This window comes from Rhamphochromis sp. 'chilingali' (assembly GCF_963969265.1).
Source record: "Rhamphochromis sp. 'chilingali' genome assembly, chromosome: 15".
Classification (NCBI taxonomy): domain Eukaryota; kingdom Metazoa; phylum Chordata; class Actinopteri; order Cichliformes; family Cichlidae; genus Rhamphochromis; species Rhamphochromis sp. 'chilingali'.
The window spans coordinates 11,649,124-11,788,001 of NC_137942.1; the positions used below are offsets into that span (position 1 = coordinate 11,649,124).

The 138,878-nt window shown below is 38.8% G+C and overlaps 9 protein-coding genes across 16 annotated transcripts; 3 read left to right on the forward strand and 6 right to left on the reverse strand.

Moving 5' to 3' along the window:
- Positions 1-10,077: 10,077 nt before the first annotated feature.
- On the forward strand, positions 10,078-22,088 carry LOC308411252 (myosin heavy chain, fast skeletal muscle-like). Its single transcript, XM_080905121.1, has 41 exons — positions 10,078-10,088; positions 10,565-10,616; positions 10,738-10,958; positions 11,615-11,758; positions 11,844-12,000; positions 12,091-12,118; positions 12,207-12,318; positions 12,403-12,495; positions 12,584-12,647; positions 12,745-12,843; positions 13,295-13,398; positions 13,480-13,618; positions 13,899-14,017; positions 14,127-14,276; positions 14,361-14,531; positions 14,628-14,934; positions 15,288-15,364; positions 15,469-15,556; positions 15,646-15,763; positions 15,878-16,001; positions 16,087-16,223; positions 16,324-16,579; positions 16,842-17,084; positions 17,226-17,402; positions 17,499-17,644; positions 17,736-17,826; positions 17,912-18,301; positions 18,402-18,528; positions 18,690-18,808; positions 19,081-19,277; positions 19,378-19,561; positions 19,644-19,809; positions 19,900-20,024; positions 20,104-20,412; positions 20,486-20,689; positions 20,823-20,948; positions 21,065-21,235; positions 21,374-21,478; positions 21,564-21,659; positions 21,752-21,883; positions 21,983-22,088. Exons 3-41 carry the CDS (start codon positions 10,755-10,757, stop codon positions 22,001-22,003), a joined length of 5,820 nt encoding a protein of 1,939 aa, XP_080761247.1. The 5' UTR covers positions 10,078-10,088; positions 10,565-10,616; positions 10,738-10,754; the 3' UTR covers positions 22,004-22,088.
- Positions 22,089-22,205: 117 nt separating this feature from the next.
- Positions 22,206-29,385, reverse strand: LOC308410778 (uncharacterized protein). Of its 2 annotated transcripts, none has more exons than XM_080904379.1 (14): positions 27,047-29,385; positions 26,870-26,961; positions 26,628-26,771; positions 26,336-26,480; positions 26,030-26,190; positions 25,602-25,778; positions 25,304-25,448; positions 24,988-25,157; positions 24,724-24,864; positions 24,358-24,484; positions 24,107-24,252; positions 23,442-23,624; positions 23,115-23,153; positions 22,206-23,022 (listed from the first exon to the last, which is right to left on the reverse strand). In XM_080904379.1, the coding sequence occupies exons 1-14, from the start codon at positions 27,123-27,125 to the stop codon at positions 22,576-22,578; spliced, it is 2,196 nt and encodes a 731-aa protein (XP_080760505.1). In that variant the 5' UTR covers positions 27,126-29,385; the 3' UTR covers positions 22,206-22,575. The 2 variants fall into 2 exon arrangements, with proteins under 2 accessions (XP_080760505.1, XP_080760504.1); XM_080904378.1 differs by having other exon boundaries at positions 22,207-23,022; positions 24,331-24,484.
- Positions 29,386-29,509: 124 nt separating this feature from the next.
- stxbp2 (syntaxin binding protein 2) lies at positions 29,510-38,466 on the reverse strand. 2 transcript variants are annotated; one of them, XM_080904381.1, is made up of 19 exons: positions 38,384-38,466; positions 36,438-36,487; positions 36,277-36,358; positions 36,047-36,123; positions 35,800-35,875; positions 35,585-35,688; positions 35,221-35,369; positions 35,033-35,117; positions 34,332-34,462; positions 34,102-34,209; positions 33,926-33,983; positions 33,751-33,816; positions 33,259-33,339; positions 31,749-31,890; positions 31,518-31,624; positions 31,328-31,426; positions 31,147-31,232; positions 30,307-30,464; positions 29,510-30,207 (listed from the first exon to the last, which is right to left on the reverse strand). In XM_080904381.1, exons 1-19 carry the CDS (start codon positions 38,418-38,420, stop codon positions 30,128-30,130), a joined length of 1,776 nt encoding a protein of 591 aa, XP_080760507.1. In that variant the 5' UTR covers positions 38,421-38,466; the 3' UTR covers positions 29,510-30,127. The 2 variants fall into 2 exon arrangements, with proteins under 2 accessions (XP_080760507.1, XP_080760506.1); XM_080904380.1 differs by having other exon boundaries at positions 30,307-30,467.
- Positions 38,467-40,066: 1,600 nt separating this feature from the next.
- On the reverse strand, positions 40,067-42,795 carry pet100 (PET100 cytochrome c oxidase chaperone). The gene is made up of 4 exons (XM_080904627.1): positions 42,697-42,795; positions 42,436-42,522; positions 42,298-42,330; positions 40,067-40,457 (listed from the first exon to the last, which is right to left on the reverse strand). The coding sequence occupies exons 1-4, from the start codon at positions 42,721-42,723 to the stop codon at positions 40,368-40,370; spliced, it is 237 nt and encodes a 78-aa protein (XP_080760753.1). The 5' UTR covers positions 42,724-42,795; the 3' UTR covers positions 40,067-40,367.
- Positions 42,796-44,408: 1,613 nt separating this feature from the next.
- brd4 (bromodomain containing 4) lies at positions 44,409-80,312 on the forward strand. 3 transcript variants are annotated; one of them, XM_080905347.1, is made up of 19 exons: positions 44,409-44,563; positions 71,310-71,691; positions 72,638-72,775; positions 72,870-73,005; positions 73,383-73,723; positions 73,852-74,232; positions 74,320-74,448; positions 74,821-75,051; positions 75,136-75,359; positions 75,745-76,067; positions 76,228-76,323; positions 76,439-76,840; positions 77,089-77,877; positions 77,987-78,093; positions 78,192-78,342; positions 78,443-78,573; positions 78,692-78,897; positions 79,588-79,864; positions 79,987-80,312. In XM_080905347.1, exons 2-19 carry the CDS (start codon positions 71,464-71,466, stop codon positions 80,053-80,055), a joined length of 4,359 nt encoding a protein of 1,452 aa, XP_080761473.1. In that variant the 5' UTR covers positions 44,409-44,563; positions 71,310-71,463; the 3' UTR covers positions 80,056-80,312. The 3 variants fall into 3 exon arrangements, with proteins under 3 accessions (XP_080761473.1, XP_080761471.1, XP_080761472.1); XM_080905345.1 differs by lacking the exon at positions 44,409-44,563 and adding an exon at positions 58,042-58,707; XM_080905346.1 differs by lacking the exon at positions 44,409-44,563 and adding an exon at positions 58,042-58,707 and having other exon boundaries at positions 78,443-78,567.
- A 7,015-nt stretch (positions 80,313-87,327) lies between these two features.
- Positions 87,328-93,235, forward strand: lpar2a (lysophosphatidic acid receptor 2a). 2 transcript variants are annotated; one of them, XM_080906220.1, is made up of 5 exons: positions 87,330-87,467; positions 88,812-89,086; positions 89,295-90,041; positions 90,629-90,891; positions 92,392-93,235. In XM_080906220.1, the coding sequence occupies exons 3-5, from the start codon at positions 89,297-89,299 to the stop codon at positions 92,437-92,439; spliced, it is 1,056 nt and encodes a 351-aa protein (XP_080762346.1). In that variant the 5' UTR covers positions 87,330-87,467; positions 88,812-89,086; positions 89,295-89,296; the 3' UTR covers positions 92,440-93,235. The 2 variants fall into 2 exon arrangements, with proteins under 2 accessions (XP_080762345.1, XP_080762346.1); XM_080906219.1 differs by lacking the exon at positions 88,812-89,086 and having other exon boundaries at positions 87,328-87,467.
- A 1,967-nt stretch (positions 93,236-95,202) lies between these two features.
- Positions 95,203-121,148, reverse strand: pbx4 (pre-B-cell leukemia transcription factor 4). 3 transcript variants are annotated; one of them, XM_080906218.1, is made up of 9 exons: positions 120,226-121,148; positions 116,453-116,526; positions 101,547-101,791; positions 100,859-101,049; positions 100,555-100,690; positions 100,197-100,353; positions 98,474-98,571; positions 96,767-96,853; positions 95,203-96,034 (listed from the first exon to the last, which is right to left on the reverse strand). In XM_080906218.1, exons 1-9 carry the CDS (start codon positions 120,408-120,410, stop codon positions 95,945-95,947), a joined length of 1,263 nt encoding a protein of 420 aa, XP_080762344.1. In that variant the 5' UTR covers positions 120,411-121,148; the 3' UTR covers positions 95,203-95,944. The 3 variants fall into 3 exon arrangements, with proteins under 3 accessions (XP_080762344.1, XP_080762342.1, XP_080762343.1); XM_080906216.1 differs by lacking the exon at positions 98,474-98,571 and adding an exon at positions 118,027-118,140 and having other exon boundaries at positions 120,226-121,145; XM_080906217.1 differs by lacking the exon at positions 98,474-98,571 and having other exon boundaries at positions 120,226-121,136.
- Positions 121,149-123,432: 2,284 nt separating this feature from the next.
- Positions 123,433-126,530, reverse strand: dsn1 (DSN1 component of MIS12 kinetochore complex). Its single transcript, XM_080905587.1, has 11 exons — positions 126,448-126,530; positions 126,162-126,198; positions 125,809-126,082; positions 125,613-125,686; positions 125,254-125,326; positions 125,080-125,161; positions 124,900-124,956; positions 124,721-124,792; positions 124,465-124,612; positions 124,036-124,123; positions 123,433-123,930 (listed from the first exon to the last, which is right to left on the reverse strand). Exons 1-11 carry the CDS (start codon positions 126,480-126,482, stop codon positions 123,848-123,850), a joined length of 1,023 nt encoding a protein of 340 aa, XP_080761713.1. The 5' UTR covers positions 126,483-126,530; the 3' UTR covers positions 123,433-123,847.
- A 391-nt stretch (positions 126,531-126,921) lies between these two features.
- atp13a1 (ATPase 13A1) lies at positions 126,922-138,643 on the reverse strand. The gene is made up of 25 exons (XM_080904218.1): positions 138,121-138,643; positions 137,011-137,100; positions 136,206-136,469; positions 135,954-136,109; positions 135,373-135,442; positions 135,164-135,270; positions 134,939-135,068; positions 134,777-134,832; positions 134,540-134,666; positions 134,296-134,433; positions 133,757-133,877; positions 133,456-133,613; positions 133,014-133,189; positions 132,825-132,935; positions 132,603-132,728; positions 132,414-132,522; positions 132,111-132,304; positions 131,525-131,621; positions 131,259-131,443; positions 130,904-131,018; positions 130,602-130,798; positions 130,363-130,505; positions 129,484-129,595; positions 129,250-129,393; positions 126,922-129,155 (listed from the first exon to the last, which is right to left on the reverse strand). Exons 1-25 carry the CDS (start codon positions 138,472-138,474, stop codon positions 129,045-129,047), a joined length of 3,591 nt encoding a protein of 1,196 aa, XP_080760344.1. The 5' UTR covers positions 138,475-138,643; the 3' UTR covers positions 126,922-129,044.
- Positions 138,644-138,878: the final 235 nt, after the last annotated feature.

The window sequence follows — 138,878 nt, forward strand, 5'->3', positions numbered from 1 at the left end:
AGCTTCATAAATGTCTCCGCTTACAAACTCCTCCTTGTGATGCTGTTAGCAGGTCTAGAGTCAGTCTGTTCTGCAGCACCATCGTTCTGATGGCCTGCTGTTCTCCTGCTAAGGCGGTTCCCAGGGTCTTAGTCAAGTTGATGTGTCGTAGCAGAGCATATCGGTTGATTTCCACGTGATCCCGCACCTCGGCAACTCCAATGCCAGGGATCAAGCTCTGTAAGAATTTCACTCCTCCTCAGATGCGAAACTCTGGTTCCTTTACTGCTTGGTGCCGTCCGTGCACATCCTGTCTGGTAATGAGTCTTTGTTTGTAGTATCATTCAGTAGCTGTAGTTGGAGCGACAGTTGAGGCTCATCAGTGTCGCGTTACTGGCACAGGTTTCGTTGAGTGAACAGTCCATACACTTCCTCTCGTTCCTTGGTGGGCAGAAAGTGTATATGTATTTGCATAGCAGTCAGTTTTATTATTCAAGTAAGCTGTAGTGTTCATAAACTGCCACCAGAAATTAGTGGCATAGCCATGGGGAAACTTGGTGTACTTTCCTTTGTCATACAGTGTCTGCCTTTTCTCCATGTAGCGTGACTTATTGTCCCTCACGGAAGCAAAGATGAGGAGCCCGGCCATGGTCAGGGCCACTGCAGTTATTAAGAGCCACCACCTCATGACGACGGGACACACCCTCCTGTCGCGAGTAGACCCCCCGGCCAGGAAAGCTGACCCCTCCACCGGGCGAGATCACAACAAGTGGGCAAGCCTGCCGTCAGCTGTGTTTAGATGGCTTCACTGACTCGCCTGCAGTGACTCTGATGGATCCAGGATGGTCGTTCCGCAATTTTGCAAGCTCCAGTTTTTCCTTTGGAGCACTTTGATCAGAACCCAGTCACCGGGCTGTGATCTGCAAGACACTTGATAGACATCATTACATTCTTCGTCATTTACAATCATCTCTTTATTTTCCTACAACTTAGACATACATTTTGCTACTGAAATTGTATCTGCCTTTTTCACTGGGTAGATTTCTGGCCACTTTGAGAATACATCTATAACCACTAGGGTGTATTTTTACCCTTGGCATTCATTTAGCTCAATAAAGTCCATATGGATTGTGTGGTCTCAGGTTTCCCTGAGCATTATATTTTTGACACGTCATGCACGTTCTGACAAATTGTTTTGCTGAGGTTTCAAAACGGTTCTAGCAGGCGTTGTCTCTATGTTATCTGCTGTTGCTGCGTGGCTGTCTGCAGCCTTGGTGTTTGTGACTTTGCTCGCCTCTCTGTTCCTGATAGCCACCTGCGAATTAGTGTTTTAGTCTGTTGTCAACACGTCAGCCTTATTTCTAAGTTACAGAATGCTTCTTCTCCTTTTTTTTTTTTTTTTTTTTTTTTGGTTTGGGAGAATAGATGCAACTCTACATTTTCACTTAAGGCATTTTTAGATAATTTCTAGTTCTTCAAACAAGTCATGGATCTCACACATTTCAAACTTTCAAGTTAGGGTTGTTTCCCATTTATACAAATATATATATATTTAACTTTGCATTGCTCACAGCTCATAGCTCACAGCTCTAAACCTAGGCATTTTTCAATCATATGCCTAATCACTATGTGTCACTGTGATTCTCAAGTATGGTCACAAGTTCGTTTAAATTCGTTTCCAAAACCAACAAAATAATCAAACAAAAACAAAAAACATAAACGTGTCAGGACACAAAAGAAAAAGAAAAATGCTGCCACCCGTACAAGGCAGAAGTCTGCATATGTTGGCTTGTAATAGCATGCAGCTTGTAACATGGTAGACTAATGTGCCTGTGTTAATTCAGCTCCATATTATTGTGTGAAGTTGCACTGGGTTGGGAGTGGTTTTGTGGTTGTCACATTTTTGGTGAGCCAATGGCTGGAATGGGGTTGGACTAATTAGAGGCAGGTGTACTTGATTGCACTGATACACTGGTCTACATCTAGCCCACACTACAAACACTGCTGTGTTGTTTTGTCTCTCTGTGCAGTCCAGGGCCTATTATATGCCACAGCCTAAAGGCAGCAGAGTTCCAGAGGCTTGAGTGACCACTGACTATATGCTTGCAGGGTGGTGGGTCTCCAAGGACAACTTCTAACCCTGTTAAAGGCAACATGTGGGGTGCAACTTGGCCGTGTGGCATAGCTGGCTCTGGCCTTGGGACTGTGTGTTTTTATACAATTCATAAGTGGGACACTGGACTGTTTTATCTTTTATCTCTTGATATATTTTTCGTCAATAAATTATCTTTTAGAATTTTATTGACTGACATCTTTTTGCCCATGACTGAAACGGTTGGTCAGACCTAGAGTCTTTCTTTGGGCAGAATAGCAGCTTCTGCTCTAAAAGAAACAAATAAATAAAAAGAAAAGAAAATGTGGAACATGCTCATCAGCTTAGCAGTGTCTACATATTTAATTCAGCTTCTCAATCCTGTAGTTTTAGCTGTTGTCTACAGGGTTTTGCTTATTGGTTGTTATTATAGGTGTGCTCTATATCTCAGCAATGTGTCATTCTAGAATGATACGTTTCAAGCTGGTCAAGTGCCTCTATGCACTTCATTAGTTTAGTTATTCTCTGTATTGTCTTCATCTCACATGTCATTACACTGAGTTTCAGCAAACCTTAAGCTTGATGTAGACTACTGCTTAACAATTATCCACCTCACATCATAACCGATTAAGGTGCCTCTTCATATTAATATTATGTCATTGTTAATATTATCCTCTTTGTCTTATATAACAGCAATAGCATATTATAATATTTTATCAGTGTGTACCACTATACTACTCCTGAGCCAATTTGTTAGTTAGGATCATCTTATTCAGCAAACAGATAATTTAGAATTCATCCAATCTGCGGTCACATTTGTTCTCTCTGTTGCATGGCGGACCAGGCAGTTCTATTATAATATATTATTTATATTTTATTTTGTATCCATCAAGGGCTTCAGATGACCTGCAGAATCATCCTTTTCCCAAGGTGGAGACAGTTACCTTTTCACACACTGTCCTTGGCTGAACAGTGACACAGCCTTAATATACCTTATTTATGTTATTAAAATATTTTCGTGTGAATTATTTGCTTTATATTCATTTTATACATGCTGGGCATGGTCATCATGCCAACTGTGTTTCATTGTTAATATCACTTTACAGGTTGTTATCCTTGCTATTATTAATTTCAAATACTCTAAAGATAATTTCTACTGTAATTTTCCCTTCATCTTTATTTCGTACTTTTTATATTTATATCTACTCAGTGGGGTCTGTTTTCAACCCTTTTAAACTACTTCAAACTACTTTGATCTCTAGTTTTCACTTAATAAGGGATTATTAAGTTCTTCCTGATATGGGTGGTGCTGCAGATGCGGCTGCAGGAATGAGTGATGGCTTTCTAAAAGGGTTGTGGGCACTGCACAGTGTCTCGTCTTCTGGTTTTACTAAACTGGCAGTTGAGTTCTATTCTTCTGACTGTTTATATTTTGTTTTCTTAAATCTCTCAGTTTACAGACACTGTTTTTGTCCGGCGTCTGGACTTTTCTTTTCTCACCACTGCTCGTCAGGAGTGAGTTTTAATTTCACTTGCTTGATTACCCATCTTATTTATGTATTTACTTATTTTTGTTTAAGTAATATATACACAATACAGCTGCTATCACCTTCGCTGGTATTAGAGACGAGAGTGGTTGCTCACACGCCCTTCTACTTTCGGACTATTTCCAAAAGCGGTGTGAACTTTACGAGACGGAACTCGACCGTTCTCTCAACTCACCAGCACGTCAGTGAACAGCAGTAAAAGAAAAAACACAGGAGGAGCAGCTCAGTCTCTTATTGGACCGTGAAAATTCAGCTTGCTCCGTTAATTAAAACAATACACACACATACATTCACATTCACACTTATTCGCGCGATCGGAACCCTTATCATAAGGGGAGCTGCCAGTCTTTCTGTAGACGAGCTACTTATTCCCTAGACCCTGTCTAGACCCAGCTGGGGGAGCTACCCAGAGCTCCAAACCTAACCCACAGAAGTGGGGAGCTTCCAGTCGACGAGCTCCAAGCTACCAGCCGACGAGCTACTTTAAACCCACAGAGGTGGGGAGCTTCCAGTCGCGACGAGCTACTTTCGCTATTTTAAATTCCCTGAATTTAAAATACGCTTTTACGCAAGATTGTGTCAGTGTGTCTGTATCTACCTGGTCAGTGTCGCCGGGTCTGGTCCACCTCGATCGGGCCCCACCACCGTGGGTCGCTTTCTAGAACGTTGGCCAAGACTCGAATTTAACGCCCTTGGTCTTTGACCACACACCTAGTGTGTGGGCTGTCGACAGACGAACAACGTGGACTGGTCACGGAGATGGGACACGATGGAGGCGCTCCGGCTCCGAAGGACCAAGAAATGTTGGGGGAAAACTCTGTAAAAAACCCAGGAGAAATAAAGACACAATGAGACAAAGTTACTTTCTTTATCAAACGTGTACACGGGTGAGCTGCTAAGAACAACTCACACCATGCACAGTGGCTTGGTAATTTTTATAGGCACAGAGCACAGAGACAGTGAGAACAGGATAACAAATAATAAACAGATAAAATAAAACAACTCCATATATGGTGCTAGTCTCGTCAGCAGAGAGCTAGGGAAGATAAAACAATCTAAAACAATATGTCCCAGAAACAAGATGTGTTTGCTGGGAAAGTCTAAAAAGATAATTCTAAACTAATCTAACCATAGGCAAAGGGCAGACAAAAGGCATCATAGAACATTTAAAAGAAGGTAAAGAAACATAGAATCATTTTTCCTGTAACAGGTGGTCACTGTGACAGAGGGAATTTAACCATAAAACCCTTCAACGTTCAGTAAACATGTCAAAGGCACGCAATGGAAAAGGCACATAGCTGGTTAAGAAGGAGGAGGAAAAGTTTACATGAATGTACCACTAGTATATTTCAAATCCTCTCTTTCAAGGTTTCATTAAGGACCAAACCATTTCAACCAACCCTCTGTTGTTGCAATGTTTTAAATCTGAACAGGAAAATCAGTTAAATTCTGAAACCACCTGGTAACCAGTGACAAGAGACAAAAACAGTATAATCTAGATATAAACCCCAATCCAATCAAATCAAAATTAATTTCTATAGCACATAATAATACAATTAAGTTGTGCTTCACAGTCAGTCAGAGCAATAGCATAAGACAGAATAAAAAAAAGAAAACAGTTAAAAGTTGTATTTTTTTATTTACAATATTTTATTGTGAACATATTTTTCTAAACTTTCAGAACTTTAGTTTTTTAACCCTAAGAAAAAGCTGATGGCTTACTTGTCAGCCTGAGGTGTGATATGATGATCTGTATAAACTGGACATGAATGCATGGTAGGGTTTGGGAATAATTAGAGTTTTTCATTGTTCGTGTGTGTTGTATCTCACAGCTGAGGGAACTAGAAGTCGAAACTAAGCTGAGATGTGGAGCTGAGTCAGTTCTCTTTTAATTACAGTTAGTAATCTGTATAGACTGAGGAGGAGAAGAAGAATGTGACCAAGCTTCAGGATCTTGCCGTCAAACTGCAGTACTGTATCTTGTTCTTTGTACTGTACTGTTGTTCTTTGTCATTCCATTTCCAAGTCAAAAACCTGATTTATGAGTAAAGTTACAATTTAATGACACTTATGTTTGTTGAAAAGTGTACTCTACTGATCCATAAAACAGTTTAAGTGCAATTTGGCTCTATGTTTCTTAATGTCTCTTAATGTTCCAGTTTTGAGTACCCGGTTCACAGGCTGAGAGCTGGAAAGGGAGCTTTTTATTCAGGTGATAGCTAATAATTGCATTAGAATTGTTCACACATACTTTGCTGGTTAAAAGCTAAAAAAAATGACTAAAAGATTTGAGTCTGACTAACACCACCATGGATTAATCATTTTATTATTTAATATAGTGAAACAAATTTTAAGCATTTCGCAATTTCCTAGCAAGCTTCCAAGAAGTGTTTATTGTTGTTTTCCAATTTACTATTCTTAGAAGAACTAAGTAAACAGAAAATAATAAAGTTCTGTAATTAAAACTTTCCCAACAGCAACCACTGTCAGGCCAGTGTTTAAGAAGATGTTAGGACTTAACGGGGACTCAACGGCACTTGTAACAGTGAGGCACTTGCTGTTCTGGAATGACAATTAGCTTAGTATAAGCTGAAAACCATTGCAAGAATCCAAGTACTCTCTTGTGGCTTCTTGTTGGCCAGTATTGTCAATGCTATGAAAGCTCAGCAGTATGACAGCAAATTAATAGGAATCCTAATAGTGCTCTAAATTTATGACCAGGACCAGTATTTGTTGCCAACTTAGCCTGCTTGTAAACACAGTGCTGACTGCTGAGTGACCTATTTTAAATGAACCCAGCTTTCATCAAAGGTCACACAGGCCAATAGTAATTGAAGTGCTCCTGTGAGTGTTGGTAAGAAGAAGAAGAAAAAGACGAATCAGAACAAGACAAAGAACTTTATGAATGTTTGTAAAATGATTGATAATTAATATAGTATTACTCAACATTATATTATCTTTGAGGAGTATAATGTAAGACAGTTGTTTTCTTATTTCTTTATTTTTATTTGTGGTACAGCTGGGGTGTCTGCTACAATGGAAAACTACAATGTGAAGGACATGGCTATAACTCAATATTGTACACAGCAGGCTACAGGAGGCATGAAGGAAGTATTAATTAGATGCAGTTAAAGGAGCTTTTGTGCTTGGCACCAGAGGAGGCACAGGTGTTCCAAGCCCCCGGACAGATTGTATTTATGAGATCATATTACACTAGCAGGATGTGAATTTGTGAGCCAGTACATTTTTCGGGGTTAGCTTGAGCATTGTAGTGCACATACCCAGCAGCTGAAAGATATAGTCTCATATGACTGACACAAACTATGTTCCTTTAAACAAAGCTGTTAGCATGTCTCTAATGAATAACTGACCAATTAGGCAAGCAGCAATTGTCTGCTTGAACAAGGAGTGAAACTACTACAATTTAATGTTATTTATTTTCTCACTCAAACTACTGAAGTGTTAGGCATTTTTTTCTCATTTCATAGGAAACATTCTACAAGTATGCAAGAAGGCAAGCACTGTTTAGTTCACAATATTCTCAAACAGTTAAAACTGTGTTCTGTACTTTTTATTTATATGATCATATATAACATATAATAGCTCCAGTTCCAGCATGCTAATTAGTATTAGCTTATTAATGATCTGATGCAAAAATATTGTTAAGCACACATAGAGAGTTTTATAGTTAGTCTCACCTCTTCAAGCTTTCTTTTTCCTTCTTGTATTTTTATGTCACTTTATAAGTTACTACATTTCATATTAAACTAATAAGTTATCTTATAAAGGGGGCACTCTAGAATGTTCCCCTTCTCTGTCTGTACCCTTTTTCTGAAAACATAAAACAAAGATTAAAGTCAAAGAACGAAAGCCAAAGACACTACCCATCATTCTCCCAGTGCTACTACCCCGTCATGGAATAATCTCACACTCTTTTAAAGCTTCTTAGGCTCCTCCTTGCCAGACATGGTTGGCATGTTTTTACTCAGTTTAGGGCTTAGTGCAGAGGGCCATCTATAAGCATCTACACACCCAAGGACATTCAAAGGAGAACATTAGTCAGGACAATCAATCTCTGCCCATGTACCCATTGGCACCTTCTAAAAAAAGGCTTGTTTTATTCACTGTATCCCAGCAGATTAAGTGTAAATTGTATGATGTTTGGATTCACAGTAATAAAAAAGTTTAAGCAAGAAATCATTAAAAACTTTACATTTGTATACATATGCAAACTTCAAACCGTACTTAAAACTATCAAAGGTCAGTTTAAAACTAATTCTGCAACTTGAAGCAGGTTAGAGTCTTTCTGCTCTGGGGTTAATCACACTGGTATTTGAAAGTCTTTGTAATTCTACTGCAGGGATTCATTTATTTGTTGTTTTATTGATGGCAGAGGAGAATACAGTCTAACATATCTGCTTATCACCTCCCATAGGTATTTCATTGAGCTGAGATCGGATTCATACCATTTTCAAATGCATCAAACCATTAGCTGACCCCTCACACCATGTGGATGAAGGAATTGTCATGCTGGAAGAACCAACTTCCCATTCTGTCCCATCAGAATATAACAGTTTCATCACAGGACAAAGGTGATCAATCAGAACAACTCTTAAGTGATTTACAGTACAAGGCTTTCCTCTAAAGGGGGCCCAAACATTGTCAACAAAATACCTCCCAAAGCAAAACAAAGCCACCGGATCCCCTCACTGTGGGGGTCATGCATTTGTGCTTTTCCTTTAATTTGTCAATTGTGTGTATTTGGAACTGTTGTTACATTTTGTCACCAGAGATGAAAAACAGCGTGTATTCAGGGTAGCCCAGCACAGCTTTATTTGTTTTGTTTTTGTTTTTGTGTTTTAGGAAATAAAAAAAAAATGCTGCTAAATTAACATGGATGGAATCACAGATTTATATTTGTATGATATGTATGAAATAGTGTGTAACCATAACTATATCAAGATCATGCATACAAAGTTTTTAACAAGCAAGTTGACCCTGTTAGATCTTAAAACATCTATGGCAAATGCTATTAAGGGTGACTGAAAAAAACTGAAGACATTTGACTTTACTTGGGAAGCACGTGTTCTGCATATTTGCTCTGAAAACCCACCTGTGCACAGAGGTTATATGGATTACATACCTCAAGGTCATCTCTTTTGAAGAATGAAGGATTGCTAAATTCAAAAAGGCAAAAAGAAAAAAACAAACAAAATACAGCTTTGTTTTCCTTTTTACCTTTATGAATTTATTATTAAGCTAAGCCTTAAATGTAAAAATAATCCCGGATATAGTTTTCATTCACTTTACTATTACAGTCCTGGCATCTCTAAAATCTTGTTTATTGCCACAGGTCTTATTTTGGGTCTTATCCCATTCTAGATGGCAACTGTTCATCCACTCCATTCCAAGACGATATGTAATCTCTTCTAAGCTTTTATGGAATGGCGCTCAATATCAGTTCAGACATCTGAGATGTATGCTTGTCCTGCAACTGTACACCAGTGACATTTATATGCTTCTCCAAAATCACAGCCTGTGTCATGACATGTTCCACTAGGATGATTAATAATAACATTGTAGAGAAGCAAGAACCAGACAGGCTTGTATGTTAATTAAATATTATAAGAATATATTTTCTACAAATGGTTAGAATCTTTGATACGTGCGCAACAACTGTTCTACACATTACAGAGCTAAATCAGATGATACAATGAGTGAGCATTAGGAGAAAAAGACTCATTAATCTGTTGATACTAAAATGTGTTTAAATCAGTCGATCTATATTGAATGTTTTGACCTTGCTTTATGGAACAGTTGTTCACTTGCTGCCCCCTTTTTTTATTGGACCACCAAATCTGACATGTGTGAAGAGCAACTGTACACCAGTGACATTTGGTGCTTCTCCAAAGTAAAAAGTACTTCTAATATACCTTCTGCTCCTACTGCTATGATGATAATAATAATAATAATAATTATTATTATTATTATTATTATTATTATTATTATTATTATTATTATTATTATTATTATTATTATTGATAGAAGTAATAATAGAAATGTATTATTAATAAAAACATTGATGCTCATAAATCGAGTTCATCTTTTATATGAACAGCATTTTACACATCTAAATTAAGAAAAGCCTTGTTACATGCCTTGTAAGTTATATAAATTATCAAATGTAAAATATCTGCTGTGTTATCGTTCAAAGTAATCGATCTTGCAGTAATTTTCTTTCATCTTCAATCAGCACTGTGTCTTATGACTGCTCAGTTTGGCCACCTTCTGTTATAAATGTTCTTGCAAAGCAGTTTAATCACAGCAACTGTCACTGTCACGGGATTAACGGCAACATGGCAAGAATACATGACCAAACTGAGCAAGGCACACCTACTGAGGAAAAAGTTCTCCCTCTATAAAAGAGGGTGCTTCAGTCTGAGTCAGCAACTGATAGGCTTCCAACTCAGGTAAGAACATTAACTTCAGCTATTTTGCATTGTGAAACACAATTTTATCATAGCTTTGGGATATTTAACACTGCACGTTTTAATGCTTTTAGAATTGTTTACGGTTACTACTACTACAACTAATAATAATAATTTTAGCAGTAGTAGTAGTAGTATATTTTGAAATTAATGGACACCCATATTTATTATAGTTGATGATAGGTTTTAGAGCATAAACCTATTCGCTGGAACGTTGAAGACAATATAATTACACTGCAAAGCAAGACTCAAGTAGGCAAGCTTCTTCATGTTACTCGTGCACGGGAGAGAACCGGACAATTCCTGGAATGCACACCAAGCCTTTGGGGCCTGCTAAAGATCACACATCCTATCACTACACAAGTGATTATACACCTCTAAGCATATATGGTTAAATATTTCTAAGCATAAATGACAATCAACAATACAAACTCTAACAGTTGATGGTTTGTTATTAGGATTCAAGCAACAGAATCAAGAGTTTACAGTTTTCTGCTGGGACTAAGGAAGGTACATTATAGTGTATTTTCTGTGATATCTGAACAATTTCCAAACACACACATTAGCATGGGGATGTTTATGAAAACAAAGACAACAAAGAAAACAAAACCTCTCAACCTCTCAATTTCAGCCCCCTAAAGTTCCATCATGAGCACAGATGCAGAGATGCAGGCCTATGGCCCTGCAGCCATTTACCTCCGAAAACCTGAGAAAGAGAGATTAGAGGCTCAGAACACTCCTTTTGATGCCAAAAGTGCCTACTTTGTAACTGATGCTGATGACATGTACGTGAAGGGTAAACTCGTCAAAAGAGAGGGTGGCAAGGCAACTGTTGAGACACTTACAGGAAAGGTAAGTAAAACAATTAATTCTTCAACTTTCTTAGAAAAGATTAGACTCAACTTTATGGATTATGCAATGTTCTGATGCTGGCCTATAAAGCTCTGAATGGTTTAGGACCAAAATACATCAATGACCTCCTGACCCAGTATGAACCATCCAGATCCCTCAGGTCATCTGGATCCGGTCTTTTATCAGTTCCCAGAGTCAGAACCAGACACGGAGAAGCTGCATTCAGCTTTTATGCTCCTTATATCTGGAACAAACTCCCAGAAAGCCTCAGATCAGCTGAAACACTCAGTTTATTTAAATCCAGGTTGAAGACTCACCTGTTCTCAGCTGCATTTGAATAAAGCACCAAATCCACACTTTAAGCTTAAATTTCAAAACTTACATTTAACTACTGATTTTATCTACTGTTCTGATTTTATCTGTTTTGATTTTATATACTGTTGTTTGTTTGTTTGTTAATTAGTTAGTTAGTTTATTTGCTTGTTTTATTCAATTTTAAATCATGCTTTTTATTTGTTCTTGTTTCTAATGTCTCTGTAAAGCACTTTGAATCACCTTGTTGTTGAATTGTGCTATACAAATAAACTTGCCTTGCCTTGCCTTGCCTTACTATGTTAAAAAAGGTTTTGTTTAATTTTATTCTTTTTCAAATGCAGACAGTCACTGTAAAAGAGGATGACATCCACCCCATGAATCCTCCAAAGTTTGATAAAATTGAGGACATGGCAATGATGACCCACCTCAATGAGCCTGCCGTGCTGTTTAACCTCAAAGAGCGTTTTTCATCATGGATGATCTATGTAAGCTTTAATCTCATAATATACTTTGCTTGTATTTTCTCTGAGTAACAACTATATATATGTTTCTGTGTCTTTGTTATTACAGACTTATTCCGGCCTCTTCTGCGTCGTGGTGAATCCCTACAAGTGGCTTCCTGTGTACGATGCTCAGGTTGTTGTGGCATACAGAGGCAAGAAGAGGATTGAGGCTCCACCCCACATCTTCTCCATCTCTGATAATGCCTATCAGTTCATGCTCACTGGTAAAATCAAAGTTGATTAAAGATTCAGGTGCATGGGACAATGAGGATTGTCAACTGTAGGTTTAATATGCGTGTGCTCTTATATTTCAGATCGTGAGAATCAGTCTATCCTCATTACGTAAGTATAATATAAACATTACAAGAACACTTCTTTAGTAAAAATCATAATTGTATTGCAAAGTAAAAATCATGCTTTAATTCCCCAGTGGAGAATCTGGTGCAGGAAAGACTGTAAACACCAAGCGTGTTATCCAGTATTTTGCAACAATTGCAGTAGCTGGAGCTAAGAAAGCTGAAACATCCTCAGGAAAAATACAGGTAAAATTGTGTTCAAATCAAATGTGTTTGTCACAGGTGATTGCTGCTGCTGTTTTTAAACAGCTGTTTGATGTCTCTGTGTAGGGTTCACTGGAAGATCAAATCATTGCAGCTAACCCTCTGCTGGAGGCATATGGAAATGCCAAGACTGTGAGGAATGACAACTCCTCTCGTTTTGTAAGTATTCGTGTTCTGGACTCTAAAATTATTTTCTTACACCTACTGTTATCCAGAGCCAAACTGACATTTTGTGGTAAATGTTCAGGGTAAATTCATCAGAATTCACTTTGGCTCCACTGGAAAGCTAGCCTCAGCTGATATTGAAACATGTAAGTTAGCCTTATTTTCCTTTTGTAGTTAGTAGTATACAAATGAAATGCCTGTACTGTTTGATCATCACACTTCCTATTCAACAATTGTTCACAGATCTGCTGGAGAAGTCCCGTGTCACCTTCCAGTTGTCTGCTGAGAGAAGCTACCATATCTTCTATCAGCTGATGACAGGCCATAAGCCTGAGCTCCTGGGTATGTGATGAACTGAACAAGACATACTGTAAATTACTTTCCATACCCCCAGTTGTTTTAAACAAAAGAATAGTCTTTATCTGGGAACCACTCCAATTAAGCTACTTCTTTTGTTGTTTGGGGAAAAAAAAAAAAACATTATTAATTAAATAACTTTTTAAGGTGCTACCTCTCCTCTCTCTCTCTCTTTCTGTTTCTCAACCCACTATATCCTTACACCCACCCAAACATATAATTTCACATAATTTCATAGTGTAAAGTTGTGTTTTTAACATATAATAATCTTGAAGTTACTGTTGGTTTTACTGTTTTCTTCCCCCAGTTTTCCTAACCTAGTCACTTTCTTCTCTGTGTTATATAAATCCTTATGTCAATCACTAATCTTGCACAATTAAAAAACAATAAGGAAATAACCATGTTCCACTCAAGCATTTCTTCTACTTTCTTCTAGAGTCTCTTCTAATCTCCACTAACCCTTATGACTATCCAATGATCAGTCAGGGTGAAATCACAGTCAAAAGTATCAATGATGTGGAGGAGTTCATTGCAACAGATGTAAGTTGATGGTAATGTGTAGAATAAAGGCAAACTGTCACAATAACTTGTTTAAAAATTAATGCTGTGCTTGGATTACAGACTGCTATTGACATCTTGGGCTTCAGTGCTGACGAGAAGGCGGGCATCTACAAGCTGACTGGCGCTGTGATGCATCATGGAAACATGAAATTCAAGCAGAAGCAGCGTGAGGAGCAGGCTGAACCTGATGGCACTGAGGGTAATCAAATTGATTTTGTAATATTACATCCTCATGAAGTAATAATTCACATTAACTCTTAGAACTACAGTGACATCCATAGCATTAACCATTCCCATTTAGACAGATAAATATCATACTAATATAATGACTGAGCAGAGTGACTGCCTGCAATTGTTCATAAAATGTAAAATAAATCTTTAGCACTGCTATCAATGTGGATTTTAGTTGTGTTTTAGCTCATTCCATAGTGTTAACATTTCTTTGTTACATAATGAAACATGTTTGTTTTTCCAATCAGTGGCTGATAAAATCGCCTACCTCATGGGCCTGAATTCAGCTGACATGTTGAAAGCTCTGTGCTACCCAAGAGTCAAGGTTGGGAATGAGTTTGTGACCAAAGGTCAGACCGTCCCACAGGTAATTTTTTTAAAAATTGAAAGGATTAAAAAAAAAAAAGTTTCATTTTAAAATACTTTTTACAGTGTTATCCAGGAATTTAGGAGAATGTTGAATTCTCTTCTTCCAGGTCAACAATGCTGTCTCGGCTCTGTGCAAATCCGTATATGAGAAAATGTTCTTGTGGATGGTTATCCGTATCAATGAGATGCTGGACACAAAGCAGCCCAGACAGTTCTTCATTGGAGTGCTGGATATCGCTGGGTTTGAGATCTTTGATGTGAGCATTTCAAAAATGTGAGACTGGATTTAAAGATAAATATGATTTTTTTTCATGATATGAATTAGCTTTCTGTTACTACAGTTCAACAGCTTGGAGCAACTCTGTATCAACTTCACCAATGAGAAACTGCAACAGTTTTTCAACCACCACATGTTTGTCCTGGAGCAAGAGGAGTACAAGAAAGAAGGCATTCAATGGGAGTTCATTGACTTTGGTATGGACTTGGCTGCCTGCATTGAGCTTATTGAGAAGGTAAGACCATTCAGATGTGCCGTTCAGGACTAAAATGGCAGTTTCTGACTAGGTACTAAAATACAGATTTTTCCTGAATACAACTTCTCTTTTCAGCCAATGGGCATCTTCTCCATTCTTGAAGAGGAGTGCATGTTCCCCAAGGCTACAGACACTTCTTTCAAGAACAAGCTGTATGATCAGCATCTTGGCAAGAGCAAGGCATTTGAGAAGCCAAAGCCTGCAAAGGGTAAAGCAGAAGCACACTTCGCCCTGGTTCACTATGCTGGTACAGTGGACTACAATATCACTGGCTGGCTGGACAAGAACAAGGACCCACTGAATGATTCAGTTGTGCAGCTCTACCAGAAGTCATCAAACAAACTGCTGTGCTTCCTGTATGCAGCCCATGCTGGAGCTGATGGTAGGAAATAAATAATGTAAAAAAAATACAGGGCAGCTGTGGCTACAACTGTAGCTTGCCTCCACCTGTGTGTGAATGTGAGAGTGAATGAATAGTGGCATTGTAAAAGAGCTTTGGGTGCCTTGAAAAGCGCTATATAAATCCAATCCATTATTATTATTATTATTATTATTATTATTATTATGACCATTTGTGAATACTCATTAAATATGTTTCCTCTAGGAAATGAAGTTGAATCAGTGATCACACAGTTATTGTTTTCATTGAAAATATGGTTTAAAATTAAATTATTGTAAAACACTCACTATAGCATTAGTTATTCAGTTCTCTTAATTAAGTGTATTGAACAACAGATGCTGCTGGTGGCGGCAAGAAGGGTGGTGGAAAGAAGAAGGGTGGTTCTTTCCAGACAGTGTCTGCTCTTTTCAGGGTATTTTGAACCGCCACAAAAAAATATATTCAAATGTATTGGTTTATTTTAAGCAGCTATCATTTGTTTAAATATGTCCGTCCCCCCCCCCCCCCCCCCCCCAGGAAAACCTGGGCAAACTGATGACCAACTTAAGGAGCACTCATCCTCACTTTGTTCGTTGCCTGATTCCCAATGAGTCAAAGACCCCAGGTATAAAGCACACAGTCATACTGATTTAAAAAAAATGTTAAAAGTGACATATTGAAATGATTTAAACTATATGAATTTTTAACTTTCAGGTCTTATGGAAAATCATTTGGTCATCCATCAGCTGAGGTGTAACGGTGTACTGGAGGGCATCAGAATCTGCAGAAAGGGTTTCCCCAGCAGAATCCTCTATGGTGACTTCAAGCAGAGGTGACTTCTGTTTTCTTTATAAGAAAGTTAAAATAACTTCAAAGGTACTGGAAAAGGGAAAACACAAGGACAATGGGTGCAAAATCCAAGTAACATCACTATATTTTCTTACAGATACAAAGTGTTGAATGCCAGCGTCATCCCTGAGGGACAGTTCATCGACAACAAGAAAGCTTCAGAGAAGCTGCTTGGCTCCATTGATGTGGATCACACACAGTACATGTTTGGGCACACAAAGGTACACTTTATGATGACCTTTACAACCTCCAGTTGTATTAAACAGAACTAATTCATGTGAACTAATTTGTTTCACTTCAACACAGGTGTTCTTCAAAGCTGGTCTGCTGGGCACTCTTGAGGAGATGAGAGATGAGAAACTGGCTGAGCTGGTGACCATGACTCAGGCTCTCTGCAGAGGATACCTCATGAGGAAAGAGTTTGTGAAGATGATGGAGAGGAGGTATAATTCAGAAATAATATGTCAAATTACTATTTAAATATCATGTGATGTTACGCAAAAGCAGTATATCAAAGCATGGTAATTTGCGTTGTTTTTGTAGAGATGCTATCTTCAGCATCCAGTACAACATCCGTTCATTCATGAATGTCAAGAACTGGCCATGGATGCATCTGTACTTCAAGATCAAGCCTCTTCTGAAGAGTGCTGAGACTGAGAAGGAGTTGCAGAACATGAAGGAGAACTATGAGAAGATGCAGACAGACCTGGCTACTGCTCTGGCTAAGAAAAAAGAACTGGAAGAGAAGATGGTCGGCCTGCTGCAGGAGAAGAATGACCTGCAACTTCAAGTAGCAGCTGTGAGTAACAAGGGGGAGGAGAAAATGCATGTTCTATTATAATAATGCTCAATTAGCTGAAAAATAACCACATATTAGTCTATTTATCAGTATGACTTTTTGGCTGGTGTTTGGCTGTGAGATGTGCTGTAACTGAGAACTGTGCTCAATTGCTGTAATTAAAAACATGATAATATTCTTTATTTATAAAAGTATGATAATAATTATTCTTCTTATACTATATTATAATAATATAATTCCCATATTTCTTGCCTTGTCACAGGAAAATGAGAATCTTTCTGATGCTGAAGAAAGGTGTGAGGGGCTCATTAAGAGCAAGATCCAGCTCGAGGCCAAACTCAAAGAGACAAGTGAGAGACTGGAGGATGAAGAGGAAATCAATGCTGAGCTGACTGCTAAGAAGAGGAAGCTGGAGGATGAATGCTCTGAGCTGAAGAAGGACATTGATGACTTGGAGCTCACCTTGGCCAAAGTGGAGAAGGAGAAACATGCCACAGAAAACAAGGTTCAGTTCATAGTGATTGTAGTTTTCACCAAAATACATACACATAATATGTTTATATGCTGTAATGTCTTATTTTGCCATGTTAATTTATTAACTTTCATGGGAAATTCCCATGAAATTCCCAATTATTATTTATGTCAGGTGAAAAACCTGACAGAGGAGATGGCATCTCAAGATGAGTCAATTGCCAAGTTAACCAAGGAGAAGAAAGCCTTACAAGAGGCCCATCAACAAACACTGGATGATCTCCAGGCAGAGGAAGACAAAGTCAACACTCTGACCAAAGCCAAGACAAAACTGGAACAGCAAGTTGATGATGTAAGAAAACATCATCTTTTTAAAAAAGGAGATTTCTTATTTTTATATTATTATGAATTATTCAGTTGTAAAAAAATATGTAACATTTTTTAATAGCTTGAGGGGTCCCTGGAGCAAGAGAAGAAGCTCCGCATGGACCTGGAGAGAGCCAAGAGGAAGCTGGAGGGAGATTTGAAACTGGCCCAGGAATCCATAATGGATCTGGAGAATGACAAGCAGCAGTCTGATGAGAAAATCAAAAAGTAAAAAACAGTCACTGATAAAGTTCCTACACGTGCATTCAGAAGAGCCACAGAGCTGTCAGAGTCATTTCTTTGTCTTCTCCACTTACAGGAAGGACTTTGAAATCAGTCAGCTTCTTGGCAAGATTGAGGATGAGCAGTCTCTTGGTACTCAGCTCCAGAAGAAGATCAAAGAACTCCAGGTACCATTATTTTAGGTGAATATTATGTTCAGTAAAACTAAAACATGTCAACTCAGTAAGTCTTTGTGGTGTTATTACCCTAAAGGCTCGTATTGAAGAGCTAGAAGAGGAGATTGAGGCTGAGAGGGCAGCTCGGGCTAAGGTAGAGAAGCAGAGAGCCGACCTCTCCAGGGAGCTTGAAGAGATCAGCGAGAGGCTCGAGGAAGCTGGTGGAGCAACAGCTGCTCAGATTGAGATGAACAAGAAGCGAGAGGCTGAGTTCCAGAAACTGCGTCGTGATCTTGAGGAATCAACTCTGCAGCATGAAGCTACTGCAGCAGCTCTCCGTAAGAAGCAGGCTGACACTGTAGCAGAGCTCGGAGAGCAGATCGACAACCTCCAGCGTGTCAAACAGAAGCTGGAGAAAGAGAAGAGCGAGTACAAGATGGAGATTGATGACCTCTCCAGCAACATGGAGGCTGTTGCGAAAGCAAAGGTATGCAATTTTGAGAAAAAGCGGCTATCTAAACAATGAAAGAGCGCAACAGTTATATCTTTCCTGGATTTGAGTCATGACAATTATGTGCAATTTATAGGGCAATCTGGAGAAAATGTGCCGAACTCTTGAAGACCAGTTAAGTGAGCTCAAGTCCAAAAATGATGAGAATGTTCGCCAGCTGAACGACATGAGTGCACAGAGGGCAAGACTCCAAACTGAGAATGGTGTGTATCCAAAGATATGAAGTATGTAACTGTATTTTATTTAGTAGCCGTTTTAAGTTCAGAAACAATTTAAGTTTCAAACAGATGATATTGTTTGTGTTTAAAATACATGGTGATTTTTCAGTTATGAAAAGTATTTTTCTTTAATCTGTTTTGCCCAGGTGAATTTTCTCGTCAGCTTGAGGAAAAGGAAGCTCTTATTTCCCAGCTTACCAGAGGCAAACAGGCTTACACTCAACAGATTGAAGAGCTTAAGCGACATACTGAGGAGGAAGTGAAGGTACCAGATGTCATATTAAAGAAGTATTATATTCAGCATTACATACATTGTAAAAGAACATTGATGAACCATGGATCTGCAAGTGAAAACAAGAATAAATGCAAGTTACTTAATGTCAACTTATCTCACATTAACTATATCTCACAACCTATATCTCAGATTTAGAATAACTTTACATTACTTTGTCAACATGCTCTCTGAGAGATAAAAGAAAAGCAAAGACATTTATTATTATTTATTATTATTTAAAATGTATTATTATTAAAATCCAGGCCAAGAACGCCCTGGCTCATGCTGTTCAGTCAGCACGTCATGACTGTGATCTGCTCAGAGAGCAGTTTGAGGAGGAGCAGGAGGCCAAGGCTGAGCTGCAGCGAGGAATGTCCAAGGCCAACAGTGAGGTGGCTCAGTGGCGATCCAAATATGAGACTGATGCCATCCAGCGCACTGAGGAGCTGGAGGAGGCCAAGTACATAAATGCTTTCTTCTCTTTTGTGAATAAAAATGTAATACTGTATTACTTTTAATACATAATGGAATTAATACAAGCAAATTTTTGCAAATTGCAGGAAAAAGCTTGCCCAGCGCCTGCAGGAGGCTGAGGAATCCATTGAGGCTGTGAACTCCAAGTGTGCCTCACTGGAGAAGACCAAGCAGAGGCTGCAGGGTGAGGTGGAGGACCTCATGATTGATGTGGAGAGAGCTAATGCTCTGGCTGCCAACCTTGACAAGAAGCAGAGGAACTTTGATAAAGTAAAGTTTAAACATAACCAATATACTAACAAGAGGAATACACCCATAATGACAACTAACTGAATAACCTATATAAACCTAGGTCCTGGCAGAATGGAAGCAGAAGTATGAGGAGAGCCAGGCAGAGCTGGAAGGAGCCCAAAAGGAGGCTCGTTCTCTCAGCACTGAGTTGTTCAAGATGAAGAACTCATATGAAGAGGCTCTGGATCATCTTGAGACCATGAAGAGAGAGAACAAGAACCTGCAGCGTATGCACCCATAACTTGACAAAAAATGTCAAAGAATATAGATCTGGATCTAAGATAATAACAACAGTTTGGTTAATTTTTCTACTTTAGAGGAGATCTCAGATCTGACTGAGCAGATTGGTGAGACTGGAAAGAGCATCCATGAGCTGGAAAAAGCCAAGAAGACTGTAGAAAGTGAAAAGGCTGAGATTCAGACTGCCCTTGAAGAAGCAGAGGTTTAATATTTTTTATGTCAATATTATTTATTTTGATGATTCTACTTGGTATTTGTTACTTATCTGACTTATCTCGCAGGGCACTCTGGAACACGAAGAATCCAAGATTCTTCGTATTCAGCTTGAGCTGAACCAAGTCAAAAGTGAGATTGACAGGAAGCTGGCAGAGAAGGATGAGGAGATGGAGCAGATCAAGAGGAACAGCCAGAGGGTGATTGACTCCATGCAGAGCACTCTTGATGCTGAGGTCAGGAGCAGGAATGATGCCCTGAGAGTCAAGAAGAAGATGGAGGGAGACCTGAATGAGATGGAGATTCAGCTGAGCCATGCCAACAGACAGGCTGCTGAGGCCCAGAAACAACTGAGGAATGTCCAAGGACAGCTCAAGGTGACCTTTTTTCCTGATCATTTGTTAAAGAAACAGAATAGGTACTTATTTATTGATTGATTTATTTCATCAGGATGCCCAACTGCACCTTGATGAAGCTCTCAGAGGACAGGAAGACATGAAGGAGCAGGTCGCCATGGTGGAGCGCAGAAATGGTCTGATGGTGGCTGAGATTGAGGAGCTGAGAGCCGCTCTGGAGCAGACAGAGAGAGGACGCAAAGTAGCTGAGCAGGAGTTGGTTGATGCTAGCGAGCGTGTCGGACTGCTTCACTCTCAGGTTTGTTTATAATGTTAAGAAACATTTAACCTAATGTAATTTTAATTAGGAAATACATTGTAAATTTACTGTAAATATCTAGTATGTGAACTTACAACATATTTATATCATATAATCTTTCCTAAACCTTTAGAACACCAGTCTTCTGAACACGAAAAAGAAGCTCGAAGCCGATTTTGTGCAGATCCAGAGTGAGGTGGATGATGCTGTGCAGGAAGCAAGAAATGCTGAGGAGAAAGCAAAAAAAGCCATCACTGACGTGAGTTTAACTCTCTAAGTAATCTGTTCTATTAAACACTTCACATTCTTTCAGTGATAATAAAAGCTTACCATAGATTTTTAAATAGATTAATTAAATGGAGAAAATTATTTTAGGCTGCCATGATGGCTGAGGAGCTGAAGAAGGAGCAGGACACCAGTGCTCACCTGGAGAGGATGAAGAAGAACCTGGAGGTCACAGTCAAGGACCTGCAGCACCGTCTGGATGAGGCAGAGAGCCTCGCCATGAAGGGTGGCAAGAAGCAGCTCCAGAAACTGGAGTCCAGGGTATGAAGTGTATATTGCATGCTTATATACATAAATTGAAATTGAAATTGAAAATAAAATATATTTTGATTAAATTATATGAATTTAAGTTTTTCTTTATATTTGAAGCAAAGTTAATTCTTTATCATGGCATTAAAGGTCCGTGAACTGGAAGCTGAACTTGAAGCTGAGCAGAGACGTGGTGTTGATGCTGTTAAAGGAGTCCGTAAATATGAGAGGAGAGTGAAAGAGCTCACTTATCAGGTAAGTCTTCTTTTGCCAACAACAAGCAAACGTGCCCTTTGTCTCTTCTCAAATACCTCTAAAGTAACAGCTGTATTTTGTGTAGACTGAGGAAGACAAGAAGAATGTGACCAGACTTCAGGGTCTGGTGGACAAGCTGCAGCTCAAAGTCAAGGCTTACAAGAGACAGTCTGAGGAGGCTGTAAGTCAACTACAATTATATGCCAAATCTGCTTCAGCTTGGTTCATTGACTCCCCTATAACTAAGTCAGTATTTTTGTAAATCCTTTACAGGAGGAGCAGGCAAACACTCACATGTCCAGGCTCAGGAAGGTCCAGCATGAGCTGGAGGAAGCTCAGGAGCGTGCTGACATTGCTGAGTCCCAGGTCAACAAGTTGAGAGCCAAGAGCCGTGATGTCGGAAAGGTGGTATTTCATTTGCAATACTTTTTGTTATTTTATTTCTACTGCAGTATATCCCTATAAGCATTAACTCTATGGTCTGTATCTCTCTCTTGCTTTCAGGGAAGTGACTCGGCTGAATAGGAAATGCAATCTAGTTGCAGCATTTAAGAGTTCATACAATATGAACAACTTACTCTGTAAATCCTCAATAAATGGTGAAAATTTCCAAAGTATTATGTTTTCTTTTTATTGCTTAGCATGTTCTACTTCATATGGTCATGTTTTCAGCTCTGTAGGTGGAGTAGACGACCCATATGCTCCAATGCTAAATGCAGATGTCAAAGTTCAGAATTCAGACCAAAGGAAATGATTCCCCATTTATTGCTGTTGGGTTTTTTTTTTCATGTTTGTTTTGGTTTGGTTTTTGTCACATCTTCACAGAGTTTAACAGACCAAAGGTTTTAATTCAAGATTACAATTATAATTGACAGAAAGAATAGAATTCCTTACAGTGTATTTACATTTAGAAAATTTGCAAAACTGAAAACAATAGACACAATATGTACTGTAAATTTAGCTAGCAAAGGACTATCCTTCAAATGACCCTATAAAGCAGAATCAACATAATTTCTAATAAGAGCTTTTAGCAATACAAATACAATTTTTTTGCTACTTATTTTTTTTACATTTAAATCCCATAATTTACAAGTACATTATTTGCCATTCTTCTTCATGTCTTTCTTTACAGCGCCCTTTCCTTTTCCATGCTGTGCCTTTTCCCTCACCTTTCCAAGTTCTCCTTTCCCCTTTTGTCCTTCTTGAGCAATTCCTTTCTCCAGGTGAGTCTTTTCAGTTGGGGAGAAGGAGTTTACATCTGCACTGATGTGGCTGGTCACAAGCTTCCCCTGTTCATGTGAGCATGTAGGATGTGCTTTACCAGTCGCACCTTTGTTGGGAGATGGTGGCCTGGAGTTGTTTTTTCTGGGACTGGAATGGCTTGGAGAGCGATGCCTGAACTTAACATCTTCCTTCATAACAAGGTTTAAGTCAAAGGACAAGGGCCTGCCACATACTGGACTCAGAGGTATCACAAGGTTGTCCCCTGGGGCTCCAAGAGTTAGATAGACATCTGGAAATGCATCTGGCTCATTGGCATTCTTCTGTTCATTTTCCAGAGAAGAAAAGAGTAGTACTGAAGGCACTTCTTTTATTATGGCAGTACCTTTGGGTAATAAGTTATCTTACAACTTACCTCCTGAGGTGTGAAGCTCACAGATACACTCACTGTTACCTGTAACATGTCACAAGTCACTGAACTCAAACAGTGTTACAGAATCTCTTATCAGCTTTTTTTGTTTTGTTCTGTTTTTTCATTTACTAGGATATCAGCCTTTGTGTTTCTAATTCAGGAGGCTTTCAAAAAGGAGAATCCGTTTGTCCCATACAGAAACATATAATATTTTAGAGAATAAAAATACTGGTAAATTGTTATACTCTACTAATGTGTGTTTACATTACTTGTTATATATTTGTCTACAAACTTGAATGTACTGAAAAAATGGAAAAGTGAAGAATTTACCTTAGCTGGGAAATTAGACTTCTTCTTAAATTCTCCCTTGGGAATAAGTGAAGCAGATTTGGGTAAGGCCTCAGTGGAACCAGGCTTTCCATATGCCATTTGAGGTTGTGAGGCAGGTGTAGGACACTTTTTTGAAGTTGTAGGTGTACATTTAGCCACTGTGATCTGTGGTAGTGGAGAGACCTTACAGAACAGAAATGATGAGAGACCGTTAAACTGGCAAGTGTATTGCAGAAAAACAAATGATCAGTTGCAATTTATTAAAATATAATCAGCAGTAGAATGGTGGAAAAACACTCTTAATTGAGGTTTTTGACAGAGTGGTAACTAAATTTAGAGCCATGAAAGAAATTTTGGTCATGATTATCTAGTTACAGTACTGTAGACAAGCCAAAGGTTATGAGAGATAGCCTAAGGTCTACATAATGGTCATTTACAGTTAAATTTAATGGTTGGATATGATGGGTCTCTAAGTATGATAAACTGAGAGAGAGAGACATGGTGTCCTGCATGCACTTAACTTCTGTGGGAGTGCATAGAGTTAAAAAAAAAATAAAAAAAAAAATATATATATATATATATATATATATATATATATATAACCACATTTATTACACTTTTCTTAATTTTCACAGTACCAATAATTTAGATGTTGTGTAACTTACTGGGATTTCAGCTGTTGTATGTCGTTGTATGTCTACTTTTCCTTCAGAATTTCCACTTATCCCTGGCAAGGTAGGAAGTGCAACGCGCTGATCATCTAGTCGTCGCGACTGACTGGAGGTGATGATTTTGAAGAACGCCTCTGCACCTATAATGGAGAAATAATTATTCTTGACATTTCAGAGACAAAATACTCATATTCAAGTGCACTGTGCATTTTTCTGACCTATGGGTACTTTATTCAAAGCACTGCCATTGTGTGTAGGTGAGGAAGGTGTGCTTCTGCTGGGTTGTAAAAAGCAGCGTTGCTCTTCCATGCGTCCACTTTGTATTCGACTTATCATTTTAAGGAACTGCTCCTCCTCAGCTGCGGATATTCCCTAAATTTTTTTACAGAAAGATATGTCATAAGAAATGGGACAACTCTCAAAAAGACATAGCAAACAGAGGCTGCCATTAAGCAATCAATACAGCTATGTTATTTCTTTAAAAGACTAGATAATAAAAGTTCTAGTCAATCACTATATAGTTTTTGTGGCTTGCTTAAGAAATATAAAATTACAGGGCAGAAAAAGTATAGGTAAAACAATGTTGAGTGATATGTGGTATGAACATTGACCTGCCCACGCTGTTCAGTTTTGTCACGGTTTAATGAGGCAGACCTCCAAGGAGGTTTACCAGATGTGTGCTGAGCTGATGGGGTACCCAGATTCTGGAAGATGTGGGGTGCAGAACATCTCTGTTCATCCATCCTTGAGCCCTGTGGGTAAAAAGTTTGATTAAAGAAAAACTGATAAATCTATATGTGCAAAAACTTCGTGGATACTTAACAAAGAAACAAAAGCTGTGAATAACTTTTCGCAATGTTACATATAGGGCCAACCTGGACTTTGGAAACCAGATAACACAAGTAGCTTGCATCCGTCTCAGCAGCAGTGGGTGTTAATGTGGTACCTCCATTCTGTATTCCAGGTAGTGAAGGAAGGGACACTCTCTGGTCGTCCAGCCGTCGGCCCTGTGAGTTGGCCAGTAAGCTGAAGAAATTATCAGAATCTGGGCATTGGATGTTAGAGAAAAATAAAATACTTGTTAGCTTCATTGAGAAATGTATGCGCTGTTATATATCAACGTACAAAACAATTTAGAAAAAATATCAAATGCAAAAAAAGAAACAAAGGGAAAATTTCCTGTTTTCTGACCTTGGGGGATTTCACTTTGACTGAAATGGTGCTTAGGTGTGGACTGGGGTGTAGCATTTAGGACACATCGCTGTTCATCCATCCGGCCATGGTGGGAATTACTAATTAAGGTAAAAAGATCTTCCTGTTCAGCTGGAGTCAAGAACTAGATGGGATAATGTGAATTTTGTTAAGTGAATGAATAATACAAAAATATAACACATGCAAAAAGAAATGGGGTGATCTAAAACCTCATTGTATAGTGTCGATGCCGTTTACAATTTCTTTTGGGGGGCTAAAACTGAAAGCGCGGATATACCTGTTTTTGAGGATTTTTATCCTCACTTTTTAGTTGCTTTATGTCTGAACTGGAGCTGAAGGAGGCTGAGCGTAATGGGTTTAAACCGGATTCAGACTGATCCTTGTTTGATGAACACGGTGTCTCTGGGGGTAGGATTTGAGGTAATGAACACCTTTGATCATCCATTCTGGAGCCCTGAAAATAGATTAGGTCAGCATTTTTGATCAATACGTTGACTATAAATACATAAAATAATATGGTTATTAAACTCTTAACTAAAAAGCTACACTTGTAGTTGACAGCTGTGGAAAATCTGCCTCAAATGTTTTAATGTGGCATTCCTGTTAAAACAGACTCAAAGCAGTTAATATCATAATTTCAAGCAGTCAAGTTCCATGCAGCATTTTGATACTTTGTATTAAAAGAGAACAAAGAAAATTCCTTACTTGAACTTTAGAGACCATGTAACACAAGTAGCTTGAATCTCCCATAGCAGTGTCCTTTTCATTTTGTAAGCCTGGTAATGATGGAAGCGACACTCGCTGGTCATCGAGCCGTCGGCTCTGAGTGTCGGCCAACAGATTGAAGAACATTTCAGGATCTGTCACTGGTCAAATACAGCAAATTTTCAATATAAATATTTAATCTGTCAGAACCTGAAACAGTCAGATTCATAAAGGAAGTTTAAAATGATGAATGCAATTTATTAAAATGGCAAGAAATTATTGAATTTTCAGCCATGTTTAACATACTTGCAACAGTTGTTTTCTCTGTGTATCTGGGTGTGCAAGGAGCACTCTTGCTTGGATCCAATGAGCAGCACTGGTCCTCCATGCGTCCACGCTGTCCATAGGCAATCATCTCCATGAACTTTTGCTGTTCAGCAGATGATTCTGACTTTTTGGGTTAAAACAGCATGATAAAGCTTCAATGAATGGGGTGATGTATATGTGATAACAATTATTAAACAAGTCAACATCAACAAATCTAATTGTTACAGCTATCAGAATAACACTGTTATAACTTGTTAACACATTAACAGACCTTTATAGAATTTGAGCGTTCGCGTTGAGAAGGAATCTGTAATTGGTCAACTGGAACTGACAGATGCTTCCTGTTTCTATCTGGAGTACTCTCAGTCACTGAGATATGAGGTGCAGAGACATGATGATCATTACGTCCACTTTCCTGAGAAAACAGGTAATAATTGAGAGCTGATGTAATTTAATCATCAGTTTTACTTGTACAGTGTATCCCTCATCATATTATAGTCATAAGTCTAGTACTTGGTAATTAAATCCAGGCAACGATAAATGCGAGTTGACATATTGTCCCTGTTTATTATCTGAAGTATGGGATGATCTCTCATCTTTTGACCCTGTGGGAAGCAAGAATGAAACAATCAATAATCAGGCCAAAAAAGGGAGATGTATACTGTACTGTGGTATTTTCACTATTCCAACCTGCAGATGTCGTCTCTATTTTAGCAGGACTTAGAGTGCAACACTGTCCGTCCATTCGTCCACGCTGTGAGTAACTCATTATGTCCAGAATCTGCTCTAGTTCTGGGGATTCCTATTCAGTATAGAGATTGTTAAAATTGTTTGAACTGTCAACATTATAGTTTCTCAATATGAATAGTTTTTTCAGACCATCTTGACTCAAGGTCAAATGTGAATCTTAATGTAAAGATAATTCATCCTAATGGCTAATCTTTTTCCAATATCACAATAAAGGTTCTGTAAAGCTAACATTGAACATTAAAAACAAATTAATTATAGTGTATTACATCAATACATGTATCTATTATGAAGAACTAAAAATGATAACACACATTTTTTTAACTAATTAGAAGAATTAATATATTTCTAAAATCTAAAGAATATAGTCCTCCCTATATAATTAGAACAAGAACATAGAAATCAGTTTTGCACTGACATCTTACCAGCACAGCATCAGAGGGTTTAGATTTTGAATCCATCCCAGCAGCTGCCATCAAAAAAATAACTGAAAAAATATATATAAACCCCAAATGAAAACTAGATGCAAGCAAAGTGTTACAAAAAACTTCTATAAAAGATGAACTATGCATAAATGAAATGATACCGAATGATGCTTCTCTCAGTGTGTACTGGATATGAAGTGGAAGAAGGGTTTTAATAGTTTAGTCCTTAGTATAAACCGATTGCCATTAAGACCTCAGCGTCTGCCCTGTTCTTCATATTGCCATCTGTAATCCCAGATGAAAACATAATCCTCAGAGGGATGATCTTTTTTTCGTGGTAGGTGCGCATGCTCTCCTTTCTGACCTAACACTTTACTTAAGGTTCATGTTTACATTTTAAAGGCCCCACTTTCACTTCACATAGAGCAAGCAAGCAGGCAGGCAGCAGATAGACAAACGGGAATCCTAGAATGGTACTATGACTGTAATCCCAAGGCAAGGGGTTACATGAGGAGCATGTGGGACCTGACAATGAAACAACTAGTAGCTCAGATTTCCAACACGCGAAAGAAGCAACTGCTATCAGAACTAGAGATTTATGTGGTATAACACAATTGATACAGGAAGGGGGAGCCAGGACTTCAGGTCAGTGGGAAGTGTCATCATCTCCACCCTCCTCAGAAATACTGTAAGCTGCCCATACCTTTAGGCCTCAGAAACTGCCAAGAAAAGACTCGCAGCTTTGGTTAAAAAAAAAAAATGTATACCATCAAAGGTGTACGATCCCCAGAAGGGACTAGTCCCCAGTCTACCTGCAGACCAGTAACCTGCCTCAGTACAACATGGAAGCTCCAGTCAGTCATCATAACAGCTAAAATGAAGAGGAACATGGCCCAATACATGAAATCCCAGAAAACACCAGTGTCAAAACACCAGCTACTGCTACCTAGAGCAGTATTTCGAGACCATAAAACCATACTGACCAACCTGTGCACTGTCCAGATTAAGTACAAGGAAGCCTATGACTCAATGCCCCATAGATGAATCTTAGAATGTCTAAAATATCAGATCATCAGGACCCCAAGAGCCTTCATCATGAATTTGATGGGGAATTAGCAATCAACACTAGAGAACAACACTTGCAGCCAATTCTACAAGTCACCATCAAGTGTGGAATTTCTGTTCTGCATAGGTCTGAACCCCCTCAGGCAGATCATTAACATGGATATGGATACAGACTACGGAATGGAGCAATCATCTACCATCTCTTCCACATGGATGACGTCGAACTGTTTACCAGAATATATATCCAAAGCACTCTGTCAGTGCAAACTGTTCTTTGTTTCATCCTGGAATGCCATTCCAACACTCACTAACCTCACTCTCCTACTTCCTGTTGGCCACAGACCCCAAGGGTGCTGGACTTTGGGTGGGGACCTCTCATTATGAGGAGTTTTTATGAGGTGACATCAGTGACATCTATCTCATCCTGAAGCCTGCTTATTATTCCACCTGGGTATCTAATGACCGGTAAGGACTACTCTGCTACTCTGTCTTCTGGAAATTCCACCCCTTCCAGTGTGGATCACCTTTCCTCTCTTTGTGACCCTTCGATCACACTTATATAGTCAAAATGACATCCTGATATCCTTGCTGTGGATCTGGTGAGTTGGATCAGTAAATTGATGTCTCACTTATTCCTAGCATACAGATTAATGTCACCCATGTACATGTTGTTAATGATCACTCCACACCTTAATCATGTATCCGCTCTTAGTGATGAGCTGGCTTAGGGGGTTGAGGCCTATACAGAACAGCAGCAGTTTTTGAAAAAATAAAGTTAAAATTTGCCTATATGGAGAATACTAGCAAACTTTTTAGCATAATATGAACAAACTATAATTTTTTTAACAAAATGAAAATATTATGCATATTGAAGCATACTAAAAGGTCCTATAGAAAAGAAAAAAGACAAATTAAATTCAATATATATTTTTTTATTTTATTGCTCATTTCCATCAACAAATAAACAAGCACCCACTGCTCTAGCGCCCAGCAATATATTAAAGTATCTAGTAAATGTGCAACGGTCATAACACAGCAGTTCTGACATTATTACTGAGATGAATATTTCAAGAAGAGGGTTGAGGGAGAGAGTTACCAAAAAAATAATTTTAATCTACTTTTAAATCTATATACAATATGTCCTTCAATTGTGTGCAACTACAATATACTTGAATTAAGAGATTTCTATGAGGTGAGAGCTGCTCTTTCTTTGTGACAATTTTTGGAATTTCTGACTAAATAACTAAGCAAGTCAATTACAACAAAATTAAGAATTTAAATATGAATAGAATAATGAAAATATTAATATTGTTTCATTTATTACTTAAATACAATTTCAATCACAGCAGTATACAGAACCCAACTAACAACACAAGAGCACACTATAATAGAATAGTCACAACTGCTTTCTTACATGACTACATCTAAGATTTCACATCAGAGATGTTAGAGAAGCTAAACAGGACAACAGAAAGACATCAGTTTAAAGGAACAACCAGACTCCTACTGCAGTATTGCTGTCCCGACTTGGGGATTACGGATCAGGATTAGTATCTTTGTCCAGAGTCTTCAAGTCATTGAGGAAGCTGGTTGGAGTTAGGATGTGAGATGATCCTGTCAAGGAAAAAAACAACAACAAAAAACAACAATATTTAAATAGCAGTTCAACAGTCAGGTTCATCAGTCATAACTTCTTAATTAGCAATTGCTTACCAATCAGGACTTCCCATTTCCCATCTGTGGCTCGAGTCACTTCATAAGCACAACGCATCTCAGAGTATGACACCCCACCAATCACAAAAACAATGAGACGAGGGCCAGACCGATACTCCGTTGGAGACTTATTTTTGTGCCAGTGTCCAAAACGTGCACTGCTGTAAAAGAATTTCGAAAATGATTGAGAAACATAAAACTATTACTAAAACTACAGCTCCCTTTCAGCTATTTATTGATTTTCTGACATTTATTATTTCAAACAATAATTAATACAATTGTCATACAATGGCTCATTTTCATACCGTGTTGTCAGGAAATTGACCCTGATGAATAAGTATGAATGTGAAAATACTAACAGAAACTCCTGAGTTTTTTTGTTTGGTTGGTTGGGTTTTTTTTGTTTTGTTGGGGTTTTTTTTTTTTTTTTTTGGGGGGGGGGGGGGGGTTATAGCCAGTCTATATTATTATCAACTTCTCCATTTTAATTCTGCATTTTGCTTAAAAAGTAGAAAAGTACCGGAACACTCCACAGATTATGAGTAAATCTAGATCTACAAGCGTGGTCAGTATTAGCACCATCATTATGATGGGAATTCCCTAGGGATTATAGAGTATTCAAAAATGACTGAAATTTACCCTTTAAACTCTACTTCACTTTGTCAAAAGCTCGGCTCTGATTCATTTAAAAGGTTTTAAGGGGATAAAAGGTTTTATTTTATAAGATTATCTGTCATTTACCCCACTTGTTGCTAAATACAAACTGTTTTGGAAAGAGATCTACCCATCTATCTATATTTATTTATTTATTTCTCAGATAGAGGGAGAGCACCGCCCGACCTGACTGCAGTCTGAGTTGTGTTGATGGGTGCTGGTTCAGCGATGAATGGCCACAGCTTTTTGTCCAGTTTGTCTTCTATGGCATTCTGTGATCCAGAAACAGATGTTATAAAAGCTGTGTTGTGAGCAAAGGTGAGCAGGTCTGCCAGTGACATCTGAAACCTCACTTAGGGCTTAATACCTCCATGATGTCCTTGACAGTGGGTGTCCACCTGGAAAGCTGGTATGTGCTTTCTGTACGCTGCTTACGATCTGGCAGTGTTTTCCCAGAATTGCGACCCTGAAAAACAATGTATGTCAAATATTCAGGGTTTTTTTTTAGGTTTTATAAAATTCTCAGTTCCACAGCATGAGACTGTAGCCAAACTTACTCCAGCTATAATATTACAGCCTAGGTTCTGCAGGTTGTAAATAATGTTGCTGTCGGCCTGAATATTTGCATGCTGGATGAGCTTGGCAAGGTTCTCCTCCCCAATGCCTGAATAGACAACCAGGCAATGAAAACACTGTTTGCTATAAATAAGTAACGACAAATAAAGCTTCTCTTCAATGTAACAAGATTAGGACTTAAAAAGATTTAAAATGTTTTGAGATCTTCTTACCCTTCTTCTTGTGAAATATGAACAGCAGTATGATGCGGATTTTGTCAAAGGCATCAATGTCACTATCTAAGAGCACAGGAACAATGCTCTTCATGGCATCTTTCAGTGGTTCCCCTTCTGCATTTGCTCCCATTGCAAGGTCCTGTGGAAGAAAGCCCTAGTTTACGATCAACCTTTACTGAATATCATCAACTTAAGACAGGCAGTTAAGAGAGGTGAATGAAACCACTTTATTCCCCTTTCCCCCAACACACGTTCTCTTTCAGAGCCATGATATTGCCATAAGACTATTGCAACAAGAAAATCTCAGATTGCAAAGTAAATCTCCAGATTTGCATTTGTAATCAGGTACGTTATGTCAACATAAAGCTAAATATTGGGTACACTAGCTATATGTAGCTTTGAGATTTCCCCTTTTTTGCAATCCTCCAATAAATGGTCACTTGGAACTGTGTAACTGCCTTAAATAATTTTGCTAACCTTACATGAATTTGGACTAAACTTCATTAAAGCCAGCAGCAAAACTTTGCGAGCAACTGAAAGATTATTTTATTTGCAACATTACACACACATTTGTAATGGGCTTCCAAACAATGTAGAACAAATGACAGCTGACAGAGAGCTGTTGCCATTTGGATCATACTGCACATCTTAAGAGCCAAAGCATGCCCAATGGATTAAAGAGACAGCTTTCAGACATGCTGACAATCCATTAGGGCAGTTGAGCGATTTACTCATAAAAAAGGCCCCATTAACACTTGCACCTCATAATGCCACAGCCATGCATAGCTTATCATTTCTCATGTGCTTGTCACTCATCTGATACTGGACTAGATATGGCCAAACATTTCCCCTCAGGAACACAAGGCATGTCTGGCACATATAACTAAAACACTGGGGTTTGGCTCCAGTTTGGATTGTGGCTTTTTTCCCAGGTCTTGCTGGTGGAAGAACTTCTACTGTACCAAGTGGTACATCTGTGTTATTACATGCCTTTAAGCTTACAGTAAGCTCACAGATCTACGATGATTTACGCTGCTGATGTGTAGTTTAAAGCGTTTTATGAAATATTATTATTTTTTAGTTAACAAATAAAAATATCAACAGACCAGAAGCAAAGAAGCACAGGAATTACAAAGATACATTTCAGGTCACTGAATGTGATGAGTCAATGTAGTTATTCCATGTCAGGCATTTTGTTTAGACAGTCTGTGTCAGTGTATTGCATTGTGCTATTTGACCATATGTGGCAGAAATGTGACAACCTAATAGACTTTTATTGCATTATAATTAATATTTGAAAACTATTAGGTTCAATAGTCCTCAAAGATAATAATTTTGATTACATTTTTTAAGTAGACATACATGATAACAAAAGCCAAAAACTGAACTGGACTTTCAAAGTGTAATTTACCAACAAAAAAAAAAAAAAAAAAAAAAACCACTATGGTGACTGCTGCAAGTCAAACATTTTATTACAAAAAATTATGTTGTGCACAAGGCTACTAACCTGCTCCACTTCACAAAGTTTATCAAGTGAGGCCTTGAATTTCTTCATACAAGCTTCAGCTAGGTGTAAGTGAGTGGAGTACTGTAAAAAAAATTACATTAAAATACATTACTAATTACTTTAACATATGGCATCATATTTTTATTAAAAAAAAATTAAACATAATTAAGACTGACAACTCTGATATAAGAAAAAAACGTTTTCTAGGAAGTCTTGTCATAATGGTCAGATTATAACTAGAATTTGGGCCAACTAAACTTTAGCTGGCCCAGCTAATGCTTAATTAGGCAAAACAACCATGGTCTAAATTGTATCTAATTTATCATCACAAATGTATCCTAATATGCTTCAAAAACATTTCCCTATTTTTAAGTAAAGGTCTAAATAAACTGAACAGACAGCGCTTTTGGATTAGATAAATTAAAACAAACAAATAATGATAAGAAGTTACATAAGGGTTTGTTTGTTTGTTTGTTTGTTAATGTAACTCACCATGCTCAGCTCCTTCTGATACTGTGGCATCTTCTTTAACATCTGAGACAGATCTTTGATATTGGCCTGAAAAGAGAAACATTTTCCCCAAAGTTCCATCATAACACAAAAACAATACTCATGGTCTACCGTGGACTTTTCAAACACCTGAAAAGATAATGCACATAACACTCACATTGTCAGTGCACATCCTCTTGCTCTCACAAAATGTGCGAAGAAGCTCTGTCACCTTCCTACAAGAATCAAATGAGAAAATTAGTAGACACCTAACGCAGGAAAACTTTGACTGAATTACAATGACTCCACAATCAAGTTGTAGCAGTCGTAGAAATGTTACTGTGACAAACATACTTGGTGACATCAGCGATGTGCATGTGTCTGAGCTGAACCCAGAGTTCATCATCTTCATCCAGTAAGACGTCTTTCTCTTTTGAGTTCCCAATGCCGGTTGTCTGATAACTTTAATATCCAAAAATAAATTAAAAAAAATGTTTAAAAGTCCACAAATGGAGGGACTGGTATACCAAAGACACCACACCAAACAGACAGAGCAATATAAAAATATAAAGGTAGTCCCTTACGTATAGATGTCCTGTTTGATGTCTAGCAAATCATAAGCCATTGCTTGGAAGGTCAACTCATGAAGAACAGGTGAGACGGGATCAAACCCACGGTCAACAATGATTAGCTGTGATCGCGCCTTATCTGGACCCTAAAAATAATACAAATTAAGGATATCATCCAGTACTTTTGAAATATATGATTTAATTTAAAGATTCATTAAAAGAGACTGGCTGAAAGTACACATTAACTGTTGCAATGCCATGCAATGAAATCAATTAATTATCAATTATTATAATTTAGCATCACAGCTAGATGTAGAAAAAAGAAAAAAAAGAAATACGTACAGCATAGTATGATAAAGCACCTGACATGCATAGACGCAAAAAGGGAACAGTAATACATGCCTTTTAAGACTCATCTCAGGAGCAAGGAAATGTCAGCTAAGAAAAACAGAAAAGAAGGGAAAAAAGGACAGGTCCAGCAAAGGATGAGAAAATAATCATCAGGAAATAAATCCCAGAAACCAAAGAAATATTCACAACCTGTTAAGCTGAAGAGCTGCAGAATCCCAACAGAGGTTTATTCTCTTACATGAGAAAGATGATTTAGCAGGAAAGAAAAGCAGTGTAAACATTTTGTTCACCATTTTTTTAAGATTTGAAATTACACAGCAGAGAATGTGAGAAATCGAGTGGTTGAAGACCAAAGTATTTCCTACCTCTCCCATGGTTGGGTTTTCAGCTTTGTGAGCAATGAGGCGCTGATAGACCTCTTCAGCCAGTCTAGCATTTTCCTCAGGTCCCCTAAAAACAAAGTAGAATACAACTTTAAAATCAGCATAATACATTCAGTGGGAAAAGATTTATTTGTTTAAATCTATCTCTCTTCTCATGAAGGGGCCCATACTTGCGATAACGAACTGCAGGGTACTCTTTGAGAGTGTCACACAGGGTCGCAATCTGCTCTGCCACATTTTCCATCATTTTATCTCTTGTTTCATTTGCCTTTGAACTGTAGAAGGAGTACAAGGATTTTGGGTCATCCAGTGAGAAAACCTACGGGGACAAGAGAAACTGTGAAAGGTATTGCCTGTCACAATAAACCGACAGACAATATTACTATAACTGATTGCAGCTCGGGAAAACGTTTGTCTTTTTGCCATACATTTAAATGATTAACTGTCAAATAAGTTTTGTCCAAAACCAAAAACATTTCTAATGAAATGTCCAAAGACAATTTGGACTCAATGAAATATAAGAATTTTACCCACCTGCGACTCATATGGAAGAAAAGCAACATTGATCTCTTTTAAAGTCTTGATAAATTTTGAAACTTTGGCTCTTCCAATATCAGCAAAGAGAGGATCTGGACAAGCTAAACAAGGCAAAAAAAAAAAAAAAAAAAAGAATTAATGTCAGTTTTAGCGTTTTACACTGAAGTCTGGAAAAAAAAATACATTTCTCATATTTATAGTTCCACTCTTACTGTCAGTGAAGAAGATGTGTGCTGCCTTGTATGTAAAGGCTGCATCTTTGAAATCATCAATGAGACCATGAACCGACTGTAATTGAAAACATATTCATCTTTAAAATATTATGCACATAGTTATCTTTAAAATATTATGCACATAGTTATCTTTAAAATATTATGCACATAGTTATCTTTAAAATATTATGCACATGAGAACAATCTTGAAGATATGGCAACATTAAAAGACGGAACTCTTTTGAACCTTTGCAGATGGGGTGATTAAATAAATGGCCTCCAAACTGGAGATGGGTTCTCTGCGTTTATTGATGTCCTCCACAACTGAAAAACAGAAAAGACAATATGATAATTTAATGTCATTTAAACGCAGAAAATGAATTAAGTTGGCACATTTTACTCTTCAACAGCTAAAGGTTTGATCTCTCATTTATTTAAAAAACTAAACTAAAAACTATGAATTATATCCATACTTACTGGTCACCCCCTCCGCCAAAATGTCAGACATCTTGCAACAAGAGGACAGAATTCTTGTGGTCATGTGATCCACAATAAGAACCTAAACAAAGGCCACACAGTGGTAATAAATTCAGTGCAACAAAAATCAAAAGAATTTCTTCTTTTGTATCTACCGTTACCTTCCATTCTCCATCCTTTTTCACACTCTTGATCACACCACTGATGATTTCTGTAGATGAAAAGATAATTTTGTGATGCAAGAACCCATAACCTCATAACAAAAACAAGCTAAAACGGGTCACAAGTGGAGTAAATTTAGCAACAATAATAATAAAAAAATACTTTATGAAACATTCATATAGTCAAAATGCTCTAGATTGTTGTTGCAGCATTCATTAGTAATTTGAGCTTTTCATGAAATGTAGCTTACTGAATAGTTTCCAAAGAATTTGTGTGACTTATAAAACAACAACAAAAGTCAAAGGTCAGCTCTACTGTCAAAAATTAAAAAAACAGGAACCCTTTTTAAACATATTTAACACTTGCAGTAACAAACTTGCTTGGGTGCAACTTCCTGGTCTTATATAGACAGAAGCACAATTGTTCCAATGACGTCCTAAGCACAACAGCTAAGGTGTGGTACGTGTGTTAAAACAAACAGCCAAATAGTCTCCTGCAGTGGGCCACTGTTCCCAAAAGAAGTTTTCATTGAATCACACAATAATTAACTAGGGTACAGAAGAAAGCAGTGTGGTAGGAAACATCAAAAGTTGAACTGCACCAATATGATGTCTTCACTTCCTTGTTAAACCACGATTTGAACCTGATTAAAAACATAGATTCTGCTCCCTAAGACATATGACTCACTGTTTTCACAGTAATAGCTGACATAAATAGCTTGTTATGGGAGTTCATAAAAAAAAATGTGTTCTTTATTCCGAGTTAGCCATCACTGTAATCACTATTTTATGATTGCTGTATAAATCCTGGTAAGGTTCCTGGTATTATGGTGGCTACTGAATATATGTGTATCATGGTTCAGGGCTTTTGAGAGAAAGAAATGGGAAAAAAAAAAAAAAAAAAAAAAAATGATTTCTTTTTTTGCACCAAGTGTGACCTTCATCACTAACTAATGATTTTCCAGGTCGCTCATACAGGGAACTGGAAAAGATTATACTTTCGAAGAGTTTTGTTAAATCTAAAAAAAAAAATTAAAAAAAACAAAAAAAACCAGTTTGCAAGGAAACTTCCTTATTGGGATTTATTGTCTCACTGCTCTAAATACAATATTGAATATGAGATTTTATTTGATATTTTTGGCATACTCCAAATAGGTTAAGTCATCTTGTATGGACAACGTTTTCAGCTAATAATAGCAGATAGTAAATTACAAATCATACCGCTTTGTAATGGTATGTTTGTTTTTTATTTTTCAGACTTCTTAAAAGAAGTGAAAATGTGAGATGAAGGAACATAAGCCCAAATTTAATGCTTCTAAAGTCTAGCAGAAGCAATTAGCATATAATTACAAATAAGCATTACTAGATGAGCCTTGTGAATACGTAATGTTTTAACCCCGGCATGCGTTTTTGTTTTTTTTTTGTTGTTTTTTTTACTTTCAACGCAATGGACTACAAGTTATTGTGTAACAAAAGTTGTGACTTCCTGACGTTTTACAGCCTAAATGTCCAGGATGATTTAACAGATCACAAGCGAAGTTACTAGACTTCCCTTTCAGATTAGCTAGCCTGGGTTAGCCTATAACTTGGACTGTCACAACATTTTCAATCCCTAACGTCGCGACTTTTAACTTTCAAGTGTGGCTAATGTCACAAAACACATGAAACTTCAGCAAATTAAGCAAATACTGCTATCACTACGTGTAACACTTATTTTATATATATATGACTTTTTAAATGATGACATCGGTTCCTTCGGCAACGTTAGCATATATATTAGGAGTGAAGCAGGAAGAGTTGGTGAACCGTCATCCACAACACGATTTTTTTTAATAAATTGAACGTCAGTTCATCAAGTTACAGCGATAAAGGTTACAATAAAGTACTTTTTTTTAACTGTAATAAACTGCTACAGTGAGATTAGATACAATAAATACGTCACTTACTTTCTCCGACTACAGCTTTCAGCCCAATCGGTGCCATCTTGACAGCAGTGTTCTAGAGAGTTGGTCACTTCCTTGTGGTCTAAGCAAAGCTTCGAAGCATTTGAAAGCTAAATACTGCCCCCTACTGTCAAATATATCACCATTACAAGAGTCTCGTGCTTTGGACTTTTTATTTGCCCCGGTCTTATGGAACAACCTTCCTGTTGCTATTCGGGCGTCTGACTCTATGCCACTGTTTAAATTACGGCTGAAGACTTATTTGTTTAATCTTGCCTTTCCACCTAGTTAACGCTTGGTGTGCGTTGGTACATTTTTATCCGTTATGCTTGTGAACTACTTTTATATCTTATGATTGTCAAGGTTTTTATAATTGATACGTGCCAGGTCCTTTCTCTTTTCCCTCCCATCTCCCTTTTCCTATTTTATTTTTGTCAAGCACCTTGGTATACCCTTGGTTTTTTAGTGTGCTTTATAAATAAAGTTTATTATTATTATTAAAGTTTTTGATTTAAATAACAAACATGTAGAAGTATCCTAGACTGCATTAATGAGTTATTTTCGCCTTAAACAACTGGACACAATGAAATTAGTAAGCCTTTCTATGGTCGTTTTGATTGGTTCAAGTGTAGGCTACATCCATATATCACCGCTTGGCTTCTGTCATTTACATCTATTATCATAAAATGAATAGCACTTACCTGCTTGTTACATCATAAAACAGAGAGCTTAAATATGGCTTCAGAAGTGAATGACAGTTGTAAAAGATAAACAGTAGTAAGAAAGAAATTCACACTCTCTCTCACCAGTGGCCCAGGAGACAGCCATGAGGGATCCAGCTGGCTGTATTGTACTGCCAAATATATTTGAGGATATGAGCTGACAAGCCAAGGGGAAAATCTGTCAGCACTTCAACACCATTGATAAAAAGTTTAGCTGTTGGCTCTCTCAGATGTAAATATTTATACTTAGAAGATTATATTTCCATTTGGTACGACTCCTTCAAAATGATTAATGATTTCAAATCTTCAGGATGTGGGAACAAGTCTCACCTCTTAAAACAAGTAGTATGAAAAGTTGGGCAGCACATTCATTCAAGGAGATATGGTTTAGTAGAGTATCAAGCCTTTACTGAAGGTGTACAAACTCTAAGTGTTGCAAATGAAGCAGTTATTAGCCATTATTAGTGTAATTTTGTTTAAAACATGTCCTACGTTTTGCATAATATGAGATGCACTTTCATATAACATCACTGTCGTTCATTCAGTAAATAAAAGCTTTTGCTTTAATAAATAAAACATAAAAAAAACATAATTATATGGTTTGCTAAGTATATGAATAATCAAATAATCAAGCAAATTCTTCCCCACAGTGATACATGGAAAATGCACTTACAAAATATGACATAACTTAATCATCATTATTAAAAATACCCAACTAGCATCATTCATTCAAACAGAAAGCACATCAAGTTGTGCTAACTGGAAAACAATTGGTTTATTCTGTTAATTATTTTAGAGGAGTTTGTGGAGAACTGATTAATAGTTAGTTTTTATTTCTGTTAATCTGAAGCACCATTATCTAGAATACAATGCTGCAATACACTACAATATAAGTAATAGGACAAGGTAAAAACAATTTAGGCACTGCACCTTGCAAATAGATAATAATAAACTAGATTCAATCTGATGTGCAGCTCAGTATTTATTTTAAGGCAATGTAAAAACAACAGCTAAGAAAACAATTGTACCATTTGAAAAACCATGTGGGGAAAAAAAAAGTTGCACACAAATGAAAGCACAATAAACTTATTAGGCATAAATAATTATTACCCAGCGCATCTTTGGGAAGAGTTAATCTAGCAGAAATTTCCAACATGAAATGGGCATACTCCAGTCCAACTTTTTTCCTTGGGCCTCAAAATCACTGCCAGACAGTTGGTATCATTGGTAAAGGGTGGAAAATCATTTTCTTCAACATGTAATTTTCAGTTCTCAGATTCTAGAGGAATATTTTTTAATAGCCGCTGCTCCTTACGAACACGCATTCGCTCTTTGAAGTCCTCCAACTCTTTTCTCTGAAAACAGATATATAGAACAACCATAATCAAATAATGTGCTGTTTAGCAGTAACTCAGCAGTCTTTATGAAAATACTGTTCTTTTTGAACAGGTCAAAGACATTGAGCTATTGACAGACAAGTCAAAATTTACAACTCCCCTATACTTTTATGAACAGTCCATAAACATCTGGGAACTGAGGACAATAGGTATTCAAATTTTTTAGAAGACTGCTATGTTATGGGATGATATAAGATTCTAGCTGCTCAACAGTCCTGTCTGTCATATGTTTTTGGTTGATGTCGTGCCAAATGTTTTCATTAATGCACCCCTGAACCATTAGAGATAAAGGTTTTTGAACTGAGCAGTGATAAAAAGCTGGATAGCTCCTCTCCTCCTAATAACAAAGAACATTGTGTCCATGTTTTCCAAAAAAGAATTTCAAATTTCAATTTGTTCCACCACATAACAGTTTTCCACTTTGCTCAAGTTCATTTTAAATAAGGATTGACTCAGAGAAGACAGCAGTGTTTCTGGATCAAGTTGCTTCTTCTTTGCAATATAGCACTTTAACATGCAATTATGAATGGTGTGGTGAACTGTATTCATGAGCCTTTGCAGCAATTTTCATGTCAGAATCCTCCCTATTTTTAACACAGTCCCACCTCATGGCCTGGAGATCATGAGCATCCAAGACTGATTTCTGCCAATGTCCCTTGTTCACAGAGATTTCTCCAGATTCTTTGACACTTTTGGTGATATTATGTACTAAATATGACAAAGTCTTTTCAATTCTAAATTAAGGACGATTATTTCAACATTATTGATCCACAAATTTTAAATGCAGTTTTTTGAAGATTAGTGAAACTCTGCCCATCTTTACCTCCCTTTTTAAAATGTCTTTTTTTATGTTTACACACAGCACACACACACATCATGTTATTCACCTTTTGCCAATTTACCAAACTGGTTGCAAAATGTTCCTCCACCTGCTTCTTTTTATTACCACTTACCTTTTGAATTTAATGGCATGTTGCTGCCATTAAATTCAAAATAAGCTAATATTTTTCATGAAACAGTAAAACATTTCAGTTTAAATATTTGACAGTTTTCTATGTTCTACTGTAAATAAAATATGGTTTTGAAATCTGCAAATTATTCTATTCAATTTTATTTAGATTTTAAACAATGCCCAAAGTTATTTTGTTTGCTCTTCATCTAAGTCACAACTATTGATGAATACAGATTTGACTAGGAAGAGAAACACATTTCATGTCTTTATTAAACACACCGAGTCATCATTAGTCCATGCTGGAAATAAAATATTTGAATGTCTGCGCTAGAGTACATGTGTTTATGGCATTATTGAGATACTCCTCCTTATAAATAAAAGCACAAAGTCTAATTACTGACAAAGCCTTTCCCTTCTCGAGAAGGACTGGTTGGTGTGACTTGATGATAAAACCTTTCACAGGGTCCTAGAAAAAACTTTACAGATACACAAAGCTGGGAAAGACTACAAAGCATTCCTTAAGAAGAGGGTATTTGCCAGCCAATACACACTCCATACAAATTCTGGATTCCAGTTCATTCTAACAGTGGGTCTTGGTCAAAGATCACAACATACAAACCTGATAGAAGTGAAAAAACCCACAGAGGCACAGCAAAATACGCACGGACATCAATACAAGATGGGTTTTTTTCGCCACTGAGGTTCTACAAGTTACTAAATTCAACAATTAACGTCGTTTTTTCCAGCCTGCACTGTGAGTGATTCCTAAAGGTACTCAATGCAGATAAGAAAAATACAACCCTTGATTTGTGTTGATCGCAACTAACTTGTGTGCATTTTTCTTACCTGCGATTCCTCGTCGGGGGGGAAGATTTCCCTCTGTATACCACAAAAATAGACAACATGGCACAGAGAAAGATGCAAAAATTGTTACTACAAGAATAATTATCTAGAGAAGACCGATACATAAAATTAATTTCTAACCTTTCTCTTCACTATATACTCTTCAAAGTACTCTGCTTGATTTGAGATCCAAAACATGGTCACAGGAAAGGAGAGATACAGCATCATCTGTGCAAAACAAATTACACGCATCGGTTTTTAACATAGAGTAGAAAACTGTACCTCTGCTAGCATAATGAAAATGGCTAACTAGAGCGAAAACTAAACCCTAGAAAGTCGAAAGGTCTCAGAATGTAGGGAAAATATACATGTCCACGGCCTTAGTATAAAATAAATACTTACTCGAAATACCTCTATTTTAACACCCATTTTCACAGTGAACAAGCAACCTTATCCAAACTCCTACTATAAGCAAAGACCTTCAAACTACTTCCGGGTTACGTCTAGCGCAAGAAAACTATGGCGCATGCGTTGGTGGTTGTGAGAAAAGATTTTTAATAGATAAAAATTGAATGTGTCACTAAATCTGCTGCAATATACTACACAGTACACATTTTGGCTCCTCGATCAAATCAAATTTGTTTCAGACAAACACTTTTACATCGCACTAATGTTTGGATTATGGCATTATAAACCGAGGTTGTCCACAGAGGGGCTCCAAAACCACCGATTCTGTCCAAATGTAGTTGATCGGTCCTTTCTGAGTAATATTTGCAAGCGGATATTTCAGATAACTTTATTTGGTCCGACCTGAATGGTGACTGCAATTCTGTAACTTTGATATAATCTTTTAAGTAATTTCAGAACCAACGAGTGCACGCTAAGCACCATACTTTGGTATAGTTATGTTTATTATAGCTTCAGTCCTTAACGTGATGTATTCCTTCATCACCTGTCCCAGCTACCATAGGGGGAGGGGGACGGTACACCCCGGACAGGTCGCCAGTCTGCCACAGGGATAACACAGACAACCATTCTATGGACAATTTAGAATTACCAATTAACCTAACCCCACTAACTGCATGTCTTTGGAATGTGGGAAGCCTGAGTGCCCGGAGAGAACCCACGCAAACACAGGGAAAACATGCAAACTCCATATAGAAAGGCCCTGGCCTGATGATACAATCAAACTCAGTACCTCCTTGTCAGGCAACAGCGCTAATCACTGCGCCACCGTGCACTTATACTCTTACCTGTTTATTTTTTGCTCTCCCTCATTTTGTATGAGAAAAGGGACAGAGGTCCTTTTAAATGCTTGAGCACCCCTAAAAAGTGTCTAAACTCACCAATATATTCCTTCAAATGCAAAAACTCAGTTGATGCCTTCTTTTCCCCAAAGCTTTATTTCGAATCTTGAAGAAACTGAGAAAGGTAACAGAATAGCTATGTGTTGTAAATACATACAAATCGATCACAGTTACAGAAGGAGGAGAAAAAAATAGAAGAAATATTTCAGTAACATTTAATTGCAGTTTCATCCCTTCACTTGAATGCAAAGTTGCCGCTTTTTAAACTTTTAAGTAACCAAGAAAGGTGATGCAAAAATAAAAATAAAAAATACAAACAAATAACTGAGTTAGATCAAGATAATAAAATATCAATAATAGTAATTTTAAAAAAAGAAAATCTTCTTTTGTCAGTGTGGAACAAATCAAGAGGTCAGCAACATGTTTGTCTCAATAATCATAGCGGGCAAATATAAAATTACTATAGAAAAGAGAATACCATATGAAACATTAAAAAAAAAATTATAACATTATACACCTTTCCAGAACCCTTATGTAAAAATAACAAGACCAAGGAACACGTTTCACGAGATTTTCATTCTTTAATTTTTGAAAGAAATTGTTAACTGGACAGAATCTATGGATCCGCTTAAATGAGACTTTGAATTAACTTTCTAACTTTGTTAGAAAGATCTTTTCGTTTGTTTAAATCAATATAATAACAGACTGTTGCTGTATTGGGCAACAAGTTTTCCGGCAACTTACTTGCCGGAAAAACAAACGTTATGAATGCCATCTGCACAGGGTAAGAAGACAACAGACGAGAGCTCCTCATTTGACGCTGAAGTTGCAGTCCGCGACATTTGTGACGCGCTCTCTACGTCCTCATCCAAAGACCTACGCGTGACGTCATCAACAACGAGAGGTGTTCAGGTTCCTCGGAAAGAAAGATCCCGCGCGCCCTAGCAACCTGAGAAACACAGGTAAAGGCTCTTGTTTAAAACGTTGTTGTGCCAGTCATGTTGTCTGTGTAAACCGAATGAATAACCTGCAAAAGAAACGGTAACAGCGGCGGAAAGGCCTAAGGGAGCGCACTGATGACCGGCGCCCACTGAGACCATTCTCTTGCACGGCGGCCTGTTTTTGGTAGCTAGCTTGCTGCTAAAGCTAGTTGGTGGTTGTGGATCAAAAGACACAATAACCGCACCTACAATGTGTGTGTACATGACACTCATTGTCTGTCTCACTCAATGTTAGCCACAACTACGCTAAAATAGTTAAATAAGTGATGATGCGATCATCATGTTTGGCATCTATTGCCAGTTTGCTCGTCGACTGTCTTGTGTTGTGGGAGACGGTGACGCCGTCACGGTGATGATGGCGCACACTGGAGCTTTTTTTTTTTGCTGGGAATGCAGTCAGTTGAGCGTGTAACAAAAAAACACAATCCTTATGTGCATTTTCCAAAGCGGTGCTGTCATAATTTCGGAAATCAAACGCCTTCATCTTCGTCTTGTTTTCTGTTCTGCTGTGCATGGTACCGACGTCCATTACGAAACCCAGGCAGTAATCTATGCCCTGTGGCCTAACTTTAAGATCTTGGCTCCTCGACGATTGTTGCTCGCCAGCAGTCATTACTGTGCAGTTTTTCTTTTTATTCACCACATCTGGTAATTGTTGCCATTCCAGACAGATGTGTTTGAGCATTATAGACACAGAGCACGGGCATTCATCCGACTGGGTTCTTCTAGAGATTGCTCATGCTGAGGCCCGTTACTTAGCTAATCATTCTAAGGCTTTGCAGATACGAAACTTGGGAGTTTATTTTTCAGTCTTTCAATCTTTGTAGTATTTTGGGGTGCAAGTGTGTGACCATGCACAGGGTAGTAATCTAAAAATTACTATTTGTACAAGCTTCTTTCCCTAGAGGCGAGTAATCATGAAGTCATACAGCATTTTAAAGCTTTAGCATAACATTTACTGGTTATTACCTATGGACTTTCTTTTAATTTTCTTTGAGCAGTATCTTTTAGGTTGTTGTTTTATGTATATACTTTAAAAGCCATGGTTGGATTTGGATTTTTGTGATTAACTTATCACCACTGAGGAGATAAATTATTCACCTGAATCTAAGGGATGTTCTCATGTGTGTACACTGTGTGTGTAAATAAATAGGACCAGCTGGGTCAAAGGCTAGTTACTGAGCAATGAGCAAGTCAAACAAGCTCACGGGGCTGAACTATTGATCACATTACTCCTAATTCGTTTTCCTTGTCTAAACTTATCATCTGCACCATAAATTAGCAAAGAAAGACTGGGTCAAAGTCCTTTGAGTAATCGGGTAGGCAGTATATCTGAGGGATTCCTAGAGCTGAACATACTTTTCTTGCACCTTTTTTGGTCCTGTTCTTTCTGGTTTAGTTGCCATGGTAACAACATCCTTGGCCTAGTTGTGAGTGACCCCTAGATCAAAAACCGTGTAGTCTGAGAACAAATGAACAAGCAAACAAAATGTATCCTACTGGTTGTGAATGTATTTCCTTTATTTATTAAGTTTGAATCACTGACAGGAGTCTTAATAGCTTACAACATGATCTTTTTGGTTTAATCAGTTTATTACATTGTGACATCTTGGGGTGAAATACACAGTATTAATAATTTATGTTGTTTTTTGCTTTTGAGGTTTACCTTTGTGTTACCCATTCAATTTTGAGATGTTTATTCATTGTTTTATTGCATGTCAGAGCAATTTGCCTTTGTGCACGGTTAATCATTTATATAAAGAATCCCAAAGTTGAATATGGTCATCTGAATGTAGCGTTTGGAATAGGAGAAATGTTTTGTCTCTGGTCCAAGTAAATTCTTCAGTCTCAGTGACTGCAGGTTTCCCCAACATTTTAAACAGTACATTTACATTATAACCAGAACTAGCACTATTGCCTAACAATGGGCTGTGAGCTCAGTTTCATGATCTTTAAAATGCAAATTGTCATGACTGTTGATTAGTGGCCATGAGTACCATTCACAGAGAGTTGGCTGCAATCACTGGATTCTGTGATTGTGAACGACGTACTCTTAGGACACCTGGGTGAAAATCAAATCTCAGTGATCACATTAACTTGGTGGACAAACACAGCAAGTTCACCCAGGAGGATATGAAAAATAATAGGTTAGCTTTCTTCAGTTTTATAGTCAACAGTAAACCACTGCATAGGGATCACTAAGGTTTGACTCTAATCATCCACTGGAGCAAAAACTAGATATCACTAGGGCACTACAACACAGAGCTAACATCATCCCCACAGACACAGACATGCCACAGAAGAACATCATAACGAAAAGCCCTGAGTAAATGTGGTTACCCTAGCTGGATATTTGTCAAAAGTTGGAAAGTACCTTAAATATGGTCAAAGTGATACCAGAGAAAAGGACAACCAATTCCTAAATGAAAACCTTCACTAATCCCTTAATATCAGAACAGGTGAGACACATTTTCTCAAAACACTGTCACTGTTGTTTTCAAACACCAAATTGTGCTACACTGAAAATTGGTAGACCCCAAGATTTAGTTCCCCCAACAAAGAGTAATATAATCTATGTTGTTAAGTGCCATGGACATTACAATGAGTTATTTATCAGAGAAACCAATCACCCTCTGGCTAAGCACAACACAGAACTACCTCATCAGGCCAGGACTCTGCAGTCTGTTTACATCTGCACTCCAGTGGTCACTTTTTCAATATTGATGTTGATCCATCCAATGATTGATGTGCACATCCTGGACAGTGAGGAATCCTAATTTGAGTGAGGAGTCAAGGATGCCATTTATGTGAAAAAAAGAGAGAGTGTCTCTGAACTGAGGAGGGGGCAACTTTCACTGTCTTACAATGCTGTGATTGTGGCCATGACAATTTGCATATTAACGATCATGAAACTGAGCTCACGGCCCATTGTTAGGCAACGGTGGTAGTTTCGGGCATTATGCAGATGTACAGTTTAAAAGGTTGAGAATTCCACCGACAGCTGATACTGAAGAAGTCACTTGGAGGTGTGACGAGACATTTCTCCTGCTGAAAGTGCTACTTCCAGATGAACAGAGTCAACTTTCTGGGGTCAGAGCAATTTTTATTTGGTTAAAGTTTTAGGGAGTATCTCTATCTGTTGCCTTAATATATCCTTTCTTTAGTTTTTATTATTTTTGGGTTTTTTTTATTATGTATTGTCATTTTTATTATGCCAGAACCTGACTGCATCATGTCTGCCCTTGTGGTTTAGTAGTGTTGGCTTGTTTGGGGAAAATAACAGTCTACTGTTATGTAGCTATCAACACTATGAGAGCGTGGTAGCTAAACATAAGCTTACATCAATGCACAACTGTTGGCCGTGGCAGATTGTAGTGATAATTCCTGCTATGCTCCACCTTTTACTATGAAGGTATTTGATACATTGTTGTTAACGCTGCTTTATTCAGACCAACCAGTATTACATTTTTTCTTGAAAGTTTTCCATTGCGTTATTCTCTATGCTGTAAGATTGAAACCTAAAGTTGAAGAAGAAAGTGTTGGCATGATATCTATCAAAACATTTTTAATTATTTTCTATTAACTGTAAAAATCTATAATCTGTGTAGGGTAGAGATAAGAAAAACATGATCTTACTTTGGGGTAAAAATGTATTATTGCAAGGGGTGTATGTTTACCTGGCTGAAATAACATTTTGCTTGGATAGGGGCATGATATGCAGAGACAGTAAAAACAAAACATTAATTGAAACAAATTGAAAGTTGTCAAAATTGAAACAGAAAGTAGTAGTCTCTAGAATCAGTCAGGCTTTCTATTTTTAGACCTTCTTTAAGTGCCCTCCTTTTTTTCAAATGCAGTCTTTTTGATAAAACTTGCATGTCAAGGCTAAGTTGATATATGTCTGATGATAGTGAGGTTATTAGATTATTTATTCTGGATTCTTTATTTCATAGTTGAGAAAGTTTTTTTTTGCTACAGAAGATATTAGGAACTTTATAGTATATATTGCATTGTTCTCTGGCAGAATGTCATCAAGTATTTCACTGCAGCCAAGAATGGGTATTGTCGGGATTTCAATGCTGAAATTATTTATCAATACCTATACTTTTCCATAAGTCTGTTGATGTTTTTTTTTTTCAATTCCTGGTGTAAATTAATAACAGAACAGTAGTTATGCCTACCATTGACACTTTGGGCTTCGAGGACCTAAGGAACATTTTCATGTTAAAAAAAAATAAGACAGTGAAATAGAGACATTGTAGTTTTTAGGACATATATTTCAGTGTATTTTAACACTCCTATTTTGAACTATCTAATTTGCCAGCATGAAGGTAACTTAGAGTGACATGGGTGTAGTCAATCAAGGCATAAGTGTATGTTGTTGTTGTTGTTGTTGTTGTTGTTGTTTTTTAACAGTTTCTTTCAACTTGGAAATAAGGTTCTACCATAGAGGGAAACAAAGTAGAATGAAAGTGCTGCATCACAACCAGTGTTGGGAAGGTTACTTTTAAAATGTATTCCACTACAGATTACAGAATACATGCCCCAAAATGTATTTTGTAATAGATTCCGTTACATTACTCAATGAGAGTAACGTATTCTGAATACTTTGGATTACTTAATATATTATCAAGCTTTTTACAACTACATGAATCTACTATTGATGTGTGATTTATTACTATTACTGAAGAATACTCGCCATACCAATACCAACTACATTTTTAAATCTTAATATAAATGAGTAACAGTAGGGTGGACATTACATAAGGCTGCACTTTTTGCAGCAGTCTCGTATAGAAAACTATTCCACGCGTATATAAAACGTATTAAAGGTGACCTCTGGCTAATACTTCGGGTTCTGTGTTGGGCTCGCAAACAAAAACTAGCTTTACTTTATTGTCTGGGTCAACTTTGCTAGTGAGAGGCAGAGAGAGGCGTTGAAAGGCTGCTCCAACGGAACTTATTGTTTCAGAGGAAAACGCGAACACAGTGTACTGTTCAGTAGGGCTGGGCTATATCATACCGCTCACGGTAATACCGGTGTAATGTTGGGCAACGATAAGAAAATGAAATATCGCGATAGAATATTGGTAAAACGCGCATGAGAAGTGCCTATGTTTACATACGCACATGGCAGTGACGCAGAATGAGAAGAGCGAAAGTGGATCGTTGAATGAAACGGATGAAACAGAATTGGTTTGTAAAAATGCTGCAATGTCAGTGGTGTGGAACTGGTTTGGCTTTCGTCCGTCAGATATTCAACAAAGCACTATTTTTGGTAGTGCATGCTAGTGGGCCGTCGTTATAGCCGTGTTTTTTTTTTTGGAAAATATGGCACACTTAAAATCAATCCTTTGATTTTCTGAAAATCGACAGTTCCCCTTATAATCCCGTGTGCCTTATGTATGAATTCTGGTTGTGTTTACTGACCTGGAAACGATTTTATGTGGTACACGGCGCTCGAAAATCTGTCAAATGTTTCAGTACGACTTTGCTAAGCTACGAAGCCGCACCGCTTGATGGATTGTCGGAGCATTACGGCTATTGTAGGAAGGCGCCTCGCGGAGTGATATGTGCTGTGCTTCAACATAATATTACCGTATTGTGTGTGTATAACCTCTTTTTAAGTTTTGTGGATATTATACATGGTTATGCTGAGGATATGTCGGCCAATTTCCACTGGAAATGCCTTTTGGTTAAACTGTCAGCAAGGAATTTGCACTGTAAATTTTTTCATATAACTGTAATGCACTTTAAAAAAGCTGCTTGTTTAAGTGAAAATACATTGATGTGTTGTTGTTTTTTTGCACTAATAAAGTTGAGGAGTTGTACAGTATTTTGTCTAGTGTCAATTATATCATCACTTATATCGTTATCGCCAATTTTCAAATGTATATCGTGATAAATATTTTTGGTCATATCGCCCTGCTCTACTGTTCAGTCTTAATAGCTTACTTAAAACTGGGCTAAACTGCCCATGAGACTACATTCTTTAAGGCTATGCCTGTTACGCTCTGCCTATTGCCTTCATATTAAATAATTTTTAGAACAATCATTTTGAAAAAATATTTCATCATGTTATTATGCGATCTGCAAGTAGAGGTGACATGGCCCGCGAGATTGAGACACAGGCATTAGAGCCTCTTAATGTGTGTTTTGTATGTTTTGTTTCCACTGGCGTGGACTTACCAAAGATAGAGAGGACATAGCCTAACATATGAAACAGGAAAAGACCGCTGTGTAATCCATTTATTTCAACAAAGTAACTGTATTCTGAATACCACCTTTTTAAACGGTAACAGTAACGGAATGTAGTTACTCATATCAGAGTCTGTGTGTTGTTCATATGAAAACATCAGTGCCTTTACATAGATGGATATCACCTCAATTGGTAAATATACACAAGATAAAAAGATACACATAAATGCTTTTCAGAGAGGACAGAGGTGCGAGTCTGTGCGTGTACCCTGAAACATTTATGTCACAAGTGTTGGTAATGAAATGAAGATGAAATGAGATGAAAATATAATAAGGCAGATTCAATTTTGCATATTTCTTAAGTGTGAACAGTATGGTTTGTCCTTTGAGTGATCGCTTACATACTTTGTTTAAGGTCAGGGATAAATTTGCTTATGAAACTGAGTAGCAGTACAAAATAACAGATGAAATATGATATATAAAGTAGCTTTATATTGGAATTACCTATTCTTGCCAAAAATTATAGATGATCAGCTAGCTGGGATGACATGCAATGAAATTCTGAATTGATACTGATTTTATTTAATTTTATTTATTTATTCTTACCCCACCCACCCACTATAAATTGGTACATCTTAGGGCTGTGCGATATGACCAAAATCTTATATCCCGATATAAGACATGTATCGTCCCGATAATGATATAAATCACAAAAATTTTACATTTTCTGTAAATTCTGTGAATCTCGGGCAGCTCAACTTGCGTGAAGTGTTTCCAGCTGAGCGTCATGTACCTACCTGGAGTTGAGTGTTTTAACCGATGCATGAAATTATACATTTTTAGACATAAGTTGTAACGGCTGCCGTTTTCTTTGTGAGTATTTATCACACAGCGTGCTGCAGGGAAAAACCTGTTCTAACGTTTGAGTCTAAGGTGTATTTTTTTTAGCACCTGAGGGCTCTTTTTTGCTTCTCATCCGTAAATACTCTGCATACTCTTTCACGTGATTCAGTTTATTTTGAAAAGTCTCAACAGGATCTTGAGCTTTATTGTGAAAGGTTTATGTGGAAAATACATAAGCGGACTCGCGATGGTTTTACTGTCGTTCTTGCTAACGACAACGCATAAAAACAGGCGCTTGCCCGTTTTTTATGTGGTTATATTAAATATAAGAGAAAGAGAGAACTTTAAGAAATTAATAGAGCCACTACAGTGACCATCAAGACGATGAAAAAAATCTTGCCGTAAACAGTTTATTTTGCGACACCACGACACAAACGATAGCGTAAAATGAAACGACAGATGTTTTTAATATCGTCATCCAATATATATTGTTATATATACAGCCCTAGTGCATCTCATGTCAATAGTCTTCACAATATTCTAAACAATATGCAAGCATATATAGTACAGTTAAATATATATACTATGCCAGAAATATTGTTGTAACTGGACTGTTAAATGATGATGTCTGAAGATGACATTTTGGTATAAAATGCAACATTTTACTACAGATGAAATATTTGTTAGATTAATTAACTCCCAATTAATTGTTACTACCAGGTACCCATTTCACTATCTTTTTAAGTTTTTTGTTCTTGAAATTGTAATTACCCCCCCCCCCCCCCCCCCCCCCACACACACACACACACACACACACAACTCAGTGTAAAAGTTGGCAAATTGCCTGTTCCATGTGTTCTCTTATTTTGCACCCCGTAGATTTTGGCTACTCCAATACTCTGATGATTAATGGAAGCACTCTCAGACGTTCATGCAGAATCTCTGTGTGCTACAACCTCTTCTTCTGACCCAGCCCCCCAGTCTAAATGCAATTCTTTTGCATCCCCCTTCTCTCTGCTATCATCCCCCTCCCTTCCTTCCTTCTTTGCTGTGACTGAATATGATCTCCCCCACCCTTCCAATGTCATAGCCGTTGGTTTGGCCTTCTCTGTATTTGGTGTAGATTGGAGCTTTGTCACTCTAGCAGCTGCTGTATTGTAACTGGGAATGGTGCATATGGCACATGGACTGGGAAGTGAGTCTGTGAGAACAGCATCATTGTTTGGCTGTTGCACGAAAGTGATGCTGCTTGTTTTATTTAGCAAAAATAAACATTGTGCGTTGCACTCACAAGTCACTTGACAAGTATACTTTGCACAGTGTGGCTCTTGTTTTTGTGTTTTGACATCTGACCGTTTTTAAAGTGCCTACCTTTTCATGAACATGATATTTTAAGAGAGATGTCAACTTGCTTAAAATTATATAATACATTGTATTATATTATGTATTGGTACAAAATTATATAATGTGGTGGTATATGGTGAATTGGAGACTGAAATTCTAGGATGCCTTTTTTTAATGCTTTAAGGAAAAACATAAAGCCATGAAGTGTTGAGAATGCGTTCTCAATGCATTCCATGCATGTGAAGAGTTGCTTCCCAGCACGTTTTAAAGTTTGCCACCTGCTCCAGGTTCTTGGAGCGGCCTACAGCTCTCAGAAACAGAAGAATTGTAGTCATCAGCTGTAGTTCTGTAGTGGATGGTAGAGTCAGAGCTTGTCTGACTGCTTGAAGAGAGACTTGAGAAAGCTGATGGACAATTGATTGACAGCTACCACAGCAGCAAATTGACAAGCCTGAACACTAAAACCAGCAAACTGCTTAAGTGATATGCTGGGAAGCAGGGCTTTAGCTTAACTTTGTTAGCTTATAACACTGGTGTTACAGAGGTTACTAGTGTTGCGAGTTCCATGTAGCACAGACCAAAAAGTTGCAGCCCAAAAATGAAATGTCTGTTAGAATCTCTAAAAACCAAAAACAGTGCAGTTCATTACTTAAACACACTGACAAACGACAGTAATGCATACAATGAACACACAATAACAAAAATATTTTCAGACAAACATTTTTATTTGTTAGTGAAAATTTAAACAGAATAACTTGTATTAGTGTGTATGTGTAATACATAGGTATGTGTTGAGAAGTTTGTGTCATACTGCATGTATGTATATGTGTTTTAGAGAGATGTATGTGTCTGTATACAACACATCCATAATTCTGTGTGTCCGTATGTGTGTGTGGAAAGTTACACCACCAGCACATCTGCTGCCCACTGCTTTAATCGAGGCTTCCATGTCCTCTCAGAAGGGGACAACCTTTGTTTCTGCTGTTTGGCCTGGATCATTCAAATGGGCAGCCTTCCCTATTGATTCTGACCATATCTTCTGTAGTAGACACATGAAGGCTGCTGTGAGTGGTGTTCTTAATATGTTTTTGTGCAGAAAATCCTCACTCACACTGAGCAAAGGAGATTTTCAGTACAAGCAGTATTTCAACCAATTGTGGGATGTTCTGAAATATAAGAAGGCAATTATTTTTACATAGCACAGACATGGCTTTGTAAATATTGAAGAATGTCAAATTCTGTCCACACACCTCAAACTCCCAACAGTATGGCTCTTTGGTGAGGGTTGCCTACCACAGCCTTAGTTAGGACTTGTCCTTAAAGGTGGTCCTGACGAGCATTTTCAGCAGCTGCCATTCTCGAAGGACCCGCTCTAGCTGATATCCACCACTTTGTTAATAGAGTAACAGAAGGAAAAAAGGAAGGAAGAAAACTCTGGCACTACGGTCTTAAGTGAGTGGGCGATAGTGCCAGCATGCTCTGGTTGTTGTTTAAAGATGATTGCATCCCTGGGTGTTTGTTAATATTATCTCTTTTAAATATCTTGTTTCCCCCGACATAAGAATTGCTTGATTTGCCCTTTTTCGCTGCTTCTGAGCAATATTAACAAAATAAAAGATGTGCCACACTGTACTTATATAAACTTTTCCTTTCTAGTCAGACAGTTGGTGCAGGTTTTATGTGTCTTTTATCCCGATGGCCTTGTTTTCTTACGTTCTCATTTAAGTGTTTAAAATATCACTCCATTTTTTTTCAGTATGAAAGTACAGCTTCCAAATTCCATTAGATTCTCTGAGCCATTTGCACATACGTCTACCAGTGGACTGGCAGCAAACACAAAGGAACTGTGGGAATTGTTGTGGAATTTAAGGCTAATTACGTTGATATGCTAACAATTTGTTATCACAACAGACTACAACTACTCTGCGGCATTACAGCAAGCCATTCCTTAACAACAACAAAAAAAAGCGGCTTGCAAAGCTGTCACACGAGTGCTATGTATGCAAAATAATTTATTGCACAGAGTTTATTTTCATCGCATGTGCACTATACAGCTCTGGAAAGTCAACTTTTTGCACTGCTTTTTCAAACTCACTATTGTACACTCACTGTTACACTGATAGGTGATCCCATGATCACACAGTGTAACAGACATTGGATGCCTAACATTGTTTGCTACACCAGTCTGTTAAGGTCACACGACACTGTCAATTAGACATAGACCACATAACGCCAGTCCTCCTAACAGCTGAAATCAGACATACCCAGGTCACTGATTTAAGAGTGCCACAGTATGTTTGCAATATTAGTCACACTTGCATCTGTGACAGCCATTGTCAATATGAACTAGTGAAGTTTAACTGTTGTCACTAATATCAAATATCAATAGTGTGAATATGCATTTGCTTCAGCAATACTGAAAGAGTTGTTTACAGCACCTAGTCCAGTTTTAGAAAACTAAGGTTCTCTTCTTGATTGTGAATTATAAAAATGTGTAGATGAGCATATAATCTTAGTGCAAATTAAAAACAAAATTAGTGTGATAAAGTGTCATTGTGTTAGACACACATTTTTGCTGTGTGATGCATGCTTTACTAAGCTGAACAGTTCATGCACGTGCACAATAATTGTGTCCGCTTATCTTTTAATATAACTGTATGCGTTCAGGCTTGTGAAATGATATTAGGTCAGATCAGTTAGGAAGATTTACAGCTTCTAATGGAAAGTGACTAGAACACAGATTCAGACACTAAGCTGATACTTTAAGATGCCATCAGATTAATTAGGAAAAAAGTGCATGTCTAGGGTTTTAACCTCTTAAATGCTCACACGTTCACTTTACCGGAGATACTTCTTGCCGCACTAACTAAAGGTCTTATAATATCCTGTATCCTATTCTTACCTCAGAGAGATTTACCTAAGCTTTCTTTTCTCTTTCCTCCACAACATTCTTTGTTCTTTTCTTGTTTGGTCAGCATTAGCACCTCAGCACTGTATATTTTGCAAATCAAGCATCTTATTTCAATATAGGTTACATCTGTGGTTCAAACTTATTTTGAGACAGATGCCCAAAAATGCATCTTTGGGAATGTTACTTTACCTTAGACAGGTAACAGTAATGATACTAAGGATCCCAAGGATAGATGTTGTTAGCATTACACTTCATTAGTGGTTACCTTAGCAAGGTCAGTTGTAAATCCACATGTTCAACTGTACATCTTTAAAACCTGGCAGTGATGTCACTCTCAGCTTACACACGTTCTAGTAGTAAAGTCAGAAGAGAAGGAAAAATGCCTTATTTTAGTCCTTAGCAAGGTAGAGCTGTTCGCTCTCGTGCATCACTTGCAGCATAGCACAGTGCTTGTTTTCTTGTATTTATTTATTTTTTGTGCTTAAAAACACCATTACAGCATGTTCATAGATAGGGCTGTGTTTAGGGCTCAAACGATTCATCGAGTAATTTTAATAATTTGATTATTAAAAAATTCTTGACACAAATTCTTTGCTTTGCTGCTTCATTTAACACACGGCTCCATACCGCACCAGAGTTGGAAATGCGATCCACATTGGCGACTAAAAACAGACTGCAATAGAAGCGTATTTAGGAGCAGCGTATGAGTAAAACATTTGATAACATTAAGCTCACTGACACTGATAACCCAACAGCAGGAGACATGATGACGGTGCCGTAGTTTAACATGGAGTCGGAGTCTGTTTACACACCATGAAGAGCAAAGAGGTGGAAATGTTAGTGAGATGTTGAGCTCAGGTTGAGTAAAAGAAAATGTGTTTCTAGTGCAGGGGTAGGCAACTCCAGGCCTCGAGTGCCGGTGTCCTGGAGGTTTTAGATGTGTCCATGATCCATCACAGCTGATTTAAAGGGCTAAATGACTCCTCAGCATTTCTTGAAGTTCTCCAGAGGTCTGGTAATGAACTAATCATTTGATTCAGGTGTGTTAACCCAGGGTGGGATCTAAAACCTGCAGGACACCGGCACTCGAGGCCTGGAGTTGCCTATCCCTGTTCTAGTGTCTAAAACAACAGCGCTGTTCCTGTAATCACCATTCAAACCTTTACTGGGAAAAAGCTAGCTGCCCTTCATCCATCAACGTATAAATCCTGCTGCTTACAATCCATAAAACATAGCTTAATTTTTTTTCTACTTTATTATTTCCAATTTTCTTTAAATATTGTGATAAAATCCCATTTAGAGCCTGGGCAGTGTCCTGCATATGGTTCATTTAATGAGTCACAATTGCACAGCCACACAGTTGAAATGTTTCACTGTTTTACAGATGTTTTGTGCACTGCCGCCATATTGGATTGTAAAGTTGGGGCTGTGATTTAACAATCACCACTCTAAATCTCCCAGTTAGAAGTCTGAGGTGTTCCGGTTGAAATTTTTGAGTGGGGTGCCAGAAATACGACTTCTGACTTAAGATGGAATGCACCAATACTTCCACCCTTACAGCTTTTTCAGCGAGCCAGCCCACTTTTTGCAATGATGCAATGTTTGAATGCTAAACATTATTACGTAATACTCTCAATATTTGCAGTTTAAGTTTTCCACGCAATGATTGCAATCCTGCACTTAAGTTCAAGCCTTGACTTAGTCATGAGTTTATCTCCTGTTTTAAGCAGTCAGTTGGAACTTGAATCTGCCTCATAGATCTGGCCGAATATAGTTATTTTTCCTCTAAAAAAAGTCCCATCATGATATCAGTCTGTGTGCTAGACGAGGAGATGATGGACTACAGATAAGTGAGCCCTTAGATTGGTGGGGGAAGGCATATACAAGATTACTCTAAAGAGACTGATTGTATGGGGGTGGAGCGTGATGAAATGGACTGAGAAAAAGACAGGAAGGGGGTGGGGTCTTAAAGGTGTAATGGAAGGGGGCAGAGAGAGAGAGCATGGACCTCAAGCCATTGATGGAGAAGTGGGGAGGGGTGAAAAGAAAAAAACACGTAGGAGTAAGAGAGAGAGGGAGGGGGAGAGAGAGGGAGGGAGGAGTGTGTGGGCTGAGGCTTGCTGAATGAGGAAGCAGTTGAGCCATTTTTTTTTTACTGTTGAGTAACTGCATGCTGGCCTGCCTGTGTTAGAGAGGGTAAGAGCGGGACCTGGACGAAAAAGTGTTTCTTCTGGATCTTATCAGAGCTCAGTCCTTTCTTTCACCTTCCCCTCTCAGTTTCGTATACATCTTGATTGCTGTTTGTGACTATTTAAGTTGGGGAGGCCCTGGAGAGGACACACAATGGAGCGAAGAGCCTCTGGCAACTGGGCTGTTGTACTGTTGAGAGGGGGATGGTGTAGAGAGAGGACCGGTTCACACAGCTAACACAGCCTGCCGGCTGTAGGTTTCCAGCAGCCTGTCCTCCCGCCTGGACCTACTCTTTCCCGGCTGGGGCCTCTTTTTCCTGGAACAGCCACCCTCAAACTACACTTGGACTACACTACGGATTACTCACCGTGTTCTGTGGGATTTTATAATACATACTGGAGCCTGAAGAATAAATCTATTATGTTTTTTGGATTGAACAAAGGGAAAAACTAACTTCTCTGTAATTCTTCCGTGCCCTGTTTTGGTTTTTGCTTTCTCTTTCTGTTTAGAGGAGTTCGTAAATGGATTACAAGATGCATGCCAAATCAAACGATTTACTGGATTTCCAAATACTGGATACACTTCTGGAAAAAATTGCACATTCAGTCTCTGTTAAAAGGTAATGTTATCTGGTTACTTAGAGTATGTTACATTTTTCTTCAGAAACTCTGTTGAGTCACTGAAGGTCTTTATAGTCTTATATTTACAAAATGTTATAAATTTGTGTACATGGTTAAAAAGTATAATAGAAAACACTAAGGACAACCTGGAGTCATGGTTCTTGGGACTATCATGTGGTTAGAAAGACGAGTTTTACGGGACCCAGCAATTCAATCCTGTTTAGAAATATGTCTTCAGTTTTATTCTGAATTGTATTTGGTATCTAGATTTCAGCCAGAAGCCTACCTCCTGGCGTGAGAGAGAGAGAGGAAGGGGGAGTACAGAGGAAGACTGTAGGGTTTTGTGTGTGTGTGCGCGCGTGTGTGTCTCCTGATTCCTGGCAGGGTTTGGCTTGCTTATCCTAACCAGCTGGAAGTTTAACTTAAAAGAGACTACATGATTCTTGCCTTTTCCTGTTATGTGTCTGACTCATGGTTAGTCTATTCGAGTCAGTCTGTATGACTCATGTAGTAAGCGGTTATAATCAGCACAGGGGGAATTTTTTTTATATGTGTGACCTTTCACTGAATTATTGAAAAGTCATTACTTTTGTTTCAAATTTCCATAGAACAAATGTAAACAAAGACAAATTTTGTTTGACTTTCATATGTGATGAAACTGAAGTAGCACAGGTTATGGGTGGTTACTGATAGTCATCGAAAACTAGGATTTGGAGGTATCAAGAGTAAAAATACAGTGCATTGGCCAAGAAGTCTTGAATTGTTCCCATAGAAACATTGGCAAAATTTGTTTTTTCTTTGCTTCAACACCTTGAAATTGAAATTCCTGTCATATGCTGTAGCGTTTCAAGTTTATTTTGGTATGTTTCTTGTTCCACTGGTGTACCATGAGGATTAATACATACATTTTTATAATCAATCTTATTCTTAACTATTATTAATCAAGCATAATTTTACTGTAAGTTCTTCTAGTGCTTTTCTTGATAGTTGGCTTTTTGTTGCTCACTATGAGGCTGCTGTACACAGCCTGATGCGTGCATGTCTGGTGCCATCTGAGCCCTGTTTGCACCTGTAAATTTCACGTGGTGATCGCACGCCCACTGGGACAAGTATTTGCCCTTGCAAGATGGGATTTACAATCAGAAACACCCTTAATTCATGGATGACTCGTTACCTTATAAAAGTTTTTCACATCAGTGCTTTCAAAATAATAACAACTATATTTGTGCCTCTTTTCCACATGTACGTACTCAGCTTGACTCTACTCTTCTTGGTTTTGGTTGTTTTACATTACAGTCAAGTACCACCTTTTTATGCTTGGTGTCCTTATAGCAACACAGCCAGTGGACCAGTATGCTGGTTTGTGTAGACCCATTTCTGTCATTGCCAGGTTTAAAAACTTATCAGTTTTGATTTTTGTGAAGGGGTCGCTCTAATGACTCATCAGTGACGCCACTAACTGGCCAGTTGGTGGCATTCAGGCTGATGTCACATTTTGTCTCAGAGCGCTTGGAACCCCGGCCAGGTATCAAGTACTACTACCTAATGAAAAACCCTAAAAACTGAGTCAACTCAAGGCAAGCCAAGCAAGCACTAGTGGAAAGGGCTAAAATTGAAACTGACTAAACCCATGTTAAGATAAGATAAGATAAGATAACCTTTATTAGTCCCACACGTGGGAAATTTGTTTTGTCACAGCAGGAAGTGGACAGTGCAAAAGTTATGACGCAAAAATTAGAATACAATAAGAATAAATACAGTACACAGCTGTACAGAATAGAATAAAATAATATACTATATACAGTAGAATAAAATAGAATAAAAATATACAATAAGATAAAAATAGAATACGAATGCTATATACAACTGAGTAAAAATACAACGATGCCAGAAAAGATTATTGCACTTAGTGTTATTGCACATGTGTGGATGTGTGTGCTTGATCAGTTAAAGTCTTTATTATGGAGTCTGACAGCAGTGGGGAGGAAAGACCTGCGAAATCTCTCCGTCCCACACCGTGGGTGCCGCAGTCTCCCACTGAAGGAGCTGCTCAGTGCTGTCACAGTCTGCTGCATGGGGTGGAAGACGTTGTCCAACAGGGATGACAGCTTAGCCGCCATTCTCCTGTCACTCACCACCTCCACTGGGTCCAGAGGGCATCCTAGAACAGAGCTGGCCCTTCGGATCACCCTGTTCAGTCTCTTCCTGTCCCCAGCAGAGATGCTGCCGCCCCAGCAGACCACGCCATAAAAGATAGCAGAAGCCACCACAGAGTCATAGAAGGTCTTCAGGAGTGGGCCCTCCACCCCAAACGACCTGAGTCTCCGCAGCAGGTACAGCCTGCTCTGCCCTTTCCTGTAGAGGGCGTCTGAGTTATGAGTCCAGTCCAGTTGAGTTTCAAAAACAAAAGTACACTTACATTTCTTGTCTTACCAGTCGAAAGGAGAGGGGGAATAAAAGGACATATGCAACAAGAGTGTTAACGACCCGAGAAATAAAAACATAGGTGGAATCAGTACAAACTTGAAAATTGACTGTCAAGACAGTAGCATTAGGGTGGAGCTCCTCCCTGAAGAGGAGCTGAAAAGGCTGGTGTGTAAGCAGGGAAATTGTGCTGTTGGCTTTGTCAGTGTGGTTCAATTAATTATTTATTTTCATGCTTTCAGACAACATAAGCCATCATTCGAACTCCTGGGGCAGCCCCCCCCCCCTTAACCTTATACATGAATGATTAATAGCTTACTTTTACAGGGAGCACTGATGTCTTGCTATATTGTGTTTTGCTTCTATGTAGGACAGTCGGTGATGCTATATGTAGGACTAGATATCCTCACTTGAGATTTGTAACCCCCACCCCAGTAACCAGAACCACTTCCTCTCAAGAAAAAAAAAATTCCACAGCAGTCTGTGGTCCAGGTCAAAAGTCAACTATTATTCCAGGCCTAAACCATGCAGCCACAGGAAGCAAGCCTCTTGACCTGTGTTGGGGACTTTTGGAACCTTGATCTTAGATGCAAATATTACTGTTAAATTATCACAGCAGGTCATTCAAACTTGTTATATAAGTTTCTCTTAGAGACAAACTGAATGTGAATTGGTGCTTGCTAATATTTGTGCAGTTTAATATTAAGAAAATCTGAGCAAGCAACTTTGTCTTGCATGTAATTTATTTGAAGTGCGCAGCATCCAAATTAAAACATGTGAGGGCAAAAAGAAATTGCTGGAAAAGGCACTCACAAAAACAAGGCATATGTACACCTGCGCACAATAGCCCCTTTTCCATTTACCTACTTGGATCGACTGGTTTTCCATCCCAATTGAATACCACCTAATGTGTATAATCGTCAATCATATAAATGCTGCTGATCAACTTGTGACTTTCTAATATCTGATACGAATGCTACAAAAAAGGTGGATGTCGAGGCAGCTGTATACCTACCGCTCTGTCTGTGGCTTTTCGTCAGACTCTGGGACCATGGCGCTGTTTTTTGGAGCCATTTCCCTCATTGCCAGGTTTCAAAAATGGCGGTTTTGCTTTTTGTGAACGAGACACTCTCATGACTCATGGAGTGACACCACTGACCAGCCAATCGGTGGCATTCAGGCTGATGTCACATTTTGTCTCAGAGCGCTTGGAACCCCGGCCAGGTATCAAGTACTACTACCTAATGAAAAACCCTAAAAACTGAGTCAACTCAAGGCAAGCCAAGCAAGCACTAGTGGAAAGGGCTAAAATTGAAACTGACTAAACCCATGTTGAGTTTCAAAAACAAAAGTACACTTACATTTCTTGTCTTACCAGTCGAAAGGAGAGGGGGAATAAAAGGACATATGCAACAAGAGTGTTAACGACCCGAGAAATAAAAACATAGGTGGAATCAGTACAAACTTGAAAATTGACTGTCAAGACAGTAGCATTAGGGTGGAGCTCCTCCCTGAAGAGGAGCTGAAAAGGCTGGTGTGTAAGCAGGGAAATTGTGCTGTTGGCTTTGTCAGTGTGGTTCAATTAATTATTTATTTTCATGCTTTCAGACAACATAAGCCATCATTCGAACTCCTGGGGCAGCCCCCCCCCCCCTTAACCTTATACATGAATGATTAATAGCTTACTTTTACAGGGAGCACTGATGTCTTGCTATATTGTGTTTTGCTTCTATGTAGGACAGTCGGTGATGCTATATGTAGGACTAGATATCCTCACTTGAGATTTGTAACCCCCACCCCAGTAACCAGAACCACTTCCTCTCAAGAAAAAAAAAATTCCACAGCAGTCTGTGGTCCAGGTCAAAAGTCAACTATTATTCCAGGCCTAAACCATGCAGCCACAGGAAGCAAGCCTCTTGACCTGTGTTGGGGACTTTTGGAACCTTGATCTTAGATGCAAATATTACTGTTAAATTATCACAGCAGGTCATTCAAACTTGTTATATAAGTTTCTCTTAGAGACAAACTGAATGTGAATTGGTGCTTGCTAATATTTGTGCAGTTTAATATTAAGAAAATCTGAGCAAGCAACTTTGTCTTGCATGTAATTTATTTGAAGTGCGCAGCATCCAAATTAAAACATGTGAGGGCAAAAAGAAATTGCTGGAAAAGGCACTCACAAAAACAAGGCATATGTACACCTGCGCACAATAGCCCCTTTTCCATTTACCTACTTGGATCGACTGGTTTTCCATCCCAATTGAATACCACCTAATGTGTATAATCGTCAATCATATAAATGCTGCTGATCAACTTGTGACTTTCTAATATCTGATACGAATGCTACAAAAAAGGTGGATGTCGAGGCAGCTGTATACCTACCGCTCTGTCTGTGGCTTTTCGTCAGACTCTGGGACCATGGCGCTGTTTTTTGGAGCCATTTCCCTCATTGCCAGGTTTCAAAAATGGCGGTTTTGCTTTTTGTGAACGAGACACTCTCATGACTCATGGAGTGACACCACTGACCAGCCAATCGGTGGCATGTGACATCTTCAGTCACTTCATTTTGGATCGCTTGGAACCCCGCTAACCAGGTTCCATGACCTAATGGAAAACCCTGAAACCTTGAGAAGACTAATGGAGAATTGGCTAATGTTCCCTTTAAGCCGCAGTCAGTCTAAAAATTTGTGAATCAGCCTCAAATGCTGGACTCTAGTCACCCACTTTCAAGCTAGAATGTTTATGTATACAAATGAGAGTACTGATCGGAGGGTTCCTCAAGTCATGGTGTCCTCTGGCCAGTCTACAGCATAACACAAAAGTGTCATCACAGCATGTGAAAAGCATAACTGACTGATCCACAACTTTCGCAAATAATTGTGAGAAATAGTGGAATCCCTCTGCACAGAGATATCAATAAAAAATAGTCACTGATAAAAGTGATGTATTTATTTACATTTTTATATGATAAACTTGGCACTCATCATGAAGATATTGTGCGAGTGCTGTCATTGGCTTTATATACAGTAAGGATGGGGGGAAATTGATGTAGCATATTTTTAAATAAATATTTACTCTGCAAATACATTGAACAGTCACTCAACTCATCAGTTTACTAGTAGAGAATCTCCTTTGCTCATATTTTAAATGTTAAGTTGCTGATAACCAGGTACTCTCAGCACTTTCCTCTTATCCTAGTGGCAGGTTTGCTTGACACTGTTGTGGCAGTCTCATCCTGTAGTTAGACTGATTCCAACTCAATTGTCATGGACTACAGTTCATGTTCAGCTCTTGAGATCTGTTATGAGCTAGACCCCAGTCTAACAAGGACCTGTAACAGGTAGAAAACTGATTCAAGTGCTGCAACACCAAACTCACTGAGGCTGCAGAGCAGAATGACCACTACTACAGTCCAAGACTGTGGAGCTGGAGTTCACCTACAGGATGGGGCTCACTGAATATATAGCCTGTAATGTTGTTCAGTTACATAGTTTTCACGAATAACTTTACACCTATTTTTGGCGTAGAAACTTGTAAACGGAAGTGATAATTCACTTAAGAGAGCGACTGCACCTCCGTTTGCACTGGTCACATATGCAAATACTCACCTCCATAAATTGAATATAAATCTATGGGAAACACTATTTAACTGTTTAATGTTGTTTATGTTTTAAAGACGGTTATGTAGTTGGAAAAGTTTTTTTTTTTACATGTATTAAACCAAAGTTTCATTTTACTCGGTTCACTTTTACTGGTTACTTCCTAAAACATGAAGGGAACCAGACAGAACAGGTTTAACAGGTTTCCTTCCTAAGTATTTTGTCAACAGCATTTATGGTGTTCTAAATTGCAAAGACCGCAAACCTTGTCCATGTTGTGTTTCTGTTAGTGCAAATGATCAGCAGGCCAAAAACCAAATCACTGCACGGTTATTAAGTAACAAAATGCTCAATATTAGGTAAATTGACCAATATAGGTGAATTGGAGATGCCAAGAAAGGTGAAATGAAGGAGCTTTTAAAAACACTAGAGATGAGGCTTGTTGCTCTCTGCAATGTTTGAGTGAAGAGATCTACATGACATTTATGCTTTCAGAACATCTCCTGGAAACATTGTATTATAATGCGCTTGTAGTAATAAGTAAGGATGTAGACAAAAAGCTCAGGCCTGGAAAAAATGCAATAACTAGAAATCTACATACTTACCTGTTTGACATAAACATGAATGATATTGTTCTCAGTAGACACATTTGTACTGATTGTTCTTGACAGTATCCAAAAAAGGTCATGAGACAATATAAGACTAATGTTCATTTATTAGCATGTAGAGGAGAAGATATTTTGGCAAATTGTCAAATACATAACACCCACCTGTTTACAGTAGTGATTGTAAATGTGTCATGATGACAGTCAGAACAGGATATCTAAGATGATCTTTCTGATGTCCAGATAACTTACCCACATGTTGTTATTCTGGTTTTACTAGGCTAATTGTTTTCCTGTGACATTTAGTCTGCCAGGCATCTTCAGTCTTCGGATTTAAACATTTCTTTTAATGTTTGCGATTTTCTACACATCTAGTGATACTGTTGTGTTTTTTAAAGCCAGACAGGGAAAGAAAAATAGTCGTAGACAGCACTAATTTCCTTCGGGATTAATAAAGTATTCTGATTCTGATTTAAACTTTCCCAGGTGTTGTTGAGAAAAATTTAAGACTACAGCCAATGTTTTAAAATGGTGTTTCATTTATGTTGTTGAGCTAGATGGTTCTGCAAATGAAGATGGCAAAACATTTCAGCCAATTTCACTGCAGCCTTTAGGTTTCAAAGACACTATTTCACAGGAATGCATGCAAATGCTGGATGCAGTCAAATTGGGCATTAACCTTTGTTAACCTGCTTACTGTCTTCTGACCTGTGTGATGTCAGATCGTTCTGATTTAACGTGACAACAGAACAAGTGATCATCTAGCGAATTCAGATTGAGTGGAGTTCATGTGATCATAGCTTATGTTCAGCCCTGATAGGGAGGTCAGTTAGACATATACAGTCAAATGTTTAAGTCCACTTGAAAAATGGCAAACATTCATATTTTGCTTGATTGGATCTTAACAAGGTTCCAAGCAGAGTTTCAACATGCAACATTAAGAAATGGGAGTGAGACAAAACATTTTTCTGAGCATGCAATTTATTAAAAACAACATTGAGAGAGGCTGTTTTACAGCTGATCAAAAGTTTAAGACCACATGCCTTTTAAAAGGCCAAATCTGTGCAAAAATGAGGCTTCATTGTCATTTTGTGTCATGTAGTCACACTGTCATGACGTTCTGATGGCAAAAGCAAAAAAATGTTCCCTTTTCGAACGTGGTCGGGTTTTTGAGCTATATAAACCAGGTCTCCCGCAATGTGCCATTACTGCTGAGCTGGGATGCAGTAACACAGTCTACTGGAATTTCTTAAATGACCCTAAGGGTTATGGAACAAAAACGTCAAGTGGAAGACCCCCCAAAATTTTGCCAGCACTGAGCCAGAGGATCTAATTGGCTGTCCGTAAAGACTGCAGCCCCATAACCATCAGACGGCACCTGAAACTGAAGGGCTTCAAAAACAAAAAATATCTTCAAAGGCCGTGTCTTCTTGAACGCCACAGAACTGACCGTTTGAATGGTCCTGATGATTTCTAACGTTACTGGCATGAAAAGCAGATTCCACCTGAGATGTTTTCTACGCCCTACACTTCAGGGGGCGCCATGGTCTGGGGTGCTTTTTCCTTCAGTGGAACAACGGCACTTCAGGTGGTGCAGGGCCGTCAAACAGCTGCTGGTTATTTCTAAATGTTGTAGAGAGCATCTCTCATGACTGAGGGCCCTCGTCTGTATGATAACACCTGGGTTTTTTTTAACAGTGCTACAGTACACAGTGCCTGCAGGACAAGGGACTTTTTCAAGGAGAATAAAATCAGTCTTTTGGACCACTCTGCATGTTCCCCTGATCTAAATCTAATTGAGAACCTTCGGGTATGGATGACAGGGGAAGTTTACAAAAATGAACAACAGTTCCAGACAGTAGATGCCTTTTGTGCGGCCATCTTCACCACTTAGAGAAATATTCCCACTCATCTCATGGAAACTCTTGCATCAAGTATGATTTTTTTTTTTTTTTTTTTTTTTTTTTTTGCAATTTTTCAAGTGGTCTTAAACTTTTGATTGAGATTGTATGAAGGCTGATGCAAACATAAAAGTGTACTGTAGCTGAAGATAATACTGATTCTGAAAAAAGCAACATAATAGTCTTTACAACTATGCCAGTATTTATAATGCTGTAATAACTGCAAACTTTTACATATAATTTTCTTGGGGGAAGAGAGGCGAGAGAGGTCTCCAAAGGTTTTCAGCATCATTGCAACATTATTTTCTCTGAGCACAGTGTAGAAAGTGCAGAAAAAAAGCTTGCATGTGCTTTTGGTGTACAAAATATCCATGACAATAAGTTTGATTTTCGTTCTGGTTTCCATCATTAGTCAGGAATGGCATCTGATAGTCAGTAGACTGAAATCATGCACAAAAAGGATGATTTGTCCAACAATCACTAAAGCAGAACACAAAAATGTGTTCTGCAAGTTGTGCGGTGCACAAGTTGTATCTGCATCATCACAGGTGTCATTTTTGGAGATGACCTTGAATATTGTGATATAATGTTTTATCGTGTATTGTCTACCACAACCTTTCATATTATTTTTGATCATTTGACAAACAAATTGTATTTTAGTGTTTAGTAAATTAATCCCTGCTTGGCTTGATTTGCACATCGGTGTGCTGAGTCTAGACAAGTTCTGTGGCTTTGTTTATTTTAAATTTGTTTTTATTTGGTCTTATTCACAGGGTATGGTACTTTTGCCTCCAGCTACAAATGTACCATATCACCTGGACCAGTACTGCTTCTTTTTTATGTGTTATTGGTTGTGGTCATTCAACATATTGGCAGTTATTCAGATTCTCCACTGTGCTTTAGTGCCTCGGGGGGGGGGCAACACAGTGATCATGTGGTGTGCAAACTGCTTCCTCCTTCTCAGAAAGTGACTCACCAAGAATGAGATTAGTCACAGATCCATATAGTTGTGTGTGTGCATGTGTTTATCTTTGAAGGCGGATTTCAGAGTATCAGACTGGAAAGCTTGAATACACAATCTGATGATCAGTATTTTTCCCCCAGAATACTGCTGCTGTTGTATTTTTACTCTGTTAGTCTAGATTGGTTTTTAGTTGGACTGTTGTCTTAACAGCCTTTGTGTGTAATTTGAATGTAATGTCCCTGACTGCCTGGGAGAGAGTACATTATGTAGGACTGAGCGTGCGGTGGAACACACAGTCCCTCGGCTGCCAGATGACGCTAATTCTCCTCTACTCTCCACCCCCTGCCCACTCACATCCAAAAGCACTCCCAGGTCTTGAGACAGAGTGGGAACAAAAGATCTACTACAACAACAACAACAACACACACACACAAAAACAAAACTGAAACAGTTTATGATTTTTATTGAATTCACATCAGTAGACGGTTCTTATTTTATATAGTACGCCATAATATACACTTTCTATGATCAATCATGAGTTAATGCATCTGATTGTGATATCTTTTTGGAAATAACATTTCTATTAACAGATAGAGAAACTGTTATGGTAAAATTCAGACAGTTCGTTTTTGGTTTTCATTTGAGTAGTGTTTCTTCTTTCGGTTGAGAGGAAAATTTGTGAGTTGGTGGAACTATGTCATAATACTCACTGAACTAACAGTTTGAAACCATAAAGGAAATTAAATCATGTGGTCAATTCTTATGCTGACAAAATCCCCAGTAGATTAGTCAATGATTTGCAGATCTAGGTGTATTTTACATTACGTCTGTTGCTGCCATGGTTACATATAGTCAGGGACAATTTACTTATCTACCTCAAAAATAGATACAAAGAAAAGTGAGAAAATAATAGAGCAAAAGAAAAGGCAAGAACTGTGCCAGGTTAAAAAGGTGCAATTTTCTGTGTCTGGGTAGTTCAGAGTAGGGCAGGGCAATATGGCCAAAAATATTTATCACGATATACATTTGAAAATTTGCAATAACGATATCACTGACGATATAATTGACGCAAGACAAAATACTTTACAACTCCGCAACTTTATTAGTGCAAAAAACCCCCCATCAATGTATTTTCACTTAAACAAGCAGCTGTTTTTTATGTGCATTAAAGCTATATACAAATTTAACAGTGCAAATGCAAATTTCTTGCTGACAGTTTAACCAAAAGGCATTTCCAGTGGAAACTGGCCGACATATTATACCTGGTTATGCTCAGGATATCCACAAAATTTAAAAAGAGGTTATCCACACACAATACGGTAATATTATGTTGAAGCACAGTACGTATCACTCCGCGAGGTTCCTGACTACGGTAGCCATAATGCTCCAACAATCCATCAAGCGGTGCGGCTTCGTAGCTTAGCAAAGTCGTACTAAAACATTTTTTGACAGATTTTTGAGCAGCATGTACCACATAAAAACAGTTTGGTAATAAAAACGGCCTGCTTGCATGCTCTACCAAAAAATGTGCTTTGGTGTGTATCTGATGGACGAAAGCCAAACCAGTTCCATACCACTGAAGTTGCACCATTTTTGGTTCATCTGTTTCATTCAACAATCCGCTTTCGCCCTTCTCATTCTCCGTTGCCGCCATGCTTTTTCCACCATGCGCGTATTAAAACAAAGGCACTGCACATGCGCGTTTACCCATATTCTATCGCGATATTTCATTTTCTTATCATTGCCTAACATTATTCCGGTATTACTGTGAACAGTACCCCTAGATCAGAGTATAATATCACAGTAACTCTCACATTGGACAAAACTCTAGTCACAACCCGTCCCCTCACCATGTGTGGATGGTGACTTGTATTTTTAAATAATTTCCCCCAGGGATCAATAAAGTATTCTGATTCTGATGGTGGTACGGGATAAGGAAGGGTGCAAATCCATATTAAACTGTATATGCATTTGTAACAATCATATGGTGTAGCTTATTAAGATGATACCATTAAGTTAAAGGAAGGGTACTTCTAACATTTGTTTATTACTTTTTAACCACGTTAGTTCATATGAGATTTATATATCCTGACAACATTAGAAGATGGCTTAAGAATGTCTGCCATATTGGACACGATACAACCACTCTTTGCTAAGGAAAAACATGCATTGCTGGCAATGCTTCTTGGAGTTTTCTAATTGTTGCTGGGTTGCAAAGAATGCAAAGAAAACTGAATAATTGCTTTGGTAGCCAGAAGACTTCCACAGTTGGCTGTTGTTATTAATTTTTGTCTGTAAATACTTGCTAACTGCTTGCTGAGTGGTAGCACAACTTGTGAAAAATTGTGACATGAACCAGAAATTAAAGTAAAAGTTAGACGTTTTGAAACATTGTTGCAATACTTTGAAGGCAAACCTTCTGCATTTCAGGGTTGAACTGCGCGTTTCACAGTCTATTTAAATATGAGGATTGTGTAGTCTTACTTTGAAGGCTTTTATAATTCTGTAATCATTTGTACATTTAAACTAGCCAAAAGTATCTATATAACAAAGACTGGAAGCCAGGGAGAGCTTCAGTTTAATGTACATCTGCAACACCAGTTACTACTTTTGCTTTTTTCCATGTTACCAAGTCTGTCATAGCATTTAATTACAGTTAATACTAATTCTTCCCTATTATACCAAAGTAGATAAAGTATTTAACATATTCAGTTATGAAGGATCTTTAAAAAATTCACCCCGCCAACAGTGTGTTCTGGTTCAAGGCCAGATTTTCTGAATGAAATCATCACTGGGAACTTTGTCTTATTTTTAATATGACTGTGTAAACATTACAGTGCATGTTTCATCCTCTACTCACAATCAGAGCTGACAAAGTGGACATTTTTTCAACTGATAGAAGAAACTAACTCATTGTGTTGTGATTAAATGGCCGGTATACCACTAGCCTTGCAGCTATTTTATTTATTTGATTGTAAACATGGTATAAGGGGTCTAACTAAACTTTGCGTTGAAATGTAAAATGTTATTGGCTGTGTAACAAAAATCATTAGTTTAGCAAAGACTTTGTTTATAGTTTTGCTAATTACTCTTCTTTTCTGTTTTTAGAGAGTCCAGTGAGGAGTGCAATGGGATCAGCAGTGCTCTGTCAGTGGAGTCTGTGCCGGGGCCAAGATTAAACTGGTGTCCTGCCAACACCACTACCTCTACCCCTGCCCCTGCTTCAGCTCCAGGGCCCGAGCCCAGGTCCTGCCTTATCAGAATGGGTGACGGCCTGGACACAGCGCAGATGTCGGGCAGCAGCAGCAGCCAGGGGCAGGTTCAGCAACAGTGTAACCCCCCACCCCCAGAATACATCAATCCCAACAGGCCAAAGCGCCAGACCAATCAGCTACAGTACCTGCTGAAAGTGGTTGTGAAAACCCTGTGGAAGCACCAGTTTGCCTGGCCTTTTCATGCACCAGTGGATGCATTGAAACTCAACCTGCCTGTAAGCTTTGTTTTAACATAAAATGCTTGATTTCTCCAAGATTTCATGGACTGAGTAGATGTCTCATAGATCAGCCCAGCTTCTACACAATCTAATGTCCTGTATTTACTTATTTGTACTTTTTTATGATTTATAAATGCAGGCAAACTGACTAGAGCTGTTCTCTGCATGTATATGCAAGATTGAGAATAGCAGGGCTCTTTTTTTCTATTTCTATTTTATCATTTAGATTGTTGCATTTGTCATTGCACAGTATGAAGTCATATTAGACACACGCACATTATATCATCCTCAGCTGTTATAATCTGTAGTTAATGGAATTTAAATTTAATTTACAATTTTGGCTTCCACAAAACAATCAGAGCAAGATAACTGGGATTAAACAGTTACTGTGTTGTATGCTATTCTTTTGCTTTGCCTTTCAGCACACCACTCTCCTTTTGCACCTCTATAAAGATCTAAATTTAGTCCCCAGAAAACTGTGGCAGACTCATTTATGTTGATTTATTTATTTTGTTTTTCAATCTAATTACATTTATCATCCAATTGAAAAGCCATTTCTTTTTTTAAGTTTAATGAATCCACATTTTTTCCAAGCCCTGAGTAATCATGTTTAATGATATGCATCTCGCTATATAAAATCCAATCCATTATTATTATTATTATTATCATTAATTATCAGTCATCTCTCAAGCCACAATAATGAAATGTTTGCCAGAAATTGAACATTTATTGAACCTTCTGACATTTTTTAAAATTAGTTAAATAAAAAATTTTTGTTTGTGCAATTTATTTTGGTTTTTCGTGATGGGGCTGACAATGATGATATAAAAGTGCCAAATATAATACAGGAGGTGTTAAGGGGTTCACTTTAGTAAAGAACCAGATTGCATTGAAGAGTTTCCACTTGGGTTTTTTCTGACCAACTTATTTGTAACCATTTCAGGACTACTACACAATAATCAAAACCCCTATGGACATGGGAACAATCAAGAAAAGGCTTGAGAACAGTTACTACTGGAATGCCCAAGAATGTATCCAAGACTTCAACACGATGTTTACCAATTGCTACATATACAACAAGGTACATAGTTGTACAACAGAGCCTTATCAATATAACGTTGCAATAATTCTGAAGTTGTTCCACTTGAACTAAGACTGTTTTTCTCCCTTTGCAGCCTGGCGATGATATAGTGTTAATGGCTGAGGCTCTAGAGAAGGTTTTCCTCCAGAAAGTCTCAGAAATGCCACAGGAAGAAACTGAGATTGTTGTCATGACAGGAAAGGGACGTGGCCGAGGCCGGAGAGAGGGAGGTATGGGTCTCTAAAATTAATTTCTACCAGTTAGCATGTATTCCTAGTTTTTCCTCTTTAAGATTGTATATTTAGGGTTCTTTATTTATTTATTTCAGTTGAGTTATATTAAAGGATTGAGAAAATGCACCTTTTAAAAAGGCACTCAATGAATCAACATTTTTCTTTCCTCCGAGTAATCATGTTACCCCTATTTGACTTCAGTGTGGCTGCACATTTCGGTGTGCACATGGATAGGCATTTCTTTGGTCTACATTATTATAAAGACCAGAGAGAGTGTGCAAAACTCTGATATTTGTTTGTGATTCTATATGCAAGAAGAGTTTTTAATCTAAAACTTTCATGAGAAAACAACCGTTTTGTTCTTTCACATCCAGGTCTAAACTTGAAACCCGGGGCCATTATGGATCCTTTGTCAACAACTCCTCAAACACGTGGCCTATCAGCCCTCCCAACAGGGCTCCAAACTCGAGGACCAGTGCAGGGTCCGCCTTCACTACCTCCCCAGCCTTTGATGCAGGCCCTGGCAGGCCATGTGCCCCCAGCGTTATCCAGCCATGCACCACAGCTCGGAGCGCCATTCTCCCTGGGTCAGTCAGACTGCCCACCTCAAGTTCCTGTAATGACTTCTGTGCCTCCCCCTTCCCAGACCTCTCTTCCCCCAGCAACAATCCAGAGCACTGCCCCCATGCTGCAGACCTCCATGACCATGACCAAAGTGAGTGTACTTGACAAATGGATGAATGTTTGGGCATGAAGACTCATCTTTGACCATGCTTGGATCAGACATATGTAGATAAGATATAATAACTGCTTAATTCCCTTTCTTGTTTTACTGCTATCCAGCCAAGAAAGAGCCAAAAAAGGAAAGCAGACACTACAACGCCTACTGCAAATGACCAGCTGAGTGAGTCATCGCCAGCAGAATCTAAGTCTGGGAAGACACTACCCAGGCGAGAGAGCGCACGGCCTACGAAGATTAAAAAGGACGCTCCAGACTCTCAGCATCACATAGGCTTGGGGATGGGACTAAGCGGACCGAGTGGAGGTCATAGCCCCAAACCACAGGACCAGCTGGGGTATTGCGCCAGTCTGGTTAGAGAGATGCTGTCCAAGAAACATGCTGCTTATGCCTGGCCATTCTACAAACCAGTTGATGTGGATGCACTGGGACTACATGATTATCATGATATCATCAAACATCCAATGGACCTCAGCACCATTAAGGTGTGCAGAAAACACATATTTTCAGAGAAACTAAACAGGGGGCATTTTTTGATGGCAAGTAATTAATACCCTTGATGTATTTAATAGGCCAAGCTGGAGAACAGGCAATACCGGGATCCCCAGGAGTTTGCTGCTGATGTGCGATTAATGTTTTCCAACTGCTACAAATATAATCCTCCAGACCATGAGGTGGTAGCCATGGCTCGCAAACTACAGGTACGTACATGCTATTGTTACATTTTTAAAAAAGATGCAAGGCAAAAAGTTGATCTATGTAGAGTTTTACTAGCCTTAAAGTATCCAATATAAGGGGAGGCTGTTTTGCTGCCGTTCTGATCTCTGATTGCATTCTACTGAATTTAATTTTTTGTTTTGGAATTATTTGATTTATTTGCTAGTTTATACAGGCTCCTCTGCAAAAAAAAAAAAAAAGCAAATAAAAAATAACACTGCAATAAATCATCAAGTCTCACATGCTGCAGTTGAACAGGGAGCAGAAGTCATTAATATGTTAGTATCCTGCCCAACTAATGTATGTGTGTGTAAAACACCAATTTTGATAGTATGCTTGCTTCTTTTCATTTGTAGGATGTCTTTGAAATGCGCTTTGCCAAGATGCCAGATGAACCAGAGAGCAAGCCTTTAGTTTCTGCCCCAGCTCCTGCACTTCATCACCCTGCCCCTGTTAAGCCTCAGCCTCCTCTGGCCCACGTCGCCTCATCTTCGGACAGCTCCAGTGACTCATCCTCTGAGTCTGAGTCTTCCACTGATGACTCTGAAGAGGAAAGAGCCCAGAGGTTGGCAGAGTTACAGGAACAGGTCGGTTGTCTAAGAAAATTCAGTTGAGTTGTTGTCCACACCCTGAAAACTTTTGTTGACAACTGATCTAATTTCTGTATGCAGTTGAAGGCTGTCCACGAGCAGCTGGCTGCCCTCTCCCAACCACAAGCCAGCAAACCAAAGAGAAAAGAAAAGGAAAAGAAAGAGAAGAAAAAGGATAAGCATAAAAGGAAAGGAAGCATGCCTGTCGATGAGATCCAGGATGCTACACCTCTTTCGCAGCCGTCTAAGAAGATTAAGACCAGTAACAATAACAACAAAGAGATTGTTCCTAAGAAGAAACCCAGGTGGGTATTAAGCGGTCTCCTAAAGCTTGAACAAAACCTTTATAAAGCAGTCAGCCTGACATTTCACAATCTGTTAATTACCCTTTCTTCATTTTATATACAGCTTATTGTTATGTTTTCAATAAATGCCAAGAGGCTTGGTTATCCTATGACATTTATTACATAGTTTATCTTCTTATAAATTATGAGTCTTAATTGTTGATTGTTGTAATCCAGCTTATTAGGTAACTTTGAGTGGACAGTTTTATTCATGTTAAGAGTTTTAGTCTCCAGCTGTAACTGATTAGCTGTAGGTATGTATTTTCTGTTTTTACCATTTCGAAAAGGTGACTGATTTACTAGAGCTTAGTCAGCATTGGTAAATTTTTGTGTTTTGCCTCTGTAGCAAAAAGGAGACGATGAAACCTGCCAGCTTGCAGCCTGTTCCTAGTCTGGAAGATGACCTGGGAGCCACTCTGTCATCAGTTACAGGGGAAAAGTGCAAACCTATGACCTATGAGGAGAAGAGGCAGCTAAGCCTGGACATCAACAAGCTTCCTGGTGACAAGCTTGGCCGTGTAGTACACATTATCCAGTCCAGAGAGCCCTCACTCAAAAATTCAAACCCTGATGAGATTGAGATTGACTTTGAGACGCTAAAGCCTTCCACTCTGCGTGAACTAGAGAGATATGTGTCTTCCTGCCTCCGCAAGAAGAAAAGGGTTTCAGGTAAGCCAGTGTATGAATTATAGTAAAAACAAACATCGGAACCAACTCCAAATCTATTTAAAAAAAAAAATACTTAGTCTTGACAGAAAACATTCAGAATTCTGCCATTTACCATCACTATGAAATCAGGAAATGTATGAACATGTGCATTGTTTTGTAGTTGATAAGACTATGGAGCCCATGGCTACCTCTAAAAAGACCGGATCTTCTTCAGACAGCAGTGGCTCCAGCTCAGACAGTGAAGTGGAGGTGCCAGGTGAGTTACTCCAGATATGAGCATTCAGATTTACATAATCCCCCCCCCCCCCCCCCCCCAAAAAAAAAAGAGAAAAGTATGAAATGTTTATGTTTGTACATGTTTATTTTCCCAGGAACGATAAAACAGCCGAAAAAGAAGAACCATGCTGTAAAGGAGGGGAAGGGGAAGACACATTCTCATATTCAGACTCTACCCGCTCAGGCTACACATCAGTCTCAAGCTGCAGGCCTTCAGTCCAGCAGTCAGATGAAGCAACAGCAGCACCATCACCACCACCAGCCATCTCCTGCAGGCTTCATGGCGCCCTCTGTTGCTCCTCTCGAGTCTTCTCAGTTACTGGAGACGAGCTTTGACTCCCTGCCACCTTTTGGTCAGCCCATCATGCACATGTCCCACCACACAGGCAACGCATCCTCGTCACCTGCACCTTCTCACCTCAACACTCATTCTGCTGGGCCAGTGTCCCCTGAGACACATCCTTTCCTCAACCAGCATTCCGTCCTCCCATCTCCAGGTAAGGTTTTATGCAGAGGCCAATTGTTTGATGACTCTAGTCCTGATAACTACCTAGGTTGCTATTGCTTTTGAAGCTACAACTGCATTTCTCCTCTACGGAATCCTACAGTTGTAATGCAGGTTACAAAATGACCACTAGTTCACTTTTTTCCTATTAAACCTATGTTCTAATAGAGCACATATACTAAAAATTGTATTTTTGCCAACAAATTCACGCTAATAAAGTTTTGCGTCTTCTACCCTTAGCCTTACACAGTTCCATGCCTCAGCAGCCTTCTCGGCCCAGTCACAAGGCAGCCCCTCTTCATCCCAAACCCCCTCAGCAACCAGCGCCACCTCAGCAGCCGCAGCAACAGCAGCAGCCACCTCTGCAGCAACAGCCACCTCTGCAGCAGCTCCAGCCTCAGCCTCTGCCTCAGCCCCAGCCAACAGCACCACCACCACCGCCACAACAGCACCAACTCCCCTCACAGATTCTTCACTCTACTCAGCCTCTGCACCAGCGGCCTATATCCCCCCCAACACTCACACCCCAAGGCTTGTTGTCTTCTCAGCCACCCCAGATGCTGCTGGAGGATGATGAAGAGCCAGTGTCTACAACGCCAATTAACCAGTTATTCCTACCGCAGTTTCAGCAACCGCGTCAGACCCAGCAGGCTCGTCAGCAGCAGCAACAACCAGTACAGACTTCACTCCTGCAGTCTGTTCAGACACAATCTCAGCTTTCGTCTCAGACTACCTTGGCTCCTGCCCCGCACCCTGTTCAGTCCCAGGCTCAGTCAGCCCCGTCACATCAGACGCTGTCCCAACAGATGCCCTTACACCAGGCCCGCCACATGCAACATACTCAGCAGCAACAACAGCAACCACAACAGCAGCAAGTGAACTACCAACATTGTCCCATACTCCCTCCTCAGTCCCAGGGAACACAACACAAAGCGTCCATGCCCACCAATAAAACACAACAGATTATCCAGCAGCAGCAGCAAGAGCAGCCCTCCCCTCGCCCGACCAAGCCTGACCCTTATAACACAGGTTGGTCGAATGAAATAGGACAGAAATATATTTTGTTACCTGGATTTTTTTTTTTTCCCCAAATGAATCATGTTTGCAGACATCTTATTTCCCTTTCTACTGTTTACAGGTCATATGAGAGACAACCCATCCCCTCTCATGATGAATTCTCCCCAACTTCCCCAGTATCCACCTGTGTCGCACCAGTCTCCACCTCACAACATGCAGCCTAAAAAGGTGAGAACATTTCTGTCAGGTTGGCAACTGTTTTTAACTGAGGCAGAGTTCGAGGCTCGAATAAGGTCTGACTTTGATTCAATTTGATTGCCATGCAGCAAAGGGCCCCTGGGACCCAAGGTGTGTTAAAAGAGGAGAAACTTCCTCCATCACCAGTGATGAGAGGGGAGCCATTTAATCCTGCAATGAGACCAGATCATCATAAACATCCTGAGAGCAAGCCTTGTCAACCAAGCCACAGCCAACAGAGTAAGAGCTCCCTAACTACTTCTCCTTAATGTTTTCCCCCCAAAATGAAATTAAGAATTAAGAAACTGTGCAGGATATTGATTCTTCTTGTGTTGAGCAGATGTGAAGTCCATGGAAGGCTCGCGACCTGTTATCCGCTCCGCTGAGCCCAGTGGGCCACCCACCTCTTTGCAAGATAAGGAGAAGTTCAAGCAGGAGTCCAAGGCTCCTTCTGCCCCCAAAAAGGTACAGGTGGGTGCAAGAGTCAGTTTATAAAAGTAACTCATACCTCTATATACATCTGATTGTAGCCCAAAAGGATTCCACCTACCAGAATTTTTGATTTGATCTCTCTGTGTCTGTTCCTCAGGATGTGAAACTGAAGAATATGGGCTCGTGGGCCAGTTTGGCACAAAAATCCACGTCTACGCCCTTATCGGCAGTGAAATCCTCGAGTGACAGTTTTGAACAATTCCGTCGTGCTGCTCGGGAGAAAGAGGAGAGGGAGAAGGCCCTGAAGGCCCAAGCTGAGCAGGCAGAAAAAGACAGGCTACGCAGAGAGCAAGACAAACTACGGTGAGATCGTCAGTAACAAATACAAAAGGGGCAAAAAGCAGCAGTGATTGAGGAGATTCGTGTCCCGTATTTATTGTATATCTGCTTGAAAAAGTCATGACAGAATAATATAAAGTATATTATAGTTAACTGTGTATAGCAATGTGCAGTCATTCAATGAATTTGAATGACTGCAAATATCTGTTTGAGCTGCTTGATGTTTAATACACAGTGTGAATTCCTGGATTTAAAGATATCGTATGCCCTCTTGTGGTCATATTCTGTGACTGCACCAGCCACAGAGATTAAAGTGTACTGAAAGGGCACAGTAGCAGAGGAAATTGATTTAAAAATGATCAGATCTGACAAGGTTATCATGGAATATCATTAATCATGAGCCTGTCGACCCTCCACTTCTGTCTGATGTTTTTCATGCAAGAGGCCACTGAACGAGCTTTTAATTTTTCATCTATTGTAGATGTTGAACTGCTCATGAATTAGGAATAGTCCAGTAAATAATAAGGGTCCTAACACCCTCTTTTTAAAAATAAATACATTTTTGTAGTAATCTTTGTGATGATCCTGTTTTTGTGGGCTTTAAGTGTCCAGCAGGGCACCACATGTATATGTGAGGACATCGCTTATGCAGCCATGAACCCCCTTCAGCAACATGCTGAGCGTTTGACTGATGGCTGTTGCTCTGCTTTCCAGAGGTCGGGATGAAGAGGAGGTCATGGAGCAAAGCAGAAGGATGCACGATGAGCCTCGCAGACGTCTTGAGCAGCCACACATTCAAGCCCCGTCACAACAACAACATCAGCAACAGCAGCAGCAGCAGCAGCAGTCGGTGCAGCAGGAGTCCCAGCCTCCCGCCATTCAGCAGCCTCCTCAACCTCCCACACCGCCTCAGCTCACCACACAGAACCAGTTAGACCAAGAGAGAGAGAGGGCCCGCCTCCGAGAGCAAGAGAGAAGGAGGCGGGAAGCGGTGAGATGATTTTTCTAGGTTTAACCCTTCTGGGATCTGTGGGGGTCTTGAGCTATGTAAAACAAAAGGTAGTGAACTGTTTGAACATAAACAATAATGGCTGTTCTCTTCTCTCTCTACAGATGGCAGCGACTATTGACATGAATTTCCAAAGTGACTTAATGGCTATCTTTGAGGAGAACCTGTTTTGAGAAGAAGAGCAACTGAAACAAAACTGCAAAAAAGAAAGAAAAAAGAAAGAAAGGGAGAAAAAAGATGTAAACCTCCTCTAAAGTAAGAATGTGGAGATCATGCAGCAGAGAGGGACACGGACTGTACGTATATGTGACGGGCCCTGTTGAGACTGAGTACAAACACTGGACGGGCGGTCACAGCTTGGTTTGCCCACGTGGACTGAACACACAAACATCACACGGGGACGAGTCGCTTAGTTTTGGATGTCGTTTTCCTGGATATTTAGCATTACCTGGCTGATATCGCGTAACAGGAAAAAAGCGGACCCCTGATGGCAGCGCTGCCTTTTTCACACTTGGTTTTTACAGTGTGTGCGTGTGTGTCTGTGGGTACAACGGTAACCACAAGCGTGAAGACATCCCACTGATAACGTTCAGACAGACTGCAGAGACACTGAGAGAACTGCCAGATGTCTGAGTTGGTGAAGAAGACTGATCTTTATGTGTTCTGTTTTGTTTCTTGTAAGTGAAAAGATTACATTTTTGTTTTGTTTTGGGTTTTTTTTTTTTTTCGGGGGGGGGGGGGTGGGGGGGGGGGGGGTGCTACTTCCATACTGTAAATCATGTATATTTCTCAGCAGAGAAGGTACAGTTTGCCTTACACCTCTTTTTCCTAAACTGACCATTATCTTCTGTGGCCTGCACAAACGGACAAACAAACATTTGCAGACGAGGCGAGGAGCAGTGCAGACCTTTTTTCATTATCTAGTATCTACTGTAAAGAAGTATTTTCTTATACTACAATAACTGTTTATTTTGAATCTCTTTTCTTTCTTTTTTCCTTCCTCTTTGAATCTTCTCACCAACACACTCCGCCAGCTACTTCTATGCCAAACAACCCCTGATATCTTTTATGCTAAATTACTTGTCCTAAAACATTTGGTAGCTAGTTAAAAAAAAAAAAAAAACTTAAAAAAAAAATACCCTCAATATATGCATTATCATAGTTTCAGCAAGTATTTATCAAAGACAGAGTCAGTCAAGTTTTTTCCATCTTGCCTTTTATTTTTTAATTTAAAGCTACAGTAGGAAATCGGTAGCAGAAGAGGGAGAGAGTCTGGTCGTTTCTAAGCTTTAGTTCTGAGTTTTCACTACAAATGTCGCACCATCGTTTGCATTACACTTTTAGATACACTGTTGGAGAAGTTTTTCTGAGTGGCCGGTTCACAACAGTAACTACTGGGTCAGTCAAGCCCCCTTTTGTTCCCTCTGATGAAGCTGGGACTATCAGGGGAATTAGACAAACATCTTTCTGTAGCTGTTACTTCAATCAGGTTAGTAAAGTAGTAGACTGGAGAGAGCTCCCTGTTAGATTTTTCACATCGAATCGTCTTCTAGTTCACCGAGGGCACAGTGTCGACGGTATAAACTAAAAAGAAACAGTTACCGGTACACAAGTCAAGAAACGGAAAATGCTGAAAAAACAGTTTTGATTTCTATCTTTGTTCTTGTTTGATAAAATTGTGGATGTGACTCTTCTAATTATGTTCTTGGAGACATTTGTTTGAGCGGGGATTGACTGAAATCCGAACACATCTCGTCCTCTCTACTTGTCTCTTATGGTGTTTTTTCTCCAGTGCCTGTATTGTATTGCAGTTCTCGTTGGCTTATATTACACTTTGACCGGGTTTAGAAAGGGGCGAGTCAGCAGTGGGCGGTGTAATATTTAAGTGGGGTGGGAGATTTTTTTTGAAGGAGTTTGTGTATAAAAAACAAACAAAACAAAAAACACAACAAGAAAAAAAGAAAGAAAGGGAAAAAAGAAAAAAGTAATAAAAAAGGAAAAGACAGCGTTTTATACTTTACCCGTTACCAATATTCGGGTTTTAAAGTTAGTTTTAGCTGGACTTCTATGAGTGTACACACCTGACAACTACTTTCTCAGTTTGTTCAATCAGCACATTTTAGATAGATCTGTTTCAGTGTCACCACACTAGCGTTTGAGTCTGGTCTGTGAGTGTGATTGTAAATTTGGATGGCTGTATGAGTGTGTGTGTGTGTGTGTGTGTGTGTGTGTGTTTTCATTCTTTTCTCAGTGTGTGGTGCGGGAGGTCTGTTTCCCGATGTAGATAAGCAGTCTGTTAATGAGGAGAATAAAAAGATGGGTGAGTACTTCAGGAGAACTCGTTTCTGTGCTTGAGTCACATCTTTTAATTTCTATGAAGTCCACGATATATAACTATATAATTTTATTATTAGATTGGTTTTGAAAGGGTAAAAAACAAAATGTCATTCCTTTTTAGCCTTTTTTTCCCTTGTCATAATAACTGTTGGACATAACGTGCCATGAGTTTTACGGAGAATGTGCTGACCTGCAGCTCAGCCCAGAGTTTGCTTTATTCAGGTATCTTATTTTGTGTTACATTTGTTCTGTTTTGGGGGTTTTGTTCAGACATTTTCCTCGATTATCGTATGTGAGTGGTCTATCGAGGTCTCTGATTAAGTCTGTTATGATCATTAAATAAACTCATCTCTCTCTTTTTTTTAAAATTTTTTTTTTTATAGAAAATAAAAAAATAAACAAAGATTTTCCCTTTCCAGTCTCTTTCTGTTTGAAATCTAATGGAGCTTGTGTGCAGCACAGTCTCAACTGGGAGCAGATAGTTGGGATTACTATGAAGAATGACAAATGTGTTGCTTTAATTTTCCCTAAACACAGACTAAATGAGCACGGGGCTCTGCTTATTTAGTCTCAAGAAAGCCCCAGTTTAAAAAATAATGCAATCTCCTGTATTTATGAAATTTAAAAAATTGCATTTTTATATTGAGTTCTGCATCATACTTCACAGGTATGAACAAAAAGTCAAAAGTCAAAGAGACAGCTTTTGTAACATACCTGCAGAAAGCACGTATCAAAGTCAAGATTAGCACTTTGTACATGGGGCACAGCTAATCAGCCAGAAAACATTGGCTAAGCGGTTTTCTTACGGTTCTTGCTGTAATAATACATTCTTCAGACTGATAATGTATTATTTCAAGCTGTTTACTAATGTTGTCAAGTAGGAAAATATAGAAATTTAGGATGTCTTATTTTGAAGGTACTTGTCGGAAGTGATGTTATTGTATTATGTCTGACTTGACATCAAACTGGGCACAATGCCAAACGCCCTCTGGTGGTCACATTGGAAAGTTTAGAGCGAGCGCATTGTGTAACAAGTCAGATTGAATACGTGTATAAGAATTGTTAATAAAGACTGAAGTTAATAAGGTCACGTCAGATGTTTACTAGAGGGGCATTACAAATAATTAACTGCGGGCTTGGCCCACATGCGCCGTTATAACTGCTTTTAGGTTAGTCAAGATAGGAAAGGTCAATATCTATTATAATAATAATAATAATAATAATAATAATAATAATAATAATAAAGTTCACTGCCCTCTGGCGGTCAAAGGCAGGAACTACATTTCAACACGTCTTTTCGCCGTCAATACAAACTTATAAGGGACTAACATTTCTGAACCTAATTTAATGAAAAAGTATTAAGCATACTCATATGAAAGCGCCTAAATTAAATGTGATTTTTAACTTATCAGGTTATATTTATTTATATTGCTGAGTACCTTTGGGCATTCTCTTTTAGCCCTCTCATTTATGCATGCTTTGGACAGGCACTACAATAGAAGTGCACAAGATTGTGACCCCGTGACTTTATTAGTTATTATACAATATTAATTTAAAACACAGATTCCCGAAGATATATCCAGCTACATTAATGGACGTTGCTCACACGCGCAGCTAATAACAGTTTGTTTTTCTTTGGGTTAATAAATAGTCCTTTACTAAAGTGAACGTTTACTGCCCTCTTGCGGTCAAAATGCGGAACTACTGCACAAGTTGCGTCAAGTTGCCGCAAATAACAATTTAAAACGTATATTTCCTGTATGTAATTTCAAAATAACTGTAGCAAACAAACTGACGTGTTTAAAAAAAAATAACAGTAAAAACGTAAGGTAAAAAAATTTTTGGCTAATTATTAGTTGTATCAATTTAACTGTTATTTATCAAGTTATATTTGTTACTTCTAAATCAATCAAAAATAGTGTCACACTTCTGTATAAAATTATCATCAGTGATTTCCAGTTTGGGCTAAGTGAAAACTCTCCTCTTGCGGTCACATTATAAAAGGGAAACGTGCCATCACTTCCGCTAATTAATTTCAAAATAAAGTAGTACATTTAAAATTAAGTAAATATTACCCTTCGTTTCAGTCTATACATCGCTGTGCTTTAAATTGTCAGTGCGATTATTACATGAAATAGTAACAGTTGACCAGTTTACTGTAGCAGAGCTGCCGTTTTCCCATCCAAATCAAGCAATACAGAGCTCTACTTGCGACTGAAAAACTCACCTCACACAACACATTGGTTTACTGTTATTATTATTCTTTTATTACAATACTTAAAAGTATAAAGATAGAAAATTAAAATAATTATGGTCACGTTACAGCCTTCAGAGGTTAATGAACGAAATACGCCACAGTATGCTTTTTTAATATAGTGTAGTTCCACAAATGACCGCAAGAGGGACCAAATATTAAGTAATGCTATTTGATCACCTCTGTCAATAACAGAAATAAACTTCTACCACCGTGTTTGCTGTTTCAGATATTAAGTGAGATAGCATGTATTTATTACTGGTGTATCATTCATTTAATAAATAGCTTTACTTACTTATTAATATTACTCTACACAACTAGAACAGGAAATTTACTGTGTATTTATTACAGATCAAGAGTATCTCACTACACTCATCTATACAGATCTCGGGATTTATCACAGGATCTGACTTGGACGTCGCTTTCCACATTTCTTTCAGCTGTTCGTTCAGCTCTTGGTATTGGGATTATCACATGTATTGCAACTGCCCTTTTCTTGTAGTCAATAGAAAAGAGACCACTGTGCCTTGCAGCAGCTGATTGAAGTCCAACCGGTGGTATTATCAACCTGCTTCAATTATGTTCCATAGGGTTTGCACGGCTTGCAACCCGGGTCCTGTCGGCATTGCTATACCCCCTCTTTATGTCAACCACCTCGTCTTATCTGCTGTTGATACATCTCATGCTTAGTCTTCCACAGCATTGCATTTTCCTCCTCCTGATCATCTGTTTTCTGCTATGTGAGATGCTCTCTTAACTCTGATGTGCATAAGGTGCATAAGATGCATAAAATCAACCAGTCAGGCTGTTTTCTTAATGAAAACTTTCTATCACTTCATGTTCCAGCTATTCCTCAAAAAACATGTTTTTGATATCATGCCATTTTGCCAGGCTTCTAGGTTCAGGGAGGTTTACAGCACAGAGTTTGGCTTCAGTGTCCACCTTACTGTGGTCAGCTATATCAGAAAGAAAGGAAAGGTTGTTGTGATGATTAATATCAATGGTGGATAAAAATACCAGAAAGAAATAAACAGAACTGATCACATTCTACAACAAGGCCAAAGGAGGTGTAGACCCCATAGACCAAATATGTTGGCATCTACACTTGCAAATGTCACAATAGAGGCTGCCCATGGTGCTGTGGTACAACTGGACATCACCAGCCTGAATGCTTACACCTTTTTCATGGGTCAGCACCCTGAATTCAAGAATGGTATCACCAATGCAAGATAGGTCTTCCTCACTGCGCTCTCAAAAGAGCTTGTCACAACAAACATGAGAAGTCGACTGTAAGGTTGCACCCAACTGCAAACCCTGATCAGCGAAATGGTAAGTTGTGGGGTGACAAAAGCCACAACTCAGCCACAGGAAAAAAGCAGACAGGACTAACCAAATGCCATGTACCTGTGTGAAGTAATTACAGTCAGAAACAGACAGTGTCTCACAAGTGAAAAGAGAGAGAAACTGTATGGACAGTGACACACACACACAAGTGGATGCTGTTGGTTTGTCTCTTTTTGTCCCAATTTACAAAATGTTTTAAAAATGTAAAAATAGTGAAAAATACAAAATTAAAACAATGATTGATTCTTGTGTAGACCAACATATAATACAAATGATTCTTCTTAACCAAAAATGACACCAAATGAAAACAAAAACACACTGATTCTAGACATTTTTGACCCAGTGATGGAAACGTGCAGGGTCCAGCCATTCATGCATCTAAAGATTAACCTTCCACAGAGTTTCAGGGTGCTCAAAGGTGTATACATGCCTTGATATTTAGTTGCATCTCTCTCCACATAGTATCATTGGTGTGATCAAAAGCTATAACTCAATGTGACCGAGAATTTTGTATTTTTAGGGCAGTGTGTGTTTATGGCTGTATCAGAAATGTCATACTTTTTTGCAACTTGGTGAAAACATTAGGTCGTGGGAGAGAAATGCTGTCAGAAATCTGGTTTTGGTGATTTAAAGAGCAGCATCGTTGATTTGCTGGTGTTATTTTCAGTATCATCAGTCTGTATATGTAACATGGTTAGATTTAAACAATGAAAAGACTGTTTATAAACATTTTTAACATATATCAAACGTGTCTTAGAAATATATATATATATTTTTTTTTATCAGAAAACAAACTTCTCACACATCTGTTAACTCACGGGATAGCACAAAGCCACCCACTTACGCAAATCTGCATCTTTGATACTAGTTTTGCACTATTTTAAACGTTAGATTTATATCAGGTAGTCACTGTTTTCCAGCCTTTTTTTTTTCTTCCTAATGATTTTAAGTCCCAAAGCTATTAGAATTTACAACAGTGATGACTCACTTTCATTTCTTGACCTGGAGCAACATTGTGTGGAGTACAGGAAAAATCACTCCGACTGCAATGCGTGATCGGGGCCACTGGAGGGCAATAAACCTTCGCGATTCAACATTCACACTGTTCTAATACTGCAAAAATTAAATAACCATTAAATACAAATACTCTCAACAAATGTGCAGTACTCTGGTAATTTAGTCCACGTTATTAAAATTCTGTTGTTATCACTATAGTGATTTCTCCCTCAGTGTAAATGTCTTTCTATAGTCAGTCCAAATTAAGAATTTGAACTCAGAAAGATGAGGGGGGGTCTGCGTGTGTTTCTTCTGCATTACTGTTTCTAATTCGAGGTGCATTTTCTTTTGTATTCCTCACTGATAAAACTCCTCCAGCAGGTCCCAAAGCTATTTCAAATTTAGTTCATGTTTAGCCTTAAACAGAGTTTCTGTTGTCTGATTTTTCAAGCTGTACGTGGAGGCAGCACCGATACCTGTCTGTCAGGTCCAGCTGATCCTCATTCAAAAAGGCGTCGGCTTGAAAACGTGCGGTCGCCTGAACACTTAACAGTGAGAATAACCAGAGGGTCTTCTGTTTTCCTTTCAAATGGCACCCAACACCCCCTGTTTCATGTCGGACCTGTCTTGATGGAGGACACGCTAAGACGGACGGTAGGGTTCATGTCGTAATTTACTACAATTATTATATATTTTACATGTTAAAAGTCTACATGAGATTAAGTTGCACGAGCGGGTATTAGTGACACATAGGTCACTTCACTTCAGGTCTGAACAGGCTGTATTAACGGAAATGTCTTACTTTCCGACTTTTATCTCCTTTAACCCCAGCGGTCTCAGAAAGAGCACTGTTTTAGACTCTAAGCGCACACCTGAAACTCTAAATTCACAACGAAAGCCTTGCGTGTGCTCACAAAACCAGAATTTCTTGCGCATTTTCTTTCTTCAGATTTCTAAAGCCGCACGTACGCACGGTCTTACTGCTTTTGTAATACTTTTTACTATTAATGTTGTTTTGGATCATTGCACTTGGACGAGGCCAATTAACAATCCAATCCAGCCCTAAATCAATGCAGAGACGTCCATGTTTTAACACTTGAGTCTAAAGTCACTGCTGGGTGTACCATGACTCAGATACGGGAATTATTTGTACAATCGTGTCAGGTGTTTTTACAACAAGTGATATGGGTGCAAAGAATCACTTTCAGTTCAGTCTTTGTAGAAGAATGTCTTTACCTCAGAAGTCACTTAACATGAAATATTCAAGCATAAAAAGGTCTCCAACTTGTGAGATGAACCAGTGTTGAGTCAACAGAAAAAAATAGCAAAATTGAGCAAATTCAAAGTTTGATCTGTAGCCATTTGTTATTAACAGCCTGTGGTGAAAACGCATAATTTGTTCTCGTTTCTTTAGTCGATGACAACAGAATTGGACAGGCAGAAAAGTAGTATATTCTTACACCAATAAGGTGATTCTTCCGTGTGTCCTTCAAAAAATGAGGAAACTAGATAAGTGTAGGACCAAAAAAGAAGGGGTCAAAACGAAACATAAAATGAACAGTATCTGAAAGTAATGTCCTTAAGAAATGGGAAAGACCTGACACAGGAGGGCCGCTGGTGTTTCAGTTGATCCATCAACTGTTCACTAAAGTCTCATCAGAAATGCTTTCGGTGGAAACGGGGAGAGCAGGATGAGGTCTGCCAAATTACACAAGAACTAAACCGAAAATCAGTGGCAACAGGCCTTATGAAGTGATGAATCCAAATTTTGCATTTTTGGTTTAAATCCTTGTCAGCGTGTACACATGAGGTCAAGACAGAAGTACAACAGTGGGTGTCTTCAGCACTTTCTAAAATTCTAAAGCCATTTCCTTTCTGCATTTTAGTCTGTGGTGCTGGGGAGCTTGTCAAAATTGATGTAATTATGAACACAGACAGTACAGTCAGATTTTGATCCACCGTGGAATACTCTGGAAAGTGATGTCTCCATTTTTTCAGCGTTGCAGCAATCCAAAAAACAGTGGCAATGCAGTAAAAGCATATTTGGATAGGAAAAAGCTCCCCATTGGAACACTAGCAGACATGGATTGGCCTCCCCAGAGCCTGGACCTCAAACATTATTGAAACAGTGTGGGATCATCTAGACAGAGCACGGAACAAAAGGCAACCAACATCCAAAGAAGAGCTCTGTCCTTCAAGCAGCTTGGAGAAGTATTCCTGAAGTGTACTTGAGAGCTTGCCTAAGAGCGTTCCAGCTGTGCTGAAGAACAAAGGTTTTCATTCCAAACGTTGACTTCAAAGCTTGTTAGAATTGCTTAAACTCTGTTTTTGTTTCATATACGAAATTTTTATGCATGTTTGCACACTTTCCAAACAAAATATAAGCAAATGGGATGTGGCTCAAGGATGAAAAATTTCCTTGTTGACTCACTACTTGTAGACAGCAGGTTAACATCTTGAACATGTACTTTGTGTCTGCAGATATGGCCACAGAGAGCATTGTGGAGAATACCTGTTACTACAACGAGAATGTCACCTTCTTCTACAAAGTGGTGAATAAGATGATCAGTACAGGATGGAATACACGGGACTATGTTGTCATTGGACTGGGCTTGACAGTATGTGTTATTGTACTCCTGGCCAACTTGCTGGTGATGATAGCCATTTTTATGAACCGCCGCTTTCACTTTCCTATCTACTATCTCCTGGGGAACATGGCTGCAGCAGACCTGTTTGCAGGTATTGCTTATACCAACCTGATGTTGCACACAGGCCCGTGGACTAGAACACTTACCAAGGAGCAGTGGTATATCCGCGGCGCTTTGATTGACATCAGCTTGACAGCCTCTGTGGCCAACCTCCTTGCTGTTGCTGTGGAGCGACACCAGACCATCATCACCATGCAGCTTCACAGCACTATGCCAAAGCGGCGTGTGGTGCTGCTGATAGTATGCATCTGGGCCACAGGTATCATCATGGGCCTGGTGCCGACATTTTGGAACTGCGAGTGTGATCTTAAGGACTGCTCCACCCTTGCGCCGCTCTACAGCCGCCGCTTCCTTATCTTCTGGGCAGTCCTCAACCTGCTCACGTTCTTCGTTATGGTGGCCGTGTATACTCGAATCTTTATCTACGTGAAGAACCAAAGTAAGAACACGTCTCAACAAGTCACAGAGATCCGACAGCAGACTGTTGTCAACCTGATGAAGACGATATCCATGGTCCTGGGTGAGGAGCTGTTTACTTTTCAGTCAAAGGGGAAGTTAGAATAGTTTCATTTCTAATAAGCTTGAAAATTTTAGCACTCTTAAATTACTAACGTACATGGTACAAAACTTTAACATACTGATAGTCGTTGGCGGCATTATTTTCAGATTTTTGCAGGAAAGCGTAGTGACTTTTATTGAATTTCACTTCATATGAACTTTCAGTATTGTTTTCTGTAGTAAAGCTGACTATTGTTGATGTGCTTTATCTCACTGATCTTAGTTATAATGCTTGGCGTGTGTACACCCAGTCATTTATCAACCAGTTTTGCAGCTCTTGTTTGTCAGATCATACCCGATTACTGCTGATCTTTTAAGCTGATAGATTGTTAGGATTTCCGAGTAAAACTGACATGGGGTTATCGTCATAATACAACTTTTTCTTTAGGTGACTCATCTCCTGAGCATAAATGTGTTCTCTCTGGCAACTAGCCTTGAAATTAAGCAAGCAAGCTACCAGTATGACCCAAGAGACTCTGCTGTGTCATTATGTCCCATCTTTAAATAAAGTTTACTTCCAGTTCTTATCAACAGTTTGCATCTCTGCAGGTGCCTTTGTAATTTGCTGGACGCCTGGCCTCGTGACTCTCTTACTGGATGGACTGTTGGGTAAAGAGAGTCATGCCAACCGCTATGAGAAATACTGTTTGTTCATAGCTGAGTGCAACTCTCTGGTCAATCCTATCATCTATTCCCTACGGGACGACGAGATGCGGACGACGTTCAAGTGGATCCTGTGCTCTCTGTGTCGGAGAGGTGTTCATCAGCAGAGGCAACTTTCACTTGTCAAGAGGGGCACATCTCTGCGAGAGGTACCCTCACTTATTAGGGTGTTGACCCGGTGGTGCAGAATACAACCTGTGAAATGTAAACCTTAGACCAGGGGTGGCCAACTCCAGGCCTTGAGAGCCGGTGTCCTGCAGGTTTTAGATGTGTCCTATATCCATCACAGCTGATATAATGGCTAAATTACCTCCTCAACATGTCTTGACGTTCTCCAGAGGCCTGGTAATGATTTAGGTGTTTTGACCCAGGGTGACATCTAAAACCTGCAGGACACTGGCTCTCGAGGCCTGGAGTTGCCTACCTTAGACCTTCAAAGCACTTTAAAAAAGGTACCCCAAAATAGTCTTTGGGGCATCTTTTTCAAACTTGAGATTATTCTTCATTGATTCAGGTTTCATTTGTGTTTCTCACATTTCTTCACAATGAGTCATGAGAGCTTTCACTTTCCATATCTGCTCTATATGTAAGTGAACAATATGATGCATAAAAGTATTGTTTCCTGTCCTGGGCCTTGTTCCACAAAGCAGGTTCAGCAAAATCAGAGTGTAACATTGAGCTAAGAGGTTTGATCATAGTTGGTTCAATTCATTGTATGTTCATATGACAACCACTTTCTGATGCCAAGATTCACCATGGGAATGGGTAGAAGATGAGCCTCCATTTTTATTTCAATATCAGGGACGGCTTGAGGTTCAGTATCTTGCCCAAGGATATATAGACTGGAGGAGTCGGGGATCAGTCCACCAACTCTTTGTGTGACATTGCCGAAAAACAAAAAAGGGATCAAGAGTCATCTGCTCAGTCCTCATTTACATAAGATTTACATTTTATTTTGAAATCTAATTATTTAGCTGTAACCTATAGAAACTTGAGATAAAGATGTGGCTCAAACACATAAGATGCAGTTTTATGATATAGGACAGACCCAATAAGATTTTTTTTTCATTGATTTATTTCCTTTAGGTTTTTTAATTTTAGGATTTCTTTGTGTAAATGTTGATGACGTTTACATTTCTGTGAATTTAACTGTATTTAAATCTACAAAGATACTATTTCCTTTCTGTAACCTGGATTTTAAAAAACTAAAGTACAAGACTGTCTTTAGTTCACACATCATCTCCAACACAACATACGAGTCTTCACTGAACAGTATTTTGCCTCAAAAGCTTCATGCAGATTGGGGATGGGATTCAGAGAGAGCCTGCCAGTGAGCAGGTTAATTTCAGTCATTTACTCAAAACTGGTACTCTTCCCGAAACAGAAGACCAAGTGTTTGTCTCATACAAGTATTAACAAACAAGAGTTTTCACTAAACCTGCTTCCTGGAAAAGGCCCCGATTAGATACAGAATAATTGTTTTGAATCTTTAAACACCACTGGGTAAAAGTGGTTAAAGGAAACACTGAATTAAACTGCTAAATGTAAATTGAGTCCATTTTCACTATAAAATATTATAACTCTACCTTGAAATTCATAAGATATTTCTTCTGTGTCATGTTACCTTCAAATTATTTTCTTTCCTACAGGAAACACTTGGCTCTGGCCTGAAGTCAGAAGCCGAGGCCTTGTGTTAGGACGACATCAAGAAAGACAACGCCTGGTCAGTGACTAGGTTATAAACGGCAGATCAAAAATAATATAAGTAAGATGTATAGATCAGTTAATTCTTCTAGATATCAGCCAAATTCTGCAAAGCTCACTTTTCCATGTTTGCTTTTTGATACTGAATTAAAGGCTGAACAAGACTTTTTTTTTTTTTAAGTCTCCACGAGACTAACAGAGTCACATAATCATCAGATGGTGCAATCTCTCCTTTTATTACGTTTGACTATCACAAGAGCATTTGTGACAAATTATAAAATGAAACACTTCTAAAATCTGAAATCAAATACTGAAGGGGGGAAAAAAAATCACACTAAATCATTTTATTAATTTTCTAATAAGAACACTACAATTTGTCATATTCTTCCTTTTTGTTTTACTCTTTCTAGAACAATTCTAAAGTTGAGGTATAAAAGGAGTTCATACAGACTCACAAGTCTGAAAACAGTGGGGGTTATATACAAGAGAAATGGAAAGACAGAGGTAGAGAGAGGGGTAAATACAAGGGAAAGAAGGGAGATACAAATTGACTAATAAAAATCAAAGAAATCAAAGGGTTAAGAAGCCATTTGGTGCTGTGGAAGTCATTTAGTCACTTACAGAATCCAAACAATCATAAGGCTGAAATGTGTCAAGGAGACATACAGTGTATGTATCAACATTACGGGATTTGGACAACTGTATTTAGGCTATATTCACTGTTTATGGTGTGGCACACAAAAACAGATCTTCAGATTAAATGTAAAACAATTTTTTTCTAACAAAAAACCTGAAAAGCATTGACTCCTGTTTGCAAATTTGCTGTCTGTATTTTTTGAAATTACAGGTATCTACATTTTAGATATAACTGAGAGGCTTATTACAGCTCAAAAGAACCAATTTTGTATTTAAACTGCAATTTTCTGTTTCTTGGAATGTTTTGAGAAGGTAAAAATTTCACCAGAATTGGGGAATATTTGGAAAAGTGACTGTATAACTGAGGAAACTTGGAGATTAAGAAAGGAAGTGGATCCATAAATCAATACATGAAATAAAATGTTTATAAACCTCAATTCATACAGTTATCTTTCCACAGCACCAAATACAATTACATTTGTATAGCATACATTTCAACCCAAGTATGTAACAAAAGACCTAAATAATATTTTAAACTGATAGTTATTGTGAATCCTGTGATACAAAGGCCAAAAATAAACAGGCATTTCAACCAAACATCAAAACTTATATACGAAAAAAAGAAAAATTACTGAAACATTACACAAACTGTACAGTGACATCCATTACAACAGGTAGAAAAAGGCGGGGGCGTGATAATTTGGTGTGGCAATAACATTATAAGATACAGTCATATGAACTGCAATGAGTAACAAAACGAGTACTCAGGGTTATCACATGTGATCAGCGTTCAAGCTCAAGTTTTGTTCTGTAACATATGCTTCAAAGTCTTGACTGACACTTAAATCTTCATAAGGCTTTACCTTACTATCAAAAATGCTTTGTTATTCACATAATAGCTAATGTATAAAATAGTTCCAAACAATGAAATCACCCAAAATGTTGCGGGGTTGTCTGAAATGTGGGTTAAGAGTTTTGCTACACCCAGGACTGCCTCTTTTTTGGTAACAGAGGAGAGAGAGAAGCCCTTGCCCAATTGGCCATAGAACTAAAGATAAAATAATTGTAGTTTTACCAGAAGGTATTAAAAGATGGGTAAAAAGGAGAGCATTCCTTCTATGCTCACAATCAAATTACAAGTGTGATACGACACTACTCGCCCCACAACGAAAAGCCCCAAAAATCAAATCAACTGAGGCATGACAACACCACACAGAGAGACACAGATACAAATATAATTCCCTCCTCTCCTCAAACTGAGAAGGTGGCTGTGCACCAACTTTAGAGACACAGAGTAGCATTATTACATTACTGAACTTGATATTTTTGGTTTTGGTACAACAGAAGGTTGTAGTGTGTTGCCTCGGGCTCACAAGCTTAAATGTTTCAAGATTGGGGGGAGATCTCAGCTGAACCCCATCTGGTGTGTGATCGGCTGGTGGAAGCACCCAGTCTCTATGTTTACAAAGGTCAGAGGGCACCAGCCATTTTGACTAAGACATCCCAAGAACACTGTACACACGCCCACAGAGACACACACATCATAGCAATACATGATGCACTTTTTTCCTTTTTGGTCTGACTGTAATAATTATACCCTTTATTTTTTGTTAATAAAAATGAAGCTAAAAACTCGGAAGGTTAAATGAAAACAATATCACGCCTAGAAGTCCTACATGCATGGAAGACAGTCACGTTTCTAAATTCATGACACGTTTTGTCCCAATAACACATCAATGCCCCAAAATCTTTCCACCCTTCTTTTATCGTCATTTAGATGCTTTATTGAGCAAATTTTTGGTGGTGGCTGGTGCATTCTTGGTGAAACAGCATTAGAAAATAGCCTACAATCAAATAAACTAGTGGACAGAAAGCAAGAAGTAAAGTCTACAAGCCATCTACCAACACCCTCTATTGGTTAGCAACAAAAAGGGCTATTAGTTACATCCACTCAACCAAAGATGTTGTCCTCGCTCTGCCCTTTCCTCCTCTTCTCATCAGCCCTATTATCACTTGTCCTGCCTGGTTTAGAACAGTGATCCCCTTAACTACCCTTTTACAGGTAGAGACACCCATAACAAGGATGCTAACTTTTGTGCTTGACACATCTTTTATGTCAGCTCACTATGAAAACGACTGTAAAGTTGCAAAGTGTATGTTGTGGAAGGGTCTTTGAAATCTCCAACAGAATGAAACATCGAGCTATAAGGACCAGAAGATACAGTAGTCTCTTGTATTGAGTTGGCAGAAGGTGATCTTTGAGGAAGAGATGTGTTGACGACTACTGGGGCAGCACTTTGGTACGAGCAAGGTGAGCAGAGCTCCCTGGTGATCCGTATCAACAGTTTGGCTGTCAAATGCCAAGGCTTCACGAGATACAGGCAATCACACACAGTTTTCCAAAGCAAAGGGTTAAGTGCAGAGGTCAACAGCACGTGAACAAACTGTAAGTACTGTGTGAAGTTAACGTGCATATACACATAATGTACAGACATCATGATCATCTACACAGCTGGGTGAGTGGTCTTCAGAAATGTCCTTAACAGAACATGTTTTCTCAGCCTCAGTAAACTCCAACCCCCTTTCAAATCTGAGTTACGAAGCGTTGAGCATTAGGGTAGAGCTGAATTCAGAAGAGCTGGATGGAGAAGTCCTCCTAGCTACTGTTCGGCTGTCCTGTGTTCCAGCACAGTGTGTTTATGAAATGCAAATAAAGCCTTGTGTGGCCATCTAGTTGAGTAGAGAGACAAGAAAGTAGTGAAGAGAAAAAAATAAAAAATAAAAAAAATAAAAGAGGGACTGAAGATGGTAGTCAGAGCAAACTGCGGTGGGACTGAAGTGATGGCAGGAAGAGCCAACAGATCAGTTGGAGGTGTCGGAGTGGACACTGCCAGGAGGACCGGGAGGGGAGGTAACCGAGGGGAGGTTGGTGGTGTCCTGCCAGCTGTTAGCCTGCAAAAAGCAACAGAGGAAGGATTCTACATGAGAAGGGAGGTTTTAATAAATAACAGTCTTAATCAGCTACATTTGTGCTTAGTAATCAAAGGATGCATCCGCAAGACAAAATGGTTCAAATAATAGGGAACCACTTTGTTAAAACACAGTACTGCTTCTTCCTGGTTTTCTGAATGTACTAAGTGAAGGTTTACAGTAACTCATGTTTTAGCATGTTTTAACTTGCAGTGGGTATTACTGAAGTAATAGAAGTAAAGTTACCAACCTGTTTCTAAAAAAAAAAAAAAAAACAATAGGTGCACAACATCAAAACAGAACACACTGATTTGTAAAACATTTAGTTTATGTACAAGTTCAAAACTGAAAAGAACTCTCCACACACACATTTGCAGAAATCAATAAATCCTGGCACATACAACCCCACATTTAATTTAAACTGGAGGGCAAAGCAAAATTTCTCTCTTTCTCTGCTGTTACTTTTCCTGCATGAAGCAAAGTTTATTTTTCTTCTTACATTCATATATTTAGTCATTTTCTTAAGTAACCAAGTCAAAAGCTAAATGAACTGAAACTCCGCGAAAGTGCTTGGATTTCATCGACCTTTAAAAAGTTGACAATTTCAACACAATTAAAATGTTCTATACTTTAAGAGCACTGTACAGAGCAGTATTCAGGCATCCCAAATACTTATTGATCAGCTACACCACATGAGTTTAAGTTGGTACTCACATCCAGGCGATGAGGGGTGTAGAGGCCACTACCTGACAACTCCTCATAGCCGCCCGTCAGGTGTGTAGCAGGGTGCAGGGTATCCACCTGTCAGAGACAAAACATTTAAAACACACACACACACAGTTTAGCACAATTAGACAAATATTTTTTCCACAGACTGACCAGTGAAGTTACAGCATCCACAAACCTCTCCTGTAGGCATCAGAGCCAGACTGCACTACTCAAAAATACAGCTCATCTACTACCCTGTTTCAGTGCGAGCACTAAAATTTGCAGCTCACCAATCAGCTTCATGACTCTCCATTAAACCACTTATGGTCTGAATGAAAGACTGCAGCTGAAGCCAAAATGCAGTGCTTTACCTCCTCTTATACTGGTGCTTAACAGAAGAAATCTGTGGATCCATCCAAAACAACAAAATGACAATTCTTTTCACAGACAAGTAACAAGAACAATTCACTTTAATAAAATCTCTTCTGCATCTACGTGAGTATGGTGCACATTACTCCTATGAATTCAACACCTTTTCCAAATGCTAGGATTCTGTATAAAATGCAAATAAAACAGAATGCAATGATTTGCAATAACTAAAATTCTATACAAGTGAAAGTTGAATGAAGATTACATATCACATACTATAATTTGGATTTTTATTGACACGTGGTAACAAAATGCAGTAAAATGACAAGAAAACCACAAACCAATAAATTTAATTGGCAACAGGTCCCTTAACAGGATATGTGCATGTTTGGAGCAACATGTGCTTCGATCTAAGCAACATCCTTTTCAAGGAAAGCCTTGCTTATTTTGGAAAGACGGTGCCAAGCTACATTGTGCATGAATTACTACAGCTTGGCTCCATAATAAAAGAGTCCAGATGCTGACCTGCCCTGCCCGCAATCCAGATCTGTTACCCATTGAAAATATCTGGCAGAGAACAAACAAAAAAGTAAAATAAAGAACACCCTGAAATGTTGAGCAACTGAAATACTAAAGCAAGCAAAAATGGGTAAACAATTCCTTTTCAAAATTACAGTAACTGGAGAAGAGGTGATGCAATAGTCACAAACATGCCCTGTGTCTCCGTTTCAGCATCTGGCTTGCTGGTTTTGTACAATTCTCAATTAAATATAAGGCTTAAATTGTCTGCTGATATCTGCATTCTGTTTTGTTTACATTTTACATAGTGACCCAGTGTTTTTGGAAATGGGTTTTATATAAAGACACGGGATTTTTGGAACACTTGGGGGAAAACAAGGACTGAAAAAGGCAGGATACTGTGACACACTTGGAAATATAGGACAACCTAGACATAGAGAAACAGATGATTAACCAGAGGGACTACAGGATCAATCCCCAGACCTGGTTTGTAGGAATATACCAGCTGCATGAAGACAACTTTGTGAAGAACCCCGATGACCCCACACAGACGTTTCCATATTGAACCGGGTCCTATGCTTGCTGAACATATGACACAAACTACATTGCCTACATTCTCATGAGTAAAGGCAAATGCTCCTCAAGGTTTCCTCTACATAGGTCTGTGTGGAGCAGGAGTCAGTGGTGATAAAGACAAAGCCAAGGGGAGGAAATGAGGAGAGGTCAAAAGGAGCTAGCCTAAGGGAAGATATCTGGGGAAGTGGGGTGGCTAGGTTAACAGCATTGAGGGCAACTGCCAACTCCACAGCTGTCCTCAGTGCATACCTGTAGAGAGGGGGCGATGTTGAGACCCTCCCCGTTGAGGGAACGTAGGCCAAGGTAGGTGTCGCTTGTGTGAGATAAGCTGAATGACCCTGGTGACCCTGCAGGCAATGTATATCCAATAGCCAATCAGCCTCACCACGTTGTAATGGACTCAAAAGGTTACCATTGCTCAGGGACAACGCTTTGAAAATCAGGGTCATTGTTACTATTTTCTCATATTTATAAAACCTAAAGGAAGATTCTGCGCAGAATATGCTTCAGTGTCCACTAACTGGTGAAACAGCAAAACATCAACACAAATACCTTTTTGTTTTGAAATAAGTCGGTTTTGTTATCTCCATGTGTAATGCCTGCACTAAACCGGTATTTCCACACCACTACAACGGGGCCTTTTGAAAATGTAGCTGACTCAGTTTCAATGTGAAAACTCCAGGATTGCGTTTTAGTCCAGATGGCCTGAAATTTAAAGCTCTGGAAATGATGGCACAGACAGCTGCATTTATCCTGTGTCTTATTAGATGAAATTAAGACGAAATTAAGCCAAAAAGCTAAAATTCAAAAGGAAAATGTATGTTTCAGTACACAGAAGCCCCAAGAAGGGAAGCGATTAAATGAACCAGAGCCTCTACCTAAAAAGGTCCACTTAAGCTGCTTGCATATATAAGTTTAAAGATTTTTGTAGACCACTCCAAAAACAGTTCAAGAAAAAAAACGAATTAATTATGGGGGACCATTTGTGTCAGTGTATCAACAACATCAAGTATCCTTTCTAATATGCTCTACATCCCTGTAACTTTAAAGTCGCAATGTAAGTATTATCATGTCAGGATCTCTGTACGTACATTAACTATGAAAGTAAAACATTCAACATAGCACAGGTCTGAATACACAAAGTCACAATGACAGACTGTAGATATTAATTGAGAATCTTGCACATAAAATTTTGTACAACACTTCAGACAGGTGAGCGCTCAGAGCCGCATTTTATAAGCTACAGTTTAGTGCTGTCACTACTAGAGTTACGAAATGTACCATCTACATTTTACATGTGTGTATGGATGCAGTCCCATATCTACATATAGAACATATCATTAAAAAATACAAAACTATAAAAAAATACAGCAACTGGGGTAATAATGCATTATGACATAATGCATAACATAATGCATTATGTCATTTCAATATTGCTTACAGAGCATAATATCCTGTAAGTACTGTGGCTCATTCCATTAAAAGGTAATTTATGTTTGAATGACAAAATATAATTACTTAAACAGATTGGTGAAGGAACTGCTCAGAAAATATAAGCATATAGTTTCTTGTAAAATATTTGGATAAGCAAGGTTCTTTAAAAAAATAAACAAGCTGAAGGTATGTGCCCAAATTTTCCAAATGGTACATGCAATTTTCTGTTTCAGAATGTAAAAGTGCATACTATGTTACTGCCTCAATACTGATTATTATAACTAATGTAATATGTACCAGCATACATCCTTCTTTCTATGAGATCATTTCAGAGAACTACAAACACTTAGCGTGGTAGCTGAGTGAGAGCTTATTTGCAGTTTGCATTGTGAATTTTCCTGTGAACCATTATGTCAGTCCACTATACACTCATCCTGTGGTCCAGTTATGCAAGGACAAAAGCTTATACAAAGGAAGAGAAGCTTGTTAACAAGAAAGGTGAAGCCTATGTGGGTAGAAGAAATGGAGCATGCGGTACCTGAGTTGGGCGTTGCCGGAGAATTAGCCTGGCTGGCCTGCGCCGACACATTGGCCGCATCCACCGCTGTTTTAACTGCGTAGAGGTTCGCTTCCTCCTGAAACTTACCAATATTCTTCTTGTAGCGTATTCTCTTGTTGCCAAACCAATTAGAGACCTGAGGACCAGACAGATGTCATTTGCATTTATTTTATCTGCCGTGCATCTCATCTGTTGGCACCCCCACCCCACAATTGTTTAGTTATTCAGTCTTATTTTACTTATATAAAAAAAAAAAAAATGAACTGGCTAAAATCCTGGATTCAACAACTATATAATCTCTACTCTATACCGGATGACAGTTATGTTGGCAACTCACCTGAGACACAGTGATCCCACACTTCTTGGCAAGTTCCTCCTTGGCTTCCTCACTTGGATAAGGATTAGAAAGGTGGGAGTAGAAATACTCGTTCAGCACCTCCGTAGCTTGCTTGTTAAAGTTACGCCTCTTACGTCTGAGAGACAGAGAAAGAGAGACAGCAAGATAATGACCAGTATCTTTGGAATGTGCATCTGATAAAACAATCATTTCTAAGTGCTCAGATCATTTCTGCCCACAGGAAGGTAACCAGCCAGTCAACACACAGATGATAAACATATCATGTAGACCCACACAGACAGACCTGGCATCAAGGAAGCGTGAGCGCAAAATCATCACAGCCTCACAGGTGCTCTGTTTGAGCTGCATCTGAATGGAGCTGAACTTGCGGTGGATTATGGCCACCATGCGCTCAATCTCCTTGGGAGAGATGGGCCGTGTGCGAGACTGCTCTCTCAGCAGGTTCATTACATGGTTGGTGAACTCACTACAGGCCTGGAACAAAGAGAGAGGAAGGGGGAGAGAGAGCAGTTGAATACTATTGTCAAAAGAAGGACAAAGCACAAATTCTGCCCAGTGCCAGTGGGATCGTTTTGAAGCATCTGCTTTCAGACTACTCTGAATAACAATATAGCATCTGATAATAGAAATTATTAAACAAATACATTCTTTTAAAACAAATATTAGATACTTTGTTCCCGTTTTAATTCCTGTACATTTTTTTCCATGTGGACCTAAAATATATAATTTCCCAGTGCACTAGAAAATAAACTGGACACTTCTTTTGTCCATTGTACTTTTTGTCTATTACACATCACTAGCCCTGTTGAGCAGTTTCACAAATGTATCTTGTTTTTCCAGTTATCTTGTGTTTGACCAAACAACAAACAAAGTCACTTTTCATCTTACGGTCAAGGGTTGCCAAAATGTTTTTTTGTACAAGCAAGGAATGTGTCACATATGCATGTCCCCGATGTGCATTCAGCACAAACCTGCTCATACTTCTCCAGCTCGGAATGATATATCTGGCGGATCTGGGCAAGCTTGGCTCTGTAGTCAGAGTGTTCGATGCTGCTGTCGGTGGGGGAGCCTCCGGCTGCCGCTGCAGCTGCAGCCGCTGCAGCCGATCCGCCGCCCTTTTCTGGTCCTGACACACCCTCCGCTAGCAACATATTGTCCAGCCGCATGATCTGAGGATCTGGGGGGTCCTCCTCCTGCACACCTCGTATACTCAGAACTGGAAAAAAAGAGAGAGACAATGTGATTTAGGCAGATAAGGTTAGCATTTACCTGTCTGAGAAAACACCTGCTAAACTACTCATCTAGATCTAAGAAAACCTGTTGGTTAAAAAACAAACAACAAAAACAAAAAACCAAAACATACACACACACGCAGAGAAAAAGACAGACCATACAATTTTCCAAGCGAAGGTATACTGCTGTGGCTTATAGGAATGCACAGAAAGACAATAAATCACTGCTAAAATTCAAAGAAGTGGAGTACTGTCAAAACCCAGTCACAAGTTTCTCCCCTGAGTCATTGCTATGAATGCCTGACTGAATTCTCAATAAGCCTGAACTTCCTCTAAACCAACAGCAGAGGGCAGTGTGGTTCCTCAGTGGCACACTGCCAGAGATAAGGGCATGAGGCATGGGACCAGTAATAGGAGTGCATGTGCTGTCACTATGAGCCCCAGTGGCCATAAGTATAGTTATCAGTCGCTGCTCTCCACCACTGTATTATACCAGGACCTCTGTCAGCCTGCAGCCATGCTCTCATCTCTCTCTCTCCCCCTCACACATGTGCACAAACACATACTCCCTTAAAGACACCTTTGTTACAGAAAAGTTTTAACTCCAGACAACCATCTTTTCTTCAGAGCCTGGAGCTTTTAACACTTAACTAAATTCAATTTCACTTGCCCCCCTTTTTTTTTTTTGCCTCTCAATCATTCAACTTCAAAAAGTAAGAGTAGAAACTTGGCACCACAATTTAGTGTCTCGAGCAGAGGTGTGGACTCGAGTCACATGACTTGGACTCGAGTCAGACTCGAGTCATTAATTTTATGACTTTAGACTTGACTTGAAAAAATGTTCTAAGACTTGTGACTTGACTTGGACTTTTACACCAATGACTTGGGACTTGAATTGGACTTGAACCGGTTTACTTGAAAAGACTTGATATTTTACCCCAAATATAAAATTTAACATGCATATTATATAGAGATTGAAAATGTGACGTCATTCACGGGTAGAACCGCAAAGGATTCTGGGAACTCGTGGCAAGCGGTACTAGCGCACGCAGGCTTTCAATTAAAATCAGTTATACAGCGATAAAAAGAAACACAAAAATGTCAAGAAGCTGTTGTATTATTAACTGCAATAGCCGGTCGCATGACAGCCACGGGAAGCCGACGGGTAAAGAGATCGGTTGTTATCGGATTACGTCGTGGAAGAGAAATTGTTCGAGCCATGTTTCCGAAGTAACAAAGATACGACTGGATTGCAGCCATTCAAAGACCAAATATAACGTCCCAGAACACTCCAGCTCACAGGTTAGTCTGCTCCAAGCATTTACACGAAGGTCAGTGTTTTTTAGTAGTTAATACGTCATTTTCATAACATAATTGGTGATATAGGTTACAAGCAAGAACAGAAATTGTCGCGCTATGCTCCTTTGTTTATTGTGCATAAATAGTGAATTGTCCTGACACAATATTGCGTTTCGCTTCTGTTATTATGGTACATTGACAAAAACATATACTTTTATTCACAGGATAAAACAGGTTTTTTGTATCACTAATTGCCCAGTACGATTACAGCATACAATATTGTTGTCACTGCTACATTTCTGTGATGGGTACCAGAAATTATTTCCACTACTAATTAATTACCGTTGAGCTCAAAGGTCCTATTAATAAACGGTTAAGGAATGTGTATTTATGACGACAATTTGTGAGACTGGTAAACTTATGATACGTACGATGGTCTTTCGTTCTACACGGTGCATTTCAAGGTCCTGTACCCATCCGTCGGTAAACTGTACCTGGGCTTGTTGCAGTGACCTGAAGTTACTAAACTTCATGAGTGTATGCACTCACTCCAAGAACCGTATGATTATAAATATGCATATAAATATGCTAAGATGAGATAGCTGACTTCATCTAACTAGCAAATGTTGTCCAGGCTACGTTGGTGATACAGTTTTTTTTAATGTGTATGATATTTTTGTCATGCGATTTTAAAGCTGGTCCTACAACCGCATCCAAGAATAACATGCAGCTTATCTCAGAACTGTCGGTGAAAATTATTCTTGGAGCTAGGTTTAATTGAGCTGCATTTTAAAGAGGTGCAATTTCACAATTTGTGTATATTTTCTAAGTTCACTATTTTGTCATGTGTTGAGAAAAACACAGATTTAAAAATTACATGGTCTAATATTTACATTTAGCATATAACTGCAACATTATTTTTTCGTTTGTTTTTTTTAAAGACTCGAAAGGATTTGAAATTCAAAGTTTCAGACTTGTGACTTGACTCGGACTTTTACACCAGTGACTTGAGACTCGACTCTGACTTGCCTGACATTACTTGAGACTTGAGGATAAAGACTTGAGACTTACTTGAGACTTGCAAAACAATGACTTGGTCCCACCTCTGGTCTCGAGCTGAACGTTTACAAACTGTTACATTTTTTGGGAAATCTTATACATTATATTAATAACAATGCATGAATTAAAGAATCGTTTTTTATTGCTGTGATTAAAAGACTGAATTTAAAAAATAGCTATGAATGCCTATTTGACTTTAAAAGGAAAGAAAAAAAATTCTGACAGCAATTTTTTCTCTTTTAATCTTTTGACCATAAATGATTTAAAAATAAATAAATAAATAAAAATACATTTTCTGTTTCCCATCACTTTAAAGTGAATATTCTGACTGTTGGTCACAGAAATCAAGCCATTTAAGGACATCAAAAAAAAAACAAAAAAAAAAACAAACTAAGGAATTATGATGCCCCCCCCCTCCCTACTACTAATAATCTAACACACCTAAGCTTTTGCACAATAGTAAAATAAATACATTTAAGGTCATATTTACATTATGATTGGAAATATTGATTCATAGTCACATATAAAACCAGTACTGTAACCACATTTATGTTGATCTTTGTAACTTGAGACTAAAGGAAATAAGAAAAAGAAAAAATTGAAAACAGACAAAGTTAACAGGGATTTTAAGGGAGACAGATTCTACGAGTATGGATGATGAGATTAATCCCTGTGGAAACTGAGTGGCATTAGGCACTTGTCTTCCTTAAGGATTACTCTAGTTTGTCAGCGTATCAAAGTTCAGTTCTTATGAGACCTGTGAGTCTTTACTTGGAGTCCTTAAGGGCCGCAATGAAAAACAAGTTTTCCGCAGCTGTGGAGAAGTCAAAGCTAACAAATGACTGGAGCTGTAGTGTAGGGTAACAGATGTGAAGAAATGAGGACAAAAACAGTTTTGCTTAAATTTTCCAAGTGCAATGGAGCAAATGAGTTTTTTTCTTTTTCATAACTTCTTTTTGATAAATGAGTCTGTTCCACCATTTTACAAGGCCGTAAGTAGTCAAGTGTCCAACTTTCCCCATTTCCTACCCTTCACTTTTTTATTTCTTGTTCCTTCTTGCCTTTTTCTTTTCCCTCTGCTTAGGTCTCTTCTCTCTCCAAGGCACATTCCTGCTCTGCTGCTCCCCCATCTCAGGGCTCAGGAATGCAGCAGACCCAGCCGCCTGAACTAATGACCCTGATTCGCCCATCTCTTTCCCTCCTCTTTTTCCTTTCTTTTCTGTAATTCACAAAAGAACTGTACAATTTTTAGCTATGTGAAGTATATCCAAATTGCATATCAATGGCAAGATCTTTTTTGTATCCAATATATTAATGGTTACGCAATTATTAGTGTTGCCTAAGTTTTATGTATGCCGATTATAACTACATAACTATGTGTAGTTATGCTTTGTTCTTTACAGCCCATTTACAGAGATGTACAACTGACCTACAGTTAAGAGGGCAACTGTGGCTCTTGAAGCTTCTCACCTCTTTCCCCCTCCCTTTTGCCCCCACTCATTATGGCCCCCCAGCTGTAGCCTAATGCCCCTACATTCCCCTAATTACTCCAATTAAGCTGTGATTATCCAGAATCACACTCATGCACAGTCTAGTGGTCTAGTGGTATTATAGCATCTGTTAAGATGAGTTAAGATACCACGCAGAAGAGAACACCATATGACACAGACACATATAAAGACTTTTTAAAGAATAATTTAAAAAGTCCTTGACTCTGAAGCCACCAATACAACTCGTGAAAACTAGAAACAACAAAGAGTCTTCAGGTCTGAAAGCTGGCTGCATATTAGAACCTAAACAGTGTTTCCATTTGATCAAATGTATCCCAATACCCGACTGGGTCTATTACCGAGAAGCTAAAACTCAGCAGTGCTATAAGTAATAATACTTAAATTCACCTTTAAAAAATAAAAAATAAAAAATAGTACGACTGCTTAAGGCCCATACGCTGCATTCAAAGATCTTAGAAATCACACTATTATGCACACGTTACCAGCCAAGCTGGGCGGTGTGGTATTGAGAGACGAAGCGAGCAACACATACTATGAAATATTCAGGGTATCCAGCTGGGCTTTCACTGCATACATAATCATTCTCATTTCTGCACAGCCAATGTGGAAATGGTGTGCTGTGCAGACAACACAATATATGAAGTGCTGCAGGTAAGGGTGAACAACCTAACCAGTAGTATAGTGCTGTACATTAACTGTAATGCCTTCCACACATAGGCATAGATAAGGCTTAAACGTAATCAGTATATCATTGCTCAGCTCACAGCACAAGCTTTATCCTTGTCTGTCTTTTCCCTCGCTAGCATCCCCTTTTTCACTCCGTCTCCCCAACACACGTCCCCTCCCCCCTCCCTTTCAGCGCACCCCCCTCCCCACACACACCTCCCCCAGTGCCCCCCACCCCCCTGTTCTCCATTTCAGTCGAGTTCTCCATGTGAGCCGCAATCCCTCATGCTGTCAGCCCCCCCCCTCCTTCTCCCTCTCTCTGTAGACAGACAGGATTAGCATTTTAATTGCATCAGCTCCCTTGGGTATTCTCAGCCTTTCACTGGGAGAGAGCAAGGGAGCGGGAGAGAGAGGAGGATAGAGAAGGGAAAAAAAGGGGGAAAAAAGGTAAGGAGAGAGGGTAGAAGGAGAACCAAGGAGAATTGAAAAAAGGAGTCACAGGAGAAGATATGTGTGCGGGAGAGAAAGAGACAGGGGCCACAAATATACAGAATCCAGAGTACAGAGGTGCTAGAGAGCGAGGGAGCCAGAAAGGGAAAAAAAAAAGATAGGACTGTGAAAACATCAGTTTTTCCTTTCATTATACGGAATTCAGATAAAGAGAATGGCCGATAGAAAGACTTTTTTTTTTTTTTTACAATGAAAAAAAAAATTGCTACATAAATATGCTAATTTGACTTATAAAAATGCAGAAACAAATCTCAGCACCAGCTCTGGTGTTATGATAGGTAAACCCATGTATAAAAGACTAAAACTGACTGCAAGTGATAAAATAGCACCTGCGTAATAGAAATACAGTGAAGGGAAATAAGAAGTGGGGCCAATCTATCTATTAAACTACTCTTTCACTATTTTATCAGATGAAAAATAAACAAAACCTCTGGGAAAAATAAACTTCTTCTTGAACTACGCATGACACCAAACGGCAGCTGAAAACCCTCCAGGTTGACTGATTTGATTTCCACAAATTATTTATTAAAAAAAAACAACAGTACGGTAAATGCAAGTTTGATGAAACTGGAACAGACTCCTAATTATCTTTTGTTGGATGAGTTTGACTTTCATTCTGCAGAAAAAGAGTGAAATGTACTATTTAAGAGACCAGTTTTCAAACCATGGAATGAAATGCAAACTTTCTATTAATTAAATCCAGATCCATATATGCAATATGACAAATAGTTACCTGGATGCCAAAAGCAATTTCATTACAAAACCATAGGTTATAATGATTAATGTCAATATTCACACCTAACCTCTTCTCTGTGTGAACCATTTTGATTTACCATGCAATTTTGGTAAAAATATGGGTTGCTCAAAAAGGAAAAAAGGAGACCTGTGTGAACAAAACTGTGCCTTAGGCAGGTTGAAAAATATGGCACTCAAACTGTAAAACTAGCATTAAAAATGAATCACTTCCCTGCTGAGTTTTATGCTAAATGGGCGATGTATAAAAAAACAAAAGTGAAAAGTGTAGTTTTACACAAAAATATTCAGTTATTCTTCTAAAAAGGAAACGTTTTGTACTATTCAGTAATTTTAAGTTTTTTCAGATACAGGATTAATCCTGTAATCGAGTGAGTGATGGCATTTTTTCCATTAGGTCATATGTTACACTTACCTCAAATTTCTTCACAACTAAATTCAAGTAAACCCACAACAGCCTTTGACAAGACATGGATATGCTTAATGCAACTAGAGCTATATTTGACCAAAGAAAACCAGACTTGACCAAAACTGAACCTACTCCTCAATTAAGTGTGCTCTACCTGATTTATTTACAACAATATTATTACAATTAATATTTCAGTCTTGGCATTTTATACTGAAGTTGAACTTACCAGTTTGTTTGAAAGTTTACACTTGGCTTTTTGATCATATTAACAAAATTCATCACACCATTGGCTTCTTTGACAAATTGTGAATTGTTTGGATTTAAATCAAATTATTGATTAAGTAAAAGGAATTAACTACATTTGAAGCTAATACAAAGAGCTAGATATAAGTTGTGAAAACATTAAAATGTTAATAAAAACCATTCGTCTCCAAAACAATCAGGTTTTTTAGGAAGCTGAACAACTTAAAAACATAGGCTGTGCATACAACAACCTGTTGTGCTGCCAGCAATGCATAAATATGTTTTGCTACACTTAATTTATCCTGGTGTGATGGCTACGTAGAGCCTATGGCGTAGCCTCGGCAAATGGCCAATGCCATTGCCAGTATTTGTACCTGTGCAAACTGTGGACGTGGTGAGTATAGTTACATTTCCAGGGAAGTGAAGTCAGGTTACAGTTGCGACATACCTACACTTTTCTACACATTTTACACAGGAGTATAAATTCTCTCTTTACCTCACCCATTCAAACCCAAAGTTTAGCTATTAAAAATAAGTAAATGCTAGCAGGTACGGCCTGGCTTTCCAAACATTAAACCTGAACTCTGATTGTTTTGTTTTTTTTAACTAAGAGATTTAAATGAGAGAGATGGTGATTTAAGTTTGTTCAATCAACTAAGTGTATGCAACCCGCAGATATGTTTCTGTGTGGGTGATAAGAAAAGAGAAAAGAAAAAAAAAAAGAATAAAGAGAGAGATATACAAACTACATTTTAAAACCATTGAAGTGAGAAATATAATACAGAATAATATGAGGTTTTCTTCAATAATGAATGGCAGGTTTTCTTCTGTTACTCTAACAGCTGGCACAAAGTTTAAGTTTTTATGGAATGAAAAATCTATTTTTAAAAATCTTTTTAGATTTTAAAAGAAGTAAAAAAAAGAAAAAGCTTTCTGCAAGAAGCCCCTAGCTAAACTGTGATTGCAACTTTTACAGACTGACCAGGGTGCTCCTTCGGACATGAAACTGACACGTTCAGATGCCATCAGATTAATAGAAAGGAGTGCATGTCTGAATGGGGCTTTAATGAGCCCAATCCATATGTCCATTTATACTTTAAGCAGCTCACACTAATCAGCATCTGTTTGGGTAGTTTACAAGAGTCCTGTAGCACACAGCCCCCCACACTGACACAAACACACTGAGAGGTAAGCATTTAAAGTAAACACTGTGGTTTTACGAAGGTGTGAATTGGAGAATTCACACCTTTAGCAAACAACACTTCAGTCCAACACATCATCAATCAGCCCTTAATTAACTAAACAGAGAGGCTTGGACAAGGACAACAACAAATGCAACACAAACACTGAAGGATATCAATTGTGTTGTCCCTTAATGAAAGATCAACAAAGCTTTTCTTTCTCTAAAATCTATATTTGTATTTTAGGTAAATAATGAAATTAATTTCCGTGACAACAATTACAAACGTAAAATTTTTTTTTATATTGTATATATCTTAATCTGAAATATCAACTGTCAGAGCTGGACAATGTAACAAATTTGAATGTAATCAATGTTATGGCTTCCAACGACTATGAAGACAAGAAAATTGGGACTAACTATTGCTTTTTTGGCTTTTCAACACAATGCACTCATTTTGTTTTGAGTTATTAATCAAGCACAAGCATTTCCTGGTACATTTTAGTTCCTACCCAAAAACCCAATGATTATGAAGAGATCAAAAAGATCTATTTAGAAGAAGAAAAAAAAATCTACAAGGTTTCTACAGATGAATCTGTGAATCATTAACAGTTGTCTGTAATTGCTTTGGCCTCCAGATTTCCATGTTTTACTCCAATTTCAACTCTGTCCAAATGAGTTATTAATTGGCCATCTCCCTACCAGGTCAAGGAATCCCTTTGTTAAAACAATCGATAATCATGTAAACTAACTAAGATTACAACTATTCACCAACTTTTGGCATAACAGAGCAGTCATGCTTAGAGATCCAGAGATAAATTTTCAGTCCTTCAAATGTTTGCATGCTGAACAGCTGAAATAATCGAAATTTTTGAGGTCAGTCTGGTTTGTTACCCAACTATCACCACAAAACATTGTTTATTGTACATATTTATGATTTCAGGGGGAGGGATGTGCGTTCCATCTCTGCTTTAAGCTTATGCCGATAACACAGACATTAAACAAGCAGACTGTGAGATGCAGTAGGTATACTGGTATTTTCTCACAGCTAGTCATCTGACAAAGCGTGAATTAAACTTCCAGCACAGTTTGTAACCAAACTGAGCTGTTATAGGAATGAATAATACAAGATGTTTTTCTAGACAACATTTTATTGGCAATAAGGTACAATACCTAAAATCTGTAATGTTTAAAGTGCATATTAAGCACAAGCGAGCAGCTGTAATTACATCTCTAATATATCCTGAGTCCAATGCATTTCTGCACATAACAAAAGACAGACATGGAAGAAAAATTTTCTAAATGTCACAGGAGGAAGAGGAGGATGACGAAGAGCACCTAAGCAGGAGGCTTGTTATAGCACTGCTAGGATCTTTCCCCAGTCAACTCTCATCAGGCCAGCTGCCTCCTGTGCTCATTAGCACAGACTCTTAAGGAGCTCCTAAAGACTTTGTGAAAAATGAACGCTCATTTGAGAGGTCGTTAATTTGCACTGTTATGCAAATTAGGTGGCAATTAAGCGATAGATCAGAAGAGCAGTGCCCATTTATAACAAGTGAACAAGCATTATGACACAGTCAGATGGTGCTAGAGCGAAGTGAGGCTACATGGTTAGTCTGAACAGGTTCAAAGTTCCACCCTTGTGAGGAACAAAACCACTGTACCTATAATATGTTTGGCTGGTCACGATAAGAATATAGCAATGGGTTTTACAGCACTATGGATTGAGTCTGTTAACCTGCACGCACAAAGATTAGTCTACATTACAACCTGATACTGAAGCGCATACCAATCATGTTCCCAGAATATGGCTTTAATATACATTAACCAACAGTGGTACAATAACTAGCTACACTAATGAAGGCAGCATCCCAATGCATATTGCTAATCTAGGGTGGAACGCATAGCCCCTCCCTCTACCAGCCCTGATGTTTCTATTTCTCCTCTGCATTTATGACATGGTGTGAAATATACAAACATACTGTCTGGGACAGCAATGAGCACTGCTGCAGAGGGGTGGAAGGCACCCATCAATTGTAATTAATTGTTAATTAGTCAGGATTAGGAACTGGGCTCTGACACTCTCCCACCCCACCACCACCAAACTAGTGCAATCCAGCTGAGACCACATTTACATATCTTTAATTAAAGAGATGCCAGCTTCCTTTAAGAGCAAACCCTAAAAGAAAAGTAAGGCGCAGGCATGCTGAGAGGGAGGGCAGATGAGAGGTAGGAGACTTCCCTGTTAATGATCCTCAACAAACACTGATGGGTTACCTTGTTTGGCATAAAACTGATTCTGGGAACTAGCATGGCCTGTTACCAATATTGAAGTAATTACAAGTGTTTCGTTTCAGCAGCAGTTCTACCGGTTATCTCGCTTCAAACAAAAACAAACTAAACATAGTAGTCTTAACAGCAAAGCATTTGGCGAAATGCTTGATCTGTGTTGTCCAATGGTCTCAACTTTTCCAATAAACCCACTGTTCTGGCCATAATGTGTAAATTGTGTTATTAAAACAAAACAACAAAGCACACTCAACCCAGAAAAAAGGGGTACATCCACTAGAGAAAATTCTCATTTCCACCAAAGAGAAACCACTCCCACTGGTGACAACTCTGTCAGAAGGGCCTTCAGAGGGGGTGAAAAAGAAAAGAAAACATACACTGAGAAGTCCATTGGCCCGCACACCATTAGGCCTCTGCTGAAGGTTGGAGAGCTCTGACTCCCCAGTTAGAGTTAGGCTATGTGCGTGTGGGGTGGGGGTGTCTGTCAGGGCCAGGGGTCTGTGTGATATTAGCCGTCTGCCAATCTGGCTTGGGGAATGGACACCAAAGTAATTACTCCTTCTCTTACTGCCTCATCAATCTCCCTGTATCGCTCCTGCACCCCCTCAACACACACCCTTATCTTTTTTCATCCTTTTCTGCAAATGAGCCAGGCAAAGAAAAAAAAAAAAAAAAAAACAATTGAGTGGCAGGACAACACAAATCAAAGCAGATTCCTGAAAAGCCCATCTAATAGTCCTGTACTAATGCATAGTGAAGGTAACTATGAAACAGACTTTTTAAAAGAGAAATCACTGATTTTTTTTGATCAAGTGAGAAAGAAGTTCACCTATTCTCTTTTCAGATTGGACAGATGATAGAACTGAAAATGTAAATTTGGTAGTTTCACCTACATTACATTTTAGTCACAATCAATTTCTTATCTTCTTAATGCTTTTGAGTTTAAAAGATGCATGCTTCTCCTCATAAAAAATAATGAAATGCTTCCCTCAGGTTTCTAACAACACATAAAATGTTATGGCTGTTCAAAAATGGGCTCTCTGAAAACTAATAATAATTAAGTCTCTTTAATGAGGCATGGTATTCACTAGACTTTGAAGAACTGTACTCAGTCTGTAGAATACAAACATATAAATCATTCATGTGGTTCTAAAAGGGATTTTCCTTTACAATAATGGGAATATTACCAACTTGATTACACCACTGTGTGACATTCTGTTGTTAGATTTTATGCATGGCCAGGTCCAAAACAAAAAGTTTTTAAAATTAAAGTTAGATTTCTCAAGTTTATAAGGTGTTTAGCCCGGTGGCAAATAAACGTGTAACAACTATGTGCGACATTTACTTGTGTTGTTTCAGTGTTTTTACAACAACAACAAACAGGTCATAATTCACTTAATATGTCAGTGGGTCCATTTGGATTGTGAAATGACATTGTAATGCAAAGAAGTACCTTGAATAATGCAAATAAATTGAAGGTAATAATTTAATTAATGAATTAAAGGACTCTCGCCCGATGACTGACTGAGGCACAAACACTGCACTGGTGTGTCATAAGTTATAGGTAAAAGATAAGGCATGAACAACTTTAACAGTTTATTAAATACCTTAAGAGCTCTGGAAAGAACAACAATAATTATAAACATGGGCATGAGTTATAAAATGCCTGAAAATTAAGACTCTATTCTAAAAATGGAGTGACTAAAAAGTTGTTGTTTTTTTAAATGTGCAGGAAAATGGATTGGAAATGTGGCAGAGCCAAGCACCAATTAACCGGTTCCCATAACGCATTGTTTGAATACTGGCACAACTGGGCACGTACCAGAGTAACCGGCTCAGGTTAGCATCACACTGGCTAATAAACTTGATGTTAAATCCTTTTTGTTGTTGCTGAAAGGATTGATGGCCCATAAGATTTGATAATAGATACTTGCATATGATTCACATCCATTAGGGCCAACAATTAGGGGCCAGCAATTTCAGTCTTAGCCAGGTAGGATGGTAGTTAGCTTCTTATAAATGGTGGCAAACTAACTCATGGCACTATGCCACAGAGTTGTTTATCAGACAGCTTATCAACAAGAGTGGCAAGTGTTGGAGTGTGAACTTGTCCAAGTGAGTGGGAGGAGGGAGAGGCTCATTATACCGCTGTGTTGTCTCCAAGCCTAAAAACTATACAGCTCAAATTTCACTTGAAACTCTATTTTTGTTTTCATTTAAAACATTTCCAAAAATAAACAACGTGAATGTTCATGCTTGAAAAACAGGGACTTAAGAAGGTTATCAAAACAGAGTGAGTGACAGATTCACTGTTGTCATGTGTAAAGCACAAGGAATGCATAAAAGTGAGGAGAAATGCCTGAAACATGCCCGAACTGAATTTAAAAAAAAAAAAAAAAAAACTTCTGAGAGTGAACTGCAGTAGCTTGTGAGAGATTTTGGCATAAGCTGTCCCATTGCACCAAGAGCTATTTTTACAGCAAATACCCATGAGAGCAAGGGGGAACAGAACTGAGTTGAAGCAAAGCCACTGGTTCTCAACTTTGATAATTTCTAGTCTCTTTCCAAGTGCTTTAATATCTTTTTTTTAAGTGTATCTTTAAAAAAGTATTAACAAGAATCAAATTTCACACAGACGGAGGTCATGTTTAATGTGAGAGCTCAGGACAACGCATGCACTGTTGAAAATAAGGGGTGTTTTGGGGTGGTGGCGGTGGGAGGGTGGGGGATACTGGCATTTGCGCAGAACATTTCCTTTACAATGAAAACAATCTAACCAACTGCAGCACTCAAAGGAATTCACCTCCCATCCCCCATGCCCCACCTCCCCTCCTCCACCACCACCATTACATTACCATATCAAAGCCCCGAGTTCAGAGCAAGTCTTCTCTTTCAAGAATGGGAGCGAGGCAGAGAGCGGGAGGGGGAGAGGACAAGACCGAGGCAGTAGGAGTAGACCCAAGACTGAGTTCGCTTTTATCCCTCTTTGGTGTGCGAGTATATGTGCAAGGGAGACAGAGTGTGTATGCGGGTGTGCCAGCTCAAGTCTATGTTTGTTAGCAAGAAAACACTGTAGAAAAATCAGTGGAGATACTAAAGGACTACTGACTGAGTCTTTCACAAGCTGCAATGAAGAGAAGTCAATTCACATTCCAGAGGCAGACAATGGGGCCTACAGGGGGTCTGAGTAGCAGTGAAATGCCAAAGCAGGTACACAGTGCAGTTAGGAGGGCACTTTGTGGCAGATGGCCAGCAGAGTACAGGCAAAGCCACAGATCTCTATTTCTCTTTGGTGCCATATTCACCTCAAGCATTAATCTATTGTTAACCTACCCTTATTCCTTGGTCTGTTTTTCTGCTCAGTTTACTGTACAAGTACTCATAGACCCTCTCTGTAGTTTGCAGGGAGACTAAATGTGAAAATCAAAGTGAATGGCATTAGGGTAAATAAGACCACTGGTTGCCTGGGAAACAGTGTACCCTGCCCCACTCACTCAAGCCTAGCCTTTACTTTTCTCCAATCACTGGAGAGCAATAATACATTATTGACAGAGGGCCACAACAGGCAGCAGTGCAGCATTTTCAAATTGTATTTGAACAACAGAGGCTTACAGTTAAAAGATACACAAAGACAGAGACAGAGAGAAAAGCATACAGAACACACGAAGGGAGAGAAACTGACAGAGAGAGTCAAGGGGAGAAGATTCGAAAACCCACACCATTCAAACTAACATAACCATCAATCTGCCATCCATCCCTGGCCTCCTCCTTTGAACGATACTAAAATCTGTCAGATAGCTGACTGGAATAGCTAACAAGATGAGAATAAGCAGCGTGTTTACTTTGAATACACATATACGTAGGTAATAATTTGCATCAGATTATGTGTATTTTAAAGTCAGCATTATTTGTTAAGATGGTGTCACAGTAGTAGCTTTTTAATGTTGTGTTTGGGTAAGAGTACTGCATTTATATGCATAGCAATTTATTCCAAATATACAATTACCCTACACTGTGTGGTGTAGCAGTTTTTATATAGTGGTGTAGAGAAGAAAATCTTTGTACTGAAACGGCATAACAATTTGACTGTAAAGCAATAACCCCTGTGAAGTTTTTCATATCTGCCGGCTTCTGAACAGCTGTGCATAAGCTTTCTATCTGGAACAGGTTTGATTATTTAAACGCAATATAGTGGTTTGTACTAGTAGTACTTGTAGGTGTTTTCCATGCCTTAATATAACAAACATTGTTGACATCAAATCAACTGAGACCATTTTTTGTCCCAAATGTTTATCATCTGGGAACTTACCAAAATGTAAAACTGTGACTGTGTTGCCACAGATGAAACGTGGTAACCAAGTTACAGTCCAATAAGTAAGATAACAGTTGTTAGCATGTTCTGCAAAAGGTTCTGCAGGACTCAAGTTTCAAAGGCACTAATCCACTAAGAATAGTTTCAGCTGGTCAGAGCAAAGTCTGGACGGTAGCCAAAAATAGGTTGAAGAAACTGTAAATACAAGGCCGGAACATACAACACTAAAGCACACATAACACACACACAATGTGTGTTTAATACCTGACAATAAATACTATCAATACAGTTGTGTATGGCACCATTATAACAATAACTTGGTGCTGGGGAATCTGGAAAAGATGCACTACATCTCAACACTGCTACAATTTGTGCAGAGTGGAGAACACAGTAAGGAGTGAAGTAGAAACTTACCCGTCTTCTCTTTGATCTCACAGAGAACACTGAAGAGGGCTGGCTTCATTCTGTGACAGTTCAGGGCATGCTTCCTGTAAAAGAGAAGAGGGAATAAGAGGGGGAGAGAGCGAGGAGGATTACAATAAACAGACCTCCATCTCAAGTCATTCCATGTCCTCCTCTATAAAACAGGTAGAGGAGCTGTATGTATTATGAATAGAGCATTTCAAGAATGCCATGCAACTCAGTGGGACAGAGTCATATTGTTTAAAGGCATTTTCAGTAGCCAAATGCATTTGTCGGTGCAAAAAACATTCCTGATGCATCAATCCGAACTAGCAAGAGTAATGTTGTCATTTGAATGCTTTGCACTATGGGGCAGGTAATGATGCCAAACCTCAAGGTCATCATTACTGAGCACCAGATTTCAGAGTTAATACACACTAATCTAATTTCTTCCTCTTAGAGAAATACTTGTTCCATGATAGTAGACAGTGAGTTGATAGAGATGACTAGGATTAAAATGCAATTTTAATTTAATCAAAGGCATTCTCTTTATTGCCAGACAGGCTAACGGCAATTAAATGAGATAAGGCAAAACTTCTACACTTCAATGTAATCAAATAATCAAAACACCTCAGCAACAGAATTCCCTGCCAAAAAACATCCATGCACCCACACACACACCCATACAGCTCATTAAAAACTGCAAGGATGGAGAAAAGCCCTGATCCTACTACGACCCTAAATGACTTTACACCATTGTTTCATATCTAAACTCTTTTACTGGCAGTGTACAATTAGTGTACAGAAAGAGTGAGTCTGTTAGTTGCTGAGCGAATATGGAGCTATAGTTCAAAAGTTTGTATTCTTTTCCCCACGCATCTGTAATTAACAAAAACATGTTAATTACAGTAAGCATGCAATAGACTACTGTGCCCTGTTAATCAAGTTGAGATGGTCATGGAGGTGTTCTTAATGCCCCCCTCAGTGCTCTTGCAATATTTAATTATCTTGGAATAATGGCTGTAAATTTGTGCACCCTGTGTATTTTTAAAGATTTGACCTATAAATTAATAAATCCATTTGGATGTGCTCAATGGGGAGTTCCACAAATCACCACAGTTACCATTTATAGTAAAAATGGGTTTAAATAGCAACAATGTTGATATGCAATTACATGAGCAATATACAGTTAATTTAGGTGATAAACAGCAAAGTCAACATGAAGTCTGTTAATAATGAGAATGAATTATGATCCTCCTTATAATAAAGAAATAAAGCATTTCTTTCCATACAACATCACTGATGACACATTCAAAACAACCACATATGAATATGATTTGGCTACACCTGACCTCAACACCAATTCCAGTTGTGAATCTTCACTGCAGTATTAATGAGGGGACTAGAAAATAGTGCACCCACTGTGCAAGCTGTTATATGTGTAAGGTATGTGTCTAGCACTAAATGTGTAATTTTATCCACCAATTCAGTCACTGCTGGATTTGAGTTGGGGGGAGGGCTGCCTTCAGCATGGTGGGTATGAGCACGAGGGGGAGAAGGGGGTGCTCATGCGGTCCTGTACTGACCTGTGCTGGAAGTTGAGTGGCAGGCCACCCCCTGCCATGCCCCCCCCTGCTCTCCCTCCCTCTGTGGGGTCGTCTGATCCACCCCAATGCGCCGGCGATTCCTCTGGCCAGTATCTGAACATATGGCGACAGGGTGAGAGGATGAGGGTGGATGGTGCGCAGGAAGTGTACTCTGCAACACCGAGTTCTTGCACTGCCCTGGCCACTCCCCATCCCAACACACTGCCACCCTGCATGACAGGGACGTCATGATCACATGCGAGCCCCCTCAGTAATTAGTGGATCATAACTGAAGGAATGATAGATGTGTGGGCGGCAAACTTTTTCAAAGTTAAGAATTATGTTGATAACAGCCATGGCATCTGCTCTGTATTAACAAATCTATGTGTATCAACATGGTCTGTGTTAGCCTGAATCTGATTATGATTTAGTCTGTTACGTGAGATGTAAAATAGAAAACAGCCAAACAAATACAGACTAACTGCAAGCAAGACTGTCAGTTAATGTTGAGCATATGGTTCTGAAGGTGTTTTATCCTCAGAAACGCCAGACTGTTATTAGCAGGAGTTTAGATCAATACAAGCACACAGGCAGGGACACCTCTGGCACTTCTGCAAGCAGCCACACCTTTAATTTATTTTTCAGAAAACCCTGTTAACACCTCAAAATAATTGTGTTACATGATTTCCAAAACTATATTTGGCTTTTTAAATACAAATACTCATTTTAGACATTATCTTACAGAAAACGACTCAACCTTTTTAAAATTTCAACAAAAATTCTAAGTTGAAGAAACAAAGTAGGAAGGGAAAAAAATTTAACCTTAAAAAGGAAAAACGAATGTAAAAATGTTTGAATTAATGAAGTGAAGCCCAATTAAGTCTTCAAACTTTTAGTGAAGAAAGGTAATATCCCAATGATCATAGGCTGCCAGTACAGCATCATCCCTCCCCCTCACCACCATCTCATTAATAGAAACTCGATTTGCGGACAGCTGCACTCGCGTACACATTATAGGAGAATTGATTGCACCCAGCACACAATGAAAAGGATGAACACCAGGGAGGGAGGGAGTGAAAGAGGAGTGAATTAATTAAGAGAACCAGGTGGTCAAATGTTGGGTGGAAAATCACTAGCTAATGACACATCACACTGTGGCCACAGTGTTGCAGTGGACGATTGCCTATTGTTGAAATACTGACGCTTCTTTTGAAACTGACCTTGTGCTCCTCAAGCCACATGGCAAATGAGTGTGGGTCAGTCACTCAGTGCAACGCACCATTTCTATAGGAATCATGCTTAAAAAGATACCTCTAACACAAACATCATTTGATGCATCATTTCAATGAGTAATTGCTGTCACAGACGGCACTTGGCTAGTCTGTAAAATTGACTAATCCTTTACCTTAATTTATCCACTCATTTGCACTTCAATACCCAATTTTACTGACACTAATTTGATGTAAACAACATTTCAGATACATACTGATAATTATTCTAACCTAATTTAGAATAGTAATGTTTAAAATGCACAAAAGATTTGGCATCATAACCAGAAGACATAATTACACTTAACTATGGCAACTTGCAAAAAATCCACCATCTTAAAAACCATTTTTACTTTTGATAATTCTGCGCCATCGATTCATAAATTTTCCTAAGATGCAGTGGGCAGAGGGTTTTTATATATAAACATATAAAGTTATTACAAAGTATATTTCAAGTTATTTTAAAACAATTTTTCCATACAACGAAAGTACAGGTAAGGCTGCACCAAAGTGTCTATGTGTGCGTTTTAAACGGCAACGACTGACCCAGAAATGGGGTAGTTCTTAAATCTGATACTTCATTGATTACCCAGTTAAGATTAACGATAGCCCCCTAACGTTATTTTAACCATATGGGCATGTATACAAACTACAGTTTGAAAAAACAAAACAAAAAAGCCAATCTGAAGTAACAAAGAGCTTCTAACAAACTACAACACTGTAATGAGACTATTCGAGAGATATTCTAAATGTACTTTAACGTTACTGCTTTAGCTGCAAAATACACTGTAACGTGAAGTTGCATTAATGTTGCAATTACGCATTACCTTACGTGAATGTTTCACACAAACAAATGAACCTAAAAACGAAGACATACAACTCACTTTAGCTTAGCTATCATGTGTGGAAAATGGCTCTTCGGTTGTCTTACCTGGCCTGTGCTTCGTCCAGGCTTTCGTCAGTGATGGCCATTATTTGCTGTAGGATATCCCCTATGTCTTGTTGAGGCTGACCGAGGGACTGTTGTTTTCTGACCGAGTCTGGGTCACCAACATCGGCTTGTGCTAGTCCACCTAGTCCGGTGAGACCCGTCATCATCCTGGTCTGGTCATCCATACTTTCAAAGGAAACTCGCCGTTTTCCTCCGTCGAAGAATACACACAAATAGCTAGCCTATTAGCTAGCCAGCAAAGTATTTTCTACGACAAATCATACAACACCGCTTACGGTACCGACAGTGACGATCAGCAAATAATTGGGGACTGTTGTCATAAAACAGACTATACAAATACGCTTTACATTCGTTTGTCTTTCCCCCCCTCCAGTCAATAAACGCGGCCAGGCTAAAGTTAGCTAACCACCGACTGAAAAGCAGCTAGGTTAGTAGCTGTAGCCCAGCAGAAAAGCAGCAGCAGGGACACACATGCACAGACTGTGTGAGCTTGCCAACAGCGTCTCGCACATTGTCGGAAAAAATGTAAAGCGAAAAAATAAAAGCACGGACGGACACGCGGGTATTAAAAATAAAATCCACCAATTCAAGAAAAAACAAAACAGGATTAATAGAGTTTCAGATCATGTAGCTCCAATCCGAAATCTCCTATCAAAACAGACTACGGTTTGCCATTGTTGTTGATGTCGCGCGAGTACGTGGGATGTTCTTATCTGCGCGAGTGGTGTGAGTCGCCTTGACCATTAAACTCATAGCACCACAGAGTGCGAGCTAGCGGGTGGGTCCATTAGCAGCCCATATAGTACAACAGGAACGAAAGCTAATGATATAGATAACCTCACTACACTGCCACATTACATTTAAAGCACATGCTTCCAGATACTAGAACTGGATTATTCCTTCAGGTGACCAAGCTCATCTCGTGCACGACCTTTACAAATTGATAGCCCCTTACGTCACCAGAACTGCTTGTTCTATTGTAATTGGTTAAAGCTTTTTTTTTCTCCCTCACTGATATCGGGTAAAATCATGCACATTTAAATGTCAGGGATGGGGATAGTGATATATATATATATATATATATATATATATATATATATATATATATATATATATATATATATATATATAAAACAAACACTGTAAATAAAACAAATAAATAAGGTGTTACCGCCTCAGTGACTGTGCCATGTTATATTTGTTGGACCAAGTGCAAAGTATGCTGGTGCATGCTACTAAAAAGCCACAGTCTATTCTTGCCCATGAGTAAGTTAAGTGTATTAAAGGAATGATTTGTTCCTCGTGTGTGGTGTCACACACTGTATTAAGGTGTACCTAAAAGTCAATTAACTTTATGTACGCATATATATATGCCAATTTCACTTGCAATATTAAATCCCAAAGCAGAACAGCCCAGGCTTAAAATATCGCCTGTCCCGAACCCCCTATGAATGAAACAACCCATCAGTTTTCAGTATGAAAATGTTGACAGCAGATTGAAAACAAGTGTCCTTGTTTTTTGCAAACTGGGCAATTCTGCTGTAGTTTATCACTCAGATCAGAGAGACAGCTTTCCAAGACGAATGGCTGACTGAATGGATGTGGAGGAGAGTTGCACCCAGCCTTGCTATACTGAGAAGAGATGATGGGTGTACATGAGGGAGTATAGAGCAAACTGGCAGTGGTTTATGCTGACTCTCCAACCATCCATCCACTACAATCTGTAGCTAATCAATCTAAAGTTAGAGACAACAAGAATAGAATATACAGTAAACCTACACAGTAATTGGTCTTTGCATGTGCAGGCGGTACAAGTCATGGTTCAGGTGTTATACACAGTGGCTGTACACAGTGCAGTTCTTACAAAGTTGTCTTTTTCTTTTTGATACAACCACACCTCTAACCATATAAACATTTGGGTTTAAACTACATAACAAATATAAAACGGGTTAATGAACTTTTTCTTGTCGCTTCTAATAATAGTCTAAGAACAAGAAGGAAGCCTGTAGAAGAAGACACTCTAAAGTACCTATTATTTAAATAGACATTGCACCAAAATCAAACGCTTCTAACATGCCAGTTATTGAAGTTTCTTTTGTTTTTTAAAGCAGCAGTGTATCATACAATTTTAAGTAACTGGCCCCTAAAGTCATTTTCCGTCACTGTCAAGAGACCTCCCTTGACAGTAAAAAGGCTGTCATTGGCTCTGTAAACTTTGGTTGTTTTATTGTTGGTGATTCATTTAAGGATCATTTCTGTGAAACTTCTATTCATTTGGATGCTAAAGCTGCCCTCCTCTCACCCCACAAGCATCAAGCCTCATTTTCATCTAAATAAGAATCGATCTCTCCTGCTGTGCACCGTCCTCCCTTACTCACAGCTCTCACGGTCACAACCCCACTTGTCTTCTCTTTGCTTGTTCCTATGCTAGAGAGCACAGGGACAAGCATCACTCTCCTGAATACATTTAGATGGAAAATTCGCCATACTCCATGTTTGAGATCACAACTGCAAAGCAGAGGAAGTAATTTACTCTTATTTAATGCTGGCAAAAGGGGGGCGGTGGGATTTCTTGCTGTAGTCATCAGAGAAGCAAATTAAGCATGAACATTAATGAGTAAATGAGTCCAAGACATCGGAGAGACAGCGAACAAAGCTTTGACTGACTGGTACAATGTCAAAGCTTCGTTCTGCATCAGTGACCAAGCCAAACGCAAGAGATGGGGGTGAGTCACTGTGGGGGAGGGGCCTCCTCCTGAATGGTCAGGGGACACTGATGAAGTGAAATAGATGCGGCACCGAAAGGAGAGCAAATGTGACTGAGGATGAGCATATGAACCCTGAATAATCCCAAATGAAAATCCACCTGTATTCAATCGCTTGCGGTTTTCCAGTAGTACAAGTCAATTCAAGCTGCTAACGTATTTCATTTCTGCATAGTTTACTGACATCATTTATACTATACTGACCATGTGTACTTACCAAATTCTTTCGGTTATCATTGGTGAGAATAATTATAGTATAGTAATAGTCAAACCACTTCAAAAGCTGTCACATCAAATGCACGCCATTACTCTTCACTCAATAAATACAATATTAGTTTTTGACTTTGATACAAATCACCTCAGACAGGTCATCAGCTCCTGGATGTGGGGATTTCTTGCAGTTTTTTTTAAAAAATTGATGAACAAGCAGTAACCTTTATTTTGCAGGATTGTGACAATCTTTCACAAACAACTTTTTATTATCTGCCAGTCTTAGCAGTCACCGGTTTTTACAGGTGAGAAGTACTTAATTAAACCTTGACGTAAAAACCGCGCTGGCGATTTACCAAGCTTATCACAACTTTATATAGCCAGCTACTGCCATCTGCTGGTCAAGCACAAGCATTACCTGAACAACGCCCATCACCATTTCTACTTCTGACTGAAACAGCCTTATTTGACTTGGAAAACATTAGAGTTGACTTTGTCATGAAACAAGACATCAAATCAAGAAAAATCACATACTGGTCAAATTAACAGAGACACATACAAGCATACTATATAAGCCAAACAAAGCCATGGTCCACCAGAAGCCAGACTGCTAATGATTTCCTTCCTTATGAAGTTGCAGAGGATAAAGGTGCTGTCATAAGATTCCTGAGCACGTCAGATGAAAGATCCTGAAATCCAGCCTTTGCCGCTGGTAGAAAAAGAAATCATATTGGTCAGTCAGTTCATTAAACCCTTGTCTAATATGCCTAAACAGTTGCATGCTAAAAAAAAAAAAAAAAGACAAAACTATTACCCAGCCGGCCACTAGTTTCTTTCACCAATAACTGAGAGTGTGTTTTGATAGACAGAAGCTCTCTAACCATCTTACATTGTGTGTCCATCTAAAGGCAAAGAAGAAGAAGAAAAAAACAAAACCTCATTGCATAGCATTTGCAAAACAGATGAATATAGTTCTGAAGTTAAGGCGTTTTTATTTGATTTGATCCTCTTCCTATTTGACTGTTCATGTATATGCTCTTAAAATAATCACAAATAATCACACTAAACTCACACTAAAATATAAGCAGCAATAAGAGTTAAAGTTTGTAACTTAGATGTTAAGTGCCCAAAAGCCAGCACATGTACTCTGGTTAATCAAGGATGTGTAGCTCACATTGCTTTCAAGTTTTCTAGTGATGATGATTTAAAAAAAAATAAAAAATAAAAAAATAATCCAACATACAATCATGGACATGGTGTGAAGTAGGGGTTGTTGTTTACACAGGACAGCCTGGTAGTCAGGTTTACTCTGTATGAAAAGGTGCTGTGAGGACTGGGCCACTGATGTAGACTCTAGCGATACACCCGTCTCCTGGCCATTCTCCACCTTCCTGAAATGAATAAAGGAGCAGATTACCAAGAAAGTTTTGAGAAGACAATAATGGAACATTAATGAGTCAGTGATATAGTAATTCTTCAATAAGAACAAATATATTCACATTTCCAGTTCCTTTGCTTTGTTTCTGTGTTTGTTCAGCAGTGTCTCCCAAGATTCGCTTTCAGCCTGAAGCCTAAAACACAAGAGTTAGTTGAAAAAAATTTATGTTGCTTTAATGAATACTATGTGGCTGACTGGTAATTTCTTTAAATGGCTATAAGGGCATAAAGAACAACATGCCTGTTAATGGCTCTTTGGTATTTTTCCATGGCTTTTTGCACTGCGGGGTTACTAGATCTAAAAGCAAACAGAAGCAAAAAAAAAAAAAAAAAACACTAGAAAATAATCAGTAAGTATGGAAAAAATAAAAAAATTATAATCCATGTGAATTACTGGATACATAAATTACAACTACAATACCTGGCTGCACTAGAAGGTTGTTGATGTGTTTCATTATGTAATGTATCGGCCAGGCAACCCCACTCTTTCTGGATGTGCTCAACTATGCAAAGAAAGGCCAGGAAAATAAACAGAATATTTCTGTATCATACAATAAAGAGCCTCAAATCCAATGTATATCAAATGAACACCAACCTTGTTTTTGAAAAGTCTCCAATGAGGCATTTGGCACTGACTGAAGCTGATTTTGAGTTCTTCCTATTGCCAACTAGGGATAAAACAGATGATTAGGTGGATAACCTTGAGGAATCTTGACAATTCACTACATGTGCTCCACTAAAGTAATGCAACCAAGATCTTTCCAGTTAACTGTGATTGTAGCTGAATGATTTTACACAAATGGCTTTATTTCTCCATTTATTCAGTCAATTTTCTAAATGTGCGGTATGTTTAAAAGCACACACACAAGCTTTAGCAGTGAGATGAACAGTATAACATTGCCCCTAGTTATTTAAATTTTCAGTTTGTTATAGCTAATGTTCTTAAGATCATACCTTCATCGAAGCCTCCATTAATTTCACGATCCTCTCATGGTGTGATAAGGATGTGCTTATGTTTCCACACAAAGCTGTCGTAAACACATAGATAAATGTTTATATTGCAGGGGGAAAAAATGAAGAGGAAGAAGAAGAAGAAAAAAAAACACTCCATGACCATACTTTACAATGGGCATAAAGCCTCACATCTCACCCTGATATGGATTGGGAAGGGCAGGGAGAGATCTTCGGCTTATAGTAGACCTCCTCCAGGATTTCCTGTGTGCAGTGGGGCTCACAGAGGACCCTGTATGCTCATCACTATTTTCTGGCTGAACCTCTTGGACGTCTATGTCTGGTTGCCCTTTTGCCACATCTGGCGTCTCTGTTGTGGGTGATATCATGTCGGTACGGGGAGACTTGGGTGGGGGAGATGTACCGGGACTTGTGGGAGAGCATCTTTTCGAAGACTGTTTCCCTGGGTTGGCCTTGGTAAACACAGGTTGAAAAACATTATATTTAGCACGAGTGACGTTGTTAGCTTAAATGTAAGTTAAAATGCCTTACCTCACTCTGGCTGTCAGCTAAGGTGACACTTCCGCAACTGTAAGAATATTTTGCGAATTTAAAAGACAACGACACATATGCAAAAAGATTAATAATATACATTTGGATAAAAAAAATACTATTACGTATCGCTGAAAACTTTACTTTGCTAAGCAACGGCAAACTACAGTGATTTTCGTTCAACAAACCTCTGTCAGCCATAAGCCTTTAAGAAAAAATACTTAATTCATCAACTCCTGTTTATAATAAACTGCTTGCGTTTGGCTTTATAAACCAAGATACGTACCCGTCTTGACCAACTTCCAAATCCTTTTCCGCCATTTTTCTTTCAAATAGTTGTTCACCCAGCGCGCCCAAAAAACCACACCCCTCCAGGGAACTAAGCAGCATGGGAAATGTAGTTTGGCATTAACATATACAAACGAGATCGCGGCCAACATAGCGAATGCCCTCGAAGCATTTAAACATAGTTGACAAAGCAGTCCACCTTTACTTTCAGTGTAGTTACAGACATTGACTTTTGAATAGAGATATGATGGTTTTCGGGAAAAGTGTTTAACTTTGTAAGGTTATTAGGAGCCGTGTGGTGCACGGTATGTACAAAGGCTGTGTGTAGAACACAAGACACAGGACATGTAGTTTGCATATTCCCAAAGAGTTGTGTCACTTTTTCTTTCTTTTTTATTTTACATATTGAATATCACAGTGAAGTAAAATATGTGGCTCCACAATATGCCTATATTGTAATGACATGTAGAAATTCAGGATACAAGTTCTGACACCTCCTTGGATCAAGCTCGACCTACTGGGGTTGCCCAATGTAAATGATCAGCTCCATACCTGGTCTTTTTTGTAAAACCTGGTTGAATTTCTTTTGGATTATCTGATGATTTTCTGGTGTTTTGTGACCTCTGAATTTTAGGCCTTTTGCTTAATCTCCTTTATGGCATTTCCTGACTGCTGGCAATTTTAGTTTTAAGTTAAACCCTTGTTATTTGTCAAAAGCACTCTGTAGTACATTTCATTTTGTTAAGTAATAACTATGGATGACAATCAGCTCTTGCTGGGACATTTACGCCAAAAATTCTCCTCTATTTCAGAAGCCACCTACTTAAACTGGAGTATAAGTGATTAATATTGCAACCACCTCTATTGCACAGATCTTGTCATTCATGTGCTCCCTTTGTCCAATCATGCACAAACACTTACCCAAGCTTTTTAGCAGACCACTAACCTATGATGATACATTGCATGTCACTTTTAGATTTTCCTGTTAAGGTTTCAGTTTCTGTGCTTACTCTTTTCATTGCAATTAATTTTTACCATAATGGATCCAGCATTCCCCTACTGGTCACTCAAATCTGCATATTCACATCCTAGTAATCTTTCTAGATCTCTATCTCTATCATAGTGTCAAAATTAGAGAGTTGCAGTGAAAGCATTTTTTTTCTCTTCATTTGTTTACAGCAGAGTTTAAGGTTCACTGGCCCCTGGTTGGAATGTGTTCATAGCTGCCAAGTCACCTTCATGTCAAGTGTACATATGTATCAAAAATATATAAAATTGGATGCACCATCCATATACAAAACAGTGTGAAATGTTAAAAATTCAAGTGATAATCAAGTTCAACCATTTCAAAAGATTTTTTTCACTTTTTTTAAATGACCTTTTCAAAAAATAGTGGAACTATTTGTTACATTTCAAAGGGCTAAAATGTTCCCCCGATCAGCAAGTTTAAGAAACACAAATACGGTTATTTAGGACTTAATATACATGTTAACTGTGAAACTTTGACAATGAGGAAAATTACCACTAACTGTGTTTAAATCTGTCACTCCATCTGTCTTTTCATTAGTAAAGCAGAAAATTAGCCCTGGCAGCTAATGAAAAGCTAAAGCCAACTTCTCAGAAAATAATTGACACCTTTCCCATTGTCTATTCTTGACACTGTCTGAGTATATAAGCACATTTTAGATTTTATGGCCCAGTAAAGGGGAAAGTAATTGAGTAATTGGTACACTTCTTGATCCACACTGAAATCCAAATTCTCCCTAATCTTTTTGAGAATGGTGGTTTGTTTAAGATGCTTTACTTTGCTCAAAGATTATATATGGTGTGCTTCTATGACCGACATGTTTGTTAGATCAGTCAGCAAGTAAACAAAAAGTTCAAGAGCTCACAGGCATCTCTGATAACCTGAAGCTAGGTGAAATGGCACATTTGTTTTGGCCAGTGTCACAAGTCCCATGAGATAAACGCTTTCAATAATAACCTTCTTTGTACATTTACATTGTACTACAAGTCCCTGACCACGCTTTACTTACCTATCTTAAGGAACAGGGTTTTTCATGACCAGTTGGACATGGTCAACCTTGACAAAACACGTGGCAGACTTCATAATTTGTATTAAGTCTTTATAAGTCTGTTAAAGATGTTTCCACTTTTTACAAAATCAAGGAGGGGAATCAAAAAAATCCAAAACACTTTCCCAATTCTCTTGGAGAATGCCCCTTTTTGTGCCTGTATGTTTCACTCTGGCTGGCACAATCTCACACTCCACTCAATACTGCTGTCTTCATGGCGTTTTGTAACAGTGGTGAGCAACAGATAAGGAAAGAGAGAAATGTGGAAAAAAATGAGTCATGAGGAAAAGAATGAAAACAATTCAAACATAGACTTGATGAAAATACAGAAACACAGATGGTTAAGGAGGAGGGCAGAGCAGGACATAGGAAGCGATACACAGTGTGCAGTATTGTACGCCATGACTGTCTCAGCTGTCCCGTATTTTTCACAACAGCTTTTCATTCTCTTCCTCTTCCAACATCATCTCTCCCTTTACAGTTTGGTTGGTAAAGGCAGTGGTTGCTGTTGGCACCAAGTTTAAGAAGGCAGCCTGAGAGTTCCTTTGCCCAGCAGGAACTGCAAGACACGGTCCACCAGCAGAGCAGCAACAAAGTCCACCACCAGAACCTGGGCAATGATGAATTTGAACTGCAAGAAGAAGAAGACAGGTCAATCAGGAGGTATATAATTATTATGAGGATATTAAAACAAAACAATGCATAGTAAAACAATGTCAGCTCACCTCAGTTGGAATATCTACAAGAGCAAACTGTTCATTGAATTCTGGTGAGGATCCAGTAAGAAGTCCGACAATTGCTAAACCTGACAAAGCGATACTCCACAGTAGAGGTCGATTCTCGCTAAGAGACTCCATGAAGGGGTGACCCTAACACGCACAAAGACAAATGCTTTGAGTCTTCTATATAAACGCTTTAAAGATGCAGCAATAACAAATATTAATACTAAGGATAAATACCTTGTAGTTAATGGCAAAGGTGGCCATCTGCATGGCCATTGACATGATGTACACGGTGCTGTTAATTAGACTTGGTTCAAACTCTTTATACAGATCTACAAACTGCTCCGCTCTGCAAATGAGAGGACACAATTAAAATCTAAAAAATTAAACAACTATACAAAACTATAACATTAAATAAATTAGGTAATGTAATCAGGTAAAAATTAGAAACAAATTAGAAGCAGGTTAAACCAGGATGGTAAATTCCTGGTTTAATTCTTCTTTTGCCTTTGCATTTAAAAGGCAAAAGAGATCCTCAGTCAAGTCATTTAAGAGGCCTGTGGCCCTTACAGCAAGCACATTTTATGCCTTTGGAATTGTACAAAGAACACATATAAAGCAACAAGTTACTAAAATTTGGAAGCTCTTTAGGAGACCTATGCAATAAGACATTTAAAGATAAATTAAAAACATTTTATATCCAGTTGTATAACATGCAGATAGGAAAGCAAAAAGTAAAGTAACTCGAATGATTTTCCCAGTTTAAGTAAAAAACTTCAATATCTGAAGAGCCTTAGAAAATGTTAGTACTTAATGAATATTTGATGTTGAAATGCCATTCATATTTTATTTTTAAATCAACTTCAAATTATTTTATTTACATAAACTGCTGCTGACTACTGATAGGACACCCAGTCTTGGCTGATTTTGGAGAGAGAAAAACATCTCTAATCTAGTCCATTACATCTGGAATTTATCTGTGAAAGAATGAAAGTTCAAACCATATCTGAACAATACTAACAATGTAAACAATTAACCATAAAAGCAGAAGTGATTTTATTTATTTGTTCATTAATTTTTTGTCCTGTTGTCCCTTTCTGTCCAAATTTGATTTACCTGGGCGGACTTCTACTTTGTGCCTCTTTGTAAAGGTAAACAAGACTGCAGAAGTGAACAGCAAACTGCAGGAGCACAGTCAAAACTGTATATAGATTGAAGATGTTTGGTAAGGGCCGCTCTCGAGACAGTGTTTTCAGTGGCTAGACAAAGAGGAAAAGAGGTTCTTAGTTTGACTGTAATTGAACATGGTGAACAGATGTCATGGTAGAAGAAAAACATTAGGTAAATATTCTCACCTTTGACCTAGAGATGAAAAGGAAGCATCCAGCCAAAAGGAGACCTTGCAGAGTTGCTTGGAAATCACTGAACTTCACTCCCTCGAGGTAGAGGACAGACTGACTGTAGGCTAGCACTAGAGCATTGAGAGCAAGGATCTTGAACATCTGGAGTGTTGTTACCAGAGTGCAACGACCTTGCTTTATTACATGGCAGACTGGGGGCAAACACAAAATAACAAGTTTTAGAAATGGTTAAACACAGATGGTTTGATCGGTGTAGATTATGAAAAGAGATAAAATCAAAAGGTTGTGTAACTTACTGCACTGTATGGAAGAGAGTTTTGAGGTGAAGGGAGCAGCAATGGAGGCATCACCTAGCTTCACTACTTGTACCTGATCCTCTTCAAGTTCACGCAGGACTTGACTGATCCTCTCCTGTTCCAGAAAAACCCTGATATTAACACCAGTGTACTACAACTCTTATTACTCAAGTAAAAGCCAAGTTAATGACCTTTTCTAGGAATAACATTTTTTTAAATTACCCCTAGATAGATAGGTAATTACAGAGCAGAATAGACTAGCAGGACAGACTAGCGTGCTACATTCAGTAGACTAATGAATATAAATTGGTTTCAAGAAGAGTCATTGGAGTTTAAGCAAATTACAGTTACACACCTTTTGTGCTGCAAGCTGCTCTTCTCTCTGGGCCATCACCCGTTGTCTAGCGGCCCTTGAGCTCAGTTTGCCTCCTGAAGTGACAGGCGGTAAAGGTCTGGTTTCTGATGTGGATGGCTCCTTTTCTCTTCCACGCTTCTTTTTTTCAGGCATGCGCTCAGGGGCATTGGCTAATAGTGCAACACCTGAGGGAGGAGGAAAAAAAGTAATCATTGCAATCTGCTGGTGTCATAAATGCTAACTCAATTATAGCTGATAAATCTTACCTATGTGAGCATGTTTCAGAGCTCCCACATCATTTGTACCATCACCGCACATCAGTGTCACATAACCCAGCCCCTTCAGACTGGTGATCACAAATTCCTGAAACACAATGGATGAGTAAAGTATTGTTACAAACACTGCCAGTATTTCCTAAAATACATTTCAACAAACCCCAGAGAAGTCTAACCAAATGTGTTCCAGTTACTACCTGTTTTTTTACAGGTATAAAATGCCTCTGTTTTGAATGCACTACAAACAGACTTCTGAAACTACTACCTGTCTGTACTCTGTGATAGGTCCCACTGTAATATTCTCATTACTATTAAGAAACAATTAAGATTTTAAAATTTGACACCAACAAATTGATAACTAGTGCTTGACATAGACAACAACAAATGATTGCCACACTCCACTGAGGTCCCCCCCCCCCCCCTTTTTTAAAACCTGTTAAGCTACTTTCCCATGGCTGCATATAGAGGCACACTAAATGTAACCCAGGGATAAATTTCTATGAGTTGATCTTTTGAAATGTTTCAAAAGTATGAATCATAACACTATTAAGGGATCCAATGGTGCTTAGGGCCCTACCTTCTGTTTTGGACTGACACGAGCAAACACTTGAATGTGAGGCAACAGGGTGTGGAGTAGCCGGGGATCACAGCTCAATCTGGCCAGCCCTTCCCCTGTTACACATAAGTCAAACTCGCGCACAAATGAAGAAATGGATGGCGGGGGCAGTGGTGCACACACAGTGCCATCAATGGATTCCCACTGCCATGTACCTGGAAAAAAAACATAATTTTAATACATAACATGTTTTGTTCTTGATCTAAACACCTAGGCCGTTATTTGAGTAACACACGTAGTTCTATAATGCGATACTCCTCTTACCTTGATTAGAGCTTGGCTGTAATATAAGGGTGTGTTCTTTCTGGATGAAGTGGAGTTCTCTTGCTACATGACATGCCGTTAAAGGGTTATCACCTGTGATCATGACAACCTGAAAGAAGACAGATGTATTAAGCATCTTAAAACATTACTCAGTACATTTGTGTAATTTTGCAACATCTGCTTATTTACATGATGAGATGCTTCTTGGATCTCTCTGATGACAGCTTTGCTGTCATTCTTAAGCGGACAAGACACGACCATGAACCCAGCAAAATGAAGGTCACACTCCAGAGCATCGCGACTCATCTCCCGAACCTTTGTGATCACCCAGAAACAATCAGGTCAGTTTCAAACAAATTTATTTTCAGATAAGACAATATCTGAACATTCTGAGTAAAATGAAACAAGAACCTGCTGATGACTAAGGTGTCCCATCTCTTTGTAGCCCAAGGCCAGCACTCTAGCTCCCTCCCGTGACATTTCCTTGTGCACTTGGTCATAACTTGCAGGACATTCTGCAAACTACAATGACAGACATGTTAGGATATACTTGATTATGCTGTAAGACATGAGCATTTTTTTCAGGATGTCAGCCTATACCATTCCTCTGAGTGTCTCTGGAGCGCCCTTAACAGTTGATATGTAGCAGAGTTCAGTGGAGCCAAGTTTCTCGTAGGAGGCCAGGACAGACATCCTCTTTAGAGCGCTGGCAAAATGGAAACGCTGGTGGATCTTAAGTCCCTGGGTTTTAATGCCTCGTGGAAATACCTTTTCATCTGGTCAAAGAGACAAAAGTTAGCATTGTGTAAAAGACAGATGTACCCAAATACTAATATTTGCTGTAAAAGTACAATTGTATTTAAAAATAAGCATTGCTTTAAGATAAACTACAAGCTCAACACAACGGGTATGGTAATGCAAGCATGAGAAAATTTGAAAAGGAAACATTATTTAACAAAAACACGAGTCTATACTGCACATGTTCTGTCACACACAAGCCATTTCCCTGCACTGTGTATCTGAAGGGATTACTTTCTGGTACCTTTTGTAAGGGTCCAGTCAGCAGCAGTCAGCATGGCCTTCTCTAGTGGATCTCCAACTAGTTGTCCATCATCCATAGTGACCAGTGAGTGACAGGTAGCCACCACCCTGTGTGTCTCAACTGGAATCTCAGATACAGGCATCACCTCCTTCCCCTCTCTGTCATAAAAAATAAGTTCCACGTAACGTAAATGTATGTAAATATTAACCAACCTAAAGTACAGTGTAGTATGCTTTGTCATTGTGCTTCACAATTTTTGCTGTTATGGCAAAACAGTAATATCGGTGCTGAAAGTGTTTACCTAAGACCGGCTACTCCTCGTACTACCAGACTATCACTGGTGAGTGTTCCTGTTTTGTCAAAACAGCAAATCTCCACTTTCCCAGCAAATGGTATCCTGAAAGGCTCTGTGCAAAATACATCTGAGGAGTAGAAAAAGAAGAATGAAACATTGCTGTTACAAGTTTTGTTTTATAAGCTGCCTTTCCAAGTCTTCACAAGTTTTTACATCTAAATCTAATCTAAATGCCTAAATGTTTGAAACTGACCATCTAAACAAAATCATAGGAATTTGTTCAGCTTTTTGTTTTGCCATTTTTCTCTCTCATATGTAGCAGATAGCAAGAGACTGTCCGTGTCACATGGAAATACTGTGGGTGCATTCAGGCTTGACACAGACTTTGTGCTACGGAGCTGGCAGGGTAAAACTGGTTTAATATCTGATCAAACTAATGTGGCCATTTTCCTTTTCACATTCAGCGCTGATATCTAGGAAAGTTTAAGGCTATAGTGCACATCTTATATTCAACAAACAAACACAAGTCATGCACACAGACTTACAAAGTTTAGCTAGGGCAATAAGAGATGTGTTAACTGCTAGAGAAAGCTCTATGGGAAGTTCTGGTGGAACCACTGAGGTGAGGATAAGCGTGCACTCCAGAAAGAGCTTGTATCGGTTTCTGCTTAGGTCCTTGGTCCCTAACAGGATGAAAGCACAAGTACATTATTTAGATACAATTTATTCTAGACACATGACGTGTTAGTTATGAATTACATCTCAGTAAGCTCATTCTTGGCCTCTCACCTTCAACCCACACATAAACAGCAGCAGCAATGGCAAACACAAGAAGGAAAAGAATGAAGATGAAGGTCTCCAGGTTGTTCGCTGTCACTCTCTTCACACCAAAGAGAATTGTCCTTAACAGTTTACCCTAGAGGCAAGTTTGACAACACACATTTAATACACTTTCGGGTATGACATAACACAGACTATAGATTGCTATCAAAACTAGAATATAAATGCAGTAAGCAAATTCCTGACCTGAGAGGTGTAGAATCCTGTTCTCAGTACGTAGGCTACACAACCATTGTCTACCGCTGCACATAAAGAAGAAGACTTTAAAGCATGCACCTAATCTTAAAAAGATATATAATACATAATCATTATCAGGAATCATTTACAGAAAATGGAATTAGGACTTACGCTTGAGTCCAGCACTGGCTTTTAAAGGCGGGCTATGCTGAACTACTTTAGTCCCACCAGAGATGACATGGAGGCGAGAGTCTGTCTGAAGATCCAGGATTCTTTCTGGGTCCAAGTCCTCAATTGGCTCCTGATCACCACATATTTTTAGCAATTAGCTGAGCTACACAAAGACTAATGCCATTTTGAATAATTAGACATTGTAATCACCTATATGTTTCTAACCTTCATCTGGGGCACAGATTCTCCAGTTAGCATGGCCTCATCCACAATGCAACGGCCCCTAAGCAGCAACACATCACATGGGACCAAGTTGTCCTGTGGTGAGCGCCCTATTAGGTAGAGAAGTAGAGAATATACATTTAGCCACAGCTAAACAGAGTTAAGTTGATTTTTGTGTTGAGAAATCACGAAAACATTGACTGGAGACTCACCAATTGAGACAATGTCTCCAGGGACAAGTTCGTCACTAGAAATATGTCTCCACTTCCTGTTGCGATATACCTGTCAAAAAATACATGTATTTAATATGGGCTGCTTTAAATACTTGCACTGATTAAACAAAACATTGCAAGAATCCTTGATGAGCTTGCTACCAAATCTCAAATCAATTAAGGCAAGAGAACTACAAATCACAACGCTCAGTGATGCTTTCAGCATAGCTTTGTATTAGCCATGGTCCTGTGTTAAAGCAAGCATGAATCAGATTTGTTCCAACACTCTGACCCTGGTTCATTGGTCCCTTCTCAGACCAGTGTCACTACCTGCTAACCACTGATTATGTGGCCATTATTAAAATTAGGTTTTTAGAACTACGCATTTATCCCACAACAAGTATATTCACTATAAGAACCAACTCTTCACTTAACATCTAATATATTTTAGATGTTGATGTGTTATGATAATTAATGTAATTGCAGGATTTCTTTGGCTTGTCTGCAATATTGACAATAATGTTTTTTGCTTTATACTTTCAAAACATATCATACAAAACAATAAAATACATCAACCCTACCTGAATCATATAGGGCTTGTTTCCCATGCGCCGAATCTCTGACATATTTCTCATTTGCTGCTGGACCAGAGAGGCCTCAAATGCCACCAGCATGAACAGCGTGAAAACACTGTAGTACCAATACTCATCCAGGCACCACAGCCCCACACAAAACACCTGATATATGGACGAAGGTGCGTAACAATACATGAATGCAAGAATATTTACATATATTTTTGAAATATAAAACCTGTCAAATACTTCCACACATACCTGGAAAACAAAAAAGGGAGCTGTGGCCCTTTCTTTGAAGAGCTCCAGAAAATCTGGAACAATCATTTCAGCACGATTGGTGCCATAACGCTTCTCTGCAGCTTTGAGCTCAGTCTCCTCCTGGTAGCCACGCCAGGATTGAAAGTATCCCAGTGGGTTACTTATGGGAAATGCTATTGGAAGGAAACATTTCTTTTCTTTGTAGTCAAAGGTGTAGCGGATCTTTTGAAACTCGAAAGACAGAGTTCTTTCCCCGTTTTCATCCTGTTGGACAAAATAAGAAATTGTATACTGAAGCATTCACAAAAGGCTGAAAGGCACTTGATACTCCTTACAATTTTCACATCATGTCTAATTATAGCAAATTATATGTACTCTCAAGTAGGGGAATATTTTAGAAAAAGATCCAACAAAGTTGTGGCCTTTTCAGTGGGTAAACTGAAAATGGTTTATCTCCAGTATACCAGTGTATCTGCTATGAAAGCGAACCTAACACTGAGCACTTTGTCAAGACTGCAGAGACAGCAAGACAACACTTTCCCATTTAACTTCTGTTACTACTCAAGCATGATACATGGGACTATCAATGCTGCAGACTGTAAGCTATTAAAATTATTTTCCTTGCCTAAAGTAAAACCAAAAACCTTCCCAGAAGGTTCACACATAAGCAGCATTCATAAGAAAGTGACAAAGGAGACAGTGTTGCTTCAAAACCTTGGGATTTGTCAACAGGAAGCATGCTCCAGATCAACAACAAAATCCACATCATTTCAGAGGATGCCAGGAGTAAATTATGTGCACTGACCTGGTCCCTCTGTAGTGCTACTAGCTCCGCGGAGCCATTGTTGGGGGTGGGTATGACCTTTGCCAGCGTAGCCTTTTCTGGGTCTGGCTCCTGCAGACGTCAAAAAAGACAGGTGACAAATTCACACACAACAGTCACACTTATTTTTGGCATAGTCGTGTGCCTCATGAATTTTGTTCCTCTAAAATAAAGCATTCCCTGATGTACAGCAAACATGCATTTCAGGCAGAATGTGAAAATGCACTTGTCCATTATATTTTGTGGGCTTTTAGTCTTTATTGTATTAAGAAAGTAAAGAGAAGACAAGAAAGCACAGTAAGTAGCCTCAGGGCAGATTTAACCTGCTAAACTATACTGGGACCTCAATATAAAACTATTATGTCTGACTGTAAAATTGAGCTTGATTACGTTATTGATGCAAATATAACTTTGATTTTGTGAAGGGGAAACTATTCTTATGCAGCTGCTTGCTAAGTAAACACAGAAATGCTGAGCACCAGGGTTTTCTTCCCCCCAAATTAGGTTTGCTTTACTTAGTTGGACATAAAAAACAAACAAACAAACAAATAAGATTATGCAAATATTTCACATACTCATTGCTTTTCTGTACACAGACCACTTGTGTTTAGATACATAATACGCCCACCAGTTATTGGTGTGGAGGCTTCCATCCTAGTCAAGAAATGTTCCTATATAAACTTTCAGCAATAAGTCAATCTCCCATTGGGAGGATTAAAGTCACGTAGGTTTTTACGCCTTTTTTGATTCACATCTGCCCCGTTTTAGAACACAGTGAATTTGGAAATAATGTCCAAAAGTATACTGATGACTTTAAATGAAGGTACTAAATGTTGTAGCGAAGATTTAAAATACGATTTTATAAGGGAAATGTGGAGATGTACGGTGAAAGTTTGGTCATTTGTGTCCATGAAATTAGTGCAGTGATTATAACCAGAAAACCTGTTCTGCTCCACTGGTTTCAGACACCTGTACCTGCACTTGAGCTCATGATGTTCCTGACCTTTGACATAGACAAACACAGAAGGGCAAACCAGTGGGATCTATTTGGATATCAGCAGGCTTAATAAGATATTTATTAATTATGTTTACCTTTGAACAAGTGAGCCAACAATGCGCGTGCACAGACCAATAACCGGAAAGTGCTGTGAGGACGTGCGCGATCCCGATAGCAGCTAACGCCAGGAGGCCTGCCTCTGGATAATCTGGGGCTCCGTACACTCCTAGCCATACGTACAGCCAGCCCGGGTAGAGAAAAGCCAGAAACGGGAGCACAGTGCCGTGCAGCAGTCGGGGCCTTCGCCTGTACAGCGTCACCGAGCTCACCAGCTCATCGCCGGTGCCGCTGTCATGCTGGTTATGGTTCACAGAGGGGGCCATTTGCAGCTCACCCGGTCCCCGGATTCCGTCTGCAGCTATTCTCCCGTCTTTCTTGGTGTCATTCATCGTACTGTGCTCGCCCCTCTGGCCCCCTCTATCATCCACCACCACCCGTCGTGCTGTAGCCTGTAAAAATACGAATCTACACACGGAACGGTGAGCGGTTTTGCCCTCAGAGCCCGTTTACTGAATCGCTCGCTCCCACGGCCGTGTCTTCCGCATACGTAACGACGTAAAGACACGTAATGTTCTAGCTGGCACAACGCGATTGAACCGGGAAAAACAACGTTGTTTTTTTTGTTTTTACCTCGAAATACTTGTAAAATTTACTGTTTAAAGTAAACATTAAAAACATTAACACTTCTAAATATAGGGGTGTATCTGGCAAAATGTAGACTTTATTTGCATGTTAATCGAGCAAGTGGCTTTCCCCTTTAAGGAAAGTGACGTCACTGTAGGGGCGTAGCCAG

Excerpts from the sequence above, each read along its gene's own strand:
- atp13a1 (XM_080904218.1), bottom strand. The coding sequence starts at position 138,474 with ATGAATGACACCAAGAAAGACGGGAGAATAGCTGCAGACGGAATCCGG. Across the intron at positions 132,936-133,013 it reads CAGAGACACTCAGAGGAATG|TTTGCAGAATGTCCTGCAAG; the intron begins GTATAGGCTGAC and ends CTGTCATTGTAG. Across the intron at positions 129,596-130,362 it reads CAAAGTAGAAGTCCGCCCAG|AGCGGAGCAGTTTGTAGATC; the intron begins GTAAATCAAATT and ends TCTCATTTGCAG.
- stxbp2 (XM_080904380.1), bottom strand. The coding sequence starts at position 38,420 with ATGGCACCGATTGGGCTGAAAGCTGTAGTCGGAGAAA. Across the intron at positions 36,488-38,383 it reads GAAAGCTGTAGTCGGAGAAA|AAATCATCAGTGGTGTGATC; the intron begins GTAAGTGACGTA and ends TTTCATCTACAG. Across the intron at positions 34,210-34,331 it reads ATCAAACAGGACATCTATAC|TTATCAGACAACCGGCATTG; the intron begins GTAAGGGACTAC and ends TGGATATTAAAG.
- brd4 (XM_080905345.1), top strand. The coding sequence starts at position 58,610 with ATGGATTACAAGATGCATGCCAAATCAAACGATTTACTGGATTTCCAA. Across the intron at positions 73,006-73,382 it reads CCGAGGCCGGAGAGAGGGAG|GTCTAAACTTGAAACCCGGG; the intron begins GTATGGGTCTCT and ends TTTCACATCCAG. Across the intron at positions 76,068-76,227 it reads CAAGAAGAAAAGGGTTTCAG|TTGATAAGACTATGGAGCCC; the intron begins GTAAGCCAGTGT and ends ATTGTTTTGTAG.
- pbx4 (XM_080906218.1), bottom strand. The coding sequence starts at position 120,410 with ATGGATGACCAGACCAGGATGATGACGGGTCTCACCGGACTAGGTGGA. Across the intron at positions 101,050-101,546 it reads AGCTGGAGAAGTATGAGCAG|GCCTGTAGTGAGTTCACCAA; the intron begins GTTTGTGCTGAA and ends TCTTTGTTCCAG. Across the intron at positions 96,854-98,473 it reads ACATCGCCCCCTCTCTACAG|GTGGATACCCTGCACCCTGC; the intron begins GTATGCACTGAG and ends TGTCTCTGACAG.
- LOC308411252 (XM_080905121.1), top strand. The coding sequence starts at position 10,755 with ATGAGCACAGATGCAGAGATGCAGGCCTATGGCCCTGCAGCCATTTAC. Across the intron at positions 14,935-15,287 it reads AGCCCATGCTGGAGCTGATG|ATGCTGCTGGTGGCGGCAAG; the intron begins GTAGGAAATAAA and ends ATTGAACAACAG. Across the intron at positions 16,224-16,323 it reads GTGAAGATGATGGAGAGGAG|AGATGCTATCTTCAGCATCC; the intron begins GTATAATTCAGA and ends TTGTTTTTGTAG.
- lpar2a (XM_080906219.1), top strand. The coding sequence starts at position 89,297 with ATGGCCACAGAGAGCATTGTGGAGAATACCTGTTACTACAACGAGAAT. Across the intron at positions 90,042-90,628 it reads GACGATATCCATGGTCCTGG|GTGCCTTTGTAATTTGCTGG; the intron begins GTGAGGAGCTGT and ends GCATCTCTGCAG. Across the intron at positions 90,892-92,391 it reads GGGGCACATCTCTGCGAGAG|GAAACACTTGGCTCTGGCCT; the intron begins GTACCCTCACTT and ends TCTTTCCTACAG.
- pet100 (XM_080904627.1), bottom strand. The coding sequence starts at position 42,723 with ATGGGTGTTAAAATAGAGGTATTTCGA. Across the intron at positions 42,523-42,696 it reads TTAAAATAGAGGTATTTCGA|ATGATGCTGTATCTCTCCTT; the intron begins GTAAGTATTTAT and ends TGTTTTGCACAG. Across the intron at positions 42,331-42,435 it reads AGTATATAGTGAAGAGAAAG|AGGGAAATCTTCCCCCCCGA; the intron begins GTTAGAAATTAA and ends TGTGGTATACAG.
- LOC308410778 (XM_080904378.1), bottom strand. The coding sequence starts at position 27,125 with ATGAGTTACTCACAGCGTGGACGAATGGACGGACAGTGTTGCACTCTA. Across the intron at positions 24,865-24,987 it reads ATCTGGTTTCCAAAGTCCAG|GGCTCAAGGATGGATGAACA; the intron begins GTTGGCCCTATA and ends TTTTACCCACAG. Across the intron at positions 23,625-24,106 it reads ATACAACAGCTGAAATCCCA|GTCTCTCCACTACCACAGAT; the intron begins GTAAGTTACACA and ends CTGTTCTGTAAG.
- dsn1 (XM_080905587.1), bottom strand. The coding sequence starts at position 126,482 with ATGGCGGAAAAGGATTTGGAAGTTGGTCAAGACGG. Across the intron at positions 125,327-125,612 it reads TAATGGAGGCTTCGATGAAG|TTGGCAATAGGAAGAACTCA; the intron begins GTATGATCTTAA and ends TTTTATCCCTAG. Across the intron at positions 124,957-125,079 it reads CAACCTTCTAGTGCAGCCAG|ATCTAGTAACCCCGCAGTGC; the intron begins GTATTGTAGTTG and ends GTTTGCTTTTAG.